Here is a 134,391-nt window from a genome sequence, read left to right on the forward strand (position 1 = left end):
CCGAAGGCCTAACCGTCTCCCTGTGATGCCGTGCTTCAGCAGTCACACTCCTAGTCCGCCTTCACGTTCCATCCTGTACACCTGGCTTTGCCTTTTAGATAACAGTAGCAAAATTAGTGAAAGTACTAAAAGTCTCTGATAAGCAGAAATAATGACGTAAGCTGTCTCTCTCTCTCCTCTCTCTCTGCCTCGGCTGCCAGGCAGGGAAGGGTCCCCTGTCCAGTGGACACGTGACCCACGTGACCTTACCTATCACTGGAGATGGCTCACACTCCTTATCCTGCCCCCTTGTCTTGTATCCAATAAATAACAGCGCAGCCTGGCATTCGGGGCCACTACCGGTCTCCACATCTTGGTGGTAGTGGTCCCCCAGGCCCAGCTGTCTTTTTTATTTCTTTGTGTTGTATCTTTATTTCTACGATCTCTCATCTCCGCACACGGGGAGAAAAACCCACAAACCCTGTAGGGCTGCCCTCTATACCAGGGCTGCCCGTTTTCCTGCCTGTAGGGCAGAGTGGGAGGCCCAGCCTCCCTCGGTCTAGCCTCCCAGGGCTGCCCGTGTCCCGGCCTGTAGGGCAGAGTGGGAAGTCCAGCCTCCCTCGGTCCAGCCTCCCAGGGCTGCCCGTTTTCCTGCCTGTAGGGCAGAGTGGGAGGCCCAGCCTCCCTCGGTACAGCCTCCCAGGGCTGCCCGTGTCCCGGCCTGTAGGGCGGAGTGGGAGGCCCAGCCTCCCTCGGTCCAGCCTCCCAGGGCTGCCCGTTTTCCTGCCTGTAGGGCAGAGTGGGAGGCCCAGCCTCCCTCGGTACAGCCTCCCAGGGCTGCCCATTTTCCTGCCTGTAGGGTAGATGGGAGGCCCAGCCTCCCTTGGTCCAGCCTCCCAGGGCTGCCTGTGTCCCGGCCTGTAGGGCAGAGTGGGAAGCCCAGCCTCCCTCGGTACAGCCTCCCAGGGCTGCCCGTGTCCCGGCCTGTAGGGCGGAGTGGGAGGCCCAGCCTCCCTCGCTCCAGCCTCCCAGGGCTGCCCGTTTTCCTGCCTGTAGGGCAGAGGGGGAGGCCCAGCCTCCCTCGGTACAGCCTCCCAGGGCTGCCCGTGTCCCGGCCTGTAGGGTAGATGGGAGGCCCAGCCTCCCTCGGTCTAGCCTCCCAGGGCTGCCTGTGTCCCGGCCTGTAGGGCAGAGTGGGAGGCCCAGCCTCCCTCGGTCCAGCCTCCCAGGGCTGCCCGTTTTCCTGCCTGTAGGGCGGAGTGGGAGGCCCGGTCTCCCTCGGTCCAGCCTCCCAGGGCTGCCCATTTTCCTGCGTGTAGGGCAGAGTGGGAAGTCCAGCCTCCCTCAGTCCAGCCTCCCAGGGCTGCCCGCTTTCCTGCCTGTAGGTCAGAGTTGGAGATCCAGCCTGTTCTGTCTAGAGTCACAGGGGAGCTCATTGCCAGTGGGTGACAGAGTAAATTTGGATGCCCTGCCTGTGAGGAGGGGTCTGGTAGCCCTGGGCGGGGGGTCTCCTTGGCCAAGGCACCTGCCCACCCCTCCCTTTGCCCCAAGCCTGGATTGAGGGGTGTTGGGGCTGCCTTTCCCGACCCATGCTAGATGCAGGCCACATCCAGGGCTCACCTGCGGGGGTCCAGCAGGGCTGGTACTGTGTGGGCGCTGTGCTGTGTCCCCAGAGTCCTCCACCACCTTCACCAGCGGACACGGGGCCGGGAGGCTTCCACAGTGCGCTCTGGAGATGCCAGTCAGTGCCTGAGAGTCCGGAGGGCGAGGGGGCAGCCGGGGTCCCTGGTGGGTTCCCAAGCGTCATCCCCATCCCAGCCTGGTCTCCCGTGGCTCTGCCTGTGGATGTGGCCTGGGGCTGGGGCTGAGGCTGGGGTCTCGGCGTGGCTGCCTTCGTGTCTGGCAAGAGGGGAGGGTCTGGAGTGTTCCGAGCTGTCCATCAGGGCCGGCATGTTGACCTTGGGCCACTGTTAGCCTCGGCCAGGACCAGCGGCTGGAGGGTCTTCCAGCCCCACCTGGCCACCCCCTTCCTCCAGCCACTGAGCCCAAGGGGCCTGTCGCCATGATCTGGCCTCACCTTTCCCCCGAGTGGGGCCCCAGCCAGGCCCGCCAGCACCTCCAGGACCCTGGGCCGGGGCCGTGAGTCAGGGCGGGGCACCCGGGGGGGCCTGGGTGAGGAGGTCGTGGGAAGGGGCTGGGGCTTTGGCTGGCTGGTAGCTGCCCTCCGGTGGCTCGCTGCAGAGGCTGCGGTGAGGGGAGCCAGGTTGAGTTCAGCTGGGAGGGAGGGCGAGGAGGTAGGCTGCTGTCTGCACAGTTCCCAGAATGAGATGGACCTTTGGGGAAGCAATGGGGGCAGGGTGGGGTCTGGGGACGGGAGGCAAGAAGCAGCGGCCGGGGTCAGTGGGGGTCTCCGCCCCGTCTCCGTCCCTGGCCGTCGGGGCGCCCGGGTGGCTGGCTGGTCATCCGAGTGTGAGCCCCCACCCTGGAGCCCGCGAGGTCTGGGGAGGAGGAGGCGAGGGGAGGATTTACTGGGCGGCGGAGTGAGGAGGCCAGAGAGGACTGGGGCTGGGAGCGGGGGCTGGAGCGGGACCCCGGGGGGACCTGAGCGCCGTCGCGCCGCCGTTCCGGGCAGGTCCGCGCAGACATGCAGCGGCGGAGGCCGGGCGCGCCCCTGGGCCTCGCCCCCGCGCGGGGGCTCTGAGCGCCGGCCGTCCCCATGACTGCGCCCTGGCGCCGAGACTCGCCGCGCTGAGCCGCCTCGGGACGGAGCCATGCGGCGCTGGGCCTGGGCCGCGGTCGTGGTCCTCCTCGGGCCGCAGCTCGTGCTCCTCGGGGGCGTCGGGGCCCGGCGGGAGGCACAGAGGACGCAGCAGCCTGGCCAGCGCGCAGATCCCCCCAACGCCACCGCCAGCGCGTCCTCCCGCGAGGGGCTGCCCGAGGCCCCCAAGGTACGCGGCCGGGACGCACGTGGGCCCTCGCGGGGCAGCTTCGGAGCTGGGGCTCTGGGGCGTCCTCCCCCAGCAGGCTCTGTCCCTGCCGGCTCTGCCTCCGGGTCGCCCTTTTCGAGGCCTCGGCCACGGTCCCGCCTTGGGCATCTGCTGCAGCCCAGCCAGGCCGGCCTCTGGGAAGCCCTCTCCTCCTCTGCAGCGGAGACCTGGCCCCCAGCTGGCCTGGGGTGGGTGGGTGAAGGGGGCTTCTCGCGGTTGGGGGCCACAGTTAACCCTTTGAAGCGTGGGCCTGCCGCGCTCTGAGGAACCTGTTGCTATTAGGTTAATTGCTGATTTGGGGGCGGGGGTGGGGTGGTTCCGGCTGCTTGCTGGATGGTTCACCAGACCCCTTGGGAGTCCAGCGCCCCATGACTCCTGCGGCTGGAGACGCCATGGTGAGCCTGTCCCTTGTGCTTTCTGGGGGTCCTGTGTAGCTAGCACCCCCTCTTGCAGGTTAAGTCCTGGGGCCCCAGTCAGGCCGGGCGTCCTCACAAAGACAGAAGGCCCCGAGCCCTCCTCAACCCTTGGCTTCCTCTCTCCTGCTCAGGGTCTCTCCAGGGGTCTTGGAGGGCAGGTCTTGCTGCCGCCGTCGTGGGCCCCAGGACTGGGAGGGGAGCCGCAGTTGCCAGAGCAGCCCCCATCCCCGGCCCTCACATCTTTGATGCTGGTCTCCCTCCTCCCGAGGGCGTCTCTGCTGCAGCCAGCCCGGCTGCCTCTCAGCCCACGCGGCCCCGCTGGAGCCCGAGGCCCCGTTTCCCAGATGGGAAGGCTGAGGAGGGTTGAGGCCGCGGCTCTGCCAGCTCAGGAAGAGTGGGCTGGTTCCCGGCGCTAGGGCCAGGCTGGCAGTGCTGGCAGGGGCGGGGCAGTGGGGGGGTCTTCAGCAGTCCGGGCCAGTCCCCCTGGAAGGGAGGGGGCACCCCACTGCCCAGGGCCACTCCTCCAGAGACCCTGCAGGGTGGCGGGCCTCCCTCAAAGGGTGCCGGCTGGAGGGCTGTGAGGTGTGTGCTCAGGCTGGCCCTCCAGGCTTCCAGGGTTGGGCGGTTCTCCTGCAGCCTGCTCTCTGTTGCCTCTGGCTCTCAGCCCCCAGATAGGCTGATGTACAGGCCCCTCCAGGGCTCCGGGTCCCTTCAGCACATTGCGGTGGTGGTCAACAGGAGAGCAAGCGGATAGCGGATGCCTGAGGAGTGGGGGAGGAATGGGGGGAGGAGGGGAGAGGTGTGGGGGAGGAGGGGAGAAGAGTGCGGGGAGGAGGGGAGAAGAGTGCGGGGAGGAGAGGGAAGAGTGGGGGGAGGAGGGTGAAGAGTGGGGGAGGAGGGGAGAGGAGTGGGGGAGGAGTGGGGGGAAGAGGGGAGAGGAGTGGGGAAGGAGTGGGGGCAAGAGGGGAGAGGAGTGGGGGAGGAGTGGGGGGAGTGGGGGGAAGAGGGGAGAGGAGTGGGGGGAGGAGGGAGATGAGTGGGGGGAGGAGGGGGAAGAGGGGGAGGAGGGGACAGGAGTGGGGGAGGAGGGGGAGGAGGGAGATGAGTGGGGGGAGGAGGGGGAAGAGGGGGAGGAGGGGACAGGAGTGGGGGAGGAGGGGGAGGAGTGGGGGGAAGAGGGGAGAGCAGTGGGGGAGGAGTGGGGGAGGAGGGGGAGGAGTGGGAGAGGAGGGGAGAGGAGTGGGGGAGGAGGGAGATGAGTAGGGGAAGGAGTCGGGGGAAGAGGGGAGAGGAGTGGGGGGAGGAGGGGGAAGAGGGGGAGGAGGGCAGAGGAGTGGGGGAGGAGGGGAGAGGAGTGGGGGAGGAGGGAGATGAGTGGGGGAAGGAGTGGGATGAGGAGTAGGGGGAGGAGGGGGGGAGTGGGGGGAAGGAGTGGGATGAGGAGTGGGGGGAGGAGGGGGGAGTGGGGGAGGAGGGAGATGAGTGGGGGAAGGAGTGGGGAAGGAGTGGGGGAGGAGGGGAGAGGAATGGGGAGGAGTGGGGGGAAGAGGGGGAAGAGGAGGAGGAGGGGAGGAGGGGAGAGGAGTGGGGGGAGGAGGGGAGAGGAGTGGGGGGAGGATTGGGAGAGGAGGGCAGAGGAGTGGGGGAGGAGGGGAGAGGAGTGGGGGAGGAGGGAGATGAGTGGGGGAAGGAGTGGGGGAGGAGGGGAGAGGAATGGGGAGGAGTGGGGGGAAGAGGAGGAGGAGGGGAGGAGGGGAGAGGAGGGAGATGAGTGGGGGAAGGAGTGGGATGAGGAGTGGGGGAGGAGGGAGATGAGTGGGGGAAGGAGTGGGGGAGGAGGGGAGAGGAATGGGGAGGAGTGGGGGGAAGAGGAGGAGGAGGGGAGGAGGGGAGAGGAGGGAGATGAGTGGGGGAAGGAGTGGGATGAGGAGTGGGGGAGGAGGGAGATGAGTGGGGGGCTCAGGGCATCAGGCTCTGGCTGTGTCCACAGAAGCCCCGCATGCCTGCCCTGCTGGTGGCATTGGGATGTCAGGGTTCTGACTCCCCCAAGGGCGGCCGTGGGTCCTTCTCCTGGCCGGCGATGCCTTCCCTGATTCTGCTCTGAGTGCTCCCCGCTGCCCTGGGGTCCCAGCTCTCTGCAGGGTGCAGCCTCAGTGCGCTAGCCCCGTCCCATCCCTTCAGCCATCCCAGGCCTCAGGACCTGAGTTCTCCGACGCCCACATGACATGGCTGAACTTTGTCCGGCGGCCGGACAACGGCGCCTTAAGGAAGCGGTGCGGAAGCAGGGACAAGAAGCCGGTGAGCCCCGCCCGGGCTGCTGCAGGGTCTGAGCCCGGGACAGGGTGTGGTGGTAGCTCCCACCGGGTCCCACTGGGCCCCTCACCTGCTTCTCTCTCCCCCCAGCGGGATCTCTTCGGTCCCCCAGGACCTCCAGGTGCAGAAGTGACCGCGGAGATTCTGCTTCACGAGTTTCAGGAGCTGCTGAAAGGTCAGCCGCCCTGCACTGCCCAGAGTCCAGACGTGCCTGGGCCCTGTGCCGACCCTGCTGGCCTGTGCCCTCCTCCCCACAGAGGCCACGGAGCGTCGGTTCTCAGGGCTTCTGGACCCGCTGCTGCCCCAGGGGCCGGGCCTGCGGCTGGTGGGCGAGGCCTTTCACTGCCGGCTGCAGGGCCCCCGCCGGGTGGACAAGCGGACGCTGGTGGAGCTGCATGGTTTCCAGGCTGTGAGTGGAGCCAGGAGCTTAGAGCGGGGCGTTGGGTGGGGCCCCACAGGCAAGACGGAACCACACACACCGCCTGACACTCATGGGGCAGCACGTGGGTTGGGGGTTGGGGGCGGGGCTAGGAGGGCGAGGGGCTGCCTCGGGTCAGGGTTGGGAGGCCCTGGGGGCCCAGATCACACTTTATGCCCAGACGGAGCGTGGGTCCCCGGTAGCCGGGAGGCAGGGAGACCCTCCTGGGTGTGGACTCGAGGGTCAGTCCTGCTGGTGCCCACAGTGAGCGTGAGGGTCCCGGGAGACCTGCTCCGAGTGAGGGGCTGTCGGTTGCAGGCACCTTCCCCAGGCGGGGTCTGTGGGGTGGGGGCCAGGCCCTGTGCTGGCCGCTCACCCACTGCCCCTCACAGCCTGCTGCCCAAGGTGCCTTCCTGCGAGGCTCCGGTCTGAGCCTGGCCTCGGGTCGGTTCACGGCCCCCGTGTCCGGTATCTTCCAGTTCTCTGCCAGTCTGCACGTGGGTGAGCCGGATGGGGCAGTGCCGTGTGCTGTGATGGGGCTGGGGCTCAGCTTTCTGGGGGCGCCTGGCATCGCCGGCCCCAGGTGCGGGTCCTGTTAGGGACCTACCCCCTGCCCCATGGGGGGCCTTGGACTGGGCATGGGGTCCCTGCTGCACGCCTGGCCTCAGGTGCCCCCTCCCCAGCCCCAGCAGCCACTCCTGGGCCTGTCCTGGGATGTGTGCCCTGAAGCCCCTCCCCACCAGCCCCCACCCCGTCCCCCATGCACCACCCTCCCCAGGGCTCTCTCCGCAGACCACAGTGAGCTGCAGGGCAAGGCCCGGCTGCGGGCCCGGGACGTGGTGCGTGTTCTCATCTGTATTGAGTCCCTGTGCCAGCGCCACATGTGAGTGACCTCAGCCCCCGCTCCAGGCAGCAGCCCCCGGACCACCCTTGGAGGGGCTCACAGGCCACAGGGGTCTCTGGGCACTGGAGCGGGTCTTGGCCCCCTGGACCTGCAACGCCTCCCTCTTGCCCTGTGGGGCTGTGTTCAGGTGCCTGGAGGCCGTCTCAGGCCTGGAGAGCAACAGCAGGGTCTTCACAGTACAGGTGCAGGGGCTGCTGCAGCTGCAGGTGAGTCCGGGCCGGGTGTGAGCGGGAGGGCTCGGGTGCACTCGGGCTGGGCCGGGTGTGAGCTCGGTGCACTCAGGGTGCAGACCTCTGGGGCCTCGGCACCTCCTAGCGCAGGGCAGGTGGGCAGACGTTGGCCACCGAGTGGCTGGGCTGTGGCTGCGGTTGTGACGTCCCCGTGCTTCTTACAGGCTGGACAGTACGCTTCTGTGTTTGTGGACAATGGCTCCGGGGCCGTCCTCACCATCCAGGCGGGCTCCAGCTTCTCCGGGCTGCTCCTGGGCACGTGAGGGCGCCGAGGGGGGCTGGCGAGGAGCTGCCGCCGGATCCCGGGGACCCTCCCACTGATGCCCGTGGTCACCACAATAAAGAGCCCTCCACCCTCCCCACCGCCTTCGAGTGCTGCCTGGATGTTTCACTGGGGGTGGAGGCCGGGCTGCCGAGGTCGGCGGGAGATGGATGGGGGCAGAAGGGTGCTGTTCACAGGGGAGCCCGGTAGCTTGGGGTATGGGCTGTAGAACCTCCCTTGAGGCCGACTTACCTGGCCCGGGATTATGGTGATGGCAAGAGGCTGGGCGCTGCCCTGGCAGCCCCTGCAGGGGCCACGTCGACCCTGAGGACAAGGACCACTGTCCGTGCCGGCCCCACTCAGCTCTGCCCACGGCCTGTCTAGCCTTGGGGGAGCAGCAGGCCGTGGGGCACTGGAAGCCCCAGAGGTTGGGGAGCAGCACTGTTCTGGGCCCTCGGGAGGCCTGCGTCCTGTGGGGGGCTCTGTGCAGGGCAAGAGGACGTGCTTGCATGTGCTGGCCGCCGCAGGCGTGTGGAGCTGAAAGGCACCCCTGCGGGCTCAGGTGCGCCCAGACCGTGCCGTGCCCGGGGCACCCAGGTGGAGCAGGGCTGGAACCAGCAGGCTTCTCCTCGCCTGCTCTCGGGATGGCCGCACTCTAATGACCAGGGCCTCTCGGGGGCCTTAGGGGCCAGAATTGCCCCATGGAGGGTGGGGTGGGCCCCATATGTGACCATCATGCCGCTGCCCCCTGGCAGGTCCTGTGGATTTGGGCCCCACCCCCACCCCATTTTGGCTCTGGCAAACCCACACCAAAGAGTGTAAATTGGCCTCAGGACGTCCAGGCCTCTGCTGAGCTGCGGAGATGCCATCTCTGGTTGGCATCCAGGGCCCTTAGTCGCTGGTGGGGTTGGGGAGGTTGGAAGAGGCCAGAGCCCACGGCTGTTACCCCTCCCCTGGGACCTGGACCTGCCGGGGCTGGCACAGAAGGGGCCCTCCCCAAGGCTTGCTGGGCAGTGAGGCGGGACGGCCCAGCCCTGCGACGAGGTGTGTGGGCGGGCGCCAATCGGCACGAGGTGGGCTTGGCTGGTGACCCGTCCCCACCTCTCTCCCTGGGCCCCCCAGAGTGGCGTCAGGGGCTGGGGCTGTCTGGAGGGCCTCTGCTTCACTTGCCAAGGCTGTGGCCCCGGCTTAGGGGCTCCTCTCTGCCCTCACCACCCCTTCTGTGGGCACGGCCTGCCCCCTGGGACCTGGATCCGGAGCGGGGGGTCTCCCTTCTGCAGCCCCTGCCCTGCTTGGCCACAGCACTAGAGAGTGCTCCCTTCCAGAGAGTTGGGCGGCTGCGCATCTGTACAGGGGGAACCAAGGCTGTGCCGGGCCCTCCTGGAGCTGGGTCAGCGGGGACAGCAGTGTGGGGGCCCTGAGGAGGCAGAGGCAGGAGCGTGGCCTGCACCTTCCTGGTTGGCGTGAGCCCCGGGCTGCGGACTCCCCTGTTTGCTTCGTTTTCAGTGGCTCCTCCCCAACCTGACGGGCCAACCCTGGGCAAGAATGGGCTGGGGGCAGGCACCCAGGATCAGGCAGCACCCAGCCGGGCCTTTCTGAACACCGCCTGGGGCCTCACCATCCGGGAATGGGGGCCCTCTAGGTTCTTCAGCAGCAGCCAGTCCCCCACCCTACCCAGCCCCGGAGGTAGGAGCTGTGATGACAGGTGGACATGCCAGAAATGGGACCCAGGGCCGCGTAGAGCAAGACGGTGATGAGAGACAAAGAGACGTGGATTGGGGGGGCAGGGGGCTGGGGCTGAATGAGTTGGGGACCAGGGCCCAGGTGAATGGAGGCGGTGGGGGCTGGGGCAGGGACCACGGCCGGGGTGAATGAGGCAGGGCCAGGGTTGGGGTGAATAAGGGGGGGCCAGGGCCGGGGTGAATGAGGTGGGGGATGGGGGCTGGTCGGGGGTGGCTGGGGGCTGGCATGGGGGCCAGGGTGAATGGGGGGGCTGGGGCCAGGGTGAATGGGGGGCATGGGGATGTCCTGGCACTGGCACCACCTCCCTGGCCTCTGCCTCCTGGTTTCTGCCCCAGTGGGAGGTGATCAGCCACTTAGCCGCAATTCCCCTGGAATGTGCCGTCTCCAGCCCCCTCTGGGCACCCAGGAGCAAAGGAATGGACAGGTCGGGGTGGGGTGGGCAGCCTCACAGGAGGGTCCAGGCCCCCAGCCCACCCAGCCAAGGCTCCATCCTCTGGCCCAGCCCAGCTGCACCCCTTCATTCTCTCTCAGCCTCACCTCCTGGGCTGGACCCACACTGCAATGTTTGCCATAGAAAGGACCCTGGACTCTTGACGAGGGTGGGAGATGCCTGTCACTCACCCAGCCGGAGCGTGGCGTCCCCGGGGCAGGTGCAGGCCAGCCAGAGCTGCTGTTGCTTGGGGTCTGGGCTGGCTGGGGGACCTGGAGAGCCCAGGGAAATGGACCTCTTCAGGCCTGTGCCCCCCGGTTTGGGAGCTGGGGTATTGAGTGTCCCAAGCATCTGGCAGCTTCGCGGACCCTGGCAGGAGCAAAGCCAGAGCAGCCGGCTCCGTGCTGGACGGCCTCAACCCGACCCCTGACCCCTGACCCCATGCCCTGAGCGGCAGGGAGCTGCCGGCTTCTCCGTGACCTCCACCAGGGCTGACTTCCCAGAACCGCAGGCCGACCCTGCTGCCTGGCCGGGGCTGGGGGCATCAGAAACTCCTGCTGTGGGCTCCCTGCCCTCCTGGGAGGGGCCATGCCCGATGCGGGGACACTCCCCCTGCCAACCCTCCAGCTCGTCTGCTCACAGGACCAGCCCTTCCCTAGAGTCCCAGCGCTGGACCTGCCTGGCCCACCCTGCCCCGGGGCTGCCTCGGCTGGGTCGGAGCCAGTATTCCCAGCCCTGGTGCTGTCCTGGTCTTGAATGGACAGAAATGCGGACAGGAGCTCAGGGCAGCCAGGAAGTCCTCTTGGGGCCAGGTGCGGCGGCCACCCTGAGGGGGCAGCAGGAGCCAGGGGAGGCAGGGCTGGGGGCTCCCGGCTGTGAGGAGGAGGCTGGGCCCCGCTCCAGCCCCACCTGTCAGGTGTGGACACCATTGCCCATCCGTCCCCGGTGCCTCAAGGGCCCCACTGTTGGGGTACGTAGGAGATGCGGCTGCCCTGGCCTGGCCCCTGGGGGCGCCTGGGTGTGGACCCTAGGGCTGCAGCCAGGACAGGCAGGCGCTGGAGGCCCAGCTTTGGCATCTGACTTCGCCTCCCTCTCCCCGCCCCTGCCGCCCCTGCTGCCCTGCAGCTGGGAGGGTGTCTGCTCCAAAGGCCCCTCGGGCTGCCTGCCAGCCTCTCTGGAGTAAGCCCAGGGCGTTCCTGGGGCCTGTCCCAGACCCCAGACCACACCACACGTGGTGACCACTGTCATCTGGGCCTGGGAACAAGAGTGGCCTGGGGGCGTGTAGGGGCTGTGTAGGATCCAAACAGACCTGCCTGCCCTGCTTTGTAAAAATCTATGTACCCAGGTGCCCCGTGTTGACCCCGGGTTGACAGTTGTGTGTCCCTGCGACTGGTGCGTGTGTGCCCACGTGTCTGCACATCTGTGTGAGTCTCTGCCCTGGGTCTGGGACTCTCTACAGAGCCAGCAGCACGGCCCCCTTGGGAGCAAACCCAGGACAGCCGTCCAGGGCCCCGGGCCCGAACGCTTGGCTGGCCACTCAGTGCCTGGAGCGGGCGTGGCCGGGGTCCCTGGGGTCCGGGAGGCCACATAGCTTCGGTCCTGCCAGGGACAGCAGAGGGGCCCACGGAGCTGTGACGGCTGCTTCGGCACGTGGGGCTCCCTGAACTGGGTGAAGGGGTCCAGGGACGGGGCTCCCACCCTCAGCTGGGGGCTGCTCAGCGCGCTGTCCCGAGGGGAAGCTCTTTCCTGCCTGCAGAGCGCTGCCCTGGGATCTGCTGTGCTCCGACGCCGCTGGGAGCTGGAGCTGGGGGCAGAGCTCGGCGCCGCGTCCTGGGGCCGTTGCTCATGGGCTGGGCTTGGCCAGTCTGCGCTTGGACTCCCAGTTCAGGCCACTCTGAGCTATGGTGACCTCAGGGCCTGTCCCCCAGGGGTCTCCCTCAGCCTGACCCTGACCCAGGAATGGCAGCGTGTCTGGGTGCGGGAACACGCCCTGGCCCTGCCTGTGCCTGCCGAGCCACCGGCGTGTCTGTCCGCCTGCGCATCTGACTGCTGTACAGGTGGGCCTGCCACCAGAGGCCTGGGGACAAAGGGTCTTTGTTTGGGAGGCTGGGGGCAGCCCCTGCTCTGGGGCAGTGACTCACGGGTGCCCGGGTGTGATGATATCTGTGTTGCGACACCCAGGTGTCATGCGTGTGACCCAGCCCAGCAGGGCCTCCTGCCCACCCCGCCTGCGCCCACGGCCCTCACGTGGGGGTGACGAGAAGCGTGACAGGTGGGGGCTGGGCAAACCCCGTCTCCACAGGGAAGCGTCTCCAGACCCCTTGGGCCCCCAGCCCGCACGCCCGGGCCTCTCCCTGCCACACAGGGGTGTGCAAAACACATCTCTGCAGCAGGAGGCATCACGGCCGGACTCAGGCCCTCGGGACGGGTGCTTTTTAGGCTGAGTTCAGCTGTTCCTGGGTCAGAAGGTCTGGGTGGGGCGGTTGAGGGTGAGGCACCGTGACCATCGCCCCGGTGGGGACTTGGGCCTGGCTCTGCCCATCCCTCACTTTCTCTCCGGTCTGAGGTGGGCGGCGGCGGGTGCGGGGCCCCTGGGGGAGGCTGGGGCCGCTGAGACCTTCAGACGCCACCGGAGGGAGGGGCTGGGGCTTGGGTTTCCTTCTGCTCTGGTCACCAGGCTGGGTCCGGCCCTGGGTCAGTGGGGAGGGGAGCTGGACTGCGGCCCTCCTGGGCTCCTGTGCTGCCTGCCCAGCCGGCCCTGGAAGATCTGCGGTCACCTGTGTTTACTCTGGAGGATGCAGCTGAGGAGGTCCTGGCAGGGCCACACTCGTAACCCCTGGCTTCTCAGCTGTGGGCGCGGTCTTGCACCCTGGCTAGCTGAGTTGAGGGGGCTTTGCGGCATCTGTGGCCCCGACCAGGGCAGAGTACCCGAGCCCCAGTCCAAGGAAAGGCCTCGCTGGGCAACGCGACCAGGACAGAGGCTGAGGCTGGATGGGTGGGGAGCGCCTGGGGCCTTCCAGATCCTCCTTCCTGCCCCTCCCGCCTCCACCTCCCTTCAGCCCCTCGGCTGCAGCCGCTTCTCCTCGGATCACTCATCCACTGTCTACCTCCGCTGGAAACCTCGGTGAGGGAGGCTCAGATCCTTGGGGAAGGAGTGGGTCCCAGAGAGACCTTCCGAGGAGGACGGGGTGGGGCCAAATCTTGGTTCTTCCCCTCCGGTGGTTCTGACCTGGCCAGTGTGGTGCAGTGTGGCCATCGGGGCAGGGCTAGCGGCACCAGCATCTGGCAGGGAGGGTGCGGAGGGCAGGGAGGCCAGAGAAGGAGGGGCTGTGAGTGCTGGGGGTGGGGACCCACCCTGGACCTGAGGGAAAGGAGTGTGGACACCCACAGAAGACAACTTGATGGGGTGGCCTGGGTTTCAGCTCCCAAGGTCAGTTTGTAGCTGCTGGGTTAGGGCTTGGAATATCTTTTAGGGGGCACAGTTCAGTCCCATAACAGGAGCCTTGACAGCCAGGATCCCAGCCAGACACAGGTGGGCAGGTGGGAACCTGGAGGCCTCAGGGGCGGGGGTGCCTCCGGACGCAGGTAGCACTTTGCATCTTGGGGGCGACCACCCAGGCCACAGGCCCGGCGGGTACCCAGGGCTGGCCCAGAGAGCTGGAGCCAACGTCAGGTGCCTGCATGCCAGCCTCGGGGGGCAGAGAGGCAGGACGATAGTCCCCAGGAAGAGGGCAGAAGGGGGTGCTCTCCTCCTGGGGGATCCTGAAGGGACCAGAGCCCATCCTCTTGGCTTGACCTGCATTCCCTCCTGGCCCTGCGCCTCCTGGGGGCTGTGTGCGTGTGGCTGCGCCGTGCCCGTCCAGCCCTGACACCGTCCCCTCCATGGTAGGCTCTCGGGGCTACTAGAGGAGAAACATCCGTGTGGCCGAGGAAGAGTCGGCTGTTTTGTATCCCAAGTTCCCACATGGAAATGAATTCGGTGACTCCCCATCTCCCGAGGGCCTCCTGGTTTGGCCCTGGTCTCCGGGAACTGAGTAGCTGGGTGGGTGGGGAGCTGTACAAGCTAAGACCAGGGAAGGACGCCTGGGGGACGGATGCCACGGCCCGTGCACGGTCGATTGGAGCCGCAGGGCAGGGAGGATCTACAGGGCAAGTTCCAGGTGAGACCAGAGAGAGCTGCAGCTGCCCCGGCTCTGGAAGCCCCCAGCCCTCCCGAGGCCCAGCCTTCAGCCCACGTATCCTCTGAACCCGTTCACCACGGTACGGCTGGGGAGGGTCAGCCTGAGGCAGGCTTTGTTCTGATATGAAATTTAATGTCTTAGGCCGAAAAACACTAAATTTCCATTTTTTTGTAGGTCAGAAGTGGTTGCAAACTGGATCTTTAGACGCTTCCTGTTGGGGGTCTCGGACATTTGCTCTTTTCCACAGCGGCCAATTCTTCAGAGCCACAAAGAACTGGGCGACGCAGGCCAGAGGTGTGGGAGTCCAGCCCTTGGTTCGAATCCCGCTCTCCACTGTCCATGGGGTTCTCAGCAAGCCCTCTGGCCTCTCCAAGCACACGCAGGGTTCCTCAAGCAATTCCAAACTCCAGAGAAGACATCCCAGGTAAAATCGGATGGCAGGGACCTGGGACACCGCTGTGACGGGCAGCCCCTGGGCTCGAGTCCACAACTCCCACGGGAGGGCAGGGCCCCATCCTGCTCACACCGGGGTCCCCAGCCCTGGATCCTCACGAGTCCTTGTCCAAGAACAAACTGTGCACACACGGGCGGTCAGTCCTGGATTCAAGGTGGCCCATCGGAGCTCGAACTCATCGGCCTGACCTAGGGACGCCTCCAGTCCCACCCCTACCTTTTGGAGGTGGGAGAATCACCGTGCAGGTCACTGACCCACTGACCACAGATCACCACTCTCTCCCGCCCCCGTTTCTTCCTCCTGAGACCACTGCTGCCTTCAAACGCAAGTAACCCAAACCTGCTCCCAAACCCATGGCGAGACTGACTTGGAGCCTAACCCAGCCCTGCCCCGAGCCTGACCCTGATGCTCGAGACTAGACCCCAGACTGGACCCGGCCCCAAAGTGGGACAACAAAGACCAGGTCCCCCAGACAGAAAACCCGCGTCGGACTCCAGGGAGCTCATGGTCACCCCTTGTCCTGGGGCAGCTTCATTTTACTTTGGCAAGGACCGCAGTGTTCACTTTTCTCATTAAATGAGGGGCTTCCAAGGATGTGTTAAAGTACGTGAGAGACGGGCCTGGTGCCGGCTGGTCCTGTTTTCTTAAGGCGTAAGTTGGGGAACCGCATCAGCACTCCGGGGTTCGGATTCCTGGAACCTGGGGCGGAGTCTGAAATAAAGCAGCACCGGCCCTGTGTGGCGCGGACCCATGGGAAGCCTTGAAAGGAAAGTCTCTTCAGAAAGAAACAATGGGTTCAGTGACTTGTACACTGAAAAGATAGATGGCCAGTTTTAAAGTTCTCCTGCGTTTAAACACGGGCAGCAGAGGGGTTGACGGTACAGGCACCAAATTCTGACATAAAAGTCTTTCCTTAAATCATGTAAAAAAACCGAGACGTGCGCATTGCCAACTTACACTCATCGACACAAACTTACAATATTTATAAATAAGTCGCAAGCAAACACTGAGTTACATTTACCACGAAGTCACTGGACAGAGACCAAAATCCCATGAAAGCGGATTGATGTGAAACCACGTTAGATCTGAGACGCAGACGTGAGAAACGCCACTGATAAGAGACACGGAAGATCGGAGCCCAGCCCCGTGAGCCGGTCGGGGACAGCACGGGGGTCAGCGTGCGGCCGGGCCCGGCTCAGGCTCGCTGAGGTCCAGGAACGGGCACCTCCACCTGGACACGGCGCGCTGCCCGGGCAACCCCCAGGGGTCTCCCAAACGCAGGCCGGGACGCAGCGACCACGAGCGTGGCTGTGGGACGGGGGCCTTGGGGCCCGGGCGTAGTGCGCCCGCTCGGCACCTGCCCCAAGGCGCCGCCGGGTGAAGCAGGTGTCCCGGAGGGCCGGGCCGCGGCGGCTCAGGGGATGCCCTCCCTTCTCTGGCAGCACTGCGAGGGCGGCGCGGACCAGTCGTACACGTAGGACAGGCGCAGCTGCACCTCGCGCTTGCACAGGCGGCCCTCGCGCGCCAGCGTCGCGTGCTTCTCCAGCATGTCCTCCAGGCTCTGCTTGTGCGTCACCAGGTACTGGTTGCTGCAGCCGCGGGACCGGTATTCGGTGTCGAAGCGCGGGTCGTGCTCCCGCTGGACGTCCACCGGCGCCAGCCAGGCGCCCAGAGACACGTCCTCGCTGTGCCAGGCGCGCAGGTAGTCGCGGCTGAGGCGCAGGTAGTGCACCAGGTCGGCCGAGAGCACGTAGCCGCCGCCCAGCGCGTAGGGCAGGTAGTAGTCGCAGAGTTGCCAGGCGGCCTCGCGCCAGCGACCCCCCGGCTTGACGCGGCCGCGGCCCGAGAAGAAGCCCCAGTAGAGGCGGCGGCGGCGCGCGGGGTCGCGGGCGCGCAGCTCGGCCAGCAGCGCGTCCAGCCGCGCGAAGGAGTCGTCGTCCGCCTTGAGCACGAACTCGAAGGCCACGTGCTCGTCCAGCCAGGCCAGCATGGCCAGCACCTTGGCCGTGAGGTTTTCGTAGGCGTCGCGCAGCGCGGGCAGCAATAGCAGGTCCCCGTGCCGCGCCTGCTCCCGCTCCAGGGCGCGCCGCTCCTCGGCGCCCAGGCCGGCCGTGCCCACGGCAAAGCGCGCCCACACGTCGCCCGGGGCCCCGCGCCGCGCAAGCCACGTGCTGCGGATCACGCTGCGGCGCTCGGCGGCGCTGGGCGCGCTGGCCACCAGCACTGCCAGGAAGGCGGGGGCGCGCGCGGGCGCGGGGGGAGGCGGGCTGCGGCCCGACATCGCCCTGGGGTCCCCGGGCTCGGCCGCGCAGCGCGCCAGGTAGAGCAGCGCCGCCCCGCACAGCGCCAGCGCGCCCAGGCCTAGCGCCGCCCGCCGCCGCCACGCCCGCCGCAGCAGCTTCATGGCGCCCGCGCCGGGCCGGCGGCCCAGGCCGGACTCGCGACTGCGCAGGCGCCGCCGGCTCGGGGCGGTGCGCGTGCGCACGGCGCTCCTGGGAGCGCGCCGGGGCCTTCCGCAGACGCCGAGCCCCGGGGCGCTCGGAGGCCGGCGGCCAATCGGCGGCCGTCACGTGGCCTCGGGCAACCTTGTCATTGGTCAACCTCGGAGCGGCCCCGCGACCGCTTCCGCCCGGAGGAGAGATGGTGGCGCCGGCGTCCCCTCCGTGAGGTCGCGCCCGTTCGCACCGCCCCCGCCCGCAAGAAAGATGGCAGTGGCCTGATCCGGGCCCGTTGGCGGCGTCACTGACGCTTCGCTCCGGTCCTCGGATCCCGAGCGCGGGGAGGCAGACCGGTGAGTGAGGGGCCCGGGACGGCCGCTGCAGGCCGCGGGGCCAAGTGTACGCCGGCCGGACGGCGAGGGCGGGTCTGGAGGCCGCCGCCGCCTCCCGCCTTGGGCTGGGGCATCGTCCGTCCGCTCGGCCTTGAGCCCTGGCGAGACTCCGCCGCCACCGGGGCTCCCGGGGGCAGGGACGGGCCGACGACGCTGGCCTCCCCGGCCGCCGGCACGTCTGGTCTCCTACTGGCCAAAACCTACGAATGCCACCGCGAAACGGAGGCCCAAGGGGTCTGGTTGGACTCGCGTTTATCGGCGAGGCGACCTTGGACAAGCTGCCCCGCTTCTCTGCGCCTGCGCTTCCGCTTCTGAACCGCGTGGACCCTCATCCCCAGTTAGTAGGATTTGGAGATGTGAAGTCGGCTGTGTGGAGCCCTTGATGTCTGGCTCAGAGGCGGTGTTATGAACCCTGTTGAGCTTTTAGAATCTAACCGTGTGTGTTGTTAACTGCCAGAAATAGCCTCGTTCCACCAGAGCTGAAGCCCAGGGATGGCAAAGAAATAGCGTCTCTGCCTAAGCTGTTTCCCACGTCCGTTTTGCAAGGGTGTGTTGATTCCTTGCTGGGAACTGAGCTTCTAGGGATGGCGAAGTCGAAACCCCATTCCGGTGGGACCGGCCCGCTCCGCTGTGCTGCGAACCTCGCACACCGTGATGAATAGATACTCCGAAGCCAGGAGAGGAAGCGCCACTTGATGGACTCCTGATATTTATAGTTACTTTTGGGTTACTTTCTATTCCTCCTTTTTCGAGACAGGGTCTTATCTTTTTGTTTTTGTTTTTTAAAGAGACGCAGTCTCACTGTGTTGCCTAGGCTGGTCTCACGATCCTCCTGCCTCAAGTAAACCGTGTAACTCATCAAGATATGTAGAATCAAGAACTAGCTTTGTTTTCTCTAGGAACAAAGTACAGTCTCTTTGCACACAGCGTGTGTTTTACGACTGTAGTTAGTGGAGTCAGCACCAGGAGGAGGTGTCTTGGTTCTTATCCAGGACTCTCCCCTGGTCAGGCGATCTGGGACGACAGGAATAGAATTATGCCACCACTAGGGAAGGGAAAAGCCCTCAGCCATGTTCAGAAAATCAGGCCGGGTGCATGGCTCACGCCTATAGTCCCAGCACTTTGGGAGGCCGAGGCAGGAGGATCACTTCAGGTCAGGAGTTAGAGACCAGCCTGGCCAACATGGCAAAACCCCATCTCTACTAAAAATACAGATTAGTGGAGAGTGGAGGTGGGTGCCTGTAATCCGAGCTAACTGGGAGGCCGAGGCAGGAGAATCACTTGAACCTGGGAGGTGGAGGTTGCAGTGAGCCGAGACTGCACCACTGCACTCCAGCCTGGGCGACAGAGTGAGACTCTGTCTCGGAAAAAAAAAAAAAAAAAATCAGACATGAGCCCCTCACCCGGGGTTTCCTTCCTTGGGGGAACTCAGGCTTGTACCCCTCTTGGTTTGTGGCAGACTGCACTGACTTCAGGACCACTTTCATGGCGGCCCCACTGGCGTTTCTCGATACCTGGAGGCAGCATTTTTTCGTTTAATATTACCCAGGGTAGCATTCGTTGAGCGCCTACTGTGTGCAGGCAGAGTGGCGGGTGCCAGAACAGTGGAGCTGAATAAGACGGCCACAGAACAGGAGTCTCAGTCCATGTGTGTTCAGGGAACAGCTGTGACATGGCGGGGCCTCCGCGGCACCCGAAAGGACCCGCAGGTGTTTGCCGGAGGGGCAGACTGTGAAAGGAGTAGGCTCGTGGGTGGGAAGGACCCCGAGTTCCCTTTGGGATACATGAGGCATGAGGCCCTGTGAGCCCCTGCTTCCCACCAGGACTGGCCACGCCTCGGACGGCAGGACAGACTTCTGGGCTCCCCGGCCTTGGCGTTCGCTCGTGAGTGTGGGCAAGAGCACATGTGTGTAATATGTGCATGCGTGAGTGTGGATGTGTGTGTGCACATCTGTGTGTGGGGGTTGTGTGTTTGCTGGGACCAGGCCCTGACACCCTCTGCACTTAGGGTTGGCTGTCTTCGCAAAGCCTGGTCAGTCGGGGGGAGAGGGGGAGCCTCCTGTTTCTTAGTGAGAAGCTGAGGCCGGGGAGGCCACATGACTTAGCTAAGGTCATAGATCTCAAGAATGTTCAAGTCAGGGTCTGGAGAGTGACCCTAACCCCATGGGTCAGTGGCATGATGCCAGGAGGGACAGAGCCGGGCCCCACAGGAAAGCTGTGCTGCAGGTGTTGGGCGACGGGGACAGGTTAGCCCCTGGAGGTGCTGACAGCTCGAGAGAGAGATGGAAAGACGGAGAGACAGGGCTGAAAACTCAGTGTCTGTAAAAAAAAGACCGGGCACAGTGGCTCACGCCTGTAATCCCAGCACATTGGGAGACTGAGGCAAGAGGATCGCTTGAAGCCAGGAGTTTGAGACCAGCTTGAGCAATACAGCGAGACCCGTCTCTACAAAGAGTAAAATAAAAGTAAATTAGCTGGGCGTGGGGGTGCACGCCTGGTGTCGCAGCTGCTCCGGTGGCTGAGGCGAGAGCATCACCTGAGCCCAGAGCATCACCTGAGCCCAGGAGTTCATGGTCACGGTGAGCTGTGGTCACCGCTGCACTCCAGCCTGGGTGACAGAGCAAGACCCTGTTTCTAAAAATAAAGAAAAAAACGCCACGTGTGGTCCGGAGAAAACAAATGCCACGTGTGGTCCAGAGAAAACAAATGCCACGTGTGGCCCGGAGAAAATAATGCCACGTGTGGTCTGGAGAAGGCAGTGCCACGTGTGGTCTGGAGAAGGCGATGCCACATGTCTGGATCCTGTGAATCGAGGATATGTTTCATGTTGCAGGATAGACGTGCTTGGGGAAGTCTTTGCTGAGTCTTGCTAATGATGTGTCTGTGTCTCTCTGCAGACTGTGAGCTGCTTGTCCCCATCCTGCGGCCGTCCTGGGGACACAGAGCCCTCCGTGGTGCCCGGGGATTGGATTGGAGCCAGGACCTCACTTCCTCCTCTGCCCCTGCCCCTGCCCCTCCCAGCACCTGGCCCACACCCTGCAGCCCGCCCCATGGTCTGGCCCTGGGTGGCGATGGCGTCCAGGTGGGGTCCCCTCATTGGCCTGGCTCCGTGCTGCCTCTGGCTCCTGGGGGCGGTCCTTCTGATGGACGCGTCTGCACGGCCTGCCAACCACTCGTCCACTCGAGAGAGAGCAGCCAATAGGGAGGAGAATGAGATCCTGCCCCCAGACCACCTGAACGGGGTGAAGCTGGAGATGGACGGGCACCTCAATCGGGGCTTCCACCAGGAGGTCTTCCTAGGCAAGGACCTGGGTGGCTTTGATGAGGACGCGGAGCCGCGGCGGAGCCGGAGGAAGCTGATGGTCATCTTTTCCAAGTAGGTGCCGCCGTGTGCCCAGACTGGGGGCTGTCCGCGTGCGCTCGCCTGTGTGTTCCTATCCTGGCTTTGCGTGGTGGGGGGCGCCGGGCCCTGTGTCGGGACCTGCCGGGCTGGGAAGACGTGCCGGTGATGAGCGCCACTTCCAGCCTGCTGTGTTTGCGCGGAGGCCTGCGCTGGCAGCCCAGAGCCGCTCCTTGAATGCCCTGGGTCCGCCGGGGGCTCAGAGGGCCAGAGTGGGCCTGTGTGGCCGTCCCTAGGACAGCCTGGAGGAGCCCACGCGGCACTGCAGTGGTCAGCGTTCTCCAGGCTGAGGGGCAGACGCCGGCCACGGGCAGCCTCCGCAGGCTGCAGCCCCAGTTGGACGAGGCCTGGCTGAGGAGTGAGGGGCTGCCACGGGTGGCTGGAGAGCTGGTACAGGGTGCTCTGGGCTCCTCCTGACACGCTCTCTACCCTGTGTGTTTGGGGTCCCTGTCACACACGGGCAGCGTGTCATACGCGGGCTGGGGGTGTGTGGGGTTGGCTTGTTTTGCTGGCCTGGTCGGGAGCAGAGCTGTGCTGTCAGTGGCCCATCCTTGGCCGTCACTGCCCCCACCCTGCTGAGTCCCGAGACCCTCTTGCTGCCTCTGTGCCTAGTGCCGAGCTTTCTCCCCCGACCCCATCCCTGAGTCTCGGGAGCCTGGTGTGAGGGGTCCAAGATGGGTCAACCTGACCACTCACCCACAAGGAGCCAGGTCCTGCACGGGCGCCTTACTCCTTACGGCACGGCCGGGGTGCCCTGCGGTGTGGCCCTGGAACCTACTTGCACTCAGCGCTGGCCTCACCCCTGGAGGCAGAGCAGGGTCAGGGCGTGCCCGTGAGTCCCCCAGGCCAGCCAGGGTGCCGGGCAGAGAGCCGAGGTGCAGGTGAGAGAACACCCTGGGCCTCCTGGGACCTGCGAGACCTGGGCACAAGGAGGCAGCCCCCGCCGCAGGGCCTGGCCACGAGCTCACCTTCCTGCAGGGCCTGGCCACGAGCTTGCGTTCCCGCAGGGCCTGGTGCTCCAGGGCCAGTGCAGAGGGGCAGGTGGCAAAGCTGGTGAGCAAGGGGATTGGGCAGGGCTGGGGTCCTGGGGTGCAGGAGCAGGTAGGAAAGGTGTGAGGACTGGTCTGGCTGTGCCAGGCCCCTTGGGCTGAGGGCCAGGCGGGAGGGCCCTGAGGATCCAGGCTTTCGGGCGGAGCACAGGTGAGCTGGTGGGACGGAGGCACGGTGCCAGCTGGAGGACCTGGGCACCAGGTGTGGTGTCCCCTTGCACCTCTCCTTAGATGGTACGGTTCGAGGGTCCTTGCGTGGCCTGAGTTCACTTGGTGGTGAGCTGACCAACCCACGAAGAGGCCGCTGGTGCCCCTGGGGCCTGTCAGGTTCACCACCCCTGAGCTCACGAAGGCCTGGCTCGCGGCATCACGGGGGAAGGGTCCCCGTCCCTGCTCAGCCGGTGCTGGGGGTGGGCTGCACGCCTGGGCGAGGGGAGTTGAGGCTTCTGCTCGGTGCGTCTCCAGCTGGACCGGGGTTTCTTTTTGGTGCCTGTAATGAAACCCCAAGCCGTCTTGTTTGAGGAGGTGGGCATGGGGAGTGGGAAGTAACAGCAGGTCTCCGGGTCTCCCTGACTCCTGCGCCGAGCGGCGACAGCGGCCGCTGTGGGTGTTTAGACTTCCCTTCCCAGCACGCGGGTCCCTTCTCGCCCTTCTCCTGCGTAGGGCCCCGTCCCTCCAGGACCCACGTTCACTCAGCTGTCCTGTCTCCTCTGTCTCCTCTGGGCTGGAACGGTGTCTCAGACTCTCCCGTTTTTGTGAGGACGTAACAGTTCTGAGAAGGGCTGGGTAGGAGGTTTTAGGCTGTCCCTCAGTTTGGGCTTGTGGGATGTGTTTTCTCCTGACCGTACAGGGTTGAGGGTTTCTGGAAAGAGCCCCCAGAGGGGAGGTGCCCTGTCCTAGGGGCTTTTGAGCTTCACTTCCTTCCCGCTTCCCTGCACCATGAGATGCTCCAGGCTTTCCTTCCCGCTTCCTGGCACGGTGGGATGCTCTGGGCTTGCCTCCGTGCCACCTGCCCCAGTGCAATAGCTGCCGCCTTTCCAGGAAGCCCTGTCTCCTGTGGCTGGAGCTGGAAGCCAGGGTCTGGGCACTGGGCGTCTTGCCCTTGTTCTCTCAGGAGCCAGAACTTGATAACATGCGTGTGTGCACCAGCCCAGTCACATCTGTGGTCTGCCAACTCTGTTCACGTGTGTGTGCTGTGTACACGCGGGTACCGGCCTGTGCACTTGCGTGTGTGCGTGCCAGCTCCATGTACGTGCACTGCCCTGCAGCCGTGTCTTCAGGCACCTGAGTTTGGATGAGTGACTCCTTGCCGACATCTTGACTGGAATCCTGCGCCATGTGGTTTCTTTCCACCTTTTTGCTTTTTGCTCTGCCTCGTGTGTGTCTGTGTCTGTGGAGTGTGTAGAGCGTGTGGAGTGTGTGGCCCGTGTCTGTGGCGTGTGGAGCGTGTGGCCCGTGTCTGTGGAGCATGTGGAGTGTGTGGCGTGTGGAGCGTGTGGCCCGTGTCTGTGGAGCATGTGGAGTGTGTGGCGTGTGGAGCGTGTGGCCCGTGTCTGTGGCGTGTGGAGTGTGTGGCCCGTGTCTGTGGCGTGTGGAGCGTGTGGCCCGTGTCTGTGGAGCATGTGGAGTGTGTGGCGTGTGGAGCGTGTGGCCCATGTCTGTGGTGTGTGGAGCGTGTGGCCCGTGTCTGTGGAGCGTGTGGAGCGTGTGGCCTGTGTCTGTGGCGCGTGTGGAGCGTGTCTGTGGCGTGTGGAGTGTGTGGCCTGTGTCTGTGGCGTGTGGAGCGTGTGGCCCGTGTCTGTGGAGCATGTGGAATGTGTGGCGTGTGGAGCGTGTGGCCCGTGTCTGTGGAGTGTGTGGAGCGTGTGGCCCGTGTCTGTGGAGCGTGTGGAGCGTGTGGCCTGTGTCTGTGGCGCGTGTGGAGCGTGACCGGAGCAGTCGAGGATGCAGGTGTCCACGTGAGACCCACCAGGTGCCCCACCTGCCACATGGCCACCCGGGCGGCCCCGTCCCCAGCCGGTGTGTTTTGGGGACTGTGGAGCTGAGGGTGCCTCCCAGGCCCGTCCACCTCTGGGCTGCTGCGGCTGCTGAGGGAGGGGCGCGTGTGAGCGGCAGCCTGGCCTTCTTCCGTGAGAATCTCTGCCCAGTGCTTCTGAGCCGTGCCTGCGGTGTGTGCACCCTCGAAGCTTGCCTGGCCCAGGTCCCAGAGGCCACACCTGCCTGACGAGGGCCTGCTTGCCACCTCATAACGTGGCCGCGGCTGCCCCTGAGCGGAGCGTAGAGGCAAGGGGCCAGGGCACCCTATTCTCGGGGATGCCTCTGGCAAATGCACCAGCCGGGGTCTCAAGACCTCGCACCTCTGGAAGCCCTGCCTCCCAGTGCTGTTGCCCTGGGGGTTAAGTTTCCAACAGGTGAGCTCAGGACACGGGCGGCCGCAGCAGGGGTAGGAGCCTGTGGCTTCCGCAAAGACATAATGGTGAAGCCGAGCTCTGAAGCTGGGATGGGAGTGACCTGTCCTGGGGCCTGTGGCCTCCTGACCTGGCCTGCGCTGGCCCCGTGTCCCCAATCTGTGTCCCTATCTCCCAAGTCTGTGGTCTCTTCCATCCTTGCACACAATATTAAGTCCCCACACGGTCTTCTTCCTAAATCTCACAACTTAAATTTATATGAAGGGTTTTGTTTTGTCTTGTTTTGAGTCAGGGTCTCGCTATGCCGCCCAGGCTGGAGTGCAGTGGTGTGATCACAGTTCACTGCAACCTCCACGTTCCAGGTTCGGGAGGCCTCCCACCTCAGCCTCTTGAGTAGCTGAAACCACAGGTGCACGCCACCGCGCCTGGCGAATTTTCGTAATTGTTTTTGTAGAGGTGGGGTCTCCCTATGTTGCCCAAGCTGGTCTTGAACTTCTGGGCTTAAGTGATCCACCTGTCTTAGCCTCCCAAAGGGCTGGGATTATAGGTGTGGCCACTGTGTCCTGCCTATATGAAGGTTTTTGTGTAGCCATACCTGAAGCATCGAAAATAAAACATGGGCCGGGCCCAGTGGCCACACCTGTAATCCTAGCACGTTGGGAGGCTGAGGTGGGTGGATCATTTGAGGTCGGGAGTTTGAGACTAGCCTGCCCAACATGGTGAAACCGTATTTCTGTTAAAAATACAAAAATTAGCCAGGCGTGGTGGTGCACCCCTGTAATCCCAGCTACTCGGGAGGCTGAGGCAGGAGAATCGCTTGAACCCGGGAGGCGGAGGTTGCAGTGAGCCAAGATTGTGCCATTGCACTCCAGCCTGGGTGACAGAGCGAGACTCCATCTCAAAAAATAAAATAAAACGTGAAGAGTGTGACTTTTGGAAGCTGTGGTTGGAGAGTGGGGTCTGGTGGTGATTCTGTGTGACGGAGGGGGAGGGTCCATGTGTTTCCCCGGGGAGGGGACCGTGGCATCCACCTTCCCCAGTGTCTCTGGCGTGGCCCGGCGCCCCACAAGCCCCACGTCCCGGATGCTTTTCGCGTTGCCCGGTGGAGCCTGTCGTTGTTGGTGGCAGGTTCACGCAGCCATGGAGTCCTGGGCCGGCGGCATCCGTCTGGCTGTTCGGGGTCCTGGGGGCCCTGTCTGACGGCCACCTGCCCGTTTGCTGTCTTGCAGGGTGGATGTGAACACTGACCGGAAAATCAGTGCCAAGGAGATGCAGCGCTGGATCATGGAGAAGACGGCCGAGCACTTCCAGGAGGCCATGGAGGAGAGCAAGACACACTTCCGTGCCGTGGACCCTGATGGGGACGGTACTGTGGCTGGGCCGGGGCGGATGGGGCGGTGGGCGGGGCGGGCAGGGCCATGGGCCTTGCCTGGTGCCTGGAGGGCAGACAGGCCCTGTCTGAGGGACGGGCGGTGGGGAAGCGTCAGCCGGAGACCCCGAGGTGTGGTGGGGTGCGCGGAAGCTGGGTTCATGATGCCAGAATCCTGGTGACAAAGGCGTGTGTGCCAAGCACTGGGCGTGGCCCATGGAGGGCGCCTCTTAGGACTTTGGGGCCTTCATCTGGTGGTGCCTATGCCTCTTGGTGGCCCCGAGGCACAGACGTTGCCGGCTGGCCTCACAGGTGAGGAAACGGGTGTGGGGTGCTGGCCGGGGCCCTGGGGCTCCAGACGCTGGCATCCTGCCGCTTCCAGCCTGGGCAGCAGAGCAAGACCCCATCTCAGTTGAGAAGGAAGTTCAGCTCCGTATCAGATGCCCTGACAGGTGTGATCTGCTCTTCCAGGTCACGTGTCTTGGGACGAGTATAAGGTGAAGTTTTTGGCGAGTAAAGGCCATAGCGAGAAGGAGGTTGCCGACGCCATCAGGCTCAACGAGGAACTCAAAGTGGACGAGGAAAGTGAGTGCTCAGCCAGGCTCCCGCCACCGGTCTCAGGCATCCTGTGTGTGCGTGCGTGTGTTGTGTGTACATGAGTGTGCCGTGTGTGTGTCGTGTATGTGTGCCATGCGTGTGCTCGTGAGTACGTGTGTGCGTGCCGTGTGTACGAGTGCGCTGTGCGTGTGCTCGTGAGTACGTGTATGCGTGTCGTGTGTACGAGTGCACTGTGCATGTGCTTGTACGTGTGTGCGTGCCGTGTGTACGAGTGTGCTGTGCGTGTGCTCGTGAGTACGTGTGCGTGCCGTGTGTACGTGTGCTGTGTGTGCTCGAGTACATGTGTATGCGTGTCGTGTGTACGAATGCACTGTGCATGTGCTCGTACGTGTATGCGTGTCGTGTGTACGAGTGCGCTGTGCGCGTGCTCGTGAGTACGTGTGTGCCTGCCGTGTGTACGAGTGCTGTGTGTGCTCGTGAGTACGTGTGTGCGTGTCGTGTGTACGAGTGTGCTGTGCGTGTGCTCGTGAGTACGTGTGCGTGCCATGTGTACGTGTGCTGTGTGTGCTCGAGTACATGTGTATGCGTGTTGTGTGTACGAGTGCACTGTGCATGTGCTCGTACGTGTATGCATGTCGTGTGTACGAGTGCGCTGTGCGCGTGCTCGTGAGTACGTGTGTGCCTGCCGTGTGTACGTGTGCTGTGTGTGTGCTCGAGTACATGTGTATGCGTGTCGTGTGTACGAGTGCGCTGTGCGTGTGCTCGTGAGTACGTGTGCGCGTGCCGTGTGTACGTGTGCTGTGTGTGTGCTCTTGAGTACGTGTATGCGTGTCGTGTGTACGAGTGCACTGTGCATGTGCTCGTACGTGTGCGTGTCGTGTGTACGAGTGTGCTGTGCGTGTGCTCGTGAGTATATCCAGGTAGCTGTTCATGTAGGCTCGTGAGTACATGCAGGTGAGTGCGCCCTCACACCCGCTGTGTGCACACGTGTTCGTCTTAACAGCATGGCCCAACCTGGTTGGTGGTGGCTGTCAGGAGGGAAGTGGGTGAAGCCGTTGCTGACCTAGGCGCCGCCCAGGAGTCCGGTGGGGAGCGTGTGAGCTGTGTCCGGGCAGCTTTCAGCTCTGCTGGTCACGGCACCTTCACGGCCGTTATTCAGTTAGGTCCTGCAGAGAATCTGAGGCTGTGAGTCTGGGGTGGGGCCTGCCCCGTACTCTGAAGGCCACATGAGGCAGAGTTGCCCGGGGAGAGGGCACGGCCTGTGCCTGAGGGCCTGGCCCTGAGGTCTGGGTCTGCTGGAGACATCTGTGTGGCCGTCAGGTGGTCACCAGAGAGCGGTCAGGTCCCAGGGAGAGGCTCTTCCTTGGGTCTGGGGTGTGGCCGTTGGCCAGCAGGGAAGCCTCAGCCCTGGGTGGGTCCAAGCTGGTGCCTCTGCGTGAAGAGGGTGGGGCCGGGTGGGGCCCGGCACCCGGGCTAAGGCCAGGTGAGGGGAGAGCCGGGCCACCCTGCACGGGGCCAGGTCTGGGAGAGCCGTCCAGGCAGAAGCCCCTGCTGGCCCAGTTGTGAGGCACAGCTGAGCGGGTACCGTGGCGTTGCTGCCACCCTGGGGCTCCGTGTGCCCTTCCCGGTCATGCCCGTGGTCTGGTTTGGGGCTTTGAGGAGAACGTGCGGAGTCGCCTGCTCCGTCGCTGCCCGGCATCCTGGGGTGGGTTCTCTGCTGCCCTGCAGGGCGCCCGTGTCACCCACGGGACTGGTCACGTGATACGGGGCTGCTCCTGGCAGGCTGGGTGTATCTTAACACCTTTATTTTTTGTGCCTGCTCAACTTATCAGTAACACACATTTCCTCACCAGAGTCTCAAGGCAAACCACCTCTTCTTTCTTTTTTCATGAGACGGTCTCACTCTGCTACCCAGCCTGCAGTGCAGTGGTGCAGTCTCGGCTCCCTGCAGCTGTACCTTCCAGGGCTCAGGCGATCCTCCTACCTCAGCCTCCCAGGTAGCTGGGACCACAGGCACCATAACCGCGCCTGGCTAATTTTTGTATTTTTTGTACGGATAGATTCTGCTGTGTTGGCCGGGTTGGTCTCAAACTCTTGGACTTAAGTCATCCGCCTACTGCAGCCTCCCAAAGTGCTGGGATTATAGGCGTGAGCCACTGCGCCTAGTCTTAGCCTCTTTCTTTTTTTAATTTTTAATTTTTAATTGTTTAAGAGTGAGGGCCTCACTGTTGCCCAGGCTGGAGTGCAGTGGTGCGATCTCAGCTCACCTGTAGCCTCCACATCCTGGGCTCAATCTATCCTCCTTGGAGGACAGAAAAATAAAGGTGTAAGATACGTTCCTGCCAGGAACGGCCCATATCATGTGACCAGCCCCCATGGGGGCGGCCTCCTCCTGAGTGACTGGGACCATCAGTGTGTGCCATCATGCCCAGCTGATTCAAAAACATATATTTTGTAGACACAAGGTCTCCCCATGTTGCCTAGGTAGGTCTCAAACTCTTGGGATTTCAGAGGGTTCAAGTGACCCCCCGTCCTGGGGTTGCAGGCGCGAGTGACCCGCCTGCCTTGGCCTCTCCCCATCCTGGGGTTGCAGGCATGAGCCCCTGTGCCTGGCCTTGACCTTCTAGAATGACGCGGAGACTTTTGAGCCTGTTGGCTCTGCCTGCTCTTTTTCCAGTTCACGTACTCTTATCTGGAGTTTGGTCCTGTTCGTTCTAAATCCTGCAAATTGGACATTAAAAAAACCAAAAGTAAGAGGATCTCCCTGTGTTGCCCAGGCTGGTCTCAAACTCCTGGGCTAAAGGGATCTGCCTGCCGCAGCCTCCCAGCGTGCCGGGATTACAGGTACAAGCCCCAGTGCCCGGCCAAATTGGACGTTATTACTTCCTTTCCAAAAGAGTGGTTTACATTTTCCTCACCACACACGGTTTGTGCCTCCACCCCGGGTCCCGCGTTCCCTGCTGTCCTGACTGCGTCTTTAACCTTCGTACCGTTGGTCCGGCCTGTTGGCGATGTGCTGGGGCAGGAGGCCTTGCCCGTGCCCGCCCCCCGACTCTGATTGTGTCTGTTTTTCCTTGGTGCCACTTTATTTGGGTCTTTTCTGCCCAGGACATGGCCCACCTGGACCTAGAGCTCTGTGACATTTCTGTGAAGCCTCCGTCTACCTTTGGGACTCAGCAGAGGTGTGTTTAGAATTCACTCTGCGTTTTGGGAGTCCCCATGCATGCTGAGGTGCCGTTCCCTGCCCACCCGTGTCCGATCCGTCTTGGCCTCCCCGACCTCAGGGTGCCTAGGACCCCCCGACCTCTTCGGGTATTTGGTTTCTGGCTCAGGAAGAGCAGCTGCCGGGTCCTGGAGGAGGGGGCCTGGGAATCGCTGGCAGGCGTCACTCCTGCGACCTCCGACCCCTCCCCGCATGGCTCCTGCGAGGGCCACCGCGTGAGTCCTGGGGCTGCTGTCCTCACGCCTCAGACCTGATTCTGGGGACCGCGGTGAAGGCGTGGCAGGCGGGCATCACTCCCTTCCCCCACCTCCATCGCTGCCTCTCTCTGGGTCTGCGTCCTCTTCTCACAGGGACAGCAGTCGTTGACTCTCCCTGATCCAGGAGGGTCTCTCCAGATCCTTCCCTAACAGCAGAGACCCGGCTCGTGGGGAGGGACTGGGACTCAAGACTTCTTCACCAGCCTGAGGTTGGTGCTGGGGCTTGGCGGCGGCTGTGAGAATCCTGTGCTGGAGAAAGCGTCTCTCGGCCGGCCTGTCTGGGGCGTCTGTGCCTCTCCTGGATGGGTCTCAGTTTGGCCCCGTCCATCCATCCCAGGAGCTGCGGTGGAGCAGACAGGGAGGGGTGCCCCAGGACCCACAGCCCCGCCACTCCTGTCTTCCTTTAAGTGAACCGGTCGTGTAGATGGAGGTTGTTCAGAAAGGGATGAGATGGGACGGCCGCTGGGCCTCATCCTCCCGCAGTGACCGCGAAGCAGAGGCCGCTGCGCTTGTGGCAGGGGCTTAGGCCAGGGCAGAGTCGGGCCTCACGTGCAGGGGGCTGAGTGTGGGCCTCAACACTGGACTTGGCCACTGACTGCAGTGAGCCCCAAGATGGGGCAGGCGGTGGTGTTTCTGTCCTGGAGACCCAGGGTGGCTTGGGTCCTTGGGATGTGTGGGGACCTCGGGGTGAGGGCCCGTTGGGGCCGGGTGGGCACGGCGGGAGAGCGGGGGCCACACACCCAGAGGCAGTGCCGTGTCCCGGCCGGGAGGGTTCCTGGGAAGCTCTGCTCAGCCCCAGTCTCAAGTCATTTCTAGAAACTGTGTTTTCCTCCCTGTGACGTCACACGTGAAGGAAACGGAAAAGGGCAGTGAGTCCTTCGCCCCGCGGCGCCGTGCGCACGTCAGCCTTCAGGGTGATTCCGCTCCTCCAGAGGGGCAGGCGCGGGTGTGGGGGGTGGGGCCCGGGCCCATCCTGAGGGGTCCCAGGCATGAGGGGCTCTGAGCTGTGTCCTGGGGGGGTCTGGGCCGTGGGGAGGTTCTGGATCATGTCTTGAGGGGTCTGGGCTGTGGGGGGTCCAGGCCATGTCCTGGGGGTCTGGGCTGTGTCTGTGGGGAGTCAGGGCCATCCATGTATTGGGGGTCTGGGGCGGGGGGGGTCAGGCTGTCTTGGGGAGTCCGGGCTGTGTGGAGGGGTCCAAGCTATGCCTTTGGGGATCAGGCCTGTGGGAGGCTCTGGGTTATGTCTTGGCGGGGGTCCAGGCCGTGTCTTGGGGGCTGGGCCACGTTCTGGGGACGTGTGAATCCTGGAGGGTGGGGCCCCGGTCTCGCGGGAGGCTGTGTCCCTCGAGTTCAGGCAGCACCTCTCGGAACTTTCTCGATCTGCGTGCTGGCGTCTGTCGGCCTCGATACCCACAGGCTGCGCCCCTCTCAGCACAGGAAGTCCTGGAGAACCTGAAGGACCGCTGGTACCAGGCGGACAGCCCCCCTGCGGACCTGCTGCTGACGGAGGAGGAGTTCCTGTCATTCCTCCACCCCGAGCACAGCCGGGGAATGCTCAGGTTCATGGTGAAGGAGATCGTCCGGGACCTGGGTGAGGCTGGGTCCAGCCTGGCCAGCACGCCAGGGCCCGGGACCGACTGGCAGGGGCCGGGCATCGTCGGGAGGTCGGGGCAGGTCCTGCGGGAGCCCCAGCCTGGGTGTGGGCTGACCCATTCCCGTCTCGCAGACCAGGACGGTGACAAGCAGCTCTCTCTGCCCGAGTTCATCTCCCTGCCTGTGGGCACCGTGGAGAACCAGCAGGGCCAGGACATTGACGACAACTGGGTGAAAGACAGAAAAAAGGAGTTTGAGGAGCTCATTGACTCCAACCACGACGGCATCGTGACCGCCGAGGAGCTGGAGGTGAGCCCTGGCGCGGCCGCGTCCCGGAGCCGGCCCTGCGAGGCGCTGTGGCGGGAGGGGCTGGTGGATCTGGGCCTGAGGCAGGAAGCTGTGCTGGTGTCCGGCCTGCGGCTCCGTCTGGGCTGGTCACCGGGGCGTTTGCTCAGCGGCGTCCACCAGGCTGCATGGCTGTTGTTGGCGTTTAGGTTCAGACGGATCAGAGACAGGCGAGCCTGGCCGGGCTCCATCCTTAGCCCCTTGCGGAGGCGTCAGGGTTCTCACAGCCCCTTTTTAACGGGACCGCAAGGGGAAGCTCATGCTGGGCCCAGCATGGAGGCAGGTCCAAGGCCCAGCAGGTGCAGGTGGGCGGGGCGGCCTGTGCCACATGGCTGGAATTTACCACCTTCCTCTGAAGCGTTTTCACTGGTATCATGTGTAGGCTTGTTTTTCTCCCACTGCTGAGTGAGTCATCTTGTTTTTATGTAGAATCCTGTGATTCCTGGCGACAGCCAGTGGGCCCGGCCCAGGTTAGGGATCCTTCAGAACTGGGGTCCAGGCCTGTGTAGCCCCTGTGCCCCGTTACCCCTGCCGGCCCCGGGCAGGCCTTCTGGGGCCCCCGGCTTCTCCCTGCTCTGTGTTTTCATTTGTGCCGCCTCCCTTCGGGAACCTTCCAGAACGTGCCCACACTCCCGCTGCAGCCAATAGGCACCTTAAATAGCCACTTCGTGCGGCTGGCCGCGGAGCTCGGGCCGGGCTCCTCCTCCCCTGAGCGGAGCCTGGAGGGCCTCCCGGGCGGGCCGGCGCTGGGAGGGGGAAAGGCGACGCTGACCTGTGCCCCGCAGAGCTACATGGACCCCATGAACGAGTACAACGCGCTGAACGAGGCCAAGCAGATGATCGCCGTCGCCGACGAGAACCAGAACCACCACCTGGAGCCCGAGGAGGTGCTCAAGTACAGCGAGTTCTTCACGGGCAGCAAGCTGGTGGACTACGCGCGCAGCGTGCACGAGGAGTTCTGAGCGCCCGGCCGCGCCCCGCGCCGCCCCCCACGCACCACCGGCGCGGCCCCGCGGGTGACTCCGGGCTCCGTGGCTGTCCCTCCGTGGCTGTCCCGGGCCCCACCTCCTCCCTGCCGCCCGCCACCGGCCGACCGCCCGCGGCTGCCCCGGCTGATGAGCGGCGCGTCCCCTCTGCAGCGCGCACCCCGGCGGGGCTTCGGCTGTGACGCGGCCGGGGCGCGGGGCGGGGCGCGGGGCTGGGCTGTGGCCCCGCGGCGCCGCCTCCTCCCTGGTCCCTCGAAATCGTTGCATCTCACTTCTGAGAACGAAATCTCGCTTCACTCACTCTGCCGAAGGCGCTGACGGCATCGCGGCCGGAACCTCTGGGCCCGGCCCCTCCCAGGGCCGCCGCTCCGTGGGAAATAACAGCTCCTCCATTTCCTTGAAAACTGAACGATTATTAAAAATAGATTAAACTTCGCTGGAAATGAGTAGCCAGGAAGTTCAGGGGAGGGTGCCGGGTCCTTCCCGGGCCTGGCGTGTCGGAGCCACCCAGGTCCCGCAGCTGCCGCTGAGAAAATGCAAATATTTGTTGTGACAAGAATCACATTAATTTACTTTAAATATAGTTGCCTTTTTTGGTCAGCTTCATTCTTTGGGTGTGAAACAAAACACAACAGCAGCGTGCTAGGTTTGTGGTTACAGTTTCCACTGGAGCGCTGGAGGCTGGTGCTGGGTCACGTGGAGGGTTGGAGGTCATGGCTGGTTCGAGGTGATTCTCCTGGCAGGTGGCAATGGGCAGGGGCTCTGGGAGGACGGAGGGCAGCGCTGCGTTTGTGAGTAGGGGTCAGGGGGCAGCAGACGTGCCCACTGAGTTTGGGGTTTGGACATTTAAGGCAGGAGACAGAGCCGCCTGGGGGTTTTGGGTGGAGGATGGCAAGGTCTTTGGGTGCAGTGGGGCAGGCCTAGCCCCAGACGGGGCAGAGAATGGGGTGTGTTAGGACGGCTGGTGGGGGTCCTGCTCTGTGGCGTGTGGGGGCCCAGGCTGTGTCCTGGCTCTCCCAGTGGGAGCTCAGGGAAGCCGGGAGTGTGTCCTCTTCAGTCTGCCCTGCGGTGCCCATGTGACTGGCCTCTGCCCTGAGCCCACCTGCCCAGGGGCCCCTGTGGGGCCGAGTGGGCGGGTTGGCACCTGGGCTGGTTCCCAGGCAAACGAGATTCACAGAGCCACGGCCAGTGCAAGTGGTGGGAGGATGGTCCCACGCCCTGCTCTAAGGGGCTGTAATTCCCTGGAGCCAACCTTCGGTGGCCTGGACTCTGTCTTTCCCCATCCGTGGCCCCAGGCCACAGCCAGGGACCATCACAGCTGCAGCAGCATTCGACGCCCTGTGCTGAGGGCCGTGCACCCAGAGGTGGGAGGTGTGAGCTGAGGCCATGCTGTGCTGGACATGAAGGCGGGGGGACAGCTGGGTATGTGGTGGCACCTGGCCCTTCAGAGGCCCCGGCCAGCTCCAGTCTGGTACTGGAGGAGCAGTGGCCACTCATGGGCTGCCCTGTGCCGCCCGCGACACCACTGTGTGGAGCGGGGAGCCCAGCTCCTGGGGATGTGGTTCGAGCTGCAGGCTGCCTTACAGACCTTGGGGGTCCTGAGCTCTGGGTCAGTGTCCAGCCTCCTGTGGCCACGCCACACCCGGTTCCATGGACACAGCGGGGCTTTCTTGGACCTGTGACCTTAAGCCCAGGACAAGGAGACCTGAGCTTCCTGGGCAGCTTCAAGCAGGAGGGGCCGTGCCCCATCCTGGGGCCATTGCAGTTGCCAGCAATGTGCTGGGGGTGCCCTCTCCATGGTGCACGGGCCCCACTCACTGCACCTGTGGGCAGATGTGGCCACTTAGGCCCCAGGAGAGCAGTGTTGCCCACCAAGACCCCCAGTTCACCTGAACCTCCAAGGAACCAATTGCAAATGTAAGCTTTTTCTCACTGTCAGTGGGAAACCCTTGTGAACGCTGGGTGGAACCTTCCACAAAATGCCAGAACTTTCCTCCTCTGCCCACCTGGGTTGGGGTGTGCACGTGCAGGTACACACACTGTCTGGGATGCTCTGAGCCCTTCCAGGGTCCTCTCTACTTGTGGGGGTGTGGGGAGGGTGACCAACTTAGGGACCCTCAGTCCGAGGGCGGGTGGCCTCTCCCTCCACTCCCTCCCCCTCCAGGGCCAGCGGGCTCCACAGCTGGGAATTTCCCCACAGGTGGGCCGAGGACAGGCAGCTGTTTCCTGTGCTCCTGGGAGGAGGGGATTTCCAGCCCCTTCCCTGCTGCTCTGTTCCTAGAGGCCCCTCTCCACTTGCAACTTCAAAAATGAACTTTTGGATAATCACAGGCTGGTCACAGTTATTTGAAAGGTGCAGAAAGGGCCCAGGGAGCCCCCAGCCCCGCACCTGCTCCCCAGCTCTCCGGGCAGTTCGCATCCTCTGGGCAACCGTGGAACCTGAGAGCTGTTTGCATAGAAGGTGGAAACCTGCCTGCGTGCCCGTGTGCGCCAGGCCATCCAGGACCCACCCTCACCACCTCCTCAGAGGCCTGTCTCCAAACACTGCCACATGGGGGTTAGGGCTTCCACGCAGGAATTTAAGGGGCACAGTTCAGCCATAGACACCTGCCGTGCTCAGGCACACTCAGCGTGGGCCGTGGTCACGGGTGTCTTTTTTTTTTTTTTTGAGATGGAGTCTCGCTTTGTCGCCCAGGCTGGAGTGCAGTGGCACGATCTCTGCTTTGCAACCTCTGTCTCCTGGGTTCGAGTGATTCTGCTACCTCAGCCTCCCGACTAGCTGGGATTACCGGCGCCCGCCACCACGCCCGAATAATTTTTGTAGTTTTAGTAGAGACGGGATTTCGCCATGTTGGCCAGACTGGTCTTGAACTCCTGACCTCAGGTGATCCACCCGCCTTGGCCTCCCAAAGTGCTGGGATTACAGGCGGGAGCCACCGTGCCTGGCCATGGGTGTCTGTCTTACCATGGCTGTGGTCACTGCTGCTCAGAGCTAGTCTTGGGCATACAAGGGGGACCATGCTCCAGCAGTGCCACAGCCCTGAAGGTCCAGACTGAAGAGTTGCCTCTCCTGACTCAGTGCTGCCTCAGTTTACCCACGTGCTCCATGGACCTTTTTGCTGAGGGTCGAGCCGCAGGCCAGGCCCTACTGTGCCCTGGGGTCTGAACACGGTGGTCTTGGGCAGAAGAGGTCAGAAGGCAGAATAAGCCAATGCTGGGGGTGCCCAGACCCCGCCTTTGTGCCCAGCCCACAGCCAGGGTCCCCAGCCTGCCACCTTCCTCCTCCCGCCTCCTCTGCCCTCCTCCCCTCTCCCCTCCCCTCCTCCACAGTCCTTATAGCCACACCCCGCAAGGAAAACCCAGACTCTGGAGACAGCAGAAATGAGGATGTGCGTGGGGGCTCGGCGGCTGGGCCGCGGGCCGTGTGCGGCTCTGCTCCTCCTGGGCCTGGGGCTGAGCACCGCGACGGGGCTCCACTGTGTCGGGGACACCTACCCCAGCAACGACCGGTGCTGCCACGAGTGCAGGCCAGGTGAGGCCTCAGGAGGGGTCGCCACGCACGGGCACTCCAGGGACTGGGGGCTGGGGCAGGGATGGGCCAGCCAGGAGGCTGGTCCTGGGGAGAGGGCGGGCGAGGGGCCGGCCAAGCCTGGCAGAGGAGCCGCCTGGGGGGGTCCACGGGCGCAAGCCTGGGGCCTGACCGCTGCCTGACGCCGGCCTCTGCTGCAGGCAACGGGATGGTGAGCCGCTGCAGCCGCTCCCAGAACACGGTGTGCCGTCCGTGCGGGCCGGGCTTCTACAACGACGTGGTCAGCTCCAAGCCGTGCAAGCCCTGCACGTGGTGTAACCTCAGTGAGCTCCCACCTGGCCCCACAGCCCCACCTAGCACAGGGGGCGGCAGCCTGGCACCCACATTCCCACGCAGCAGCATGGGGCTCCCACAGCCGCAGAAACGAACCTCAAACCACAGCGGGGTCTGCTCCGCCACAGGGGTCCTTCGAGGAGCTGAGGCGTCTCCCAGGGGCACCCCCTCTCCTTCCAGGGGCCCAGACTCGGCCCAGGCCACGTGGAGTCGGGGAGACCACGCTGGCCATGTGGCCTGGCCTTGCTGGCCTGAGCAGTGAGGCTGGGGGGTTGGGCCATGGAGACCCTGCCGCAGGCGGGGCTGGCGGCTGGAGGCGGTGGAGGGGTAGGGAAGGGTGGCTGGGGCTGCCACAGAACCAGCCCCAGGTTGTGGCCAGGAAGGGAGGGCCCAGGAGCCTCGGGGGCTGCAGGGGCTCCAAGTCTCAGGGGAGGCCGCAGACCCCTGCCCACGGCCCTCTGTGTGGTGGGGAGGCCAACCTGTCCTCCAGTGCCCACGCTTCCTGAGGACCCTGTCCACAGCCCCCACCTGACCACCCCCCCATCCGGCCCCTGCTCAGGAAGTGGGAGTGAGCGGAAGCAGCCGTGCACGGCCACACAGGACACGGTCTGCCGCTGCCGGGCGGGCACCCAGCCCCTGGACAGCTACAAGCCTGGAGTTGGTGAGCTCGGTGGCTGCGGCCGGCGGTTGGGGGTGTGCATAGCGGCTGTCTGTGACGCAGATGGGCCGTGGGCCGCAGGGACCTGGCCACACCGGTGCCTCCTCTGGCATCCTCAAGACCGAGCTCCCGGGTCAGGGCCCAGGGGTGGGATGTGGGCAGGGAGGGCTTCCAGAGGCCAAACCCACCACCCGGCCGTGGGGGGGCAACTGCCTGCCCCACAGGCTCTGCCCCATGTCCCCAGCACCCGGGGTCTGTGGGCAGCCCCTGACCACCCTATCTTTGTTGCAGACTGTGCCCCCTGCCCTCCAGGGCACTTCTCCCCAGGCGACAACCAGGCCTGCAAGCCCTGGACCAAGTGAGGGGCCTGGCCAGGGGCTGGGAGGGGCTTGGGGGGGCAGAGGGGCCAGGGGCTGGGAGGGGCTGGGGGGGTTGGGGGTGGTTAGGAGGGCAGAGGAGCTGGGGAGCTGGGAGGGGCTGGGGGGGCAGGTGGGGTGGGGGCAGTTTTGGGGGAAGGGGAGGTGCTGGTGGCCCTGGGGGCCTGGCTGTGTGGCTGGACCTGGTTGGGGAGCAGGAAGCTGCTGCCTGGGGACAGCCTTTCCCTGTAGGTGGAGCTGGGTGTGTGGGACCCTCACCCTCCGCAGCTGGGAGGCCCTGGGGGCACAGGACAGGGAGGTGCTGGTGGGGTGTGTAGATGTGGGAGAAGGGTGTGTGGCCTTGGAGGCCCCTGTGGGGGGCACGTGGGGCTGGGCAGCGTCCTTGGCTGCCACTGGCCTGGTGTCTGTGGTAGATGCTGCCTGTGGCTGGCCAGCGCGGACCCTGTTATCCCCACCGCATCTCCCGGGTCCCAGGGGATTTCTGGCCTGAGCAACACCCCCTGTTCCCCCACAGCTGCACCTTGGCTGGGAAGCACACCCTGCAGCCGGCCAGCAATAGCTCGGACGCAATCTGTGAGGACAGGGACCCCCCAGCCACGCAGCCCCAGGAGACCCAGGGCCCCCCGGCCAGGCCCATCACTGTCCAGCCCACTGAAGCCTGGCCCAGAGCCTCACAGGGACCCTCCACCCGGCCCGTGGAGGTCCCCGGGGGTAAGGGCGCCTGGCCCAGCCCAGCGGGGCCCCCAACCTGAATAGGAGGAGGGGAGGGCGGCATGGGGGCCCCTCCTGTGGACCCCACCCAGCAGACCCCTTCCTGCAGGCCGTGCGGTTGCCGCCATCCTGGGCCTGGGCCTGGTGCTGGGGCTCCTGGGCCCCCTGGCCATCCTGCTGGCCCTGTACCTGCTCCGGAGGGACCAGAGGCTGCCCGCCGATGCCCACAAGCCCCCTGGTGAGTGCCTCGTGGCCCTGCCGCACTGCTCCTGGCGGGTGAGGTCCACCCACCAATCTCTCCTTTTTTCCTCCCCAGGGGGAGGCAGTTTCCGGACCCCCATCCAAGAGGAGCAGGCTGACGCCCACTCCACCCTGGCCAAGATCTGACCTGGGCCCACCAAGGTGGACGCTGGGCCCCGCCAGGCTGGAGCCCGGAGGGTCTGCTGGGCGAGCAGGGCAGGTGCAGGCTGCCTGCCCCGCCACGCTCCTGGGCTAACTCTGCACCGTTCTAGGTGCCGATGGCTGCCTCCGGCTCTCTGCTTACGTATGCCATGCATACCTCCTGCCCTGCGGGACCACAATAAAAACCTTGGCAGACGGGAGTCTCCAACCGGCACTGTGGGCTGCACACCTGTGGCATGGAGGCTTGGGCCGTGCCCGCCTCTGACTGGAGAGGGGTCTTGGGAGGCTTGGGCCGTGCCCACCTCTGGCTGGAGAGGGGTCTTGGGAGACTTGGGCTGTGCCAACCTGTGGCTGGAGAGGGGTCTTGGGAGACTTGGGCTGTGCCAACCTGTGGCTGGAGAGGGGTCTTGGGAGACTTGGGCTGTGCCAACCTGTGGCTGGAGAGGGGTCTTGGGAGACTTGGGCTATGCCAACCTGTGGCTGGAGAGGGGTCTTGGGCCAGGGTGGAGGTGGGGGTAGCGGGGTCAAGTGGGACCCTGGAGGTTGGTCCCTGGGTGCGAGTTCCAGATTGAGTGGGGAGCGGGGGGAGTGACTGGGAAAGCTCAGGCCCAAGGCCGCCTGGGGTGGAGGTTCCAGGCCAGGCGCTGACAAGGGCGGCCGGCCCCTGAGCCCCGGGTTGCCCAAGGAGCTTGGGAGTGGCTGACCCCTGGGGCTCTGTGTCCTTGGAGGAGGAGTGTAGAGACCTGCCCCACTTCCCCTCCACACCTACGCCCACCCCCTGCTGCACCTGGGAGGGGGTCCCAGGGCCCCTGAGCACCCCGAGGAGTCCCTGCAAGGGCCCACACGGCCCCTATGTCCCTGCCATAGGTGTCTAGGGGGACAGTCACCTTGGAAACCACAGTTTCTGCTTGAGCCAACTTTCTGTCCACCCTGGGCCCCGGCCGTCCCACTCCTGCGCACTTAAGAGTCCTGGGATCTGAATGAGAATGACCACAGCGACTTCATGTCACGTGGCCCCACGTGAGAAACCCAGGCGTCCGCCAGCAGCGTGGATGCGCGAGTGCTGGCGTGTTCAGATGAGCTCCCAGCTCCCCGGCCCGCACCACGGGTGTCCACAGACGCTCCCAAGGCCCTGGGGCCGTCCCCGGCCGTGCGGGAATCTTCTCAAGCTGGTGTCTGGGAGTGGGGTATCCTTCGAGCAGCACAGAGCCTCCTCCCCTGAGCGCCAGTCACGCCCGAGGCCACAGCTCGGGAACAAGGCGGGAGCAGCCCTGCAGGCTGCCCCGGGCGTCCAAGCGACATCTGTGTCCCTCGGGAGGCGGAGGTGCCTGTTCGCCTCCATTGTGCTTAACAGGTGTCAGGGGCTGAAGTGAAACACTCCCGAGGGCTAAGACGTCTCACTGCACTTGTTTTTTCTTTCTTTTTTTTTTGCTGGAGTCTTGCTCTGTCACCCAGGCTGGAGTACAGTGGCGTGATCTCAGCTCACCAACCTCTGCCTCCCGGGTTCATGCCATTCTCCTGCCTCAGCCTCCCAAGTAGCTGGGACTACAGGCGCCCAGCACCACACCCGGCTAATTTTTGTATTTTATTAGAGACAGGGTTTCACCACGTTGGCTAAGCTGGTCTTGAACTCCTGACCTCAAGTGATCCACCTGCCTCGGCGCCCTGGAGTACTGGGATTCCAGGTGTGAGCCACCACGCCTGGCCCTCACTGCACTCATGAGCAAGAAACACACAGCCGAGGCCGGTCACGGTGGCTCACGCCTAGAATCCTAGCACTTTGGGAGGCTGAGGCGAGACGATCGTCTGAGCTCAGGAGTTTGAGACCCGCCTGGGTAACATGGCAAGACCCTTTTTCTATGAAAAATAGAAAAAATCAGCCGGGTGTTGTGGTGCATGCCTGTGGTCCCAGCTACTTGGGAGGCCGAGGTGGGAGGATCACTTGAGCCCAAGAGATGGAGGCTGCAGTGAGACGTGACTGGAAAAAAAAAAAAGAAATTTAAAAAAATTACTTAAGAAGAAACACATGAAGCCTCATGGAAAGTTTTGCTGAGGGCCTGGCACAGCCTGGACACTCCAGCCACCGTGGCTGGTATGGCCCAGCCCCGCAGCTGCACCCGCTGCCCCACACAGTGTCCCTGGGCCAGCCTTCCCTCTCCCTGCGTCCTCCAACAGCGCACGCTGCCCACGGCTGTCCAGGCCTCCTGTGCCTGGCGGATGGCTCCCCCCTGCCGGTGTCGTGGAAGTGGGGAATCGGCCCCGGGGGTGCACAGTGGGAGCGCCACGTGCCACTCACAGCAGCCCAAGGTGCGGGGACCACAGGTGGCTGTAAGGAAGACGCCCATCTCTGGCCTCGGGCTGCCCTGGACCCCTCCTGCCTCTGCAGCTGGTTTTCTCCCCTGGGTCTCTCTCTCCTCAAACCTCTATCTTCCACCCACTCTCTGCCAACCACAAGCCTCCCCCCGCAGCATAGGGAAGTCAGAGGCCGTCCTGTCCCCCATCCAGCACCTTCACTGAGTTCCCCGGGTTCCTGCACACGGTTCAGCCTGCAGGCCCTGCACAGGGTTGGGGCCGCGCCTCTGAGAGCCCCCTGCCCCCTGCCCCGTGGGGCAGGCGAGGCCAGACCTCCAGGCAGGATGGCGGGTGGGTGGGGGAAGGGGTCAGGTGGCCGGGACTGGAGCGGCCAGATCCCGTGGGGCCCGCAGGTCGACGGCTGTGGGAAAGGGGCCTCCTCCCCAAACCTGGCGCCCACACCCATCGCTTCCTGTCTCCTCCCCTCTGGGCACAGCGCCCCCCAGGCCCTGTGGGACTTATTCCCCAGCAGGACCCCTTGCCGCACCCCCAGATGGACACGGGGCCACCTCCTCTTGGTCTCCATGCTCACCCTCCCCGCCCCCTCGCCTGACGCCATCTCTGCTGGCAACTCCTGTGCCATCTGTGCCCCAGGCCCTGCCTGAACTCTGGCTCAGTGCCCATCTGCACCCTCCCCCTGGGGCCTCACAGCTGCCCTTCTGGACGTACGCAAGGGCTGTCCCTCGCCCGGCCCGTGGGCTGCTCTGCTGTGTGAATGCCCCGTCATTTGTGTCACCGGTGAGCTGCTCACAAAATACCGGAAAATAAGATGAACAAGTCACCTCCAGCCTTGCAGCCCAAGGATAGGAGTCACGGGGAGCCGGGGAGGGGCCTTCTGCGGCGAGAGGGATGGGAGGATGGACGTCACACCCCTGCAGCCCCTCCGGGGACCACCCTGTGTGGCAAGCTGCTCTCGGGCTGTTCAAAGTGTCAGCTGCGCCACGGGGCAGGGGGGAGGGGCTCCTCTGCCCGCTGGCCGCCTCCCACTTGGCCCCATAAACTGCTGGCTCCTCTAACTCTGTCCCTGCCTCTAGATGGATGACTCACACCATGTGGTCTGATGAGCATTCTTTATTTTTTGTGATGGAGTCTCACTCTGTCACCCAGGCTGGAGTGCAATGGCGCCATCTCGGTTCGCCGCAACCTCTGCCTCCTGGGTTCAAGCAATTCTCCTGCCTCAGCCTCCCGAGTAGCTGGGATTACAGGCGTGCGCCACCACGCCTGGCTAATTTTTTTTGTATTTTTAGTAGAGACGGGGTTTCTCCATGTTGGTCAGGCTGGTCTCGAACCCCTGACCTCAGGTGATCCGAGGCCCACCTCGGCCTCCCAAAATGCTGGGATTACGGGCGTGAGCCACTGATGGCGCCTCTTTCTATCCAGGGGCCCAGACCCCCTCCCAGCCTCGGGGCTGAAGATCTCCAGGCCTCTCAAAGGCCCCCAGGCCCAGCTGGCCCCACCCCTTTCCTTCTGAGCCTCGGGGCGGCCTGGAGCTGCAGAGACCCCTTCCTTCTCTGCAGTGTCTGAGGGCTGCCTCTCCAAGGCAGGCTCCTACATCTTGGATTTGAGAACTCCGGGGTGTCACAAACAGTTAATTCCTGTCATTTACCTTGGAAAAGGAGGAACCGCCTTACGGGGTGAGGCGGTGGCTGCAGGTCTCAAAGGGGTGTTGAACCACATCCACGCTCACGTTCCCGAGAGCCCCCACCCCCAGCATTCATGGGGGTCTCCACCTGTGCTGGATAGCGCAGAAGCAGGGCTGGGCAATCTAGGGAGGCTTCCTGGTGGAGGCAGGGTCCCAGAACCCCTCGGTGCCCACAGGGGAAACGGAGGCTCAGAAAGACATAGGACAGTCTCCCAAGAGCTCTGCGAGGGGCTCCTCCTCAACTCCCTCCGGGACCTGGATCTGTCTGGTGCGACGGATGAAGGTGGCTCTGAGAGACTGGGCCCTGAGTGCCCGCGGGGGCGGCTGACACTGACCCTCGGGTGCCCGCGGGGGTGGCTGACACTGACCCGAGGAGGCACCAGCACCCTCTCGTCTCCCCACCAGCTCCTCCTGGTGCCCCTCCCAAGCCCCGGGGAACTTCCCAGGTTGGCCTGAGGGGGGTCCTGGAGAGCTGCAAGCAAGGGGGAGGGGAGCCCACAGGCCTGCAGCCCATGGTGAGTTTCACACCCGAAGCTGGCCAGGTGGGGTGCACTGAGCCGAGGGGTCCCTGTCCCCATTCTGTGGGGTTCCCCAGCATGGAGCTCCATGGTTGAGGCTCTCTGGGGGTGGCCAGAATTTGTGGAGACCTCTCGGGGACTCACAGATACCACCGAGAGGCAGTGGGATGGAGGAGTGATTGGCTGACTCCCGCCCTCCAAGTGGCCCCCATGGGACAAGGTGCTAAACGCCGCCCCCTGCACTGGGGCCCACCAACGTGGCCGCAGACTTTGCATAGAAAACCTTTCTGATCCCCGCCAGCCTGGTTTCCCCGCCCCTGCCGGCGACCTGCGGGGGACCGGGCTGTGTCCGCAGTCTACACCCCCTCCTCACACGCATTTCACCTGGGTCGGGATTCTCAGGTCATGAACGGTCCCAGCCACCTCCGGGCAGGGCGGGTGAGGACGGGGACGGGGCGTGTCCAACTGGCTGTGGGCTCTTGAAACCCGAGCATGGCACGGCACGGGGCGATGGGCGCGTTTGGGGCCCTGTGCGGCCTGGCGCTGCTGTGCGCGCTCGGCCTGGGTCAGCGCCCCACCGGGGGTCCCGGGTGCGGCCCTGGGCGCCTCCTGCTTGGGACGGGAACGGACGCGCGCTGCTGCCGGGTTCACACGACGCGCTGCTGCCGCGATTACCCGGGTAAGTAAACCGCGTTTACTTAACGCGGACCGGCCAAGGCGCCCCCCTTCCCGTGCTCAGACCAGCGTTGCTGAGGTCTAAGGAGGGTGGGCACAGGGCCGCCAGCAGTGGGAGCCTTCTGGAGGGAGGCAGGATCCCAGAGGGAGGCAGAGGTGTGCCAGCTCCAGCCAGTGGCCCCGGCGGGGAGCAGGGGTGAGCCAGGTGGGAGCGCCCTCAAGAGGGGTCTGGGGTCCGGAGGTGGAGGACGGCTGTTCCAGGTCCTGCTGGGCGGGTCGTGAACCCTTGGCCATCGCCCAGCCCCCTCCTGCCCAGTTGAGGGCCCCCCTGCACCACCGTCTGGCCTGCTGCCTGCCTCTGACCTGCACCTGGGGATGAGGGTTCAGCTGACACGGCTGGTCTGGAGAGGAAGCTGGCAGGGAAGTCACCCCAGAGCTTCTTCCTCCAGGGCCTGTGGGTTGGGAAGGGAGGCTCTGTCCGGAGGCCCAGTGTGGCTGGTGGTGGGGACAGCAGCGCCCAGACACCAGGCAGGCGGCCTCTGAGGTGTCGACGGGCCTCCAGGGGACTGTGCACTGTTGGGGGCCACCCCTGGGTCCTGCAGGGGCAGCTCCTGGTTGCATATGGAGTTAGCACCTGGGCAGGGGCAGCTGTGGGGCGCAAAGGGGGAGTAGCCAGGCCACATGGCCCCAGGAGAAAGAGACAGCTGGATAAACCCAGGGTCCAGACTCCCAGCCAGGAGCCCTCTGCTCCCTGGAGCCAACTGTGGGTGGAGAACGGACAACCTCACTCCCCTGGAGGGCCGAGGGGAGGCCTGGGGAGGAGGGGCCTCAGCCCAGCTGCTGGGGGGCTGGCCTGTCTCCTGCCCAGGCGAGGAGTGCTGTTCCGAGTGGGACTGCATGTGTGTCCAGCCTGAATTCCACTGCGGAGACCCTTGCTGCACGACCTGCCGGCACCACCCTTGTCCCCCAGGCCAGGGGGTACAGTCCCAGGGTAAGTCCTGGAGGTGCCTCTGGGAGTCCACACAGGCCAGGGGTTCCACTAGGGCCCGAGGCAGAGCTCGTGGGCACAGGTGTCCGGGGAGGACATGTGGTGTGTGGGGTCCAGAGTCCTGGGTCCTGTGAGGCCGGGCAGGCCAGGCCATGCTCAGGCACCACAGGCCATGAAGCTCTGGGGGTGTCCTGTCCCTGCTTTCTCAGCCTGGGCTTCTCCATCCAGCACGAGGGCGGTGAGAACCCTGCGGGGGGGGGGGGGGGGGGGGGGTGGGGGCGGGTTCCAGGAGCTGTCTGGCTCTCAGGCCCGGGACACCCATCCTGTCTGTCCTCACCAAATACTGAAAGAGCCTGCCCTGTGCCCCCCGGAGTCCTGTCTGGGGCCTGGGGCTGCACCCTGTTCTGGAAGGAGCAGCTCAAGTCCTCTTAGCGGCTTGTTTACCTGACAGGAGAGGTCAGGCTGGGCACATGAAAGCTGGGAGGAGGTACAACTGGGGAGGTTGTGTCAGGTTGGACGGGGCAGGGTCTGGGGTCAACTGGGACCCAGCCTCACTCTCTCTGGGACCCTCACTGTTCTCCACCCTCTGTTCTACTGGGTCCTGCCTGGCTTCTGCCCACCCTCAGCCCCCAATGGGCAGGCCTTTCCCCTCCCTGGCAGGCCCACTGCACTCTGCGCACCTCCCCCAGGTGCCCTCACTGGGCCCCACCCCAGACGCCCCACCTGGGACGGGCAGACATGGGCCCCAGTCCTGGGCCATGAAGAACTCTGTTGAATGGATGATGGGGGGGCATTCTACTCAGCACCCAGACCCCAGATGGACCCCTGCACTGGCCTGACGCCCTCCTCATCCATCCCAGCAACTCCACCAGCCTCCCTCCCTCCCCCCACACCCCACACCAGGGAAATTCAGTTTTGGCTTCCGGTGTATCGACTGTGCCTTGGGGACCTTCTCCGGGGGCCACGAAGGCCACTGCAAACCTTGGACAGAGTGAGTCCTGGGTGGGCCCTGCCGGTGGCCGGGTGGTCCAGGCCCACTCTGAGGAAGGGTCCTCTCCTGTCCCTTGCCCCAGACAGCACGGAGGGCAGCAGCTGGGGGCTGATCGGAGGCCGCGTCCGGGGGCTGATCGGAGGCCGCGTCCGTGTATTCCAGCTGCGCCCAGTTCGGGTTTCTCACTGTGTTCCCTGGGAACAAGACCCACAATGCTGTGTGCGTCCCAGGGTCCCCGCCGGCAGAGCCGCTTGGGTGGCTGACCGTAGTCCTCCTGGCCGTGGCCGCCTGCGTCCTCCTCCTGACCTCGGCCCAGCTTGGACTGCACATCTGGCAGCTGAGGAGTCAGTGCATGTGGCCCCGAGGTCTGTCACAGCCTGGTGCGGGGAGGTGGGAGCATGGCTGCCTGCTGACCGTGGCCCCCCTGCAGAGACCCAGCTGCTGCTGGAGGTGCCGCCGTCGACCGAAGACGCCAGCAGCTGCCAGTTCCCCGAGGAAGAGCGGGGCGAGCGATCGGCAGAGGAGAAGGGGCGGCTGGGAGACCTGTGGGTGTGAGCCTGGCCGTCCTCCGGGGCGCCGACCGCAGCCAGCCCCTCCCCAGGAGCTCCCCAGGCCGCAGGGGCTCTGCATTCTGCTCTGGGCCGGGCCCTGCTCCCCTGGCAGCAGAAGTGGGTGCAGGAAGGTGGCAGTGACCAGCGCCCTGGACCATGCAGTTCGGCGGCCGTGGCAGGGCCCTGCAGGAGGGAGAGAGAGACACAGTCATGGCCCCCTTCCTCCCTTGCTGGCCCTGATGGGGTGGGGTCTTAGGACGGGAGGCTGTGTCCGTGGGTGTGCAGTGCCCAGCACGGGACCTGGCTGCAAGGGACCTTCAATAAACACTTGTCCAGTGACCTGAGTGGATTCATGCTGGGTGCTGGGGGAGGACGGGGCACCCGGGGCTGGGCTTTGGGGCACCGTGCTCATGCCTGGCCGTGGTCCCCTCCACAGGGGGCAAAGCGGAGGGCAGCCAGGGCCCATTCTGGGAACTCCTGGCTGGGTGGGGGTGGGGCCCGAGGAGGGGCCATTCCAGTCCTGGGCCCAGCGCTCCTCAGGGATACAGGCTCAGCGGCTTCCCCCGTTCTGGGGCTCTTCTCTGGTGCCCCTGGGTCTCTGGTTTCTGGCCACACAGCCTGCCGGCCCCCGGGTGCCATCCAGCACTTTCTGGTGGTGGGCGGCCCCGTCTCCAGGCCAGCCCTCTCTCCTCACCATCCCACCCTCGGCCCGCCCAGCCTCCCACTCCAGGCTCCAGGTGAGATCTGACACAGCTCCAGGCTCCAGGTGAGATCTGATACAGGCTCGCTCAGCTGCCGGGGAGTGGCGGGCAGGCTGGTGCAGGCGTCTCAGCAGCACCCTGGAGGCACAGTACACCTGGCCCCCAGCTCAGCTCCCAGTGGGGCGGTGGGCCCAGCTCACAGTAGGTGGACGGGACAGAGGGGACGTCAGCTCCCCTCCCCCCCCAACATGGGACCTGGAGTGTGGAGAGCCCAAGGGTGGCACAGGGACACCGGGGAAGGTGCTCAGCCCTGGAGGCAGGACCCGGCCCTTCAGCGTCGTGAAGTACTGGGCTCGGGGCTGGGTACTGGGCTGGAGGCTGGGTACTGGGCTTGGGGCTGGGTACTGGGCTCGGGGCTGGGTACTGGGCTGGAGGCTGGGTACTGGGCTCGGGGATGGGTACTGTGCTCGGGGCTGGGTACTGGGCTGGAGGCTGGGTACTGGGCTCGGGGCTGGGTCCTGGGCTGGGGGCTGGGTACTGGGCTCGGGGCTGGGTCCTGGGCTGGGGGCTGGGTACTGGGCTCGGGGCTGGGTCCTGGGCTGGAGGCTGGGTACTGGGCTCGGGGCTGGGTACTGGGCTGGAGGCTGGGTACTGGGCTCGGGGCTGGGTACTGGGCTGGAGGCTGGGTACTGGGCTCGGGGATGGGTACTGTGCTCGGGGCTGGGTACTGGGCTGGAGGCTGGGTACTGGGCTCGGGGCTGGGTCCTGGGCTGGGGGCTGGGTACTGGGCTCGGGGCTGGGTACTGGGCTCGGGGCTGGGTCCTGGGCTGGAGGCTGGGTACTGGGCTCGGGGATGGGTACTGGGCTCGGGGCTGGGTACTGGGCTGGGGGCTGGGTACTGGGCTCGGGGCTGGGTCCTGGGCTGGAGGCTGGGTACTGGGCTCGGGGCTGGGTACTGGGCTGGAGGCTGGGTACTGGGCTCGGGGCTGGGAACTGGGCTGGAGGCTGGGTACTGGGCTCGGGGCTGGGTCCTGGGCTGGAGGCTGGGTACTGGGCTCGGGGCTGGGTACTGGGCTGGAGGCTGGGTACTGGGCTTGGGGCTGGGTACTGGGCTGGAGGCTGGGTACTGGGCTCGGGGATGGGTACTGTGCTCGGGGCTGGGTACTGGGCTGGAGGCTGGGTACTGGGCTCGGGGATGGGTACTGTGCTCGGGGCTGGGTACTGGGCTGGAGGCTGGGTACTGGGCTCGGGGCTGGGTCCTGGGCTGGGGGCTGGGTACTGGGCTCGGGGCTGGGTCCTGGGCTGGGGGCTGGGTACTGGGCTCGGGGCTGGGTCCTGGGCTGGAGGCTGGGTACTGGGCTCGGGGCTGGGTCCTGGGCTGGGGGCTGGGTACTGGGCTCGGGGCTGGGTCCTGGGCTGGAGGCTGGGTACTGGGCTCGGGGATGGGTACTGTGCTCGGGGCTGGGTACTGGGCTGGAGGCTGGGTACTGGGCTCGGGGATGGGTACTGTGCTCGGGGCTGGGTACTGGGCTGGAGGCTGGGTACTGGGCTGGAGGCTGGGTACTGGGCTCGGGGATGGGTACTGTGCTCGGGGCTGGGTCCTGGGCTGGAGGCTGGGTACTGGGCTCGGGGCTGGGTCCTGGGCTGGGGGCTGGGTCCTGGGCTGGGGGCTGGGTACTGGGCTCGGGGCTGGGTCCTGGGCTGGAGGCTGGGTACTGGGCTCGGGGCTGGGTCCTGGGCTGGGGGCTGGGTACTGGGCTCGGGGCTGGGTCCTGGGCTGGAGGCTGGGTACTGGGCTCGGGGATGGGTACTGTGCTCGGGGCTGGGTCCTGGGCTGGAGGCTGGGTACTGGGCTCGGGGCTGGGTACTGGGCTCAGCGCGCTCCTCCCGTGTGAGCCCCGGGGAGGCTGAGCCGTCGGGCCCTGCCCCGCGCACTCCTGCCTGCAGCCCGGATCCTCCCCGCCTGGCCCCGGCTCTCCCCACGCGCCCCCCACACCGGGGCTGTCCCGCACCGGCCCCAGAAAACACCGGCGGCCCGCGTAGCGCGGGTCCCGCGGGGCTGACTCAGCGCGGAAACTCCTCGTGGGCGGCCTCGCGTGGGCCTCGGCGCGGAAACGTCAGCGCGGGGGCGGCCGGGCTGACGCACAGCGGACGGGCGGGGGATTCCGCGGGCGGCGGGGCGGGCTCTGGGCGGGGTCTCCGGAGTCTCCGGCTCCTCCCGGGCCCTCCCCGCGCGCTTTACCTGGAGCGCGACCCTCCGGGCCTGGCGGGGGCCCCGGCGTGCGTCGCGGAGCCCGGGGGAGGCGGGCGGGTTCTCGCGCGTGGGGGCGGGGGCGCCTCCAGGGGTCTCAGTGGGGGAGGCCGAGGCCAGCGCGAGCCCGCCATGGAGGGGGGGTCCCAAGGGCGCGGAGGGTCGGGCGGGGCCGGGTGCGGAGAAGGGGCCGGGGTCGCCGCGGAGAGGCCGCCGCCCCCTCCCACTCGGGGCGCAGTGGTCTCGGCTCCACGGGGAGGGGCCCCTCTCTGCTCCCCCTGGAAGCCCGAGCCACTCGCACAGGGCGGCCTCCATCTGCCCGGAAAACCGCAGCCGCCCCAACCTCCCGCTGGGGTCGGACTTTTGAGAAAAGGGCCGGAGGCCACCTCTGTTCCCAGAAGTGCTTCCGGCCGCTGCGGAGCCTCCCCTCCCCGCCAGCCCCCTCCCCACCCTCCACTGAGATCTGGACTTGGCCGTGCGGGAACCCCCCGCAGCTGACAGAGACACCTATGGCGGGGGCCCCTTCGCAGACAGAGCTGGACACAGCCTTTCCCAGCCCCAGGACAGGTGGGGGGTCCTTGAGGGACAGGGGGTCCCCGGCTGCCCCAGCTGCTGGGATCTGTGCCCGCTGACCAGGACCTGGGTCATCACTGCTGTCCCCTCCGATGCTGGGCTGAGCTCTGAGGACAGGACAGGAGAGGGCTAGCTCCTCTCGGCCAGTGACCCTCATGGGAGGCGGTGGCGCCTGGCGTTGGGGAGGAAGCAGACCCCCGCCTCTCACAAATCTCATCTTCCTGGAAACCAGGAATTGGGGGTCTTTACGGAGTTGGTAATTCAGTTGTCCTGGTCCCCGTCGTAAAGACACACTCAGGGGAGAGGGGCTGGAGGGGGCGGGGGCACAGGGGGCCCCATGGACACGCAGGCCTCGAGTCCTCCGGGGTCCGAGGTCTCTTTAGCTGAAACAGACACGCAGGCCCACTGGCCCTCAGCAGACCCCAGGCCCCCGCTGCTGGTGAGAGTGTGCTGGCCAGGCCCCACGATGGAGGCTGTGGGGATGGAGGGTGTGTGGCTGTACCTGGGTCCGAGTGGGGGGTAGCTTAATCCCCCACACCTTCCCCTTGAGTCCGCTACCTGGCAGCAGGACCCAGGACTCACCTGTGGAAGAGAGAGGGGGAGAGGGAGGTGGGTGGGTCAGCTGTCAGGAACCTCCACCTTGGGTCCCAGGCTCCAGCCTGGCGCCGTCTCCAGGAAGTGCCCGGACCCTGCCTGAACTTCTCGTGTCCCCGAGGAGTTCTGATGCCTTTCCTGTGGCCCCTGGCTGGTCACTTCACTTGAATATTGGGGAGCACCTTGTACTGCCAGATACTCAGGCACCCACAGTCCCCCTCTCCCTGGTGGTCCATGCCGTTGGGGCCTCGCAGACGGGTGCTTACGGGCTGGGCGGCGGGGATGTGGCCGTTGTTCCTGGGTTCTCTGGAAACCTTGTTTATTCATTGACTTTTGGGCTCTTTGGGGCACCAAGGACTCCTGAACAGGATCTGGGTCCTCAGCTTAGGTCTTCAGGGGGCCCTGGGTTGCAGGGGGTGGGGCTTGGTCATGATAGGGCAGGCCACTGCCAGCGTGCACCCTCCTCATGGGTTCTGGTGGTGACACATCCAGTCAGGGCCCAGGGGCGGCAAAGGTTCCATTGTCCCCTCGGGCTCAGGTGACCTCTGCTGACATCGTGGGGCCCCTGAGCCTGGGGGTGTAACCACACGCGTCACAGGGAGGGGAGCTGGACGGTTCCAACGTCACCGGGGGATGTAGTCCTGACCTGGGATCATGGCATGACACAGCACCAGGCATGTGGGGCAGAGCCGAGGGCAGAGGCCGCAGGGCACAGGGGCCCCAGGGGCATCAGGGTAGCAAGAGCAGAGGGCAGCGTCGGGAGGACCCTGAGGTGATGTGGCCATTAGTGGCCTTGGAAGCCGTCAGGCAGTGTGGCCCTGACCCCTAAGAGCAGGTGTGGATTAACCAAGTCCTGGGTGCTTGGCCAGCCATGGAGGCTTCACCCCTCCCAGGCCCCTCCTGCTTCACCCCTCCCTGGCCTCAGTAGGCTGCAGAACAGGCCGCTGCTGCCCTTGGCCCCCAGAGGGTCCAGCAGACCTGCTGGGAGGGGACTGGGGACCCCATCACAATGACAGGTGTGTTCCCAGCCCCTCACCTGGGAACCCCCACTCCAGGCCCCAGCGAAAGGACCATGTTGGTGGGGGCTGACCCTGGCCTGGGGTGGTTCCTCACTGGCTCTGAGACCTGGGGCCTCCTTTGGCCTCTGTGGTCCCCAGTTCCCTCTGTCCTGCCTTCTCCTCTTCCTGGCGCCCTGGCTGTGCCCCACCTGCTGTGCTGGCCAGAGACCACAGCCGACGGTGCCTTCTAGCAGTGCCGGGGCTGCCGAGTCCCAGGGAATGGAGCTGCCGTCCCTGTGGAGCGCAGGGTGGCCACGTGGCCAAAGCAGACTCTGCTGGCCCCTCAGTCCCCCGTGGCTGCGGAGCAGGGCAGGAGGAGGGACCGGCGACTTGGCCGTGACCGTGTGGAGTCGGAGGCAGGGCATGTGGGGGGTGGGCCTGGGGGCGGGGCCCCCCGATCCTCTGGTCTCGACTTGGGGGGCACAGAGGCCTTGAGCCAGCCATTGGGAAGAGGCCCATACACTTTAGCTCTCCGGGTGGGAGGTGAGTGAGGGGGTGGGTAGTGTGGACGCCTCAGAGGCCCCGGGACGCCAGAGCTGTCCTCGCAAACCCCCAGACCCATGGGGAACAGAACCGTCAGCGGCTACACAGGGCTGACCAGGGCCTGGCCAGTGTGGGCTTAGCGTGTCTTCTGTGGGACCCTCTTGTTGGGGCTAGCTGCCCTGTGCCCCTCACCCCTGGCTAAGTCCTGGGGCCACTGCAGGAAGGTTGGGGGCTCAGGGAGCTGGAGCGCCAGGCTTGGGGCTTGAAGGCCCAGGAAGGTTCTGTGCCGGGCGGGCTGGGGTGAGCTCTGTGGGTGCCCACGGCAGCAATCCTGGGCTCAAGGGGCTCCTCCTTTGGAGCTCCAGAGGGGTTCAGACCCTTCCTGGGGATGCCAGGCAATGGTGGATCACCGGCCAGGCCATGGGGGCCGTGGGGTCACAGGGCTGCAGGAGGGCCCAGGTGCTGAGGGGCACAGGGTGGTGGGTGGGAGCCCAGGATGGGGCAGCCCGGGAGGGAGTATAGACCAGCCGTGGGGAACCCCCTCCCTCAGAACAGCCCCCCAGGACTGGGCCCAGCCGCGGAGACCCCTCCCTCAGCACAGTCTCCCCAGGGACAGGGCCCAGCCATGGACTGGGGGCTAGTGGGGCCTGGGGAAGTCCCAGGGGAGCATCTTTCAGGCCAGTGCTGGTGTGGTGCGGGTGACCCCGGTGGGCATGGGCTCAGGGGCGCTGAGGTGACAGGACTGCTGCAGAGACTGTGTTTGTAACAAAGTGGGCTTTATAGGTCCCTGAGGGCAGGCAGCGCGGCTGGGGCGCGGGGCGCGGGTGGCTGCCCTTAGGGCCTCGCGTTCTCAGGCTCCTCGCGTTCCTCCTTGGCTGTCCCCGGGGAAGGCTCTTGCGCCGGGTGCCTGTTGCCTGCGCCCGACTGCTCCGTGCCCGGGGCCTGGGGCTCCCCATCGTGGGCGCTGTCCAGGTCGGGGCCGGGCGGCCGGGGACGCTGCGGCACCAAGGGAGGTGGCACAGGCCTGCGGGCGCCCGGCTGGTCTGGGGCATGCGGCATGGGTGGCCCGGAGGACTTGGCCTGGCGGGTGGGCGGGGGCGGCCGGCGGCGGAGGCTGCACGAGCCCCCCAGGTGCGGCCACGGGTCGGCCTCACCGTTGTGCAGGAGCACGAAGCGGCGCTGGGACAGCAGAGGCAACATCTTCTGGCCGCGCAGGCTCTTCCGGAAGGTCTCGAGCACCAGGTCTGGTGCGGGTGGGGGAGAGAGGGTGAGTGGGGGGCAGAGGCTGGGGCTGGAGGGGGTGGGGAGGGTGTGAGGGGTGGGACCCAGGTGGGCTGAGGTGTGAGGAAGGTTGGGGCAGGGGGCGGCGCTGCCACACAGGCCCTCGGGAGGTGGAAGAGCCCCATCTGTGGGGGTCTGAACTTGGGAAGAGGGCAGGTAGGCATTCAAGACTGGGCAGGTTGTGGGGGTGTGGGGTGGGGGCCTGGAGGCTCACCCAGGGTCTCGATGACCACACCTGGGATGACATCCTTCAGGACCTTGCAGTTGGTGTGCAGGGCTGGGTTAGAATTCATCTCCAGCAGCCATACCTGCCCCAGACGCCAGTCAGTCCCTCCTCACCCCGAGCCCACTGGGCCAGCAGGAGGCAGAGGCCCTGGTCCTCATTCAGACAGATGGCTCTGGGAGATTGCTTCCTTCCTATAGCCTTGCTCCCCTGTTTGTCCACTGAAGCTCTGAGGGTCTGAAGCTCTGGCCTGAGGGGGCTGCTCTGAGGAGGGGGTGCAGTTCCATCCTAGCTGCACAGGGGGTGAGCCTCATGGATACACCCATCCCCAGGGCTGCATGCAGGCAGGGTGGGGGCTGACTGCAGATTCTGCCTGGGGCCTGCCAGTGTGGTCAGGGTGTACAGATGGCCCCTGCCTCCTTGCATCTGTCTACTGTGCCCCCCGCCGCCCAGGACAGCACCTTGAAGTTGTCATCAATCAGGAAGTCACAGCCAATGAGGTCAAAGTAACCCAGCTTGCAGTCCAGCTTGGGCTTGGCGGCCAGAAAGCAGTGGGCCATGATCTGCTGCATCCGCTTCTGCAGGGAGGCAGGGAGGCATCCTGGCTGCAGCCCGTAGGCCCTGATCACACCCCAGGTCTGAACAGCCACAGCCACATCCCTCACCTGCACTCCCATCTGAACCCGCACCTGTACAGCCACACCTGCCCACACGTTCGTGCACTCAGCCTCACAGGTTCACAGCCAGAAACTCAACAAACTCGTGCAGCTCCTGTCCTGTGTCAGGCACTGGAGATACGAGAGTGAGGAAAACTCACAGGAAATCTCTGCCCTTGAGCAGAAGAGACGGATAGCAAATGGGATATGTAAAATCTCGAATCTTGGTAAGAACTGTGAATTATGTTGTATTTTAACGTGCTCTGGTTTCATCCTCTGCTCCCCAGCTCAATGGTTGCCTCAAAAAACCAACAGTGTGCGTCCCCAGAACTGGAGATAGCAAAATAGACCTCATTTATTTAAAAAAATTGTCATTATTTGTTTTCTTATGTCTAGTAGTTCCTTGGAAGATCCCATTTGAAAGGACTAACAGAAAGTGTGAGGGCCAGGCACGTGGCTCACACCTGTAGTCCCAGCACTTTGGGAGGCTGAGGCAGGAGGATTGCTTGAGCTCAGGAGTTTGAGACCAGCCTGGCCAACATGGTGAGACCCCATCTCTACTAAAAATACACAAATTGGTCGGGTGCGTGGCTCACACCTCTAGTCCCAGCACTTTGGGAGGCTGAGGCAGGAGGATCGCTTGAGCTCAGGAGTTTGAGACCAGCCTGGCCAACATGGTGAGACCCCATCTCTACTAAAAATACACAAATTGGTCGGGCGCATGGCTCACACCTGTAGTCCCAGCACTTTGGGAGGCTGAGGCAGGAGGATCGCTTGAGCTCAGGAGTCTGAGATCAGCCTGGGCAATATAGGGAGCCCTTGTCTCTACCAAAAAATTAGCAAAATTAGCTAAGCGTGGTGGTGTATGCCTGTAGTCCCACCTACTTGGGAGGCTGAGGTGGGAGGACTGCTTGAGCCCAAGAGGCAGAGGCTGTGGTGAGCTGAGATTGTGCCACTGCACTCTAGCCTGGGTGACACAGTGAGACTGTCTAAAAAAAAGAAGTATGGGCCGGGCACAGTGGCTCACGTCTGTAATCCCAGCACTTTGGGAGGCTGAGGTGGGTGGATCACCTGAGGTCAGGAGTTCGAGACAAGCCTTGCCAACATGGTGAAACCCTGCCTCTACTAAAACTAAAAAAAAAAAAAAAAAAATGACGATGATGTCTTATCAAATAATAGAGAATACCGGTGAAGAGAGAAAAATTATAAAAGAGAATCAAATAGAAATTCTGAAGTTGAAAAGTAGAACAAAAGTAGAACAAATAAAACATGCACTAGAAGTGCTCAACAGCAGATTTGAATTGTTTGCAGATAGGCCAATTGAGATTATTTAGTCTGAGGAACAGAAAGAAAAAGGAGGCCGGGTGCAGTGGCTTCACACCTGTAATCCCAGCACTTTGGGAGGCCAAGGCAGGGGGATCGCTTGAGGTCAGGAGTTTTAGACCAGCCTGGCCAACATTGTGAAACCTCGTCTTTACTAAATATACAAAAATTAGCCAGATGTGGTGGTGCGTGCCTGTAGTCCCAGCTACTTGGGAGGCTGGTAGGCCAGAGGATTGCTTGAGCCCAGAAGGAGGAGGCTGCAGTGAGCTGAGATTGCACCACTGCACTCCATCTTGGGTGACAGAAACCCTGTCTCAAAACAAAAAATGAAAGAAAGAGAGAGAGAGGGAAGAAAAATAAAGCCTCAGAGACTTGTGGGTGGGACACTGTCAAATGGACCAACATATGCGTAATGGGAGTCCCAGAAGGAGAGAAGAGAAAGGAGCAGAAACAATATTTGAAAAAATAATGGCAGAAAACTTCCCAGTTTAATGAAAAACAATCTACACATTCAAGAAGCTCAATGAACTCAAAGTAGGATAAACTCAGAGATCCACCACCTCATCAGCAAACTTCCAAAAGACAGAGAACGTCGAAATCAGCAGGAGAGAAGCCGCTCGTTATGTATGAGGCATCCACAGAAAGATGAACAGCCAGTTTCTCATTAGAGGTTGTGAGGTGGGCAGGCAGTAGGATAGCACAAATTCCCAAAAGTAAAAATACTGTTGACCAAAAATTCTACATCTAGCAAAAGCTGCTTCAAAAATGAAGGGGAGATTAAGACATTCCCAGATAAACAAAGGTAGACCCGCCCTACCGTCCTTCAGGCTGAAATGAAAAGACACTAGACAGTAACTGGAACTCACAGGAGGAAATAAAGAGCCCCAGAAAAGGTCATTGTGTAATTAAATATAAGAGACAGCATACATGTATTTTTTGTATGTGATTGTTTTGTCCTAAAAGACAACTGTATACAACAATAATTATGAATCCATGTTGACGGACACAAATATACTGAGCTGTAATTTGTGACAACAGCATGAGAGGGGTGGGGCTGTGTAGGAGGAGTGTTTGTGTTTTTGTATGCTTTTGAAATTAACTTGGTATTAATAAAAAACTGAATTGTTTATTTTAAAACATTTTTTATTTTAGAAACAGGGTCTTGTTCTGTCGCCTAGGCTGGGGTAATGTGGTTTGATTGTGGCTCACTGCAGCCTTGACCTCCTGGGCTCAAGTGATCCTCCCATCTCAGCCCCCTAAATAGCTAGGAGGACTACAGGTGCACACTCCCATGCTGAGCTAATTTTGTTTTTTAGAGATGGGGTCTCACTATGTTGCCCAGGCTGCTTTCAAATGCCTGGCCTCATATGATCTTCTTGCCTCAGCCTCCCAAAGCACTGGGATTACAGGCATAAGCCACCACACTCACCCTAATTGTAGTAAATTAAGATACAATATTAATGGTAATCCTCAGGACAACCACTAAAATAACTCAAAAACATATAGTAAAATAAATGACAAGGTAATTAAAATGCTACACTAAGCCAGGCGTGGTGGCTCACGCCTGTAATCCCAGCACCCTGGGAAGCTGAGGCGGGTAGATCACCTGAGGTCAGCAGTTTGAGACCAGCCTGGCCAACATAGTGAAACCCCGTCTCTACTAAAAATACAAAAAATTAGCCGGGTGTGGTGGCATGCGCCTGTAATCCCAGCTACTAGGGAGGCTGAGGCAGGAGAATTGCTTGAATCCGGGAGGCGGGGGCGGCAGTGAGCCGAGATCACGCCACTGCACTTCAGCCTGGCCAACAAGAGCGAAACTCCGTTTCAAAAAAAAAAAGCTACACTAGAAAATATCTCTCTAAAACAATAGGAGGCAGTAATGGAGAACCTGAGGAACAAAAAAAGACATAAAACATAGAAAACAAATAACAAAATAGCATATGTAAATCCTACCTTATCAGTAATTATTGTTATTATTATTTTTTGAGACGGAGTCTCGCTCTGTCACCCAGGCTGGAGTGCAATGGCGCAATCTTGGCTCACTGCAAGCTCCGCCTCCTGGGTTCACGCCATTCTCCTGCCTCAGCCTCCCGAGCAGCTGGGACTACAGTTGCTCGCCACCACGCCTGGCTAATGTTTTGTATTTTTAGTAGAGACGGGGTTTCACTGTGTTAGCCAGGATGGTCTCAATCTCCTGACCTTGTGATCCACCTGCCTTGGCCTCCCAAAGTGCTGGCATTACAGGCGTGAGCCACCGTGCCCGGCCCCTTATCAGTAATTATATTAAATGTAAGTGAATTAAACTTTCCAATTAATAGACATTGATGGAGTTTGTTAAAAAAACATGATATACCATCTACAAAAGATACTTTAGTTTCAGAGACAAAAATAGGTGGAAAGTAAAGGGATGGAAAAAGATGTACCACACACGGTAACCAAAGTAGAACTGGAGTGTCTACACTCATACCAACTGGAGTGTCTACACTGATATCAACTGGAGTGTCTACACTGATATCAACTGGAGTGTCCACACTCATACCAACTGGAGTGTCTACACTCATACCAACTGGAGTGTCTACACTGATACGAACTGGAGTGTCTACACTCATACCAACTGGAGTGTCTACACTGATATCAACTGGAGTGTCTACACTGATACGAACTGGAGTGTCTACACTCATACCAACTGGAGTGTCTACATTCATATCAAGTGGAGTGTCTACACTTATACCAACTGGAGTGTCTACACTCATATCACAGAAAATAGACTTTACACAAAAATTATTATTGCAGATTAAAGGAAAATTTTTATAACGATAAACCAAGAAGATCTAATAATCATAAACATACACGCACCCAACAACAGAGCCTCAAAATGTACAAAAAACTGACAGATCTGAAGGGAGAAGTAGACAACTGAATATCCCGCTTTCAATACAGAGACAGAAGATTAACGAGTAAATAGAAGACTCGAACAACATTATAAACCAAACAGACCTAACAGACATGTTGGGAGCAGGCCCCCCCCAAAATCTGGCCATAAACTGGCCCCAAGACTGGCCATAAACAAATCTCTGCAGCACTGTGACATGTTCACAATGGCCCTAACGCCCACGCTGGGAGGTTGTGGGTTGACGGGAATGAGGGCAAGGAACACCTGGCCCGCCCAGGGCGGAAAACCGCTGAAAGGCGTTCTTAAGCCACAAACAATAGCAGGAGCCATCTGTGTCTTAAGGGCGTGTTCCTGCTGCAGTTTACTAGCCCAACCTATTCCTTTAATTTGGCCCATCCCTTCGTTTCCCGTAAAGGATACTTTTAGTTAATTTAATATCTATAGAAACAATGCTATGCCTGGTTTGCTGTTAATAAATATGTGGGTAAATCTCTGTTCAGGGCTCTCAGCTCTGAAGGTTGTGAGGCCCCTGATTTCCCACTTCACACCTCTGTATTTCTGTGTGTGCGTCTTTAATTCCTCTAGTGCCGCCGGGTTAGGGTCTCCCCGACCGAGCTGGTCTTGGCACAGACATCTACAGAACACTACACCCAAAAGCAGGATACACCTCCTTCTCCAGTGCACATGGATATTCTCCAGGATAGACCATATGCTGGGACATAAACAAGTTTCAAGTGTTTTTCGTTTTTGTTTTTTAATGATCCACTTAATGAATAGTAAGTTTGTTGTTTTTTTAAAGATGGGGTTTTGCTGTGTTGCCCAGGCTGGACTCAAACTCCTGGGCTTAAGCAATGTTTCCATCTCAGCCTCCTGAGTAGCTGGAATTACAGGTATGTGCCGACACACCAGCTCCAATAATTTTTCAATAATTTTTAAAGGGTTGAAATTATAAAGTATGTTCTCTGACACAATGGAATGAAATTAGAAGTCAATAACAGAAGGAAAATTGGAAAAATCACAAATATGTGGAAGTTAAATAACAGGCCCTTAAGCAACCAATGGGTCAAAGAAAAGCTTACAAAGGAAATTTAAAATACTTTGCAGCTGAGCATCATGGCTCACGCCTATAATCCCAGCACTTTGGCAGGCGGATCACCTGAGGTCAGGAGTTCAAGACCAGCCTGGCCAACATGGTGAAACCCCATCTCTACTAATAATACAAACAAAATCAGCCAGGCGTGGTGGCAGGTGCCTGTAATCCCAGCTACTCGGGAGGCTGAGGCAGGAGAATCGCTTGAACCCGGGAGGCGGAGGTTGCAGTGAGCCGAGATTGTGCCATTACACTCCAGCCTAGGTGACAAGAGTGAAACTCCATCTCAAATAAAATAAAATATAAAAATAAAAATACTTTGAGACAAATGAAAATGAAGACAACACGCAAAATCTTATGGATGCAGCAAAAGTGGTGGTCAGAGGAAAATGTATAGCACTAAGCACCTACCTTAAGCAAGAAGAAAAAACTGAAATCATAACCTAACTTTTGACCTTAAGAAATTAGAAAAAGAGAGTTTGAGACCAGCCTGGCCAGCATGGTGAAACCCCATCTCCATTAGAAATACAAAAAAATTAGCTGGGAGTGGTGTCACGTGCCTATAGTCCCAGCTACTCGGGAAGCTGAGGCAGGAGAATCATTTGAACCCGGGAGGCAGAGGTTGCAGTGAGCTGAAATCGTGCCACTGCACTCCAGCTTGGGTGACAGAGCAAGACTCCATCTCAAAAAAAAAAAAAAAAAAAAATTAGTAAAAGAAGAGCAAACTAAACCCAAGGCAAGTAGTAAGAAGGAAATAATAAAGATAGAGTGGAAATAAATGGAATAGAAAACAGTAGAGAAAATCAGTGAAACCAGGAGTTGGTTCATTGAAAAGATCAACAAAATTGATAAGGGCTTAGAGAAACTGACCAAAAAGAAAAAAAAAAAAGGAGAGAAGAATCAAATTACTAAAATCAGGGGAAAAAGACTTTATATTGATTAAAAGGATGACAAGGGAATACTATGTACACTAAACAAATTAGATAACCTAGAAGAAATGGACAAATTTTTTTTTTTTTTGAGACGGGGTCTCGCTCTGTCCCCCAGGCTGGAGTGCAGTGGTGCGATCTCGGCTCACTGCAAGCTCCGCCTCCTGGGTTCACGCCATTCTCCTGCCTCAGCCTCCCGAGTAGCTGGGACTACAGGTGCCTGCCACCGCGCCCGGCTAATTTTTTGTATTTTTAGTAGAGACGGGGTTTCACCGTGTTAACCAGGATGGTCTCGATCTCCTGACCTCATGATCCACCTTCCTTGGCCTCCCAAAGTGCTGGGATTACAGGCATGAGCCACTGCGCCTGGTGAAATGGACAAATTCTTAGCAAAATAAAGCAGACTAAAGATTAGAAAATCTGGATGGACCTATAACAAGTAAAGATTGCAGCAGTATTAGTAATAATAATAATAAACTTTCCCACAAAGAAAAACCCAGGTGGCTTTACTGGTGAATTATTTCCAACAAAGAATTAACAGCAATCCTTCACAAAGACTCCAAAAATAAAAGAGGAAAGAATGCATCCTAACATGCTGTGAGGCCAGGGTTACCTTAATACCACCCAGGCAAAGACATTCGAGAAAAGAACACTACAGACCAGTATTGCTTATAAGCACAGAAACAAAAATCCTCATTAAAATATTAGCAAACCAAATCCAACAGCATATTTAAATTTAAATGGTTCTATACCATCACCGAGCGGGGTTTGTCATATGAAAGTTAATCAGTGCGATACAACACATTAATAGAATGAAGGGGAAATAAGACACGCTCATCTCTCAGTGGAGACAGAAAAAGCATTTGACAGATTTCAACATCCTTCTAGGATATTAACAAAAAACACTTAACCAATTAGGAATAGAAGGGAACTTCCTCAACCTGACGAGGGCATTTATGAGAAACCCACGGCCTTCCTCCTCAGATCAGGAACAAACAAGGATGACTGCTTTTGCTACTGCTATTCAACATTGTTCTGGAAGTAGCCAGCAATATGTAAGAAAACAAATAAAATGCATATAAATTTGAAAGGAAGAGGTAAAGCTGTTTCTATTCCAGAAGACATGATCCTTATATAAAAATCTCGAAGAATGCACACACACACGGAGCTAATAAGTGAATTCAGCAAAGTTGAAGGATACAAGATCAACACACAAAAATCAGTTTTATTTTTATACACTAGCAATGGACAATCCAAAAAGGAAATTTAAAAAATAATTTTATTCACAAGTGTCAAAATAATAAAATACCTAGAATAATATTTACCGTAGGTGACAGACTTGTATGCTGAAAACTAGAAAACATTGCTGAAAGAAATGGAAGAAGACCTAGAAAAATGGAAAGACAACGTATATTCATGGATCGGAAGACTAAATATTGTCAAGATGCCCCTGCTACGTGACTTACAGATTCAATGCAACGCCTATTAAAATTTCGATGAGGCTGGGTGCGGTGGCTCACACCTGTAATCCCAGCACTTTGAGACGCTGAGGTGGGCAGATCGCCTGAGGTCAGGAGTTCAAGATCAGCCTGGCCAACACAGTGAAACCTGGTCTCTGCTAAAAATACAAAAATTAGCCGAGTGTGGTGGTGGGTGCCTGTAATCCCATCTACTAGGGAGGCTGAGGCAGGAGAATCACTTGAACCTGGGAGGCGAGGCTGCAGTGAGCCGAGATTGCCCCACTGCACTCCAGCCTGGGCAACAGAACGAGACTCTGTCTCAAAAAAAAAAAAAAAAATTTCATTGGACTTTTTCCCCAGAAATGGAAAAGCCAATCTTAAAATTCATATGGAATTCTGGAATTGTAAGGGGCCCCTGAATAGCCAAAATAATCTTGAAAAAGAACAATATTGAAAGACTCACATATCCCAATTTCAGGACTTACTACAAAGCTACAGCAATCAAAACCATGTGGTACTGGCATAAAGACAGACATATACACTAATGGAATGGATCTGAGAGTCCAAAAATAAACACTTGCAGCTCTGGTCAATTGGTTTTTGATACTATGCCAGGACCATTCCATGGGGGAAAGAATAGTCTCTTCAACAAATGGTGCTGGGATAACTGGATAGCCACATGCAAGAGAATGCTGTTGGATCCCTAACTCACACCATACACAAAAATTAACTGAAAATGGATCCAAGACCTAAATGTAAGAGCTAAAACTATACCATTTTAGAAAGAAACATAAGTGTAATTTTCACTCTGCTGGATTTGGCAATTTTTTTTTTTTTTTTGGGATGGAGTCTTGCTCTATCACCCAGGCTGGAGTGCAGCAGTGCGATCTCCACTCACTGCAACCTCTGCCTCCCAGGTTCAAGTGATTCTCTTGCCTCAGCCTCTTGAGTAGCTGCGACTACAGGTGCACGCCACCACACCCAGCTAATTTTTGTATTTTTAGTAGAGATGGGGTTTCTCCACATTGGCCAGGCTGGTCTCAAACTCCTGACCTCAGATGATCCACCTGTCTCAGCCTCCCAAAGTGCAATGGATTTTTATTTTTTTATTTTTATTTTTTGAGATGGAGTCTTGCTCTGTTGCCCAGGCTAGAGTGCAATGGCACGATCTTGGCTCACAGCTACCTCCACCTCCCGGGTTCAAGCAATTCTTCTCTCTCAGCCTCCCAAGTAGCTGAGACTACAAGCACCCACCACCATGCCTGGCTAATTTTCATATTTTTAGTAGAGATGGGGTTTCACCATATTGGTCAGGCTGGTCTTGAACTCCTGACCTCAGGTGATCTACCAACCATGGCCTCCCAAAGTGCTGGGATTACAGGCGTGAGTCACCGCACCTGGCACAATGGATTTTTAGATATGATACTAAAAGCATGAGTAACCAAAGGAAAAAAATGGATAAATTGGATTTCATCAAAACTAAAAGCTTTTGTGGTCAAAGGACATTATCAAGAAAGTGAAAAGACAGCCACAATATTCCAGAAAAATATTGGCAAATCATATGTCTGATAAAGGCCTAGTGTTTAGAATATGTAAAGAACTTTTGGCCGGGCGTGGTGGCTCACGCCTATAATCCCAGCACTTTGGGAGGCGGAGGCGGGCGGATCACGAGGTCAGGAGATCGAGACCATCCTGGCTAACACGGTGAAACCCCGTCTCCACTAAAAATACAAAAAATTAGCCAGGCGTGGTGGCGGGCACCTGTAGTCCCAGCTACTCGGGAGGCTGAGGCAGGAGAATGGCGTGAACCCGGGAGGCAGAGCTTGTAGTGAGCCAAGAATCACGTCACTGCACTCCAGCCTGGATGACAGAGCGAGCCTCTGTCTCAAAAAAAAAAAAAAGAAAATAAAAGGATACGTGAACTACGTGGATGAACCCTGAAAACACCACGGTAAGAGAAAGGAGACAGGAGAGAGAGAGAAGGTCCATCAGCGGTGACCAGGAATGGCCGGCAATGTAGCTGTGATGGCTCATTAGTAGTGTTTCTTTTTTGAGGTGATGAAATGTTCTGGAATTGGTGGTGATAATTGCACAACTTTTGAAATACTAAAAGCCACTGAACTGCACACTTTAAGATCGTGAATTTTATGTTCTGTGAATTATCGCAATTAAGAGAGAGTTTGGGAGATGTGAGGAAAGTAACTGGAGGCTCCTCTGAGCGCTGCCGTCCCAGCCACAGTGACACGCGCCTGTGGGTGAGGAAGGACCATCCCTGGCTGCTGCTTCCGGGGCCTGGCCGGGGTGACCAAGACAGATAAAAGTCCTTCGGCCAAGCCCCGTTTTTATCCCAGTTTCACACCGCGCTGCTCAAGGGCCTTTGCTGCTAGGGTTGTTTGAAGTACCCCACAGGTACCCCACAGAAAGGAACCCTGCAAAATTAGGACACTCCACTGCACATGGCCCTTAGCTAGGGAGAGTCCGGGCCTGCATGGGCAGCTGCTGCTGCTCCAGGACACCTGGCCCGGGGGCTGCTGTCGGCCCTGCCTGCCAAGTGGAGGATCTGAAAGGAACAAAGACTCTTCACATGGTGGCTGTCACTGAAGCCGAGCTGTCCCCTGACCCTACAGCGAGGCTGCTCAGAGGGACCCGTGCCAACAGACCCCCGGCTGTCCCCTGACCCTACGGCGAGGCTGCCCGCGGGACTCGTGCCGACAGACCCCCAAATGGGCTTTCCGTCCGGGCCTTTGCTGGCTGCTGGGGACAGGCACTGCCAACTAAGTGAGCAGAGACGCTGGAAGGGTTTGGTTCCACACGGTCAGGTCACACTTTAGTGCAGCCGCCCACGCACGCCACAGACATCTGTGTGCCTGGTGCCCAGCCTGACCACACACCCCCGCCCCGAGGGATCTCACTCCCAGACTGGAGGGCACAGTGGACGCACCGTGAGGGTGGTGAAGACCCAGTCCTTGGCGAGGCCCCGGGCCTTCCAGAACGTGTCATTGATGTAGCGGTTGAGGTGTTCCATGCTCCACACCGTGTCCTCCTTCAGCAGCATGTACAGAGGGCTCTTCTTCTGCATGAACTGGGGGCACACAGTGCCTGGAGACTGGCTCCCAGACTGTCCGGAGAGCCTGTCCTCAAGGGGGTCCCCAAGAGAACATCCCCTTAACCTAGAAGGATTCTGCATGAACTGGGGGCACACGGTGCCTGGAGACTGGCTCCCAGAGTGTCCGGAGAGCCTGTCCTCACGGGGGTCCCCAAGCGAACACCCCCCTAACCTAGAAGGCCTGTTCTCTGGGGGTCCCTGAGACAGCCGCCCCTAACCTTGCTCCCCCGGCCCCACCCTGACCTGCCTGCAAAGACCCTCCCACAAAAACCTTCATCTGCTGAGACCCCCCTTCAGCCGTGGGGACCCCACAGATCTTCTCAGAAGGCCCCTACCCTGGACTCTCCCATGAAGACCCATCCCCAGAAACCTCTGCCCACAGGGCCCCTCCTCTGACAGCCTCAGAATCCCCTCGGTTCCGACGCCCACCCGCACCCCATCCTCAGAAAACTCAGCTGCGGCTTGGGAGCCAGGCTGCGCGCTGGGGGCTACAGGGCTCTGAGCCCTTTCACCAGCTAACGGGGTCCCTACCACGCCCTTCTTCTGACGTGGCCAAAAGGGGGAGGTGAGAGGCAGTGCTCACTGCCAGCGGGGGGCAGCCCAGGCTACTTCCAGGCCTGAGACACCTCCCGGCCTCGGCCACCTCCTTCTGTAGCTGCACCCCCTCTGCACCCCCTAGCAGTGAGAACCTCCCTCTAATCTCATCCCAAGGCTGCAGGGAGGGCCCTCACCCATGGCAGACTCTTACCTGGTTGGTCAAGTGGCCGCTGAGGTCGCTGGAATGGGGGTCGTAGAGGCTAAGGGTGAGGCGAGCATAGCCGTGGCCAAAGAAGATCATGTAGGGTGTGGTGCAGGCAATGAGCAGGTAGGAGCGCACGTCAAACTTTCTCCCGTCCAGCAGCAGCGGGTTCTGGATGTACCTGGGGGCACCATGTCGGGGCTGCTGGGCTGAGCCACGGGGCCAGCCTGGCCTGCATCCCCTCACACCCCACCCCGGGCCTGTTCCATTTCCTCAGCGCCCCGCCTCTGTCCCAGGTGTGACCTCCAGGGAAAGGGGGCATTTCTGGGCCTGAATATGTCAGGGGAATTGGGAGGAAAGGCCTGGCACCCTGATGGGTGCTCCAGGGCATAACCGCAGTAGGAGCCTGGAGGGCTGCCTGGAGGAGGAGGAGGGCATGAAGGTGGCTTTGGAGAGGAAGGGAAGGAGCGCGCCAGGCGGGCACTAGGCAGAGGGAGCACAGCAGGCAGAGGGGGTGTGCTAGGCGGAGAGCTCGCCAGGTGGAGGGACGCGAGGGAGGAGCCAATGGAAGCTGGGGACGGCGGACGGCAGCTGTGGTCAGAGTGAGGCTCTACGAGGGCCGGGGGTGAGGTTGACAGGTCTAAACCTTCAGCCTCGTGCAGCCGCGGGGCTTTCTGGAGAAAGCTTTCCCACTCAGGGAAGGAGTGGTCAGCTTGGCCATAGGCCTGAAGGCTGCAGCTGGCTGGCTGGGCCGGGGAGTAGGGGGGCTGGCAGCCGGGAGGCCACCCAGGCCAGGCCACCTGCAGGACAGAGGGGGCCCCAGCTGAAAGACAAACTGACTAACCCCTCAACCCTGGATCCCGTGTCTGTGACCCTGGCCTGGTGTGACCCCGGCCTGGTGTGACCCCTCCCCTCTGCTGGCTACACGGGGGCCCGGCTGTGGTCTGCACAGGGGCTGGTGGTGCGGCTGCTTTCCACGACCAAGGGCTCCTCGGCGGCCCTGCTGACCGCACCAGTGGGGCCAGGGTCAGCCAGCCCAGACCCTCACCCCTCCGGGCACCCGCGGCCGCACCTCTGCACCACCCGCGCCTGAGGCCCCCGGAACGGCGTCTTGTGGTGGATGGGGTCGTCCTCCATGCTCCGGGTCTTGGCCTGCAGGGCGGCAACTTCCTCCTGGTTCCGGAGCAGGAAGATGCCTTTGCCCTGGTTGGAGGCTGTGGGCTTGCAGATCCATATCTGGGTTTCTGCAGAGAGCGCGGCCTGAGCCCCTGGCCCCGCCCCCACTGGCCCCGCCCCCCAAGCCGGCCACGCCCCTCCTAGGGCCCGACCAGGACCCTCCCCTCCAGGCTGCGACCCTCGGCCCGGCCATTCCAACCTTGGCCCTGCCCTAACCACACGCCTGGCCCCAGCTCCTGCCCGTGCCTCGACCACGCTCACCCGGACCAAGCTCCAGCCCTGGCCCCAGTGCCCTCATACCCCAACCTCCACGAAGGCCAGACCCTCCCCTTTCCAACTCCTCAGTCCCCACCCAGACCAGGCCCAGCCCTGGCCCCTTCCTGACCACCTCGTCTCGTCCCAGCCCCACGCAGCCCCTCCAGACCCAGCCCTGCCCTCATCAGCCCCCGCCATGGTCCAGCCCTCACCCTGTCTCCCCAGGGCCAGCCTGGTGTCCGGCCAGCAGCGTCTCACCATCAAACAAGGTGAAAAAGGCCTCTCTCTCGTGTTTGAGGTCCAGGCGATAGGTCTCCGGGAAAAACTCTTCCATTCTCAGGACCCTGCAGGGCAGGGAGGCAGGAGGATGAGCTGCTGTCCCTTCGCCCCTGGCTGGGTGGGCGGTTTGAGGCCCAGCCTGTGGCCCGGCGGGAGGGAGTGTGGGCAGTGGCACCTGGCGCCCGTGGCCGTTCTCCTTGTGGGGACTTTGTGTTTCCTGCCCCTTTGCAGCGCCCCTCCTCCCCCCAACGGGCTGTGCTGCTGGCTGCATCCTTCTGGCCGCTGACCCCCACCCGGGCCCCTCCCGCTGGCTGCTTTTTCCCTCACGGTTGCTCTCCCGGCTGGCACCGTCTCAGCCATTTGTGAGCCACCAGCTCACGGCAGTGTCCTCACGGCTGGGATGGGCGGAGAGCGCGGCCTGAGCCCCTGGCCCTGCCCCAGCTCTGTGTGCACTGGCGGGTCAGCGTGGATCTCGGCCTGGCCTGGCTGAACCTCTGACTCTAGCTCGTGGTTTTCCTTTGTGTGGGACCCCCGCCCCGCTTTCTCCTTTTCAGACGACACCAGGTTTAGGTCTGAACTTCGGTCTGAAGGGCCCCTCACAGCTGGGCTGAGTCTACCTCTGTGGCCTGAGGTATCCTGGGCTTGTCCACGGGAGGTCCTCCAGGGTGGGCGCTGCTGCATCCTTTTCCAGCCTGCAGCCCAGGGGACAGAGCGCCTGGACTGAGGGGCCGGCTCATGGTGCTTGGAGCAGGTGGGGACTGGGGGATGGGGTATGGGTGGTGAGTGGCGGACTGTGAGTTGTAGTGGAAGGAGGTGGCTGGGTGGACGGTGGTGCCTGGGGGAAACAGCTGTGTCGCTCTAGGCTGGAAGTGGATGCTGGACATGGTGTAAAGCTGGTGTCACAGGCAACCAGGGGCGGGGGGTGCAGATGGAGGCATCTGCGGTTGGCTGGGCGGGTGCTTGGTGCAAAAATGTCTGGGCCAAATGAAGTGGGGAGGGATAGGTGGGTCCATAGAAGGGCAGTGGGTGGGGCTGGGAGCAGGAGGACAAAGTTGCTAGGATGGATGGCCCAGACTTGGGTGAGCGATGGACGGCCTCACTCAGGGTACCCACAGGTGACGGTGGCACGGTGTGGGATTTTGGATGGATGGGTGTTTGGGGTGAAGGCAGATTGACAGGTGGGTTGTACCTGGGTGGGTCTGTGAGATGGACAGGTGGGTGGGTGTCAGGCCCAGTGGGTTGGGGACGTGTGGGATCTTCCCCGTTCAGCCACCAGGAAGAGGGTGGGTTTATGGGACAGGGGTTTGGCCCTTTAAAGGACAGGTGGAAGGTGGAGGCAGGTGCTGACGGGTGGGGGCTGGGGCCAGCCTGGGAGCCCAGGTGGCCAGGGGCAGGGGCAGGGGCGGGTTCAGGGGCAGGGGCAGGGGCTGGAGCCAGCCTGGGAGCCTGGGTGGCCAGGCGCAGGGGCAAGGGCAGGGGCGGGCGGAGGGGCAGGGGCAGGGACAGGGGCGGGCGCAGGGGCAGGGACAGGGGCGGGCGCAGGGGCAGGGGCAGGCGCAGGGGTGGGCGAAGGGACGGGGGCAGGGGCAGGCGTAGGGGCGGGCGCAGGGATGGGGGCAGGGGCAGGGACGGGTGCAGGGGCAGGGACGGGTGCAGGGGCATGGGCGGGTGCAGGGGCAGGGGCAGGGGCAGGTGTAGGGGCAGGCGCAGGGACGGGGGCAGGGGCAGACTCACCTGGCCTGGGCCCCCCCCGGCACCTTGCTGGCCTTGCTCATGGCCCGTGCCCGTCCCCGAAGGGTGCTGAGCAGCCCGATCTTGGTGGTGAGGAGCTTGTTGTTGGGAAGCTGGTACAGCAGCTGCTCTCCTGGAGGTCAGAGGCCAGGGCTCGTGTGGAGGGAGCGCAGGACCTCGGTCCCCACCCCTCCAACCTGCCCTGTGCTCCGGCCCAGGAGGCCCCTGCAGGCTGCCCGCCTCTGGTGCCGGCTCCCGCTACCTTCCCGGAAGCTGCCGTAGCTGTCTCGGCTCTTGACCTCACACCACTTCAGCGTGTAGTCGCCCCGGCGGCTGTCCTGGATGCGCTGCCAGCCCTTGCTTTTGCAGTAGGAGCTGATGCTGCGAGGGGTGGGGGCGGGGGTGACCTGGGGGCCGAGGCAAGGGGTTGGGGATGGTGGGCGGCCAGCGGAGGCCGGGCTGGGCCCCGGGAGCAGGCGGTGGGTATTCAGTGGGACCACGGGCGCCCAGGGCCGCTACTCACATTGTGGCCCCGTTGCTGCCTCCAATGTAGAAGAAGGGCCCAGGCCGGGTGCTGTGGGGTGATGGCTTCCCACCCCCCAGCAGGAGCCCCTCCAGGAGGGCAGCTGAGGGCCCGGCGGCGTTAGTGTCATCCGAGTCTGCAGGCCGGTGGCTGTTCAGGAGCCCAGGGGGTCCGGGTGTGGCAGAGGCTCTTTCTGCCCCCTCCAGGTCCGGCCCACAGTGTCCACCTGCGTCGTGGTCTGGCTGGCTTGGCTGACACTGGAGTCCCTCCTCCTGACTGCTCCCCATTGGCCTCTCGTGGGCCGGGCCTGTGAACGGGGTGGGGTCCCACCGGGGTGGCTACGGGAGCTGCCCACTCAGCCTGGACATGGCTCAGCCAGTTTGCTCCCAGCCCATTTCTCCAAGACCCTGGACAATCCCCCTGGCCTGTCTGGGGCTCAAGTTCAGCCCGAGCTCTGACCCCACCAGGCGGCCTGGGGACTGCTTACACCTGGGGAGGGGCCGTGACCACCCTCCAGGGCCAGGCTTCCTGCCGGCAGGTTCCAGGTGGGGGTGGGGAGCTTGGAGCAGGGGGCAGGGAGGTCGCCCCTCTGACCCTCCTCACCAACAGGGCAGTGGCCTGGTGCAGGGCAGGGGCCGGGCTGTGAGGCCGGTGCTGGGTGCAGACGTGATGCAGGGATGGTCCCTGGAGGGCAGGGGTCACAATGTCCATGATGATGTCATGGGTGACCCAAGGGGCCATTGTCAGGCTGGGAGACGAGGGGCTGCCCTTCCAGGGGTGGTGCCAGCCAGGCGGAACCCTGGGCCGCGGAGCGCGACAGCTCCCCTCTGTGCCTGCAGAGCCCGGCGCCCACAGCTGGCCCCTCTCTCGGAGCAGCGGGGCATGGCCATGTGTGGGTCCTGCCCCTGCCCCATGAGGCCGACTGACTTCCTTGGGTATGGGGCACCCGTCCCAGGGAGGCCTTGGCCTTGGAGAGGTAGGAGGCCACCCAGGGCTGCTCTATTCACCTGAGACTCGAGCCCGAGGCCTCTGCTGGATCCTTGGCCTCTTGCCCCTCTTGGAGCCGGCTCGGGTCCGAGTGGGTGGTCCCCGGCGGTGGATGAACCGGGTGCAGCTGTGGGCCATTGGCCGGGGGGTGCCAGGGCGAGGGCCCTGCAGGGAAGATGCCGCTCTGACCCGCCTGTGGGACCTCAGTGCGGCCCGAGGCCCCAGCGCTTGGATGGAGCAGGCAGTCAGGCCCACCCTGCCCAGGAAATGGCGCCTCCCGGGGCCGTGGGCTTGAGCCTCTGCGTGCGGCTGGCTCCCGTCTCTGTGGCAGCTGTGGGGCCTGGCGCCGTGTGGGGGCGAGGCTGTCTCTGCACCCTGTCTCTGCCGGGCACGTCCTCCCTGGCCAGAGCGGCTCCTCAGGTGTGGCTGAGCTCGGCCTGGGTGCCGGCTGGAAGGAGGGGCAGCGTCAGGCCTGCTGGGTGGGGCGCCTGCCTGAAGAATGGAGGGTGGGAGGGCTCCCTGGCCTGAGCAGGGGTCTCCTCTGTCTCCGCTGCTGACTCCGGAGCCCAGCTGTGGGCTGTGTGCAGCCGCCTGGTACCTGCCATCAGGGTTCCTCTGCAGCCGCCCCTGGGTGCCAGGCCCGACCCCCAGGACACTGTCCCCAGCAACACCTTCCCATGTTGCAACTTAGGAATTTTCAGCCAGTTCCTCGACAGATCTTTCTACCTCTGTCTCCAGCAAACAAACCCATCTTGGGGCTGCTTGGGAGGTGAGAACTTTTTTTTTTTTGAGACAGAGCTTCATTCTTGTGGCCCAGGCTGGAGTGCAATGGGGCGATCTTGGCTCACTGCAACCTCTGCCTCCCAGGTTCAAGTGATTCTCCTGCCTCAGCCTCCCAGGTAGCTGGGACTACAGGCGCCCGCCACCATGCCCAGCTAACTTTTTGCATTTTTAGTAGAGATGGGTTTTCTCCGTGTTGGTCAGGCTGGTCTCAAACTCCCGACCTCAGGTGATCCGCCTGCCTCGGCCTCTGAAAGTGCTGGGATAACAGGTGTGAGCCACCATGCCCGGCTTAGGTGAGGGCTTTCAAGGGTTTGAAGGAACTCGCCCAGGAGACAGGGGAGCACACGGCAGTGTTGGGCAGAGGCTGTGGGGGCTCCGAGGCTGGAGAAGGCTGGGGTAGGCCTGAGGCTCCAGACTGGGCGCAGAGCTCGGCACCAATCTCTCCCGCACGAGGCCTTTGTGTCTGCCCCTCCCTGTCCCGCCTGAGTGACAGGAGGGAAGGAGACAACGAGGAAGCCCACGGGCAGGGGAAGGCGGGGAAACTGAGGCAGCCGTCTGCATGATGACCCAGCCGGGTGGGGCCACTGGGGCCCATCCTCAGGGAGGAGCGGAACACAGGCTGGGCCCCCCACCTGTGTCTGGGAGAGCCTCACGCCCTCTTCCTAGGGTGGGCTGGGCAAGAATGGAAGAAGTCAGGAGCCCTGAGACCCCTCCCCACCCAGAACAGGAGGACTTTTGGAAGAGGCTGGACCCTGCGCAGGCACGGAGCAGGTGTGTGCATGTGAGACTGCATTAAATGGGAGACCTCAGCTCCTTCTCATGGGTTCTCAGCACCCAGGATTCCTGCTGGGGAAGGGGATCCTCTGAAGTACTGACTCTCAGCCAAAGGGGCTGCCCAGGCCCAACAGGCATCATCAGAGGGACTCCCAAGTGTGAACAAGAGTGACACAAGGACAGCCGGGCGCGGAGGCTCACACCTGTAATCCCAGCACTGTGGGAGGCTGAGGCGGGCAGATCATGAGGTCAGGAGATTGAGACCATCCTGGCTAATATGGTGAAAACTTGTCTCTACTAAATATGCAAAAAATTAGCCGGGCGTGGTAGTGGGCGCCTGTAGTCCCAGCTCCTTGAGAGGCTGAGGCAGGAGAATAGCTTGAACCTGGGAGGTGGAGCTTGCAGTGAGCTGAGATCGTGCCACTGCACTCCAGCCTGGGCGACAGAGCGAGACTCCGTCTCAAAAAAAAAAAGAATGACACACAGACACATTTACACACAGACACACACAGACATGTCTACACTTGCACAGATGCACAGACACACACCTACACACACAGACACACGGATGCACAGACACACCTACAGACATGCACACACACACCTATAAACATGCACAGACACACCTACAGACACCTCCACACAGACACGTCTACACACACACGTACACACAGACACACAGACACCCACACACACAGACGCTGACACACACAGACACGCAGACATGCAGACACACAGACACACAGACACACAGACGCACACAGAGGAAGAGAAAAGTGGAGAAACAGGGAAACAAACCAGCCTGGAAAAGGCTGGGGTGGTGGAGACAGGACCCCTCAGAGAGCCACGTGCTTTTAAAGCAAAGGCACAGAGAATACAAAAGAGCCGGTGGGAATTAAAAATGCAACACCAGGGTTGGGATTTAAGTCAAGGAAACTGCCCAGAAGGGAACCCTGGGGATGGGACTGTGGGTGTGAATCTGAGGTGCCGCGCAGCAGGGTCACCGTGGAGCCCCAGGCGAGAGGGGAGGCCCGGGGAGATACAGGCACAGAGCCGGAGGAAGGAGGTGTGGTCCTGGCCAGCCCTGGGTGCCCACCGAGGCCACTAGCAGCCCTCCAGCCTTCCTGGGGACACACAGGGCTGGAACCGGCCCAGGAGGCTCCCAGCCGGGAATTCCAGGAATTCCATACCTGGCCTACCAGGTGTGGAGGTGGGAAAAGGTGTGGAGGTGGGAAAAGGTGAGGAGACATCCGTCCCTCCGGGAAGCCTGGAAGACTCTCACAGGAGTGAGCTGTCAGGGAAAAGATGCAGCAGCTGTGAGCTTGCAGCTGACCTGATGACTGTGTGCCCCAGCCTCTCCAGCTGTACAGCGTCAGCCTCTCTCCAGCTGCACAGCGTCAGCCTCTCTCCACCTGCACAGCGTCAGCCTCTCCACAGGCACAGCGGCAGCCTCTCTCCACCTGCACAGCGTCAGCCTCTCTCCACCTGCACAGCGTCAGCCTCTCTCCACCTGCACAGCGTCAGCCTCTCCACCTGCACAGCGTCAGCCTCTCCACAGGCACAGCGGCAGCCTCTCTCCACCTGCACAGCGTCAGCCTCTCCACCTGCACAGCGTCAGCCTCTCCACTGGCACAGTGTCAGCCTCTCTCCACCTGCACAGCGTCAGCCTCTCCACCGGCACAGCGGCAGCCTCTCTCCACCTGCACAGCGGCAGCCTCTCTCCACCTGCACAGCGTCAGCCTCTCTCCACCTGCACAGCGTCAGCCTCTCTCCACCTGCACAGCGTCAGCCTCTCTCCACCTGCACAGCGTCAGCCTCTCTCCACCTGCACAGCGTCAGCCTCTCCACCGGCACAGCGTCAGCCTCTCCACCGGCACAGCGGCAGCCTCTCTCCACCTGCACAGCGGCTGGGAGCAGCAGCCTCTCTACCGGCACAGCGGCAGCCTCTCTCCACCTGCACGGCGGCAGCCTCTCTCCACCTGCACAACAGCAGCCTCTCTCCACCTGCTCAGCGGCTGGGAGCAGCAGCCTCGCAGGGTTGCTGCAAAGATGGAGTTTCCACATGTAATGTCAGGACAGCACCTGCCACACACTGCGCAGTCTGCAGGGCTGTGGTGATGGTGACTGTGGGGGTGAGGGGGAGGCAGAGAGCTCAGGGACAGCTCAGGATAGGCGGGAACACAAGCACATGTGAAAAGCAAGGCGATCGCCAACTCTGAGGAAAACAAATGGGCACCACCCGGGGAGGCCGGGCAGCTCTGCCCCAAACATCATTCGTGCCGGGATGATATGGACAGGGCAGCGTGTGGAAGACAAGCCCCTTTCACCGTCCACGGGGAATTTCTGCACTGGAAGCTCCAGAAGCAGCAGCATCAGGTGCTTTTTGGAAACAGGCAGTTAGAAAGCGGAAGCAGAGCACCCCCTCCCCCACCCAGGAAACTGCCTCCGTCTCTTCTGCTGCAGAAGAAGCAGCAGCTGGAAGAGGCCGCCAGGTGCTGATTTCATCGTAAGCCTGAGGCCTCCTTTGGGCTTTTCTAACTTTGTGTCCTTATGATGTTCACAAATAACTAAATAAGTTGTGAGGTGTTATTTCTTGTCATTGAAATTAAAGGTTTTTTTTTTTTAATTTTTTTAGACGAAGTCTCACTCTGTCGCCCAGGCTGGAGTGCAATGGCGCAATCGCGGCTCACTGTAACCTCCGCCTCCCAGGTTCAAACAATTCTCCCGCCTCAGCCTCCTGAGTAGCTGGGATTACAGGCGCCTGCTACCACGCCCGGCTAATTTTTGTATTTTTAGTAGAGACAGGGTTTCTCCATGTTGACCAGGCTGGTCTCAAACTCCTGACCTCGTGATCCGTCCACCTCGGCCTCCCTAAGTGCTGGGATTACAGGTGTGAGCCACTGCCCCTGGACTGAAATCAAAGGTTTCTTAAGCAGCTGCCCGCTGTGTGTGTGGTGAACCCGGGGCCTGAATGCAGGTGGGACGCAGCCTCCCAAGCGCCGGGAGCCGCTGGCTCCTCACGCCTGTCGATCTAGCAAATGTGCTTTGGAGTCTCTGACGGACGTGATTCTGAATCCAGAAGGAAAGCGTCTCACTCCCAGATGCTGACCGACGCGTCCTTTATAGCGGTGGGACTCGGGAAGCCGGGGACGCCCGGGGTGGAGGACGGTCGTGACGCCCCTCGGTGGGGACACGGGGTAAAGGCGGCGTGGAAACTTGGTTCACGACCTTACAATAAATTGTAAAATAAGCGTTTTACCTGGTGAGATGAAAAGACCGGCAGGAGACGGCACCCCGGTAGGATGAACAGAAGAGACTTTTAAACCTGAAGAAATCATCCAAAAAGCGACCACATGTTAGTGTCCTGCTGCGAGTTCTCCCCCCAGAATCCAAGCTTGGCCACGTGGGGCCCTAGGAAGGTACTGACATTGTTCGAAGAGCTGGTGCCTCCCGGCCGGAGGCTGCTGTCAAAGGACGCACGACCTGTGGGCTCAAGCAGCCGTCCGTCCAGGACTTGCTCTGCGGAGGCAGACCTGGTCCCAGGCCACAGAGCTCGTCCCAGGGCTGCCCAGCCCTCCCACCCCACCGGGTACACACACCGTTCCCCGGCCTGGCCTGGACCCCGGCCTCTCGCACGGTGGCGCTGGGGTCCGGGACCCGCAGAGCAGGCTCAGCCTGGCCCCACCCTACCCGATCCCTGTCCAGTCCCCTCCCCAGCCTCCTCCTCTCCTGGGCAGCCTCCCGAGGGGACCCGCAGGCAGGGCGTAGGAGGGCGGGGCCGAGCCCACTGGACCCCAGCTGGTGGCCGCCGGCGCTTCTTACCTGCCCAGCCCACAAGGTCCTGGGAGCCTGGGCCAGGAAACAACAGTGGTGACCCGGCAACCGTCTCCTGGCAACCACCGCCCAGCCGGAGCCCAGAGGTGAGCCTGGGTTTTCGCAGGATGGGGAGGGGCTGCTGAGCGGCGGGGCCAGCCCGGGAAGCCAGGCTGAGGGCTGAGGCTGGAGAAGGGCACAGCTTCATGGGCACAGCTGCCTCCCAGTCACTGCTGGGCCTGAGCCCCAGTCGCCGCCCCTCCGCCCGGCCCTCCCAGGATGGTCCCTGAGCCGTCTCTCAGGCCCCACCCATGCTCAGCACCCCAGGACCTGGCCCGGGCCAGGCTCTGCATGCATCCTGGTGATGTTGGCCGGATACACGGCTGCCGATCCCCGAGCATTCTCTGTGCTTCACGTGGTCGGGTCCCTGTTCTCACTCCACAGCGGATGAGGTGCCACTGTGCCCCCCTCTGCAAACAGGAACCGGGGGCTCCACAAAGTGAGTGCCCCCCAGAGGGGGACTCACATCTGTCGGTCCAAACTGCACCATTCTGTAAGCCCCTCGCCGTGTCACAGACCTCGGCCGAAGTGAAGCCTTCCGCGGGGTTTGGGCCGTGAGGAACAGCCTGCCCGACACCTGACTTGAACACTCTGCAGGGAAAAACACCGAGGAACATCACGATTACCTTCTGCGGGAACAAGGGCCAAACAAACGGCCTCATCCTGAAGCCGTGTGGCCCGGGCCGCTCCCACCCATACCTATAGGCACCCCAGCCCGTAGGCGGTGGTGGGCTCTGGCATCCAGCTGGTCCCCCGCCTCTGCAGGTGTTTGCAATGTACCTGTGTGTTGCTGTAAAGCTGCCCTTTCTCCATCTCTGTGTGTCTTTGTTTAACCCTCACCTTCTCTCTCTTTTTTTTTTTCAGTATACGGAGTCTCACTCTTTTGCCCAGGCTGGAGTGCAATGGTACGGTCTCGGCTCACTGCAACTGCCGCCTCCCAGGATCAAGCAATTCTCCTGCCTCAGCCTCCCGAGTAGCTGGGATTACAGGTGCCCGCCACAGTGCCCAGCTAATTTTTGTATTTTTAATATTAATTTTATTTTTTATTTTTATTTTATTTTATATTTTATATATTTATTTTATATATTATTTTCTATATTATTATAATTATTTTATTATTAATTTATTATTAATTTTAGAGGGTTTCATCATGTTGGCCAGGCTGCTCTCGAACTCCTGACCTCAGGTGATCCGCCCGCCTCGGCCTCCCAAAGTGCTGGGATTACAGGCGTGAGTCACTGCGCCTGGCCTGCCCTCGCCTTCTCTTTAAAACACCTAATGATACGAGGTCTGGGAGTCCTGGGCTCCTGGCATGACCCATGGCACAGTCTGATCCCCTCTGCCTCAAACCCTGAGCCTCCAGCCACGTGTCCCCCTACCCATCCGTGTCCTTCAGAGCTTTGCGTGGGTCACGAGGGCCTCTGTGCTTGGGGTCCCCTTGCAGGGGGCTGGTGGTGCCCCCAAAAGACAACCACATCCTAGCCCTGAAACCTCGAATGTGACCTTATTTAGAGGAAGGGGCTTTGCAGGTGGGGTTACGTCAGGATCTCTAGTGACATCACCCAGGGTTCCCTGGGCAGGCCCTGAATCAATGGCCTCTGCCCCCCTGAGAGGGAGGCGGAGAGAGGAGACGCAGACATGGGGGAGACGCCGTGGGACTGGGGGGCAGAGATGGGTGACACGGCCACAGCCACTGATGCCTGAGCTGGCAGGGGCTGGGGAGGCAGACAGGGTCCTCTCCTGGAGCCCCCAGAGGGGTGCAGCCCTGCCTGCCCTGTGGCTTTGGAGTTCTGGCCTCCAGATGCGAGCGTAAGTGTCTGTTGTTGTGCCTGCCTGTGTGGTTTTTCAGCAGCCGGGAGGAGAAGCCACCCTTGCGAGAGAGTGGTGCCCGCTCCGGAGCCGCCTCCCCGACCCACGCCGGGGTGGCAGCCTGGGGGTTCCCTGCTCCGGGCCCCTGGGGCCTGAGCTGTGGGGGAAGAAGGGGCCCCGCCTGTCCCTGGGGAGTCCCTGGAAGGAAGAGAGAGCTCGCGGAAGCGGGGCGGTGGGGGGCGTCTCCCACCGTCTTCCTGGTTCTGTCCAGCTGGGAACAGTGTCCTCGTCCCCTCCCTGCACTCCCACCTTGCGCCTGGTGCTCAAGCTTTGAGATGGTCCCGCTGGACCCTGATGCGGAGCAGACCCAGGAGGCCCCTCTGCCCTCTGGGAGCCTCAGGCCAGGTGGCAGGTGGGGCTGGGGCAGGTCCTGGGCTGAGTGGCTGGGCCTTCGGGGAGCAGGGCCCACTTGGTGGGGGTGACGGGTGGGGGGTTCCTTCGGTGGCTGCTGTGGCTCTCCAGGCTGGGAGCAGCAGATCCGGGTTCGGAAACTCTGGCTCTGGGAAGGGGTCTACGTGTGTCCCCTCCTCCCTGAGGCTGAGGCAGGTGGCCTGACAGGAGCTGATGGGGATGGGAAGGACTCGCCCAGCTCCTCTCCAGAGCTGACCCTTCCGAGAACAGAGCAAGGCAGGGTCCTGGCCCCTGGGCTGGGAGGGAGAGCCCCGCGTTCGTCTTTGTGGCACACCGGCCTTTGGAGGATGTGATCTGGACACACACCTCGGAGGACGGGTTTCCTTGTGTGGGGGGAGAGGGGGTGCAGCGGGCAGGTCCCCCAACCCCTGCAGCCTCCCCTCCCTGGGGCCCCACACAGGCCTGAGGACTCCCCACCGCCCTCAGAAGCCCCCAGGCTCCCCAGCCAGGCACTACCTCGTCCCTCACAGCTTTCCAGAGTTCAAACTTGAAAACTCTGCCTCTTAATCCCAAAATCTGGGTGGTGTGGCAGCCACGGATACCTGTAGCCCCAGCAAGGTTCCTGCGCAGGGCGGGTGGGAGCGGGACCTTGGGCCGTGGGTGTGCCCGGCCCGCGTGTCCAGGTGGGTGCAGCCCCCAGGGCCAGGCAGAATTGGGGAGGCCCGGCACCTCTCGGGCAGTGGGGGAGGCCCGGCACCTCTTGGGCAGTGGGTGGGGTCTCCAGGCAGGCCAGGCCCTGCCACTGGAAGGGAGGTGGCCCTTTGCCACCAACCTGTGGCTGTCACCGGGGCAGGTGTGGCTGGACCAGGAAGCCCTCCTGGCTGGCGCCTGGCTGCCTCCATCCTGTCCGCAGGCCTCGCTCCTGCTGGCCTGCACCATACGCTCTTGGTCACCTGCTCAGAGAGGCCCCCCAGGGCCACCGGCTGCCCCCTCGGTAGCTTCCTTCAGCACAGGCTGAGGTGTCTCCACTCAGGGACTCCCCCTTCCCCCAGAACCTTGACCTGAGCTGACCACAGGAGAGTCAGGGAAGATTCCTGAGCAAAAGAAGGAGGGAGGGAGGGACGGAGGGACGGAGAGAGGAGGAGGAGGGAGGAGGGGGAAGGAGGGATGCAGGAGAGGAAGGAGGGAGGGAGGGACGGAGAGAGGAGGAGGAGGGAGGAGGGGGAGGGAAAGAGGAGGGAAGGGAGGGAGGGAGCCTCTCCCAGGAACCTTGGGGGCCTCCGGGGCCGGATGCAGTGTCTGGGGTTCTGTCCTCAGCTGGGCCCTTTGCACGGCGGGGGTCTGTGCGCGTGTGGTTAAAATAAGGAGCTGGTCCAAGCATGGGTGCGTGAACTGCAGACTTTATTACTATACAAAGACTTTTTTTCTGTTTTGTTCCCGGTGCTTACGGAGGGGAGGAGGAGGAGGAGAAACCACACAGGGAGGCTCTGGGTACGGCCCCGCCAGCCCCAGCAGGGTCCTTCCTGTCACACCCCGTGCAACGCAGCAGGCGCTGTGGAGAGTGAGCCCCACTGCAGTGTGGGGTGCAACTTCATCCGAGGGGTGCTTGGAGGGACTGGCCAGACGGGCACAGCGGTGAGGAGGTGCTGGGATGGGGAAGGTCCCCGAGCTCCGGGCGGTGCTGGATGAGCTCAGGCTCACAGGTGTGGCCCTGCCTGGCCCGAGCTCTCCAGGTGTGTCCAAACCTTGTGTTATATGCACCTTGCAGTCCAGGGCTCACCCGTGCGGTCTGGTGAGGCGGACGCCACATTCTGGGGGTGGCACTCCAAGTTCTTCCCCACACACGTCGCTCAGGCGGCAGCAGCGTGGGGGTGGTTTCAGCTGGCCCTGCGGGGGACTGCCCCATCTCCCCAGGGAGGAAAGAGGGTCTGGAGATAGCCCCGGGTGGGGGAGGTCAACCTGCAGAGCCCGGCTTGGGGACAGCTCCAGATGACACCTCGTGTGCCGCCTGGGGTGGAGGGGCCCCCAGTGCAGGGCTGCGTGGCCCCAAGCACCTGCCTTCCCTATCCCATGGTCTTGCAGCTGGGCACCGGCCCCGCCCGCCTCAGCCCCAGAGATGGGCCCTGGAGGGAGAGTGTGGTCCGCATCCCACGGCTGGCCCCTGGAGGATGAGGGCCAGGGCCGGCCCCGGGAACCTCCCAGAGGTCCCTGCGTCCTGCTGCCTGGCCGCTGAGACGCTGTGACATTGTTCCTGCTGGGCATTTGTGCTCCTCCCTGCCCTGGGCTCAGGCACTTTGGGGGGCCCAGCTGCTTCTGTCTCAGCCTCCCCAGGTGGGGAGGGGGCTGGGGCTGTGGGGTGGGGCTCCGGGTATCTGTGACTGTGACCCCAGGGGCCAGGCTGATAGCACGGGGTCCACAGCATCTGCCCGGGGACTACGGCTCGAGGGCCCCAGGAGGCCGGGTGGGCACAGGCCATGGCGAGGGTGGGGCACAAGAGCCCCAGACCCCGGCGGCTTTGCGCTGATGGGCTGCGGATGGGCACAGGCCATAGTGAGGGGGGCATGAGAGCCCCAGACCGGGCAGCTTTGCACTGATGAGCTGCAGGGCAGGCAGCTCTCTCCTCTAACGGTGATCAGGCGGCGGATGGACGGTTTTACCAGACAGTATTAGACAGAGGGCCAGGTCTAACCATGTCTGGTAAGACGCCCATCGGCCGGCGGTGGTGTGGGTGGCCTCCGGGTCCTGGGCTGGTGTCTGCGGGGCCTGTGAAGGGAAGGCCCCGGGGGCGGCTCCTGCCACCTCCTGCAGCTGCCCTGATCCCTCCTGGGTCTGCAGAACGAGCCCCCGAGGCACTTCCCTGACAGCCCCCATCCCAGCACCTGGTCCCAGCCCAGCCTGGCCGTGTGGGGGTACCCGGGAGCCACCTGGTCACCCTGGCCCTGCTCTTGGCAAAGGTTCCCTGCAGCCCCTCCCTGGCTTCCTGAAGCTCGGTCGGGTTAATGAGTAACAGCGAAGGGCAGCTTCTCCCCGGTGGCTGCCCCCTCCCCAGGCTGGGGCCTTGTGTGGGGGTGCGGTCCCAGGCGCCCTGGTTGCAGATGGAAAAGATGAAACAATGGGTCATCCTGGCCTGGTGGGTTTTGGACAAAGTTCCCGTTCTTGTTGACTGGGGGAAGGAATGAGACCCCTTGTCCCTCAGAGGGCAAGCGCAGAGCGTCCCCGCTCCCCTGCATGGTGGGGCTCGGGAATCTGAACCCACCTTGTCCTTCCTGCACCCCCAGCAGACCCTCCACGGAGCCCGGACCACGTGAGGGAGGCCACTGTTGCTCTTCCCTCTCCAGCCCTGGCATCCCAGCCCTATGGCCTTTCCTGGAGCCAGGTCACCCTAAAACCCAGCCTGGGAGGTTGGGTGGGGGTCAGGCACAGCGGCTCCGGGAGGGGGAGCAGGATGCCCTCCAGGCCACCCGTGGAGGCACCAAGGGGTCCTCAAGGTGTCAGACCCAGCCTGGGCGTGAGTGACCCCGGGGGCACCCCTGGCAGAGGCCGGCCCCTCCCCTGGGGGCTGGGCTTCGGAGCTGACACAGGCCCTCTGCCGCCCCGCTCAGCCCTCCGCCCTCACCCGTCTGCTGGCCCCGCTCAGCCCTCTGCCCTCACCCGTCTGCTGGCCCCGCTCAGCCCTCCGCCCTCACCTGTCTGCTGGCCCCGCTCAGCCCTCCGCCCTCACCCGTCTGCTGGCCCCGCTCAGCCCTCCGCCCTCACCCGTCTGCTGGCCCCGCTTGGCCCCCGGCCCCAGCCCATCCCTGGAGTAGGAGCCCCGGACGTGCCTCGGTGGCATCCCCGGCGAGCGGCGGGTCACCTTTGAACATCGTTACCAGACAGTGTTAGAGTCAAGCTGGGAAATCCAGCACTGTCCGGTAAGATGCTCACAGGGGCCCGGGAGGGACGTGGGGTCCCGCCAGGCAGGCAGGGGCTGCTGTGGAAGCCCAGGGAAGACCCGGAGCGGTGAGCAGCCAGGGGTGGTGCCGGGACCGGACAGGGCTGGCGGAGAGGGGCTTGGGGGCCCTGAGACTGCACACACAGGCCCACCCTCCCTGCTTCCTCCAGGGCAAGGGGACCCTGGGGCTGCTGACCCGGGACCAAGGCGGGGGCACTGGTCTGCTCGGTGGCCGGCCCACCCTGTCCGGCAGGAGGGAAGATGGCTGCGGCCAAGCTGGGTGGGGCGGCTTCCTCTGGGTTCCACGTGGCTCCCGGTTGGGCCTTGCCCTCCTGAGCCCTCTGTTGGGTCCTGCTCGGCCCGCACCTGCTGGGTGTGACAGCAGCTCCCGCCCGGGTGCTGTGGGCAGGGCCCGGACACCTGAGCGTCCTAATCCCCAGATCACTGTGGGGCGCCCTGGGTGCAGCTGCAGGAGGCCTTGCATTCCGGGGTCTCTGAGATGCTGGTGGGGGGCACCCCAGCCCCCTTCCGAAGGTCACGTCCCCCCCGTCACTCTCCCCAGAGCCATCTGGCCCGGACGGGGTGGGGTCTGGTGAGTGGGCTGTTGGGGAGGGGAGCGTGGGGCTTGGCGGGAGGCCCTGGGGGCCGGGACGGGGTCGGCCGGTCGCTGCATGCAGGGCTCCGCCGTCATCATTACCAGGCAGTATTAGAGACCTGACTCCATCCAATGCTGCCCAGTAAGATGGCCACGGCTGCCCGAGCTGGGTCCGGGGGCCGCCCGGCTGGGGGTTGCATGGGACTCGCTGGGAAGCTCAGTAGCTGGGGGGCCTCGTCCTCCTGGGGCACTGAGGACAGCATCGCCGGAGGGCAGGGGCCCGGGTGAGCCCCACCCGCCAGCCCTGCCGAGTCCAGCAGCCACCAGCTTTGGGTCCTGGGGTGGGCATCTGGGGGGCCGAAGTGTCCTGGCCAGACGACTGAGGACTAGGTCGGAGTGGGGCTGACACGGGCCCTCTGCCCGCCCCGCTCGGCCCTCTGCCCCCACCCCTCTGCGGGGGACCTTCCCTCTGGGTGGTCCCATAGGAAGGCCTGGACAGCAGCCCCAGCCCCCCAGGCCCCACGTGCTGCCTTGTCTGAGGCAGGGGACAAGGGCCTCTGTCTCCAGGATGGTGTTCCAGGAGCCGCTTCCCTGCCCAGCCCCTTCTCTTCTCAAAGGCCCGGTGTCTGCGAGGCTCTCGAGACAGAACGGTCCCTCCCACCTGGAGACCCCTCTCCCATGCTGCCCCGCTCACTGCTCACTGCACAGCGTCTGAGGGCAGGGGGTGCAGGCGGGGGTGGGGGTGTGGGTGGGGGTGCGGGCGGGGCAGGCTCCTGACTCTGCCCAGCCGTCTCTGCGGTTTGTGTGTCTGCTGGCCTGGGGTCTGACCCAGGCACAGAGGGAGACCGGCCACAAACACAGACACAGGCAGTCAAGCCTCAGACGCCGCGAGGGCTGAGCCGCCTCTGCAGGGGGGCAGGAGGAAGTGGGCAGCCCTGTGGCCCCTCCTTGCTCAGGGCCCTGCCTGGAGCCCAGAGACCCTAGGCTTCTACTCCAGGCACACTCAGGACCCGAGGGAGGTTCAGCCCTCAGGGCAGACCAAAGCTCCCCGCCCACTGGACACGCCGTCCTCCCTGTCCTCCTTCCCACCCTTTCTCTGCAACCACCTGGTGCCGACTGGGCCCAGAGAGCTGGCCAGAGCCACTCTTCAAGTTTTCTGGCACCTTCCACCCACAGAGGCTGTAGGGGGGGCGCAGGCCCTGTGCCGATTCCCCTGTCTGCCCGCCCCCGCCTGCTGCCGGGTCCACCCGGTTCCGGTCTCCTCCTCCAAAGGCCACGTCTCCGAGGTCCTGACCCAGCTTCCCTCACGCCTGGACCCTCTCCGGAGACCCCACACCAGGCCCCCTGCCCTGGCCCCAGCCTGTCAGGCTCCAGGGCACCCGGCTTTCCCTTTCCATCACCTCACAGGCCTTCGCCACCGATCCCATCAAATCCCATCAAATCAGTGCTTCAGGAACACAATTTCACCTGTTTTCTGAGCTAAAGGAAACTAAGACTTCCCGTTCAAAGCAGAGTTGAATTTCAGCTCCATTCCTGGCTGCCAGGTCACGTGGGGAGGGCAGCAGGTGCCCGGCACTCGTCCCTTGCAGCTGGGGCCAAACACAGTCCCCAGCCCACCCGGCGGACGGGCCGGCCTCCCACTGCTAGGTTCAGGGCCCGGGGCCAGTGTCCCCAGGCCCTTGGCCACCCAGGGCCAGCCTTCTCAGGAACCCCACAGGGCCAGAGCTGGCCTGGCCACCCCAGGCTCATCAGCCATTGCATTCTCACCCGGGAGGCTGAGGGGCACACGGCAGAGGCTCGGACCCAGGGACAGACCCGTGTGGCAGGCAGGTGGGAGAAGCCTCCTTCCTAAGTTCCAGGGCAGGATTCCCAGGCGCCTCCTGAGTGCAGAAGCTGTAAAGCCAACGAGCAGCTAGCAGGAGAGGCCGACCCTGGCTCCAGGGCTGGGTGGGGAGATGGTGGCCTGGGCCGGCAGGCTCAGCTGGGGGACCCAGGACTTCGCAGGGCCTCGTGCCTGGCACAGGGGTGAGGGGCAAGGAGTCGGGCAGGCAGGCGGCCGAGTCTTACCGTGGCCACAGGTCAAGAAATGAAAAGCGAAAACGGACCTTCCCTGTTTTCCGAGAGCCCCACGCGGCACCTTCTTGTCAACCGTCGCCGGGAAGTGGAGCTAGCGTCGCGGTGCCGGCTGAGGTGTTGGGTTAATCATCACCGCGGGGCCAGACTCAGCTTGGGAAAATCCAGGAGTGAGTCAGGAGGCCCAGAGCCGCCCCAGCAAGGGGTTCTCTGCGGAGCACACGCCCCGTGGAGGTGCCCCTCGGCGCACCTGGCCGCCCTGCCCGCCTGCCTGGCCGGGTCCCACCTGCACAGGCCGGGGTGGGGTGGGAGCGCCCGGCGAGGAATGTGATCCCGGCGTGAAAACCTAACTTGTTGGTTAACCTGCCCGACGGGCTTAATCAATGGTGAGGCCTCGAGAACAAAGCGTGAAATCCAACCCTCCCCGACCGCGGGAGCCGAGCCGGGAGTCAGAGGCTGCTGGGGGGTGGGGTGCGGAGCTCGGCCTGGCCCTGGCGGGCACTCAGGTTCTTCCCTCTGCGTCGCCGGAGCTACGCGTCTGGGAGGCAAAGCCGCCATTTCACCCACAGGGCGGGCGTGGATTTGCAGCCCTCTCAGGCCGGCTGTGAGCACGGCCCCTGTGTCCGGGCCACGTCCACCCGCCCCACAGAGAACACACCAGCTCCTCCAGGGATCCAGGGGTGCGCGACCTCCTCGGCCCATCTCATCTTCCTCTAGATACTAAAAAATGTTCTGACAAACTCGTTTCGCAAATAAGTATTTGCAAATTACCAAAATGTCTGAAAAGAACCGCAAACTGCATCCGCATTTTCACAAATGCAAACCTTAATTTTTCCAAATTCAATGTGCTGCCAACCATGCTTTTAAACATTTCATCTGGGTTACTAGAAAAACAAAACCAAACCACGTCTTTCCCCAGACACTCAGCGTAAATGGGGCCTGAGACGCTCCCGGGGGGAGGCCTGAGACGCTCCCGGGGGGTTAATTAAAGCATCGGCTCTTCAGGCCCTAAGAATTTTGTTCATCAAGAACAATGAACCTTACCTCCCGCCACCATGATCAATCAGTTCCCAAACTTCAAGAAAGCCAACGATCCGGGCTGTAAAACCGCGTTCAGGTGCCCCCGCGGCAAGTTCAAGGCTGGGCCTCGGTGGGTCAGACCTTGTTCCCGGCTGCGGCCGCCCTACTGAGCCGTTTCACATTTAAGTAAAAAACCGCACGAGAGACGTTGCCCCCACCCCAGTCACAGCGCGGGGCCTGGGAACCGGCTCCAGCTTCTCCGGGCTGAGCCCCACCTGTACCAGACCAGCCACAACCCCAGGCACCAACCTCACCGCCCATGGGCTCGGCCGGCCTCTGACCAGAGGGTGCTGAAACCAAGCCCTTCCCACCGCAGACTCCAGAGCCCAAGGGAGACGCGGGCATCCTCGCACCCGGCCAAACCCTTCTACGCACCCACCTCTGAGGCGACAGCTTCCCGTCTCCGCACAAAGTGCCTCAGGACGGCGGTGGCTGCTTCTGGAGAGAACTTTCTAGAAGGCCTGCTGTCAGGTAGGCGGCAAGAACGTGACCCCTCTCGGAGCCTGCCCTCTGCCCAGGCCCTGCCCTGAGGGCACCCCATGCCTGGAGCCCACACACTGTGCCCGTGCCCGGAAGACGCAGCCCGTGGGTCCAAGATGGCTCCACACCCGAAACCCAGCCGCACCTGCGCGGGGGCCCACCTTTCCCTGGGAGGGGAAGGACCCGCTCCGGCCTGTGTCTGCAGTGACCGGAGCTCCCCTGGACGCTGGCCAGGCTGGCGACAGCCCATCTGTCACCTGCGCCCCTGCCCCACGTCGGCCACGGAGGGGGCTGGCGAGGGCCCCCCTGCAGGGAGCCGCCTTCCCCCGCGCCTCAGCCTCCCCGCTGCCCGCCCTTACCTGCCCCGACAGGTTCCACTGCTGCGGCCGCGGCCCGGGAGCCGGGTTGAGGCTGCTCCCGCCCCGACCCTGCAGCCAGCGCCTCCCCTGTGCCGGGCCCGGGTGGGTGTGACCCGGCTTCGGAAGGAATGGGGGGGACCTGAGCCCGTCCGTCCCGGTCCACGGAGCTGGGTGCTCTGCCTCAGCCGGGGTCAGGCCTCAGGGCGTCCGTCGGCGCGGGGAGACCTGCAAAGGTGAGCTTCCTGCCCCCGCTCAGGCGAGGCCCTGGCACAGGAAGTCAGTTCAGACCTGCACAGGTGGACAACTCGCCCGTCTCTGGGAGAGTTTCGAGGGCGATGGGACAATGGGAGGTGGTGGCGAGGTGGGGGCCTCGGGAGGGAAGAGCCGGCTCGGCGGGGGCTCGCCTTACAAGGAGCAGTGCTCCCCGCCCCACGCAGGTACGAGCTCCCGCTGGCCAATCTCCGCTCCTGGCCCCCGACAGGTGTGTCCCCTGGGCTCCCATAGGCCGGGCGGGAGGCGGGCCAGTGACGGTGACGCAGGCCCAGGCCCCGCAGGCCCCGCAGACTCCGTCCCGCCCCCACCTTGCCGCCCACCGAGGTTGAACAAAAGCCAGGATGGGAAGGCTTCTGTGGGGCCCGTGTGGAGCGTGGGCGACATGGGCAGGGGTAGGGGCAGCCGCGGGCAACTCTCGCCTCTCCACCCCTGCCTCCCTGCCCCCCAGCTCCGCAGGGCTCCTTCCCAGGCTGCCTTAGAAGCGGGTAGGGTGGCCCCACGGTGAGGGGTCACAACCTGCCCCCCGCCTCCCTGCAGCGGTGGTGCCCTGTCCCATGGGGCTGAGGCCTCTCATGGACAGAGGGCAGGGGCCATACCTGCCTGTCTTTGCTCCAGGCCTCCAGCCCTTAATTTTGGAGCAATGAAGGGACCCCCCCCGTAGGCCCAGGTGGGTCTCAGGATCGGTCTCCTCGCCAGGGGCTCGGAGGAGCTAGGTGCCCTCAGTCCCACCCCAATGGGCAAGAGGCTCCGAGACCCCACAGACCCACAGCTGGGGGAATGAGGGAGGGGTGTGGGTGCCTTCCTGAGCCTCCCTGCAAGGCAGGGACAGCTGAGAGGCCCCAGCAGCCCCCGGAACATCCCCATCTGGGATCTGGAGGTTACTTTGGAGCCCCTGGAGTGGGGGTTCAAGTTTTCTTCTGGGAGCTTGGAAGGCCTGGGGGACCAGGGGTCTGGGGGTGGGGAGGGCAGGGCCCCCACCCGGTCCGGGAAGCGCCCCTCCCACGGCAAAGTGTTTGCTTCTCGCAGCTCCCAGCGGAAGAGCCCATAATGAAACGACAAACGGTCTGTAATTAGCCCGACCGGCAGAGAGGTCCCAGCGGACCCCACGATTTTCCATAATGAGCTCTGGGAGCTCGGTCAGGAGCCTCATCACCGTGGGCCTGTGCCCGGGGCTCCTGGCTCTCTTCTCGCTGGAAGCTGGTCCTGGGGGCACCGGTGTCCTCTGACCCACTGCCCTTGCCCCAACAGTCCCTCCCCCGGACAGTCAGGGCCCGGCCCACTCTGATGCCCACTCAGGTGTCTGTGTGGGGCAGGTGGGGGTGGGGTCAGGACACACCCGGCGGGTGGGCTCTTGTCTTCTGGGGAGACTGAGGCACCACCCACACCTCCAAATCCAGAGTCTGCTGTTGGCATCCGAGTGGGAGAAGGCTGGACCCCCGTCTCGGGCTCACACCCCCACTGCCCGCACGCCGCCTCACTCACTGGTCCCAGGTGTGGCCTTTGGCCCCCTGCACGGCGGGACCTGCCTGGGAGCTGGTTGAGTGTCGGGACAGGTGTAGTCAGATTTCATGGAGCGATGGGGGCAGCTGGTGAGCCACCGCACGCCATGGGGACCAGGCAGAGTCAAGCTCCCCTGGGGCTGTGTCCACACGCTGCGTTGTTCCACGGCTGTGACTGTCCGGGAATGGGCGAGAGGTGGGGCGGAAGCGTGAGAGCCCCCCGGGATGGGACAGGACGTCTGGGCAGAGGCTCTGGGGTGGAAGGGCTGGGGGCAGAGCCTGGGGAGAAGCTGCTCTTTCTCCAAGGGCCACGGAGAATCGTGGAGGGCAGGGAAGGACCCTGGGCAGGGCCGCTCTGGGAGGTGGACGTGGGTCCCTGGGTGCTGGCCGAGGCTCTGGGCAGTAGGGAGAGCCGGGGGGCAGGAGGGGCAAAGGGCCCAGTCTGGGGGCTTCGGTGGTCTCGGGATTGGCTGGTGGTGGGTGGTGAAGGCGGGGCTCTTCCCGGCTGTGGTGGGAAACCTGCTGCCTGGGGACTCCTGGTGGGAGCTTGGGGCCTGTGATGTGGGGGTGCCTCCGTGAGAAGAAAGGTCACTTCTGGCCTTAGACCCCAGAAGCCCCCCTCATGAGTCCATGGGCTGCAGCCCTGAGCCTCCCAGGATGGGCCTGGCTCCGTGGGCTGCTCTGAGCCCCGGCCAGCCAGAGCCTGTGCAGCCGCTCCTGAGGGTGGCCCTGGGAGGGCCAGGACTCAGGCACACAGCCCCACCCCCACCCTTGGTCTCAGGTAGGTGCAGGGGTGTGGGGGGCACCCCAGGTGTCGCTGGGGCCCACGGGCATCCTCAGGCGAGTCTGGAAGGACTGGTGCCTGGTCGGACGGAGCAGGTGGCCCCCGAGGCCCCTCTGGTCCACGCTGCTCGTGCACACGGCCTCCGCTCTGTCCGGGTCCCGGGAGCAGTTCTTCCTCGACTCCCTCTTGGTCCGCAGGAGCCTGGATTCAGCTCTGACTGAGCCAGGGAGAGAGAGCACACAGGTGAGGTCATGCCAGGGAACGCCTCACAGAGCCGTGCGTCCCTCTACCGTCTCCCTCCCTCGGACACAAGCCAAGGCCCCACGGAGGACTGACAGCGGCCCCCGCGTGCCCTCCGACCCAGTCAGGCCCAGTGTGAGCAGGAAGCAAACCTCCACTGACCTCCACTGAACGGAGAGCTTGGCACCTCCTTCCTTCCCTTCCCTCCTCCCTGCGCATCCCCCCCCACCGTCCCTGCGCTCTGATGGCGGCCCCTGGTCAGGACTCTGCCTTCTCCATCAGTTCCAAAGCTCCACCCGCAGACGAAACGCTTGGAGCAACGTCTGCCCTCTGACCTCAGTGGTAAAACACCATCCGGGTGCGGCGGCTCACGCCTGTAATCCCAGCACTTTGGGAGGCCGAGGCGGGCGGATCACCTGAGCCCAGGAGTTTGAGACCAGCCTGCGCAACATGGTGAGACCCCGTCTCTACAAAAAATTTAAAACTTAGCTGGCTGTGGTGGTGCACACCTGTGGGCCCACCTGTGGGAGGATTGCTGAGCCTGGGAGGTGGAGACTGCAGTGAACCGTGATCGCACCACCGCACTCCAGCCTGGGCCACAGAGTCAGACCCTGTCTCAAAAAAGAAAACACAAAGGCAAAAGGCCCCAGAGTTTTCTGCAGAATTATAAACTGTGTCTACCTGGAACTGAGAAACAGTGAGCGAGCGGCTCACCGGCCCTGGGACGAGGAAGGCCCCAGCCCCGTCCACGGTTCCTCCCACCTGGGCAGCTGTGTCCTGGCCCAGGTGCAGCCGAGCTCTGCCCTGCACAGCACAGGGCCCTCCACCCTCGCTGCTGTGGACATGGAGAGCGGCGGGGCACTGGGCGTGCCCCCGTCGCCCCGTAATAAAATCCACCGTGGCCGCTCCCCTGGCTTTGAGGAGGAATATTTGCATCTGGCTGAACACCTGCTTCCCGGCTTCATGGTGACACTCAGGCCCCACACCATCCTCCCTAATTCCTGAGTAGAGGGAAAATGACCTGTGTCTGGCTGTGGAACGGAGCTGCCTCTGCTCCTTGTGTGGAGCTGCTCGGAGAAGCGGGAGCTTGGCAGCATGGCCCAGACTCGCTCACACGTCCTCACCTGCTTTTCTTTTTTTAAACGGAGTCTGGCTCTGTTGCCCAGGCTGGAGTGCAGTGGTGCGATCTCGGCTCACTGCAGCCATCACCTCCCGGGTTCAAGTGATTCTCCTGTCTCAGCCATCAGAGTAGCTGGGACTACAGGTGTGCACTACCATGCCCAGCTAATTTTTGTATTTTTAGTAGAGACAGGGGTTTTACCGTGTTGGCCAGGCTAGTCTCGAACTCCTGACCTCAGGTGATCCGCCTGCCTTGGCCTCCAAAAGTGCCAGGATTACAGGCATGAGCCACCACGCCCGGCCCCTCACCTGCTTTTAAACCAATCACGTGGTTCCCACTGCCCTGCTTTCATCCTGGATGAACCTGGGTATGGCTGCTGGAGGACCCCGAGCCGCCCAGTCCCTACCCAGGCCCCCGAGCCGCCCAGTCCCTACCCAGGCCCCAGGGCCGTCGGGTGCCTCTGAGCTCCGTGGATGGCCAGTTCTGAGGCCCTGAGCTGGGGGGGAGGATTGCTAACGGAGTGGCTGAGGGCTGATGCCCGCTCTGGGGTGCAGCAGGGCCCCCGCACCGCCCGGGTGCAAGGCTCAGGGAGGGGAGGCCTGGGACCCTCGCTGGCACAGGTCTCTCTGGGGGCAAGGGCAGGGGCAGGGCTCAAGTCTCAGGAGGCCCAGGCCGGCATCCCCCACCTACCAAGGAAGTGAGTGGCCCTGGGGCACAGCGCGTGGCGCCTGAGGCCTCTCTCCTCCTCCACGGAGAGGGCCCAGTGGCTCTGCCAGCTGGCGTGAGCTGGTCAGTGTGGGGCCACTCCACACCCGGCCCTGCACAGTGGCTGCACTTGGTGTCGGAATCGCCAGGAACTGGTGGCTGCCAAAGGTTCCGGCCTGGTCCTCCTGCTGGCTAGGACATTGTCATGGCAGCCGGGTGGGGACCGTGGAGGGGAGGGGGTGTGGCTCTCCGGGGACCAGGCTAGCTGCTGGTGGCAGAGCCGGCCAGAGGGGACCCAGCCCCCAGCCCCCAGCCCTGGCTGGGCCCGAGGTCTCGCTGGGCGGGGCAGGCAGGACAAAGGCCCTTTGTGCTCTGGCTCTGGGCTACTTCCTGATGGCACCAGACACAGGAAGCCACAGGGTCCCCGTTTCTTGGGCCAGACTGCCGAGGGTCCCACCTGCGCCGGGGGCTACCTTCCCCCTGGGACGGTGCTGGGAAGAAGGGGAGGGCCCAGGAGCCTCTGGAGCTGCGGGCTCAGGACTGGGGCCCCTCTCAGGCAGGGACACAGGCTCAGGGCCGCCCGCGGCTCCTCCACTTCTTCCGGGTTCTCCGCGCACAGCCCCGGGAGCCGCTCCTGGCTCCTCGGCCACCGGGGCGCCCACAGCGGGCGGGATGGCTGGAGGCTGGCGGCGCCTGCCCAACCCTCCCTGGGGACGGTGCCCCACCCAGGGTGCCAGGCCCAGGATCCTTGCTCACCCCTCCTGACCCTCCGCAATGTCAGGGTCTTGACCGGGAGGTGGGCAGGGCCCGTGACCCCCCTACTGGTGGAGGGGAGGCCCGGTGGCCCCTTCACTACTTGAGGGAGGGTCTGGGGCTAATTTTGGCTTTGCCTCCTCTAGTCAGCACCACCCTGGAACACAGACAGGCTTTGCTTCGAGAACCTTGGGAGGAAAACCCAGTCTCCTCGGCGGGAAGGGTGGGGCGTCCCCAGGGCCTAGAGTTTGAGATTAAACAGGATCGGGCGGAGGGAGGCCCCTCCCACCAGCTCCGCCTCCTCGGGGCGCCCAGCGGCCTTTTCCACCCCGTCGCCTTCCCCCTTCCTGCTCTACACGAACCCCAGTAGTAGACACCCGTTTCCACCCCGGCAGGAAGGCCAGGGAGCCTCCAGGCCGATGGGAGGCAGGGCTGGGGCGGGGCTGCGGGCGGGGCGGGGATGGAGGGGCTGGGCTGGGGCGGAGCTGGGGGCGGGGATGGCTGGGATGGAGTCCCTAGGGCTCGCTGCAGTCCCTAGGGCTCGCTGCAGTCCCTAGGGCTCGCTGCAGTCCCTAGGGCTCGCTGCAGTCCCTAGGGCTCGCTGCAGTCCCTAGGGCTCGCTGCAGTCCCTAGGGCTCGCTGCAGTCCCTAGGGCTCGCTGCAGTCCCTAGGGCTCGCTGCAGTCCCTAGGGCTCGCTGGATCCACCTGCTGCCTTTGCCTCTGGACCTTGATTCCAGGGCCGAGTGCTCCCTGCCCAGGCCGTGCCCTTCTACCATGCTGCCAGACAAGGCGGTGACCCCACCATGATTTAATGCTGCACACAGCGGGGAGCCTCCTGCACCCTCTTCCAGCTACCTTTTCTCCCCCTTTGTCCCGGCTCCTCCCACCTGACCCAAGACCCCAGGCACCTGCTGGCCACTGCAAGCTCAGGGCACGACGGTTCAAGCCAGAAGGTCACTCTGTCCCCAGCCCGAGGTCCTGGGTCCTGGTCATGCTGTGCGAACTTGGGTCTGCCCACAGAGGGTTGCCACAGGGTAGACCAGCCCAGCGCCCGGGACCTCCCCCTGCCCCCCTAAGCAAGTGCTGGCCCACCCTTCCCCCACCTTCTTGCCCTGAACCAAGCTCTGGGACCCGCCCGTGTCCAGCTGGGGCCTGTGGGTCAGCACAGCCTCCTCAGCCTGGCTCACCCTGACCGGATCCACCTCCACCTGAGGCCCTGAGGCTCCCATGTCCTCCCCCAGGGCTGTATCCCTGATAGCTGTGAGGCTTAGCCACGGCCTCTACTGAATTCTCAGAAAGGCGTTAACCAAAAGTCTGGAAGCTTTGCCGGTGGTCTGAGACACAGCCCTCTCCCGGGAGCCTGATCTACAGCCTGTCCCTTTGTTTTCTTCTCAGTTATTCTTTGAGATCTGCCCCAGTCCTCCACAGCCACCCTCGTCCCCAGAGGCCTCTAGGGCGCCAAATCCAGGGGTGACCCTACGGCCTCCCAGCCCAGCCTGTGGGCAGCCGGTCACCACGTGCCTCTGAGGCTCAAATCCAGGGGTGACCCTATGGCCTCCCAGCCCAGCCTGTGGGCAGCCGGTCACCACGTGCCTCTGAGGCTCAGCCCACTCAGCCACCGGAGCACAGGCATCCCTGGGAACCAGCGGGCTGGGGTGCTGGTGCTGGGGAAATGGAGGGGGTGGATGGAGATGGGGACAAGGCGTCTGGAGGCTGGGAAGAATGTGCACACTCTTCCCTGGTGTTGTCGGCACAGATTTCCTGCAGATTCCAGCTGAGCAGGTGTAGTTTGAGTGGGAGTTTCCCGAGTGGGGACTCCATGCTGGTTATGGCACCCGGCAGAGCCTGGGTGGAAGTGCACTGGCTTCGCCTGATGATGGAGGGAACGGAGGCTGCGGTCAGGTTGGCGGTGCCCTGAGGAATCCCAGGACTCCTGGATGGGAAGAGTGTGGGGTCCTGAAGGCCAAAGGGAGAGAGTGCCCCAGGCAGGAGACGTGGCCAGTGCCCACAGGGGTGGCCTGTTTGCAGGCGTGCTGGCGGAGGTTCTCAGATCCACCTGCTGGCTGAAAAGTACTGAAATGTTCAACCATCCGATTAAAGCTTCGAAGAGCCAAGGAGCTGGTAGGAACTCACTAAGCCAAAGCCATGGATAAAATATTGCGTAGAGCACTCTGCCACGTTCCTCGGGGGTCAGCAGATGTGAACTTTTGTTCCAATGTGGAAATCATCCACCAGGAGACCCTCCCCACAAAACCTGGGAGTCCCAAAGGGCTCCACTCCCAAAGTGAGGACGAAGTGAAGTGACTCCATCCTCACAGCCCCAGTTCAAGCCACTTCCACAGTGGTCTTCCAAAGGCCACTCAGGCCCAGGCAGTATTGTCCCAGGTGTCTGGCAGAGGAAAGCCGAATGGGGCAGTGCCTTTGCTCGAGGCATCAAATCGTCCTACAGATACTTGTTCAAGTACAATGACCAGCACACCGTCGAAGATAACCAGTCTCGCAAAGATATGATATAAGCAAGAACGGATGGAATCAGACACCAGCAAGCCCCACAGGGGCCTGAGATATTAGATTATCAGACACAGACCAAAAAACACTAAAATCAGTGTGTTGAAAACAAAAAAAAAGTTTTATATTTGCAGAGAACTTTAGCTTATAAAAATTATGTAGTAGATTTTAAAAAACTGAATGAGCTTTTAGAAATGAAAATATAACCACAATTTAAAACTCAATGGATAGGCTTAACAGAAGATTTAAAATCGCTGAAAAGAAAACTGGGGGCTGGACGCGTTGGCTCATGCCTGTAATCCCAGCACTTTGGGAGGCCGAGGCGGGAGAATCACCTGAGGTCAGGAGTTTGAGACCATCCTGGCCAACATGGTGAAACCTTGTCTCTACTAAAAATGCAAAAATTAGCCAGATGTGGTGGCAGGCACCTGTAATCCCAGCTTCTCAGGAGGCTGAGGCAGAAGAATCACTTGGACCCAGGAGGCGGAGGTTGCAGTGAGCCGAGATTGCACCGCTGCACTCCAACCTGGGTGACAGAGCCAGACTCTGTCAAAAAAAAAAAAAAAAAAGAAAAAGAAGGAAGGAAGCAAAAGAAAATTGGGGAACTGGAAGACAGGTAAGTGTAAATTATCCAGAATGAAGGCTAGAGATTTTTTTTTTTTTTTGAGATGGAGTTTCACTCTTGTTGCCCAGGCTGGAGTGCAATGGCACAATCTTGGCTCACTGCAACCTCTGCCTCCGGGGTTCAAGCAATTCTCCTGCCTCAGCCTCCCAAGTAGCTGGGATTACAGGCATGCACCACCACGCCTGGCTAATTTTGTATTTTTAGTAGAGATGGGGTTCCTCCATGTTGATCAGGCTGGTCTCAAACTCCCAACCTCAGGTGATCCATGCACCTCATGCTCCCAAAGTGCTGGGATTACAGGCCTGAGCCACCATGCCTGGCTGGCTAGAGATATTTTAAAAAGACAATATGGATAAGGGTGGGAGGGTGAAATACATATATAAAATATAGAGACTTGGAAGAAGAGAGAATGGGAGAAATTAATATTTGAAGAGATACTATCTGAGAATTTTCCAGAACTGTTAAAAGACATCCAAACACAGATTCAAGAAGCCCCATGAATCTTAAGCCGGATAAATACACAGAAATCCCCAGCTTGCCTCCCATGTGAGCCATCCTGAAAGCCAACAATGAAGAGTTGAAAACAGCCAGGGAAGAGTGAGACAGGTTCACCTCCGAAGACCAGTGGTGGGACTGATGGCAGACATGCCCACAGCATGATGGAGACAGAAGACAGTGGAACAGCTGCTTTACAATACGCACTGGCCAGAAAGCAAAACAAACAACAACCAGAAGAGAGCTGAGAACATTTGCCACCAGTAAACGTTTGCTAAGAGAATGTGCAAAGCACACACAGCCACGGGACAGTTCCAGGCAGAAGGTCTGCTGTGTGAAAAGTGATGAAATCCCAGTTGATTTTGGCTTTGCACAGCAATAATACTAACAATGAATTGCGGCGTTTTTCAATATCTGGAATTAAAATGCAATTGTTTGCTGGGTGCCATGGCTCACATCTGTAACCCCAGCACTGGGAGGCCAAGACTGGGGGATGAGTTGGAAACCTGCCTGGGCAGCATGGTGAAACCCTGTGTCTACAAAAAATACAAAAAATTAGCTGGGCGTGGGAGTGCGCAATGGAGTCCCAGCACTTGGGAGGCTGAGGTGGGAGGATCCCCTGAGCCCAGGAGGGTGACAGAGTGAGACCCTGTCTCAAAAATAAATAAATAAAATGCAATTGTTTACAGTCCCACTAGTGGAGAAACCTGATGGGCACAGCCTCAGCTGGGTGATGGAGGGGAGTGTTGACAGAGCTGGGTCGTGTGGAGAGCCTGGGTCCCTGAGAGGATGATAGAGCTGGGTCGTATGGAGAGCCTGGATCCCCGATGGGATGATAGAGCTGGGTCATGAGAGCCTGGATCCCTGAGAGGACGATAGAGCTGGGTCGTGTGGAGAGTGTGGATCCCTGATGGGATGATAGAGCTGGGTCGTGTGGAGAGCCTGGGTCCCTGAGAGGATGATAGAGCTGGGTCATGTGGAGAGCCTGGATCCTTGAGAGGATGATAGAGCTGGGTCGTGTGGAGAGCCTGGGTCCCTGAGAGGATGATAGAGCTGGGTCATGTGGAGAGCCTGGATCCCCGCTGGGATGATAGAGCTGGGTCATGTGGAGAGCCTGGGTCCCTGAGAGGATGATAGAGCTGGGTCGTGTGGAGAGCATGGATCCCTGATGGGATGATAGAGCTGGGTCGTGTGGAGAGCCTGGGTTGCTGAGAGGATGATAGAGCTGGGTCGTGTGGAAAGCCTGGAACCCCGATGGGATGACAGAGCTGGGTCATGTGGAGAGCCTGGGTCCCTGATGGGATGATAGAGCTGGGTCATGTGGAGAGCCTGGGTCCCTGAGAGGATGATAGAGCTGGGTCGTGTGGAGAGCGTGGATCCCCGATGGGATGATAGAACTGGGTCGTATGGAGAGCCTGGATCCCCGATTGGATGATAGAGCTGGGTCATGTGGAGAGCCTGGGTCCCTGAGAGGATGATAGAGCTGGGTCATGTGGAGAGCCTGGATCCCTGAGAGGATGATAGAGCTGGGTCGTGTGGAGAGCCTGGATCCCCGATGGGATGATAGAGCTGGGTCATGTGGAGAGCCTGGGTCCCTGAGAGGATGATAGAGCTGGGTCATGTGGAGAGCCTGGGTCCCTGAGAGGATGATAGAGCTGGGTCGTGTGGAGAGCCTGGGTCCCTGAGAGGATGATAGAGCTGGGTCGTGTGGAGAGCCTGGATCCCCGATGGGATGATAGAGCTGGGTCATGTGGAGAGCCTGGGTCCCTGAGAGGATGATAGAGCTGGGTCGTGTGGAGAGCCTGGATCCCCGATGGGATGATAGAGCTGGGTCGTATGGAGAGCCTGGATCCCCGATTGGATGATAGAGCTGGGTCGTGTGGAGAGCGTGGATCCCTGATGGGATGATAGAGCTGGGTTGTGTGGAGAGCCTGGAACCCGGACTCAATGGGGTGAGGGGACACTGGGCTCTGGAACTTAGGACTCCATCCTCCTCTTCGCAAAACCCATAACCCCAGAGTATAATCGTGAGAAAAACATCAGACAAACCCAAACTGAGGGACTCTCTACAAAACACCTGAGCAGCACTCCTCAAAACCGTCAAGGTCGCTAAACCAAGGAAAGTCTGAGAAGCTGTCACAGCCCAAGGAGAGGTGACGAGGCCACGGGGCCTGGACGGGGTTCCGGGACGGAAAGGACAGGAGGGAAAAAGGCTGGCCAGCATGTGGGGTTTAGCTGCTGGTCATCACTGGCTGCTGCGACAGACGGACCAGCTGACGTGCGGGGCTCACAGTGACGCCAGGTCTCTGTGATCTTTGAAACCCCTGTGCAACTTTTCTGTTGATCAGAAACTATTAGAAATAAAAAGTCTATTTAAATGTGTATTTAAAGTCCCACCAGTGACCTTTGTTGATGTCTTGCTGGTGGCAGAAGTGGCTGCTGTGAGCGGAGGCCCCGGGGGTAGCAGGAGACAGAGACGGAGGCCCCAGGGGCAGCAGGAGACAGAGGCAGAGGGGAGCGGGGCAGCCCCAGGCTGGGCAGAGCAGGAAGGGGCGTGGAGCCTCCGAGTCCTGGAGAGCCGAGGCCACAGAACGGACCGTGGCTGCCCCTCCTCGCACCCCACGCTCCCCCTGGGTGGGGCCGTTCTGGGTTTGGTGCCTTGAGCTCACCCTGAGGCTCTGGCTGGGCCCGAGCATTCTTGAGAGCCTGGCCTGGGCTTGGCAGTGCCACCGTCACCTCCACGTGTTGTCTGCTGGGGTTGCCGCCTCGACTCCGGGGAACTCGCCAGGGGTCCTGCCCCAAGAGACGGTGGGGAGGGGACCCTGGAGGCAAACCCTGTCTGGGACACGGAGGCCGGCCGTGCGGGAGGCAGGCAGCACTCCTGCTGGGTGGGGGGCCCGGGACAGGTGAACTGTGGAAGGGGCCTGGAGCCCGAGATCTGGGTGCCGGAGAAGGCCGTTGAGCGGTGAGGACCCCGGGCTTCTCAGACATCCTGAGTCGCGCAGGAAGGGCCCCCAGGTGGCTCCTCGGAACAGACGGGCAGGGCCCATCCCAGGGGCTGCTGACCTGGTTCTTAAACACAGCATGAGTCCTGAGGTTCTGGACCAGAGATGCCTCCAGACCAAGCCCTTAGGACCAAACTCAGGGAGCCTCAAGGGATGGGCGGTGACCCTCAGCACCATGGGCCCTGGGTAACTGCTCCCCAGCCAGTGTTCCCAGGGCTCGGCCGGGTCCCAGAAGGTGAGGGCACCTGGCGGAAACAGAACCTAGGGCTGCAGGCTTCACGAGGCCTGGGAGGGAGCAGGCATGGAAATCCCAGCCCGCAGAACCAAAGGCCATGGAAATGTCTCAGGCAAATCACCCGGCAGCAGCCCCACCGGGCACGCAGGCCCTAGACGCAGCCCTGCTGCCCGCCAGGACCCCTCCCGGCCCCTCACCTCCGCTCCCCGGCACCCCCTCCCTAGACGCAGCCCTGCTGCCCGCCAGGACCCCTCCCGGCCCCTCACCTCCGCTCCCCGGCACCCCCTCCCTAGACGCAGCCCTGCTGCCCGCCAGGACCCCTCCCGGCCCCTCACCTCCGCTCCCCGGCACCCCCTCTCGGGCTCCTAGAGGCCCAGAGGGAATCTGGGGACTTGGGGCCTGAGAGAGGGATGAGGGCGGCTGCCCCGGGGTCCCCAGGGAGTCCGAGGCTGCCCTCAGGTCCGGTGGGTGACAGGACACCCGGGGTCAGAGCTGTTCCAGGGCGGCCACTTTTTGTCTTTGGGAGGAACAGCCGTGAAAGCTACCAGGACGGCCCCCTCAGGCCTTGGGGTGGACGCCCTGGAAGAGGCCAGTGAGGGGGCCCCAGCTCTGCGTCCCCCTGCAGCCCCTGCAGCCCCTGTGAGGGTTCAGGCCCTAGGTCTGGCCTCCTCCCAAATGGGGCCCTGGGGAGGATGAGACAGCCCCATGTGTCCCCCTAGCCCTCGGATGGTCCTGGCCTGCCCCCTGCCAGACCGAGACGCTCTGGGTCTGGGGCTCCCAGTCTTCTGCTGGGGAAACCGGGGCCTGCTTTGGGGGCCCAAGCCGACAGGGTGAGCCCTCCTGCCCCTCGCCGGGTGGGGCCAGCCCTGCTGGGAAGCTTTCTAGGTGGGGACGGCGGATGACTCACCAGCCTCCAGGAAGGAACACAGGGCAGGCAAGGCCTTCCTGCAGGTGCTGGGACCCACCTGGGTGGGCCTGTGTGTCTGTGTGTGCCCTGCAAACAGGTGTGCAGCTTGGGCCTGAGGTCATGCACCCGCTGGGGAGACGGGAAGCGGCCCTACCCGGCCGGCGGAGCTGGAGGCCTCTGTGCACCCCTGGGCCACCACCTCCCACCTTTCCAGGGCACCAGGAGCCCCAGACCCGGAGCGGCCTGGCTGGGGAGCCTCGGGGACCGAGGACCTTCCTGAGCTCAGGCCTCCGCTGGTCACCCCTCACCTGGCCTGCAGCCCCGTGCTCTCACAACAAACTTCTCCACTGCTCAGCAGGGCCTAGAGTACCTGGAAGGGGGCCTTGGGCAGCCCCCCTCCATTGCCAGCCTTGCAGCCCACACTCAGCACCCCCATGGGGTCTCTGACCAGCCCCCACGCCTCTCCCTCCTCCAAGGGAGGGCTGCAGACACTCCCCATCCTCATAGCCTCCGACCGCTGCATCCCCAAAACCAACCTCCTGACGTCCCAACCCCACATCTGTGTCACCTGCAGGAACCCCCAGACTCCCAGGGCACTGGCGTTCGACCCACGGGACCTGCCCTCCTCTGCCCCTTCCCACCACGCCCCTTCCCACCACGGGACCTGCCCTCCTCTGCCCCTTCCCACCATGGGACCTGCCCTCCTCCGCCCGGGCCCGCGGACCCTCAGCCCTCCAGCAAACCCACCCCAGCCACTCAGCCACCTCCTCCCCTGGGGCTGGGGAGGGGTCTGCAGTTGTCCCCACCTTCAGCTTCCAGGCCCCGCACCTTGTGTCCCAGCCTCCTCACCCACCTGCCTGAATTTCCGGGGTGTTTGGCCCTGTCTGTTCCTCTCTGCAAGGCCTCCTGTTTGGGGTGACTCGCCCCAGCCCCTCCCTCTCGCACCCTCACCAGGTCCCTGGGTCCCCCTCGGCTGCTCATGCCACACAGGGTGCTCCCGTGGCAACTGCACCCCCCTGACCTCTGATCCCGGACCCCACTTCATTCCCTCCTCCTTCCCTCGGGGGCTGGAGGCCTGGCTGGGGCCTCGGTTCCTCGTTTATTAGTTTTAGAGACTTTCCTTTGTGGGAGTTTTTTCTTTTCATTTTGAAATAATTTCTGCAGAAGAGTTGCAGGTGCTGCTTCTTCTGGGCCTGACGCTCTTATCCTGAAACTCGGGTGTCCATGCTGCAAACAGAGGCCCCCCAAACACCCGCAGTCTGAGTGCAGGCTGCGACCTTCCCGCACCCCCAAACGCCCGCAGTCCGAGTGCAGGTTGAGACCTTCCCGCACCCCCAAACGCCCGCAGTCCGAGTGCAGGCTGCGACCTTCCCACACCCCCAAACGCCCGCAGTCCGAGTGCAGGCTGCGACCTTCCCGCACCCCCAAACGCCCGCAGTCCGAGTGCAGGTTGAGACCTTCCCGCACCCCCAAACGCCCGCAGTCCGAGTGCAGGCTGCGACCTTCCCACACCCCCAAACGCCCGCAGTCCGAGTGCAGGCTGCGACCTTCCCGCACCCCCAAACGCCCGCAGTCCGAGTGCAGGTTGAGACCTTCCCGCACCCCCAAACGCCCGCAGTCCGAGTGCAGGTTGAGACCTTCCCACACCCCCAAACGCCCGCAGTCCGAGTGCAGGTTGAGACCTTCCCGCACCCCCAAACGCCCGCAGTCCGAGTGCAGGCTGCGACCTTCCCGCACCCCCAAACGCCCGCAGTCCGAGTGCAGGCTGCGACCTTCCCGCACCCCGTCCCCCTTTGTAGGCAGGACCCGGGTCACATGGTGAGCCGTTATTTTCTTTCGTCTCCATCAGCCCGGGACATGCCTGGGCCATTCCCCGACGCCCTCGCAGGTTCCGGGCCAGGACGTCGCACGCGGGGCTCAGGTCCTCGTGGCCCTAGGAAGGCACAGAGTGGTGCTGAGTCCTGCTCCCGACTGTCACCCACGGCGGTTTCCCAGGAACCTCATTCCTTCCACACCATCAGCCGCATTCTACCGTGAGGAGAAGCTTCTCTGCTCCCCACTGACTTACTTTACAGCCCTCAGGGCGGCCCCGGCACTCCTGCTTCCGCTGCGGGTCACGGGCTGTTCCCATTGTCTGCTTCGACGCTCGGATGCCCAGCTCCGCTCCTGTCCTCTCCGTCATTCCTTGAGTCCTTCCTTGCTTCCCGGTACTGCAAGATGCTCCAGGCTCCTCCTGTATCTTTTCTGCACAGCCCAGGAATCAGCCTGGTTCCTCCCGGTGGAGAATGGGATTTAGAAGCCAAGGGCTGGGTGTGGGTGAACTCGCGGCTCCTGGGGTGTCGCTGGGTGGACGAGCTCACGGATATACATGCGGCAACCCAGGGACACACCGGCACCTCGGCTCTCCACCCCCACCTGCTGTGGCGGGATCCACGGGCTCCGGCCCGTCCAGCCTTCTGGATTGTGTGATGTTTGTGGCATTCATCAGCTTTTCGCTCTCCACCCCCACCTGCTGTGGCGGGATCCACGGGCTCCGGCCCGTCCAGCCTTCTGGATTGTGTGATGTTTGTGGCATTCATCAGCTTTTCGCTCTCCACCCCCACCTGCTGTGGCGGGATCCACGGGCTCCGGCCCGTCCAGCCTTCTGGATTGTGTGATGTTTGTGGCATATTCATCAGCTTTTTTTCAAAACTTGCCATTTATTGTGATTTTGTTTCAGGTTGTAAATAAATATTTCACTTCTTTCCAATTTTTCATGCTTTATTCTGTACTCTTGTTCTTCCCTTTTTTTTGAGACAGGGTCTACTGTGTCTCCCAGGCTGGGGTGCAGTGGCATGATCTCGGCTCATTGCAGCCTCAGCCTCCTGGGCTCAAGTGATCCTCCTACCTGACTGAGCCTCCTGGGTAGTAGCTGGGACCACAGGCGCCGCCACACGTGGCTAAGTTGTTTCATTTTTTGTAGAGACGGGGTCTCTCTGTGTTGCCCAGCCTGGTCTCAAACTCCTGAGCTCAAGCCATCCTTCCTCCTCGGCCTCCCAAAGTGCTGGGATGGCAGGTGTGAGTCACCGCGCCCAGCCTGTGCTTTTTCTTAAGGAGAGCCCCAAACAATATGAGCCTCAACAGCCAAGACAGGCGCCATCCTCTCTCCTCAGCAACTTACACTGAGTCCCGGCAGGAGGGCCCTTGTGCCCCCCAACCCTCCCACTTTTTATCAGACCCCTTGCAAACTGCAGCTTGAGTCCTGTCGTCCACCTGTGGGGAGCAGGCTGGGGCCGCCGCAGGGCCTAGAAGATGGGTCCAGACTCACTGACTCCAATCCCCCAACCCCACATTGCTCGGCCCCTCAGCAGGGCTGGCACCTCGGGCTGGGACCTCTGCCTTGAGGACTTTTCCCCTCGGGCTCCAGGCACCGGGGGTCCCCACCTTCCTACCTGGGCTCCAGGCACCGGGGGTCCCCACCTTCCTACCTGGGCTGCAGGCACCGGGGGTCCCCACCTTCCTACCTGGGTTCCAGTCACCGGGGGTCCCCACCTTCCTACCTGGGTTCCAGGCACCGGAGGTCCCACTTCCCACCTCCCTGCCCCTGGTGGCTCCTTTTCTGGCCCCTCCTGTTCTGACCTCTGAACCCACCGCCCCAGGGCTGTCCTTGGTGTCACCTGGTCCCCAGGCTCTAACGCACCCTGCAAGTGCAAGTGGCCAGGGGCCACCCAGGTCCATGCAAACCTGAGCACAGACGCCGAGCTTCCCCGGACCTGCCCCCGTCAGCCTCCCAAACCTTGGGATCCTCCACATCCCAGCCCCCGGGAGAGCAGGCTGTGCTTCCGAAGTGCGCCCAGAACCCTGGGTCCTCGCAGCTAAAGGCACTGCCCCCGACGGCCGATGCCCGCAGCCTGGCTGGTGCCACGACGCCCACTGGCCCCGTGGCCACCCTGCACCACTGCAGCCAGTAAGGATGCGTGAGTTGGGCCAGCCCTGCACTCAGAGCAGGCCCGAGTCCCTAAGAGTCCTTATTGCCCAGTCCCGACTCCCTGCACCCGCTTCCCGCCCTCTGCCCAGGCAGAGCCCCTCCAGAGCAGCCCCCAGTGTCCGTGCATTTCTGGGTTGGGTCCAAGCGCCAGCCTTCATGCCCCTCCTGGCCGGCCCAGCAGATCCAGCAAAGCCACCTGGATGTTTCCCCAAGCGGAGGTGAAATGACAGTTAAAAAAAAACCCAAAATCCCCAAAAAACCCATTCAAGGTCAACTTCTAACCGGCTCTGCTTCTAGCTAACAGTGGCCTCCCGCCACCGCTGACCACCCTCCTCCCTCAAGGCACAGGGCTGCCCCAGCAGGAGGAGGAGCTGAGCTCCTTTCTGAGGCCACGGCCGGGACCCCCGTGGGAAATTCCGGCCAGAGGTGGCCACAGGAAGGCATCTCTGCGCACCCTTGGAGGGGCTGGACACTGTGTCCCCTGCTGGAACCCACAGACCCATGGCACTCCCAGGCTGGGGGGCAGCTTTGCTCCCTGGAGGCCTCGACTTGGTGCAGACCCTGCCCTGGCACCGGCCGGGCCCAGGGCTCCCCCAGACCTGACTCTGACACAGCCACGTTTGCACAGGTGACAGATTTGCTTCCCAAAGCAGCAGTGGTGGCAGCATCAGCATCTAATTTGAGTGAGAATTCTCAGATTCGGGGCGGGGGGGGGGCTCTGGAACCCCACGCAGTGCCAGGCAGTACTGAGAATGGGCCCTCCCAGGGCTGCCCACCAGCCCCCAGACCCCAGAGGGTGCCAGGAAGGCAGTGGACAGGCTCCTCTCCCACCAGGATGGGGCCGAGAGGGCTCTGCGGGATCCCCTGTGGCCTCCCGGCCCTCCCAGCCCCTGCACTCCCGGCCTCTCCATGCTGCTTTGTGGCCTCTGACCCCTGACCCTCCTGGGTCAGCCAGTGGAGAAGGTCTGCCCCTGAGCCTCAGACGCCCTGGCAGGCCCCACCCTGGCACCACCTCTGCCAACGTCAAAGGCCGCTCCCCCTGGCTCTGCCGGACCTGCAGCCCCTCCGGCCTCCTGGACTCACCTGGGCTCTGCCCCTGCCCCCAGCCCTCGGCCTTCTGGGAGCCCTCCTGGGGGGTCAGCCATGAGGTCAGGGGGGTCAGTGAGGTCATGAGGATCAGCCATGAGGTCAGGTGGGGTCGGCCATGAGGTCAGATCGGGTCGGCCATGAGGTCAGATGGGGTTGGCCATGGGGTCACTGGGGTGAGCCATAAAGTCAGGTGGGGTCAGTCATGAGATGGGGTTGGGTCAGCCGTGCGGTCAGGTCAGGTCGGCCATGAGGTCAGGTGGGGTCGGCCATGAGGTGGTGGGGGTCATGAGGTCACAAGGGGGTCGGCCATGCGGTCAGGCGATTACATGCCCTCCTTGCCTTCCTTCCCCGGGCGGCCCTCAGCTGCTCCCGCCTGTCCCCTGGCAGGGCGTGTCCTCTGGAGATACGGGCGGGGCTCTCGGGGCAGAGGCTGGATGGACGGGGCCAGGTCTGGCGCTGGAGTTCAAGTGACACTGACTGAGGTTCCCGGGGAGCACAGGCCAGGAGGGGCCACGGTGTCAGCCAGGAGGGACTGTGGTTGGGTGTGGAGGGGAGGAGCAGGGGGCTGTGGGGCGAGGCCCCTCCCGGCTGACTGGGTGCTGTGGGCACTGCCGGCCGCATGCCGGGGTTCCTGCCTCGTGGGGACTCCGGCCCGGGCGAGTGCAGGTCTCAGAGCGCAGGTGCGGCAGTGACCCCAGGCCCCAGTCCTCTCCCCTCCTGGGGGTGGGAAGGGAAGGGAGAGAGGCCAGGAAGGCCGGGGACTCCTGCCAGGGGACTGACGGAGGCCTCGGAGGGGTGGGTGGCCTGTCTGGGAAGCTGCTCTGGATCCGGCGTCTGGCCTGGCCCGGTCCCCGTCTGCACAGCACACACCACGGAGGAGAAGGAGGAATCACCCGGAAGCCCCGAGAGGCAGGCGTGGACCCACAGGCTGTAGAGCCCCTCGAGGTGCGCACAGCCGAGTGTCCCCGGCAGGCCGGGCCCTGGGCCCAGGTGCCGTTGCTGGGGCCCTGTGGCTGGCGGCTCGGCTGATGCAACCCAGGCTCCAGGAAAGGCTGTCGTTATGGGCTGTTTCCCCGGCAGGGAGGGGAGCGCTGGGGCCCTGGGCTCCTGTTGGCAGAGGCCTGACCCAGCTGGGCCAGGTGTGGCCAGGTTCCTCCAGGCCCCTGAGCTGCGGGAGAGTCTGCACCCGCCCTGCCCTGCCCGTGGGCCGGCTCCTTCCCCCTTGCTCGCCGCCGCAGCAGAGTTAATGAGGCTGCTGGGCCTCTGCCGGGTAATTGGTCTCCAAAGGCGGGAAAGTGTCACCAAAGACGCTGCCGGGACAACAGCAAGAAAACCGCCACCGCCTTTTCCACTCCCAGGTCTAATTGTGCCCTGGGCCACCCAGCCCGGGGGGAGTAGGCTTGTCTCTCAGAGGCACCGGACAGAAGATGCACTTCCTCCTCTCCAGGTGCTCAGAGGAGGGCCGGAAACAGGCCTGGGCCTGGGCAGCAGCCGCCGAGGGTGATGGGGCTGCCCGGGGCCGTCGAGAGGGGAGGCTGCTTGCCCGGACCTGGGAGGCAGGTGCTGGCTGTTCTCAAGGGGCTGCGTGTGATGGGAGAAGGGGCGGAGACAAGGTGCATTTTGCAAGAGAGTTTGTGTTTTAATTGGGGCAGAATTCACACAGCATAAAATAATTTTGAAGTGAGAATTTGGTGGCATTTATTGCACTCACAGGGCTGAGTATCCACCACCTATATCAAGGTCCAGAACATTCCGTCACCCCGAGGGAGGCCGAACTCCCAGGCTGCAGCCACCGCCCCGTTCTGTCTCCACGGACTTGCCTGTCCCAGGGGTTGCCCAGTACCAGGGTCACACACGCGATCCGGGGCCTTTCCCGCCTGGCCGAGGGGACCCCACTCCACACAGCCGCGCCCTCAGACACGGGGCAGCTCTGAGCTCCCGTGGAGCCTGTCCAGTTTGTTCACAGCAATGGCCCTGCCCTCAGTCTAGGCTCTAGGACCTGGCAGGGCAAGGGGGCAGGAGGGGGCCCAGCAACAGGGCCACACCCTCAGGGGATGCCCAGGAAGGACGGGAGAAGCCACGCAGGGCTGAGCGTGGGGCGGCCGGGTGCCCTGATGGAGAGCCGGGGCTCTGTCCACACCTGGACACCTCCTGGCCGTGGAGAGCAGAGGTCGGCCTGGAACTGCTCCCGAGATGCAGTGTGGGGCTGGGGGAATAGAGAGCGGGTCGGGGGAGCCCCCAGGCAGTGTGGGGTTGGGGGCCTAGAGAGTGAGTCGGGGGAGCCCCCAGGCAGTGCGGGGCTGGGGGAATAGAGAGAGGGTCGGGGGAGCCCCCAGGCAGTGTGGGGTTGGGGGCCTAGAGAGTGAGTCGGGGGAGCCCCCAGGCAGTGCGGGGCTGGGGGAATAGAGAGGGAGTCGGGCGAGCCCCCAGGCAGTGCGGGGCTGGGGGAATAGAGAGAGGGTCGGGGGAGCCCCCAGGCAGTGTGGGGTTGGGGGCCTAGAGAGTGAGTCGGGGGAGCCCCCAGGCAGTGCGGGGCTGGGGGCCTAGAGAGTGAGTCGGGGGAGCCCCCAGGCAGTGCTCGGCTGGGGGAATAGAGAGCGAGTCGGGGGAGCCCCCAGGCCTGAGGTAGGCAGCGCGGGGAGGCGGGTTTGGGAGAAAAGCAAAGACCACAGTTTTAGACACAAGTTCGTATGAGAGCAGGACACTTCAGCGGCTGTTAGGGCGGGAGGCTGGGCCCATGAGGCTTGAATTTGAGGCGACCCACAAGGCCTCAGCCCGGGGTGGCTCAGCCCAGCTGGGGTCTCTGAAGTTCCCGGTGCCAGAGCTGCCACGTGAGAAGAGGCAGGTGCCGCCCTCCATGGCACAGCCCGCAGCAGGCATGTGGCACCAGTAAAGCCGGGTCCTCCAAAGACGAGAACAGCAGCTGGGGGGGGACCTGGCATTTTCCGAAGACACGAGGGTGTCTGGGGAGAGGGGCTCTGCTGCCCCTGCTCCCTGGTGGACGCCGGCGCTGCCTGGAGCTGCGTGGGGACCTGGCTGACGGGGAGCCCTCCCTGCGCCAAGACGCTTGGGGTTGCTAATATCAGGGGTGAGCCGGCCCCTGACGTGCAGGGTGACCATGTGCCTGGAGAAGGAAGATCCTTTTAGAAGGTAGGAGGAGCAGAGCGTGCAGGTGGGGAGGTGGGAGGACAGCAGGGGTCCCGGCTGCCTTCAGAGGCCGAGGGGAGGCTGGGGTCGTGGCAGGAGGCAGTGGGGGAACCGTTTTGCTCAACGGGAGGCTGAGAGGGCGGCAGTGCAGGGGTGCTGTGGGGAGGGCGGTCTTGACTGAAAGACGGGGCCGGGCACAGTGGCTCACGCCTGTGATCCCAGCACTGTGGGAGGCCGAGGCGGGCGGATCATTTGAGGTCAGGAGTTTGAGACCAGCCCGGCCAACATGGTGAAGCCCCATCTCTACTAAAAATACCAAAATTAGCCGGGCATGGTGGCACGCTCCTGTAATCTCAGCTACTCAGGGGCTGAGGCAGGAGAATCCCTTGAACCCGGGAGGTGGAGGTTGCAGTGAGCCGAGATCGTGCCACTGCACTCTAGCCTGGGTGACAGAGCAAGACTCCATCTCAAAAAAATAAAAAAAAAGAGAGACGGGGATGGTGTGTTGGGGACTGAGGGCAGACACGGCTCAGCGGGAGAGCAGGGCCCCCGGGAGGCCCATGAAGAGCCGAGGGGTCCAGGCCTGGGGGCTCCCCTCTCCCGAGCACAGAGGGGTCCAGGCCTGGGGGCTCCCCTCTCCCGAGCACAGAGGGATCCAGGCCTGGGGGCTCCCTTCTCCCGAGCACAGTGTCCACGCCGAGGACTGACGGGTTGGCGTGAGGAGGAGGCAGGCGGGGGTGGCAAGAGCCTGTGGGGTCTTCAGAAGCCGAAGAGGGGCCGGTGTTTCCTGTAGCCAGGTCAGCTGTGGAGCCGAGGGTAGGGGAGTGGTCTTGGGCCCTGGGGACCAAAGCCCAGCGTGAAGCTGCCCCCAGGGATCCACAACCATGCAGGGTCTCCCCCGGTCGGCCCATGGGCCCAGGTGCCTGTCTCCTGGGGCTCGGGCTGAGGGGAGCTGAGAGGAGGGAGCAGCATGGACCGGGAACCGTGGGCGAGACGGCTGGGGCCTCCGAAGGCCACTCTCTGGGTGCAGGAGGCCAGGCCTGGGGACGTTCATTGAGGCTGGGGGTTGGAGGGGCACTGTGGGGGGCAAGCGAGAGCCTCTGAGAGGGAGGACGCTTGGCCGGGTTGGTGGGGACAGGAGGGAGTCAGGTGGATGCAGTTGGGGAAGCAGGAATGGGGGGGACGGGGGTGGGGATGAGGGTGGGGACAGGGGTAGGGATGGGGGTGGAGATGGGGTGGGGGCGGGGGTGGAGGCGGGGGAAGGATGGGGTGAGGACGGGGGTGGGGACAAGGGTGGGGATGGCGGTAAGGATGGGGTTGTGGACGGGGCGGGGATGGGGGTAAGGATGGGGGCAGGGACGGGGGTGGATATGGGGGTGGGGATGGGGTGGGGGTGAGGGTGGGGGGATGGGGTGAAGAAGGGGTTGGGGATGGGGACAGGGATGGGATGGGGATGGGGGCAGGGATGGAGCTGGGGGCGGGGACGGGGGTGGGGATGGGGGTGGGGATGGGGGATGGGGGTGGGGATGGGGTGGGGGCGGGGGTGGGGACAGGGATGGGGATGGGGGGATGGTGTGAGGAAGGCGTTGGGGATGGGGGCAGGGATGGAGCTGGGGGCGGGGACGGGGTTGGGGATGGGGGTGGGGATGGGGTTGGGGACGGGATTTGGGGAGGCGTGCTAGTGCACGGGGGGCCTTTGAGGAGACGGTTTGCCGGGACCCCCGAGTGCCCACATGAACAAGTCAAGCCGGTCCCATTTCCCGCACCTTTGTCTGGTGGGTGGGAGGCTAAACTAACCGCCTCAGCGCCGTGAAGAACAAAGCCGGGTGGGGCCGCGCCCACCAGCCTCGGAGCCGGACCCAGCTTCTCCCAGGCTGATTTCTGGCCTGGCCCTGGTGTCGGGCCAGCGTTGAAGCCTGAGCTCTGTGGCTGCCAGGGGTTCTGGAGCAGTGATGGGGTGTTGGTGAGCACCCCACACCGTTCCCTGGCTGCCTGGTGAAGGCCGTTCTCCACCTGTGGACTCTCTGGGACCCATTTCACGGCTTTACACATTGACACCCCCACTTTCTCACCCCAGGAAGCTCCCCAGGACCCAGGCCCCCCGGTTCAATGTTGACACCCCCACCTTCTGACCCCAGGAAACTCCCCAGGACCCAGGACCCCCGGTTCAATGTTGACACCCCCACCTTCTGACCCCAGGAAACTCCCCAGGACCCAGGACCCCCGGTTCGACGCTGACACCCCCACCTTCTGACCCCAGGAAGCTCCCCAGGACCCAGGTCCCCGGTTCGACGCTGACACCCCCACCTTCTGACCCCAGGAAGCTCCCCAGGGCCCAGGTCCCCCGGTTCGACGCTGACACCCCCACCTTCTGACCCCAGGAAGCTCCCCAGGGCCCAGGTCCCCTGGTTCGATGCTGACACCCCCAACTTCTCACCCCAGGAAGCTCCCCACGACCCAGGCCCCCCGGTTCGACGTTGACACCCCCACCTTCTGACCCCAGGAAGCTCCCCAGGGCCCAGGTCCCCCGGTTCGACGTTGACACCCCCACCTTCTGACCCCAGGAAACTCCCCACGACCCAGGCCCCCCGGTTCGACGTTGACACCTCCACCTTCTGACCCCAGGAAGCTCCCCAGGGCCCAGGTCCCCCCGGTTCGACATTGACACCCCCACTTTCTGACCCCAGGAAGCTCCCCAGGGCCCAGGCCCCCTGGTTCGACGTTGACACCCCCACCTTCTGACCCCAGGAAGCTCCCCAGGGCCCAGGCCCCCTGGTTCGACGTTGACACCCCCACCTTCTGACCCCAGGAAGCTCCCCAGGACCCAGGCCCCCCGGTTCGGAGTCCTGCTTCCCCCGGATGCAGCTCAGGATGCCTCTGTGGGTGGTCCTGGGGCAGGATTCCTTCCCGCCTTGTGAACGGGGTCCCGCCCAGTGTGGCCCCTGGGGTCCAGAACCCGCAGGCTGGGCCCTCCCATGACCTGGAGGCCGTCCCATTGCAGAGATAGGGCCCTAGAGTTCACCTGCAACACTGCAGGCCCCAGGCCCCCCAACCTGTCCCCAGCACAGGCAGGTCCGTCTTCAGAGAGCTTCTCCCTAAGTTCTCACACCCCAGAATCCCCCCAGACCTCCCCCAAGCACAGTGTGTGGTGCCCCAGTCCTCTGCTGTGGTGATCATTGCCTGAGGCACTGACAGTTGTGTCTGAGTGGGCCAGGCCCTGTGGGTCACTCCAGCCACCTTCGCTGCCAGGTGGGATCAACTGTGGCCATCCCACCGCCCAGAGGATGTTCCTGCCCCTTCTCCTTTCCTTGGCCTTTTGTCACTTTTTTTTTTTTTTTTTTTTTTGAGATGAAGTCTCACTCTGTCGCCCAGGCTGGAGTGCAGTGGTGTGATCTCAGCTCACTGAAACCTCTGCCTCCCAGATTCAAGCAATTCTCCTGCCTCAGCCTCCCCAGTAGCTGGGATTACAGGCATGTGCCACCACACTCGGCTAATTTTTGTATTTTTAGTAGAGATGGGGTTTCACCATGTTGGCCAGGCTGGTTTTGAACTCCTGACCTCAGGTGATCCACCTGCCTCGGCCTCCCAAAGTGCTGGGATGACAGACGTGAGCCACCGCACCCAGCCAGCATTTTGTGTTTTCTAAAATGAATCCCCAGGCCGGGCACAGTGGCTTGAACCTGGGAGGCGGAGGTTGCGGTGAGCGGAGATCTCGCCCTGAGACCCCCCGCCCGCCCCCTGCTCATTCCCACCAGGCAGGAACCTGTGGGCACGACCTCCTCTCACACAGCCCTGTCCTGAAGGCCTCCATGGGCTCCTGGGATGGGAAGACACCCCTGAGGCGTGAACTCCCTCCAGGCCACACAGGACGTGAGCCTGAACCCAGAGGCTGGGCCACACCTGAGCATGTGCCTGGTGGGAGACGAGGGGGTGTGAATCCTTTAGGGAACCCCTTCCTCTGAGAGTCCTCACTCCTGCTGGCAGGCTCAGGGGTCCCCACTGCAATGGCCGAGACCCCCTGCAGGGCCCACCCCACTCACTGCTGGGGGACCCAGACCTCCTGGACAGAGGACTCTGGACCCCGCCCCAGGACCCAGCCAAGGGCTGGGCTGGGAGGGAGAGGGGGAGGGAGGCGGGGAGGGCACACGCCCAGTCGCTAGCCCTCCAGGCTTTAAAGCTGTCCAATGGCAGCAGGCTGCTGTGAATGGGGTCCGACACAAATTTGTAAACCTTCTTAAAACATAAAACATAATGGGATTTTTTTGGCAATTTTTTTTTCGCTCATCAGCTATCGTTAGTGTATTTTATGTGTGGCCCAAGACAATTCTTCCAATGTGGCCCAGGGAAGCCAAAAGATCGGCCACCCCTGCTTTAAAGCACCTGCCCTGTTCCCGGAAACCCCCAGCCGGGACTGACGGGTGACTTCAGTCCAGAGGGTGCACAGCCTGCGGGTTCCGGGGAGGGGCCGCGTGGGGGGTTCTCGACCGCAGCCCTCCCACCCCAGGGCCACAGAGAGCCTGCGGGGGGCGGGGCTGAGTGTCCCGGGCCCCCAAAACCCGGCCCACCGGGGGCAGGGTCCCCGCATCCTCGCATCCTCGGGGTCCGGCCCCTCGTCGCGTGTCCCGGGCTCTGGGCCCCGCCCGCCCCCCTGGCGCCCCCACCCCACGCCGGCCTCGACCCCCCCACGGTTCCTCCGGTCTTTCCCTGAGTGTGCGCAGGAGGACCGGAGCTCCCAACGCACCGACCGCGGAGGGGGCAGGGGGACCCCCAGGACCCGCCCTCCCAGCACCGCCTTTGTCCGCGCGCACCTGGCGGGGCTCGGGTTTCCCGGGCGGCGCTCGCTCCGGCCGCGCCCTCCCCGCCCTGGGCTCCCCCAGCTCTCGGTGGGCGCCGCGTCGTTAGCTGGAAACCAAAGAAAGGGCGCGACCGAGCCAGGCAGGTGGCCCAGAGGCCCAGGTGCAGCCCCTGCCCCGCCCAGGGCCTGACCATCCCAGCCCAGCCAGCGGGGGTGTGGGGTCCCCACCATCCCACAAAGGCACGTGGGGCCAGGTCCTCAAACTGACCACCCGGCCGCCCCTCCTGCTGCCTCCCCCCAGGCCCCGCCAGTGCCAGGGAAAGGGTTAAGTCCACCTGGCGACCGCACCTTTGTTTGCCCGAGAGCTGCACCTGCGCCCCAATTAACGTGGGCAAATGAAGGGAGACCGGGTCCAACAGGAAAGGAACCGCCCTCCTGTGTGCCAGGCGGCCCGCAGGGACCCAGGGCAGGGCCGGCTCGACACGCCCTGCAGCTCCCACCTGACCCCCTCCTGCCTCCCATCAGAGAAGCTGAAGCTCCCTGTGCTGGATCCTACTTTCTCAGAAGGTTTTAGGGTGGCCACTCAGCACCCCACACAAACACAGCATCTGGCCTAGCTCCTCTGCCCTGCCCAGCACCCACAGGGCCTCCACCTCCACGCCCACCGTCCCCAGTCCCCACCCTCACCCCCATCACCGTGTTTCTCAAAGCTCTGTCCCTTCCCCTCCCCTTGACCACACCACAGGCCAAGGGTTGCAGTAGCCCCCAGCCCAGCCCCCAGGCACCCAGAGGGCTGTGAACAGTGGGCCCCAGGCACACAGGGGGCCGTGAACAGCAGGCTCCTTTTGGCCTTGGCCCTCTCAGCATGCAGCCCCCTGTCTCTTCAGTGGAGTGAGAGGAGCTGGCCTCTTAGCCAGGACTGGTTTGTGCCACCAGGGACCACACCAATTCCAGACCTGGGTTTTGGCCCCTGGACAGAGTACAAAATGCAAAAGCAGAATTTCCAGAAGCCGGACCCTGTGAGCTGCAGAAGCCGGGCCCTGTGAGCTGCAGAAGCCGGGCCCGGTGAGCTGCAGAAGCCGGGCCCTGTGAGCTGCAGAAGCCGGGCCCTGTGAGCTGCAGACAGAATGAGGCGTGTCGGGATGGGAGACACCCGTGCTTCCAGCATTGCAAGGAGAATGTGGAACGCTCCGGAACCCCTCACCCTCAGCCTTGCCCACGGGAGCTGGGGCAGTGGCCCCTGCCCACCTGCATTCACCGGCTGTCCTGGCAGCGTGAGACCAGCCTGGTTGAGGTCTTTATGTCAGAGACCTTTGAACCAGAGCAACTCCATCTTGCACAGGGCCTGGGTAAAATGAGGCTGAGCCCGGCTGGGCCGCGTTCCCATGAGGTCAGGTATCCTTAGTTACAGGATGAGATAGGAGGTTGGCACAAGACTGGTCACAAAGACCCCGCTGATAAAACAAGATGCTGTGAAGAAGCCAGCCCCAAATCACCAAAACCAAGACAGCCAGTCCTCACTGCTCACTATGCGCTGATTATAATACATTAGCATGAGAGACACGCCCACCAGCACCAGGACAGTTTAGTTGCCATGGCAATGCCGGGAAGTTACCCTAGATGGTCTAAAAGAGGGAGGAACCCTCACTTCTGGGAATTGCCTGCCCCTTTCCCGGAAAAGTCCGGAATAATCCACACCATGTTTAGTACATATCAAGAAACAACAATAAGTGTTCTCAGTGGAGTAGCCCAGGCCGCTGCTCAGCCTATGGGGCAGCCCTTCTCTTATTCCTTTACTTTCCTATTAAACTTGCTTTCAGTTTATCAGTGGACTCCCCCAAACTGTTTCTTGCTCGAGGTCCAAGAGCCCTCTTTGGGACCCCTTTCCGGTGACATTTACGCCCAGGGAATTTGTGCCCAAATGCACAGATCAGGCCCCTACCCTGAGGGCCCCCACTGCCTGCGACCATCCCACTCCAGACTCTCCCAGGGGAGGGAGGTGGCAAGACCCTGTATCCAGGCCCTTGTGGTGGAGTGGGGTCTCCCGAAGGCCCAAAGGATACGGGAGGAGCCCCCGGGTGGTCAGAGCATCGGGGCAGGGAGGGGACGGTGACCCTGGGGGACGGTCAATGGCTGCAGCCAAGATATCTGCCTGGGGGAGGTGGGATCACGGGTGGGGTCTCCAGGAGTGGAGGCCTCGGTGGCTACACGGAGATTCAAGCCCTTTGACGCCGCAGGCAAGGTCAGCCAGGACCCCACGGGTCCGTGACTCAGGAAGGCCCCTGGGAAGCCAGCCATCGCTGCCCAGCCCCCAGGGAGCCTGGCGAGGAAGCCACACCCCTCATGGTGCCCCCTCCTGAGAGGGGCTGCAGCCTCAGATGGCGAGGAAGCCACACCCCTCACGGTGTTCCCCTCCTGAGAGGGGCTGCAGCCTCAGATGGCGAGGAAGCCACACCCCTCACGGTGTCCCACTCCTGAGAGGGGCTGCAGCCTCAGATGGCGAGGAAGCCACACCCCTCACGGTGCCCCCTCCTGAGAGGGGCTGCAGCCTCAGATGGCGAGGAAGCCACACCCCTCACGGTGCCCCCTCCTGAGAGGGGCTGCAGCCTCAGATGGCGAGGAAGCCACACCCCTCACGGTGCCCCCTCCTGAGAGGGGCTGTGAGGAAGCCACATCCCTCATGGTGCCCCCTCCTGAGAGGGGCTGCAGCCTCAGATGGCGAGGAAGCCACACCCCTCACGGTGTCACCCTCCTGCGAGGGGCTGCAGCCTCAGATGGCGAGGAAGCCACACCCCTCACGGTGTCCCCTCCTGAGAGGGGCTGCAGCCTCAGATGTCAGATGCTGCTGCGGGATGTACCCATCAGGGAGTCTCCCCACGGGGCCACCTGCTACTGTGGGGCTCTGCACCTGCACAGACCCCCACCGGCCTCCAAATGCGCAAACACAGGCGCTTCTCGGGCACTCTGGGCCCCTGTTCAGCGGAACGCTGAAAAGGGCTGGTGCCCATCCCACTGAGGGTCCTGCGGGCACCTCAGCAGGACAGCGGACCCCGAGGAGCTGGTGGAGACACCCAGAGCCCTGCAAGGCCTCAGCCTCCCCGTGTCGCGGGGCCGTGTGCAGGGTCTGGGTGTAGGGACAGCCACACTGTGCCAGGCCTGCAGGAGACCCCTCCCCCCTGAGGCAGCCCCCTGGTCCCTCGGGGAACTGGATGTTACTGGCGCTCCCAGGACAGCACAGAACGGTTTAGGGAGGGAAGCGCTGGTGACCTGTTCTGGTTTTTGAGAGTGGAGTCAGGGTGGCGGGGTGAGGGGGTGAACGGTTTGAGAGTGGAGTCAGGGTGGCGGGGTGAGGGGGTGAACGGTTTGAGAGTGGAGTCAGGGTGGCGGGGTGAGGGGGTGAACGGTTTGAGAGTGGAGTCAGGGTGGCGGGGTGAGGGGGTGAACGGTTTGAGAGTGGAGTCGGGGTGGCGGGGTGAGGGGGTGAACGGTTTGAGAGTGGAGTCGGGGTGGCGGGGTGAGGGGGTGAATGGTTTGGGACAGGGCAGAAAGCAGACGCGGGCATGTGGGGAGGGGGGCGTGAGGGATTTCGCCATGCGGGGATGTTTTGACAGCACTGGTTACCTGAGGCCTGTATTTCTTTTTTTTTTTTGAGACGGAGTCTCACTCTGTCGCCCAGGCTGGAGTGCAGTGGCGTGATCTCGGCTCACTGCAAGCTCCGCCTCCTGAGTTCACGCCATTCTCCTGCCTCAGCCTCCCGAGTAGCTGGGACTACAGGTGCCCGCCACCATGCCCAGCTAATTTTTTGTATTTTTAGTAGAGACGGGGTTTCACTGTGTTAGCCAGGATGGTCTCGATCTCCTGACCTTGTGATCTGCCCGCCTCGGCCTCCCGAAGTGCTGGGATTACAGGCGTGAGCCGCTGTGCCCGGCCTTACCTGAGGCCTGTATTTCTTAGGAGAGAGAGAAAACCACTAAGTTTTCTTGGACACAGGAGGGGACCTCAGCAAGGAAGCATGAGCAGCCGCCCTTTTCCAGGAAAAGAAAACAAAATCTATGTCCTGGGAAGCTTTCCCTCCCCACGTCAACCACCTCCCTGGCCAGACCTGTGGAAGGGAGGCTGGGAGGCCTCAGAGCAGGGCCAGTGCCTGCGTAGGGTCAGTCAGCGGGGAGGAAGTGGAACATTAAACCCCAGGCGGAGTCGTCCTGGCCGCCGGCCCAGCCTCTGCCTGACGCTGGGGTCAGAGGCCAGCATCTGCTGAGGAGGCCGGGCAGGCAGGCGGCGGGCAGGGCGCAGGGCGAGGGGTGCAGCCACTGGGAGCCCCCAACACCGGACCCCGAGCATTGAGACTGCAGTGCCCACCCAGCCGGAGCGTCGTCCTTGGCAGGACCCCACCAGGAGGGATGTACCAGGGATGCTGGACACCCAGGCCCCACCACGCCAAAACAACGTCTCCACGTAAACCCAAGCGACCTTCCCTGGGGTGGGTGTGACCTGCCCTCCCCACCACTCTCAGGGCAGTTTTCTCCACCTGTAGCTCCCCCGGGCTCCCCAGGGTTCCTGGTCCTTCTCCTCTGTGTTTCCTGCTTGCTCCTAAAACTCAGCTTTCAGGCGGAACACACAGCCCGGAACCACCCCGCTCTCAGGCGGAACACGCGAGCACACGCAGCAGAGCTCTGCTCTTCCTGGGGTTTTAAGGATGAGACATTGCAAGGTCTCCCGGGCTACACAGTGACCCCTCTGGCAGGTTGTGCCCCCCAGAGTTCATGGTTAGAATCCAAACTCTCAGTACCAACAACGTGAGCGTGTGTGGAGAAGGGGCTACGAGACAGGTGAGTATGTGGGAAGCAGCCGTGAGGATGAGCCCTGGCCGGGTCCCACTGGTGTCCTAGTTGCAGGAGGAGGTTAGGACAGAGGGACACGGGATGGACGTGCGCAGAGGCCGCCTGAGAGAACGCAGCAGCGGGAGAGGCCTCCGCAGAACCAGCCCGGCAACCCTGGGACACCGGACCTTCCCCTCCCCCTCCGAGGCTGTGAGAAAATACATTTCTGTTGCTTAAGTCCCCAGGCTTGGTATTTTGTTCCGGCAGCTGGAGCTAGGACAACCCCAGACGCACCCGGCCAGCCCCAAGGGAGGGCGTTCACCGGCTTCCCATACGCATCGTAGGAGGCCGCATGGGCACCCTCCTCAGCCCTGGGCACCCTTGTCGTACCTGACAACCCTGTGTAGATTCCCTGCAAGCATCCAGGGGCCAAGGCGGCCGCAGGCTCCTCAGACAAAGGGCTTCCTCCACACGTGGGCTCAGGGCTACGGGCTCCCTGACATCGACCTCCCCGGCAGCCGCCCTGGTGTTTCTCCCATTTGCCAGCGGACACATCCCAGGTGACACCCCACCTCGGGAGAGGCCCTCCTGGCAGGTGCCCGGCCCCAACGCCCAACGCCCAGGGCTCGCGGCGGCGACGGCGGCGGGTCTCAGGCAGGGGTGGAATCTCTCTGCTGTCCGGGTCCTGCCCCTTGCCCCTGGGAGGCCCCAAAACCCCACCCCCAGCACACCCTGCATGGGCACCCCCGTCTCAGGCTCTGCCTCCTGTGCCCTGACCCCGGGCGCAGAGGGCCACGTGCCTGTGACTCCGCTTCCCTGGCGGTGAGGGGTCCGGCCTTGTGTCCCAGGACTCGGGCTCTGCTCCCTGACGACCTCGCTGGGGCTGCCCCCACCCTTCCGTGGAATCCTTCGCGACAGTTTCTAAGGGCTCGGAGTGCAGCATTGATTTCAACCATGTGTCTCTGTCATTAAAATAGTCCCCCGACTTTGCCTGTGGAATGTTTTGCTCTCTTCCCATTTTAAGTTAAATGTGGTCAGTGTGACGGAAGGAAATGCGGGTTTTTCTCCAGACCGTCTTGTGCAAGGAGAAGAAGCCTTGAAAAGAAGAGGCACAAACTATCAGGAACGTCCTCGAAGAGATGAGCGAAAGCACATGGCCACAGAAAACCATGAGGATGCAACAGAAAGAACGACTCTGAGGCGCCGGGCGTGGCGGCTCACACCTGTAATCCCAGCACTTTGGGAGGCTGAGGCGGGCGGATCACGAGGTCAGGAGATCGAGACCATCCTGGCCGACACGGTGAAACCCCGTCTCTACTAAAAATACAAAAAATTAGCCAGGCGTGGTGGCGGGCGCCTGTAGTCCCAGCTCCTCGGGAGGCTGAGGCAGGAGAATGGCATGAACCAGGAGGCGGAGCTTGCAGTGAGCCGAGATCACATCACTGCACCCCAGCCTGGGTGACAGAGCGAGACTCCGTCTTAAAAAAAAAAAAAAAAAAAAAAAAAAAGAATGACTCCAAGGACAGAAACGAAAAGCGCTGGAAGGGTCGGAGCCAGGACGTTCCCCGAACGTGAGGTGAAAAGGCAAAGAAAATGGGATAGAAAAGGTGATTAGAGGACCTGCTCCAAATTGCAGCAATATTCACCAGAGAAAGAGAGAGCAACAACAAAAAGAAAAGACAAAGAACAAAATCATTTAAAAATTGTAATTCAAGAACATTTCCTGGAGCCAAAGCTCAGGCATTTCCAGACAGAAAGAGCCACTGAGGACCCCGTGAAAGGGATGAAAACGGAACCACACAAAGATCCACCTTCACAGGACAGCAGAGATGGAGACAAAAAGAAGGCCCCAAAAACTTTCAGGAAAAAACCCGCAGAAACAGGTTCCATACCAAGGCCCCGGGGTTGGGATGCCGTTGCCGGACACACAGCAGCCTCGGGAGCCGGGGACCCTGCGGCGAGGTTTTCTCAACTCGCAGGGAAGCGAAGGCCTTGGTGGGGGCCCGCCCTGTGCCCTTCACAGGCAGCTGCAGCTGCGGGCGTGGTGGGGGCCCACCCCGTGCGCCTCACGGGGAGCTGCGAGGGGCTTGTTCCACCAAAACACCGAGAAGACAAGAAAGGGGAGGTGTGGGGCCCGGGAAAATCCCACCCAGGGGAGAAGCAATGGGGCCTTTGTGACACGGACCACGAAGCCTGCAAGACGCCAGCCCTGCCCCAGGCCCGAGGGAGCCGACCAGCCCCGGGCAGGGCAGGAGGCTCCTGGAGGCCCCTCAGAAATACCTGGCGTGCCGGAATTTAAGTCATGGGGGAGAGTCTGAGGCTGAATTAGTAATGAGTTCAGAGAAAGCTAAGCAAGAAGAAAAGCAAAGGCGATTATTAACTTCAGGGAAACAGCTCAGAGTTCGGGTGAGAACAGGCGGCCACGGTGGACCCGGCACCAAGCCAGTCCCTGGCGCCCAGCGGAGTGACAGCAGAGACCAGGCGCGGCGCGTGACGGCGGGACGAGAGGTGGGAGGGCGGCAAACAGCCCCTTCCACAGGGCAGATTCAGGGCTGACCCTGAAGCTGGAGTGCTGAGAAGCTGCCGTTTGCCGGTGACGTTGGAAGTAAACACAGGAGCCTCCCAGCACACGGAGCTGGTGGCCTCGGCGCGGCCTGAAGATCACATGTGTCCAAGCCTTGCAGAAGTGTTTGACTCTCAAGCAACCTACAGGCATAACTGGTTTTTGTTTTTGTTTTTTTTTTTTTGAGACAGAGTCTCACTCTGTTGCCCAGGCTGGAGGGCAATGGTGCCATCTGAGCTCACTGCAACCTCTGCCTTCCAGGTGCAAGCGATTGTCCTGCCTCAGCCTCCAGAGTAGCTGGAATTATAGGTGCCCGCCACCACATCCAGCTAATTTTTTTGTACTTTTAGTAGAGACAGGGTTTCATCATGCTGACCACGCTTGTCTCAAACTCCTGACCTCAAGTGATCCGCCCACCTTGACCTCCCAAATGCGAACCACTGTGCCCGGCCACAAGCATAACTTTGATAGAAAAGGCAATAACAAATTAAGTTGGTGCGAGCTTTACCCTCTGAGTCCTCGGAATCATTTTTAAAACATAAAGGTTTCCAGAACTCACAGCTGTGAACTTAACTGTTCTCAAGGGGGTATCTTTGATTGATTTTCCTAACTCTTCTACGATAATCGGCCTTTTCCCCTCTTCTGCTTCCTCTCGTTCTGGCAGCCGATGCTCACATCCATAACAGTGTCTGTTTGTTTCCCTGGATTTTCCCATCCCAGGGCCACGCAGAGTGCAGCTCCCCTACCACGGCCACGGCATTCTGTCCCTCTGTCGCGTGGCCACGCGTGGCTCAGTGCCGTGGGAGCCTCTCCGTGTCTGAGGCCGAGGGCAGGCTGGTGCCCCATTCGCTCTGTGCCTCACAGGCGGCCCTGACGCTCTGTGCTCCAAATCTCTGCAGGACTGGATTTCGGCCGGGACAGAGGAGGCTGTGCCCCCACCCACGCTGTTCCCAATGCCCACGCACCTTGTCAACTGGAATAAATTTGGTTTCCCTGCAAGAGCTCTCTGCCAGGAAATGTAAATCATGGCTTCTCAGTCTCTCTCCCCCTCTGAGGGCCCCCTGGCTGGGTCATTCACAGGCCCCCAGGAACTCTGGGGCCTTCGCAGCCATCTTTTCCTACAGGAACCCCCAAACACCCATAATCATCACGGGGACCCAAGACCCCAGCTCCTCCTGGGGGGCACATGGTCACCCTGTGGCCCCCTCCAGGCATCTACGGTCAGGCTGTGGGACCCCAGGCCCGGCCCACCTGGCCAGCACAGCCCTGCAGGCCCCAGCTGACCCTCACCACCCCCCAGCCAATAGCAGAAGCCGCCAGCCCTGGGGAAGGCCCTCTGGCTGAATCCCTCCTCTTCTGAGGCCTTGCCCTCCCCGCGGGCTCCGCCTGCCACAACTGTGCCCTGGGCTCACCAGCGGGACCCCCAGGTCCTCCCCAGCACACCATGGAGGCCCCTAAGGGCTGGGCCTCGGCCAGGCGACTGGGGAGGGGCTGGTCCCGGAAGAAAAGCTTTGTGGGGCCGTGGGTGCGGGGGCTTTCGGCTCATCAGAAGCCACCAGCCCTTGAGACAAAACCTCCCAGACGCTGTGGGTCAGACCCACAGAGCCTCAGTCCTACCTGGTCCTGGGAGGGCGGAGGGCGGTGTGGGCCTGGTCCCAGGACAGCGGAGCGCAGTGTGGGCCAGGCGCGGACTCCCCCGGGCGCCCTCATGGTCTTATCTCTGCCCGGCCGGCGGAAGGCGGCGGGAACCTTTGCCTGGTACAACCACTACCGCTCCACAGCCCAGGAATTTGGCATTGAATAATTTTTAACTTCTGCTCTGAGAGAGGAGCTGGCCTTGGATTTAGTGTCCGTGCATGCAGGAATGCCGGGGCTCCATTTTCAAGTAAGTGCCTCGCGGAAAGCCGGCCTCGGAAAAGCAGAGAGAAAAGAGCAAGAAAAGTCAGAGGGACAGATCTGGCTGGCATCCAGCGGTGGCCAAGCCCGCAGCCCAGGTCTGACCTCACAGATGGACAGCTCCCCATGTGGGAGAAGCCACGGGCATCTGTGGGGGGGGGGGGGGCACCAACTCCCTGGGGTCTAAAGCAGGGTTTGCGCTTCCTGGCAGGGGGGAAAGGCTGCACCTCACACCTCTCTGGGTGCAGAGCGGCTCCAGGACGGCTCCCCTCTCCTGCGCGCCCGCCCCACCTGTAACCCCAGGCCTGGTCCCGCACGATATGTTTGAATGCCAGAACCCGACGCAGCCCGCACCACGCCTGAAACCTGCACCCCCGTCTTGCAGTCGCTGCCCTTGGCAGTCAGCACGAGCGCCAGACCTGGGGGTCCTTCTGTGCTTGTCCGAGGCTCAGGCCTGTGACCCTGGCTGCTGGCTGCCCCCACTCCCACAGCATGGGCCACCAAAGCCCCAGTCCTGGGCCACAGTGGGGCGGTGGCGATGACACCCAGGGCCCTGCGGCTGAACGTGGCCAGGGCTTCACAGAGACCCGGGGCCGCCTTGTCTCCAGCCACGGTGGGGGAGGCAGCGGCCCTGTGGCTCTGCCCATGGAGTTGGGAAACATAAGGCCCAAAAGCAGACTCGTCCTTTAACTGAGTTTCGCTGGGGCCGGCTTGGGGACCCACCTCTCACGAGAGCACCGGCCTGCCGGCATGCCAGAGCCCCTGACACCACACAGGAGCCGGGTGGGGCTGGGCGTAGCCCGTGGTATCGGCCCCCCAGACCTGGCCACCTCGGCCCAGGGCAGCACCCGGGGAGGACGGGGGTCTGGGTGGCCGGTGGATTCCCGTGGCCGCTGCTCAGCCCCACTCTGTCCGGCCCCCTGGGAGTGGCTGTGGAGGGCACCCTGTGTGCTGGAGGGGCAAGATGGGGAGGGCTCTTGTCCAGAGACCCAGGGGTGCCGTTTCAGAAAACAGAGCATCATGTGCTGGGACCAGACACAGCTCCTCTCTTCCAGGGGACGGTGAGAAGGACACGCTCGGTTCCGCACTCTCAGGCTCCTGCTCCTCACAAGGCAAGCGCCTCCAGGGAGCTGCATTTGGGAAAATATCCACCAAGCACTAAAGAAACACAACCATAAAGAACCATAAAGCATCCACGCGGAAAAGCTTATTCAGATCAATAAAGCTGCAGCGGGCGGGGCACAGTGGCTCACGCCTGTCATCCCAGCACTTTGGGAGGCCGATGTGGGTGGATCACGAGATCAGGAGATGGAGACCAGCCTGGCCAACATGGTGAAACCCCGTCTCTACTAAAATACAACAAATTAGCTGGGCGTGATGGCACGTGCCTGTAGTCCCAGCTACTCAGGAGGCTGAGGCAGAAGAATTGCTTGAACCCGGGAGGCAGAGGTTGCAGTGAGCGGAGATTGTACCACTGCACTCCAGCCTGGGCGACAGAGCGAGACTCCGTCTCAAAAAACAAATAAATACATAAAATAAAAGTAATAATAATAAAAAAACTGCAGCGAGGGCCCAGCGTGCCCACCACTCATCAACAAGTCAAAGCGCGAACCCTGTGGGTGCAGCAGCCGGACCTCGGGTGTGCTGGCTTTCCGACACCCAAACCAGCAAACCTCACACCCGCTGCTCGCGGAGGGCCGCTGAAGCCGCAGCGAGGTGAGCGAGACTCCCCACTGGGGACAGAGAAAGACCCCGCCTCCCCCATGGCAGAGAAAGACCCCGCCTCCCCCATGGCAGAGAAAGACCCCGCCTCCCCCAAGGCAGAGAAAGACCCCGCCTCCCCCAAGGCAGAGAAAGACCCCGCCTCCCCCAAGGCAGAGAAAGACCCCGCCTCCCTCATGGCAGAGAAAGACCCCGTCTCCCCCAAGGCAGAGAAAGACCCCGCCTCCCCCAAGGCAGAGAAAGACCCCGTCTCCCCCATGGCAGAGAAAGACCCTGCCTCCTCCATGGCAGAGAAAGACCCCGCCTCCCCCAAGGCAGAGAAAGACCCCGCCCCCCCAAGGCGGGCGGATCACCTGAGGTCAGGAGTTCGAGACCAGCCTAGCCAAAATGGTGAAACCCCGTCTCTACTAAAAATACAAAAATTAGCTGGACGTGGTGGCGGGCGCCTGCAATCCCAGCTACTCTGGAGGCCGAGGCAGGAGAATCTCTTGAACCCAAGAGGCAGAGGTTGTAGTGAGCCGAGATCGTGCCACTGCACTCCAGCCTGGGCGGCAAGAGCAAAACTCCATCTCAAAAAAAAAAAAACCAGAGAGAATTCCAGGGAGGAGGCCACCACGCCGGTGCCGCCCCGGGAGCAGCTCACACTGACTTCACAGACGCACAGGGAGGCCATGGCGCAGGACAGGCAGACCGGCTGGCAGGCCAGCACTCCAGGCTGCTGAGGGGCCGCTGCTGCCAGCTGACGGGGAGGCCCTCGGCCCCCACCCCGCGGCCCCTGCCCTCCCCCGTCCCCCGTCCTTCCCGGGGGGTCCCTGACTGTGACGGACAGCAGTGTGTTTGGTGTCTCCTGTGCCTGCGGAGCGGTTCTGGAGTCTGTCTGTGGAGTCTGCTTGTTTGAAGGCTGCTGTGACTTTCTTACATTTATCAGCAAATTTTGGGGATTTTTTTCCAGCGGGCGAATGGCCCCAGGGCTGGAAGCAGGGTCCGTGCTCCCCTGAGCTGCTCTCCTGGGCTTCCTGAGGGCTCAGCTCTCCGGAACGAGGTGGATTGAGGATGGGTCCCCTCCAAGTGCACTCCACCCCAGGCCCAGCACGAAGGGTACAGAGGGCGAAGGTCTGGATGGGGTGCCCCACCCTGGGAATCTGTGCTTGCCTGGGACTCTCGGCGGGAGGTTGGAAGAGGACGGAGGACCCAGGACTCTTTCTGCACAGGGCCTGGGCCATCCACTCTTTGCCCTGGGGTAACTTGAGGGCCTGTGGAGGAAACATCTTTCCTGGAATCCTGGCCTGAGAGGATGCTAAGGGTTAACCCCTGAGGCTGACCCCAAGGGCGTCCATTCCTGCACAAAAGGCCCGGCTCAGCCAGCCCCATCGGCCACCTCGGTCAGGGGAAGAGTGTAGCTCAGGTGAGGTGTCGGGCGGGCCCCTGCTGGCCTCAGAGTCCACCCCTGCAGGCCACACCTCGGCCGCGGCAGTCCCTTTGAAGGAGAGGAATGCCTGGAGGAGAGGCCTCGAGGCAGACACACACCCTCCCCTGTCCCCGCCACGGTCCTCCGAGCTCCTCCATGCCTGCTTCTGTGGTAGAGGCTCCTGTGGGGGCAGCTGTGCTGGGCCCTGAGACCAAGCACTTCCCTGCGGGGTCAACAGGCCACCTCACTGTCTGAGTGCCACCCTGGGGCGTCTTTCTGGGCCACAGCCCCGGGAGCCGGGAGCTCCTCCAGCACCATGGCCTTCCCTATCCTCTCATCAGAACAGAGAGAGCAGGCACGGGGGCCGTCCTGTACCACGCAGACCAGGCTCCAGCAGCCGGGGCTCCCACCGCCCCTGAACTGAGGTGGGGACTCACGGTCAGAGGCCCCCCTTTCCGCACATCCCTCGGCCTCCACGGCCGCTCAGGGGCTGCCCTGGGGAAAGCCTTCCATGGCCTTCGTCCTGGTGAGCCCTTATTTGTCAAATAAATATTTGCCCAGGGTGGGGCTGGCCGCTCAGGGTCAGGCATTAAATGAGCCTAAAGTCCGCGGAGCCTGCAGCGGTGCCGCGGCCCAGGCCAGCAGCAAGTGAGGGGGAGGCTGGACCAGGGGTCTCTGCCTGACCTGGATGCATCTTCCAGCGCTGAGCTCCTGACTCACAGAGACTCTGCAAGGCCAAGGGGTTCTTGGGGTCTGGAGAACGTGGAGACCCCGGAGCTGATGCGAGGCAGCCTCCCACTGGGTGGGGCAGTGGGTGGCGAAGGGCCCCACCCTCAGCTTGTGAAGCTCCTTCCAAAGAGAACTTGCGGTGCCTGCCCTGCCTGTGCCCACAGGGCTGCAGTTTCCAATAGAACAGAGGCTGAGGGAACCCGGGAATGTGAGGTCTCAGAGGCAGCAACCCCACGCATGTGGCAGCCCCAAGCAGTGAGCGGACTGGGTGCAGGAGGAGGCCCCAACAACGCCCAGAATTCATGTGGCTTCCTGCATGAGTTAGCTGCTGCCGTGTAACAAGTGACCCCACATGCAGTGGCTGGAACATGCACGTTTACCACGTCTGCTTCCAGGGCTCAGAAACTCAGAGCTGTGGACGTAGCAGGAAGCACAATTGCGAAGTGGACAGGGTGGTGGTTTCTCAGAGCTCAACTGCAGGGCATGTGTGTGCATAGGTGTGTGCCCAGGTGTGTGTCCAGGTGTGTGTGCAGGTGTGTGCTCAGGTGTGTGTCCAGGCGTGTGCAGGTGTGTGTGCATAGTTGGGTGCCCAGGCGTGTGTGCAGGCGTGTGTGCAGGTGTGTGTGCATAAGTGGGTGCCCAGGTGTGTGTGCAAAGGTGTGTACCCCGGTGTGTGCTCAGGTGTGAGTGCAGGTGTGTGCACGGGTGTGTGTGTGCAGGTGTGTGCAGGTGTGTGCACAGGTGTATGTGCAGGTGTGTGGTGTGCACAGGTGTGTGCATGGGGGTGTGGGTGGGGTGTGCTCAGGTGTGTGTGCAGGTGTGTGCACAGGTGAGTGCAGATGTGTGCTCAGGTGTGCGCAGGTGTGTTTTCAGGTGTGTGTGCAGGTGTGTGCTCAGGTGTGTGGCGTGTGCACAGGTGTGTGCGCAGGTGTGTGCACAGGTGTGTGCGCTGTGTGTGCAGGAGTGTGCGCAGGTGTGTGCGCAGGTGTGTGCAGGTGTGTGCTCAGGTGTGTGGCGTGTGCACAGGTGTGTGTGCAGGTGTGTGCACAGGTGTGTGCGCTGTGTGTGCAGGAGTGTGCGCAGGTGTGTGTGGCGTGTGCACAGGTGTGTGCGCAGGAGTGTGCACAGGTGTGTGCTCAGGTGTGTGTGGCATGTGCGCAGGTGTGTGCAGGAGTGTGTGCAGGTGTGTGCTCAGGTGTGTGTGCAGGTGTGTGCCCAGGTGTGTGCTCGTGTATGTAAAGTGTGCGCAGGAGTGTGTGCAGGTGTGTGCTCAGGTGTGTGCTCAAGTGTTTGCAGATACGTGCTGAGGTGTGTGCGCAGGTGTGTGCTCAGGTGTGTGCAGATGTGTGCTCAGGTGTATGTGCAGGTGTGTGTGGTGTGCACAGGTGTGTGCATGGGGGTGTGGGTGGGGTGTGCTCAGGTGTGCGCAGGTGTGTTTTCAGGTGTGTGTGCAGGTGTGTGCTCAGGTTTGTGCACGGGTGTGTGGCGTGTGCACAGGTGTGTGTGCAGGTGTGTGCGCTGTGTGTGCAGGAGTGTGCACAGGTGTGTGTGGCGTGTGCACAGGTGTGTGCGCAGGTGTGTGTGCAGGTGTGTGCTCAAGTGCGTGCTGCATGAGCTTCCGTACTTGCTCCTGGGCTTCTCACCGGCCAGGGCTGGTGTCCAGGGCGAGCCATCCCAGGCAGAGCACACAGGACGCAGCGTTTACAGCCCCATCTGGAGAGCACCACCTTCACTTCTGCCTTTGTCCACAAGGGAGGGGCTTGCATGGGGGAAGAGTAAGCGCTGCCTGCCCGGGGCCCTGGATGTAGAGCGGCCTGCAGCCAGGACTCCCGTCCGGTGTGTTTGGTGTTGCTGTTTTCCTGGAAGCCTCTGCGTCCCATCTGCGGGTTTGCTGGTACTGGTGGCTGACTGGTTAATGGTATGAAGTAGAGCAGTTTTGAGAAGATCTGCATTTTGTTTTAGCTTCATGCAGGCACACACGACCCTGCGGGGCCAGGAGAGCAACTGCGGAGAAGGCTGTGCCCTGAGGCGGCAGAGCTGAGGCCAACAGCAACCACAGAAGTGTGGGGCTTGTCCTCGTGCTGCTCCTCAGTATTCCTCTTCATTTTCACAGACACAGCTCCGTGCTTTGCACGTATTTCACCATCTGTGTCATATGTAATTAAACTGCATCCTTGCACGGCCAAAGCTCTGGCCTGCGTCTGAGTGACTGGCGTCCCTACGGTGAACCAGGGTTTCCTGTGTGGACGCAGGACTTTGGTGCATAGAGACCCGCGTGGGGCAGAGGGGCTGGTGGATGGGGCCCCAGGTGGGCGTCTGGGGTTCGAAGCTGGCCCCAAGGGTGTTGGTCACAGGCCCCACCTCCCCGCGGGTGAGGGGCACCCCTTGATTCAGGAGGTAGAATGTGGCAACAGAGAGGCGCCATGGGCACGGGAAGACGCCCCCACCTCGCTGAGTCGCCAGCAGGTAGGAAGGGGGGCCCCTGAGGCACGGGGGCCGTCGGGGGATGTGAGGATGGCTGTGGTCTGAGCTTCGAGGTGCCGTAGCTTCACTTCCGAGGGAGCCGGCCTCACAGGCCGAGGCGGGGGGGCCTTCTGCCACCCACCCAGCCCGGCGGGGCTGCCTCCCATCAGCTCCGAAGATCCCCCAGGTCCTGAGAACCCCTGCTCAGGGTCTCCTGAGGAAGGTCCCGGCCACACTGCCTGACTTCCCGGGCAGGAGTCGGAGCGGCTGGGTCGGCAACGCCAAGTGCAGTGCCCAGGTCCGGGCCCGGCACCCGTGAGGGAGAGACGCCACCTGCAGGCGGGCTCAGGGACCTGGCACTGGGGAGACGAGGGTCCGCGGATGCCCCAGCCTGTGCTCCCAGGGCCCCATGACCCAACCCGAGAGTCTCTGCCTGGGTGCCAGGCCCACTGAGGCCACAGGGGAGGGCGGAGGGTGGGGTCCCGGGGAAGCCATGGCGGGACAGAGGCCCCCCAGCCTCCTGCCCAGCCAGGCAGCCGAGCTCCAAAGGCAGCTGCAACCATGGTCATCTCAGCCCTGGCAAGGTTGAGGCTGTCCCACAGCCGCCGGAGGCTCTTTAGCCAGCACAGGACAGTTTCTAGGGAAGAGATGCCTCCCACACAGAGAGTTCCTGAAGCTCTGAGGAGGGAGCACCCACAGCCCAGCCCGCTGGTCCCCACGTCTCCTGGTCGTCCATCGGCCGAGAGCCCAGTGGGCATCAGGGCTAGTGGCTCAGCCTGGGAGGCTCCAGGACCTCAGGGCTGGCACCCCTCTGCCCAGAGCAAGGAAGGCCCCACCCCACCCACAGAACAGGCGCCACGTGAGGCTGGCCTCACCCCTGGGCCTGCTGCGGCTGCTGTAGGGGCAGGAGTCCCAGACGGGGTGGGGTGGGGGAGGGGGGGCAATCCCAGGGGGCAATGGGGGGAGGGGCAGCGTGGGCACCGGGAGGGGCTGGGGGTCGCCACAGCCCTGTCCAGCGCAGAACACAGGGCCTGCCTCCGCAGAGCAGGAGGCTTCAGCCTCGTTGCAGGGCAGCAGCCTGGCTGGGGAGGAGGTGGGGCCATGAACAGCACTTGCCTCCTTTAATTAGGGGATTAACTGTGTGCTGATAGTTGAGCCTCCCCCAGCACCTGCCTGTTTGGAAGAGCTAACACCTCCACCTGCTCCTCCCTTAGGCAAGGAGGCCTCTGGGCCCTGCATGTCGGTGTGGGGGGGTGGACAAGGTGTCCAGACTCAGCACTGCCGGGGGTAAAGGGCACCCAGCTGCAGTTCTGAGCCTCCCTCGTCCACGCACGTCCTGGTGTAGCTGTGTGGGGACTGAGCCCCTTCCCCGTGAGCTGAAGAGCACCCCCCATCAGGGAGGCACGGCCTGGCCTGCTGGGAAGAGCAGCCCTTCTGGGAATGGCCTGCAGATAATTGGAGTCCCAGTGCAGTAGGAAGCCAGCGAGCCTTGGCACGCCAGCCCCAGGGACCGCACAGAGGTGACGCAACAGAAACCGAACCCCACCAAGGCCCCCAAAACCGAGCCTCACTGAGGTCCCCAGGAGCCCTCAGGAGGAGCTGCTGTTTGGCATGGCTGGGAGCTCCGCCTCAGTTTCCCTCTTTCCGAAGTCATCTCTTACGCTTTTTGTTTGTTTTTGAGACGGAGTCTCGCTCTGTTGACAGGCTGGAGTGCAGTGGCGCGATCTTGGCTCACTGCAAGCTCTGCCTCCCGGGTTCAAGTGATTCTCCTGCCTCAGCCTCCCGAGTAGCTGGGATTACAGGCGCATGCCAGCATGTCCAGCTAATTTTTGTATTTTTAGTAGAGACGGGGTTTCACCATGTTGGTCAGGCTGGTCTTGAACTCCTGACCTTGGGTGATCTGCCTGCCTTGGCCTCCCAAAGTGCTGGGATTACAGGCTTGGGCCACCAAGCCCGGCATCTTCTAGGGGTTTTGAACTATTTGTCCAAATAGCCATGTCCTAGAATAAAGGACAAAGTCAAAGGCCCAGAGACCATTAAGCCCAGTCAGGGCCGAGGAGCTCAGGGATCCCCCACCACAGCTTCCCCCAGCGGAGCTCAGGGACCCCCCACCCCCCACCCCTGCTTCCCCCAGCGGAACGGCAGGAACAGGAAGGCAGTGTCACAACCAGGAGGCATCCAGGCCCATGTGAGTGGTCCAACCTCCCGCACCCCTGGGGTGCCCGCCCCACCCCTGCTCACCGCTGTGATCTGTGATCCAGCTTCACCGTTTTGCCTTTTAAGAGCTGTAGAACCAGGCACGGTGGGAGGGGGGCGGGTCGCATGAGCCTGGGAGTTCCAGACCAGCCGGGTCGACACAGCAAGTCTCCGTCTCTGCTTAAAAACATTTTTAAGAGGGAATGGTAGACCGTGGAACCACCGAGCACGCGCCCTTTTGAGGCAGGATTTTCTCGCCAGCCAAGGCCCTTGGAGTTGTTCAGGTCCCCCCAGATGGACGCTGCCTCCTTTTTTGTTGTTGGTTTTTTTTTTTTTCGTTTGAGATGGAGTCTCGCTCTGTGGCCCAGGGGCGCAATCTCGGTTCACTGAGACCTCTGTCTCCTGGGTTCAAGTGATTCTCATGCTTCAGCCTCCTGAGTAGCTGGAATTACAAGCGTGTGTCACCACACCTGGCTAATTTTTTTTTATTTTTAATGGAGACGTGGTTTCACCATGTTGGCCAGACCTGTCTCAAACTCTTGACTTCAAGTGATCCGCCCGCCTTGGCCTCTCAAGAGTGCTGGGATTCCAGGCGTGAGCCACCGTGCCCGGCCGGATCCTGGCCTCTTCATGGTGCCCGCTCCTCAGGGTGTCTGCACGGGGTGGGCTCACCACCCACCTGGGGGGGAGTGTTGTTTCGAGTTTGGAGCTATTAAAATGAAGCTGCCGGCGAGTGTGTGAAGTTTTTATTTCTCTGAGATGAATGCCCCAGAATGCCACTGCTGCCTTCCACGGCACCTGCATGTTCCAATTTTTAAGGAACTGCCAAGGGCTCTCCAGGGGGCTGCACCGTTCCGCAATCCCCGCAGTGCATGAGGGACCAGCTGTGGCTGTTTAAATCCTGGCCATCTGGACAGGCGGTGGCATCTCCTTCTGCTCTTAATTCACAGCCCACCAGCAAACATTTTACACTGTATTTACAAATGCATATGTTCTAACTCCTTTGCAAACACTTTGAATTAACAAAATCTTCCCCACTAAATCACTGATATACCTCCAGACTCGTTAAACATATAGTTTGTTCCTAAAATCTCTTAAGTTTTCCAAGACCCTACATAAATGCAGTAAGATTCCACTTAAACTACAGAGCCTAAATAATTTCCTCATTTGAAAGATGATTCAGTGGCAAAGCCGACCCTCTCTCAGGACAGGTTCTCTTGAGCATTATGAATGCCAGGCTGGGCACGGCAGCTCACACCTGTGGCCCCAGGTGCTGTGGGAGGCCAAGGCAGGAGGATCCTTGAGCCCGGGCGGTCGAGGCTGCAGTGAGCTACGATGGCACCACCGCACTCCCGCCTGGGCGACAGAGTGAGTCCTCATCTCAACAAAACATCCCGCCCCTACAAAACCCCATGCATTACAAACATAAGATGGTTCTATTTTAATACAAAAAATATTAGTGCACAACTTTTTAGTTCCCTAACCTTCCCATACTGCACCTGAAGTCTCTGGGGAGGAAAGTGCTCCCTTTCGGGGACACAAACAGCCCGGTTGGCAGAGGTGGGGTCCCTGGTGTGATCTGTGGGCACCTGCGACTTATGATGCTCCCCTGTGGCTTTCAGACCTAGCATCCCTGCTATAACCTGAGGATGGGATTCAGCCCGTGTGGCCCTTAGGGGAGTAAATGTCGTTTCTGTTTTAGTCTAGAGATTGTCCTTCAACTTGATGCGACCCTACGGTGTCCTTATGTTTCCACCGGGCCTAGTGGAATCCTGCACCCTTTCATGTTCTCGGAAATGTGCACCCCGTGGGGTTACTCAGGAGGGAGCCTCCAGGGACATCTCGCGTGGCCTCGTCTCCCTTCCCCAGGGAGAGGACGAGCTATCCACTGCCCGCCTGACAGACGAGGGAGTGCCCAGTGCCCAGGCAGCTGCTGTCAGGTTGGCCCACGCTGGCAGGGGCTCTGCTCCCAGAGATCAGGTGGGTGCTGGTCTCAGAGCACAGTTCAGCAGGTGCCCGGGCCCGAGGCACACACACACATGCACTACACGGCTTCCTGCACCTCCAGGACTTTGCCTTCTTCCCTCTGACAGGGGCCAACGTGTAGAGAGGTGCAGACCACCATGAGTGACGGAACAAGGGGCGGGGACACTTGTGCACCAAGCTCCAGCATAAGGACACGGTCACCCAGGGCCACAGCCCCAGGCCAAGCCGAGGGGTAGGGACTTGACACTGACACAGGCAGCTTCCGCAGCTGTGAAACCACCCGGGAAATGCTGGTCTTCAGGAAATAGTCAAGAAATTGGGCGCCAGGGATGGTGGCTCACGCCTGTAATCTCAGGACTTTGGGAGGGCCAGGCGGGAGGACTGCTCGAGCCCAGGAGTTTGAGACCAGCCTGGGCAAAACAGACCCCCGTCTCTACAAAAAAATAAAGAAATATGTATCAAGGCATGGTGGCACACACCCGTGGTCCCAGCTACTCTGGAGGCTGAGGTGGAGGATCGCTTGAGCCTAGGAGGTCCAGGCTGCAGTGAGCCACGCCACCGCAAGGATGGTTATTTAAAAATGTCAAAAATAAATGGAACCTGAATGGAAACTTTCTGGTGTCTTCCATGATTGATCAACCTGTTTTAGACATTTATGTATCAGAAGTCTCTAGAAATCAGCCTCCTGGGTTCAAGCAACTCTCCTGCCTCAGCCTCCTGAGTAGCTGGGACTACAAGGAACCGCCACCACACCTGGCTAATTTTTGTATTTTCAGTAGAAAGGGGGTTTCACCATGTTGGCCAGTCTGGTCTTGAACCCCTGACCTCAGGAAAAGCACTTGCCTCAGCCTCCCAAAGTGCTTGGATTGTAGACATGAGCCACTGCACCTGGCCTGATATTCTGATACAAGCATAAAATGCGTAATATTCAAATCATGGTAACTGGGATATCCACCATCTCAAGAATTTATCATTTCTTTCTGCTAGCAACATTCTAATTCCATTGTTTTAATTATGTAGAAATTTACTACGAACTATTGTCAACATGAGTTGCCCTATTGTGCTACTAAACCCCAGATCTTATTCCTGTCTCTGTTTTTGTTCCCATTAACCATCCCCTTCTTATTCTCTATTTCCCAGTACCCTTCCTAGCTTCTGATAACTGTCATTTTACTATTTTTAAGTTTCGTGTTTTTTAATTCCCAAATATGAGTGCGAACATGCCATGTTTGTCTTTCTGTATCTGGCTTACTTCACTCAACATAACGCCCTCCAGTTCCATCCATGTTGTCACAGAGGACAGGATTTCCTTCATGTTTATGGCTCAATGATACTCTGTTGTGTATGTTTACCACATTTTCTTGATCCATTCGTCTGCTGATGGACACTTATTTTGATTCCAAACTTTGGCTATTGTGGATAGTGCTACAATAAATAGGAGAGTGCAGGCTGAGTGCAGTGGCTCATGCCTGTAATCCCAGAATTTTGGGAGGCTGAGGCAGGTGGATTACTTGAGGTCAGGAGTTCGAGACCAGCCTGACCAACATGGTAGTGTAGATATCTCCTGGATATATTTCTTTTTTTTTTTCTGGATATATATCCAGCAGTGGGATTTATGGTTTATATGGTAATCCTATTTTTATTTTTTGGAGGAAACTCCATACTGCTTTCCATAGTAGCTGTACGAATTTACATAACTACCAATGTTGTACCAGGGTTCTCATTTCTCCATATTCTTCATAGCATCCATTATTTTCTGTTGGTTTTTTATGGGGGAGCTCCCCTTACTATTAAAACTCAAATCCAGTTTGGTGTAAACACAGAAACCCTGCTAGAGTTGCCTGCCACCTTTGAAACAGGCCATTGGAATGAAAATTGTCCACCTATGCACCAGGTGTCTATTGGACAGAAGGCTTTTG

The 134,391-nt window shown here is 62.2% G+C and overlaps 6 protein-coding genes, 1 non-coding gene and 1 pseudogene across 26 annotated transcripts; 5 read left to right on the top strand and 3 right to left on the bottom strand.

Moving 5' to 3' along the window:
- The first annotated feature begins 2,618 nt into the window (after positions 1–2,618).
- C1QTNF12 (C1q and TNF related 12) lies at positions 2,619–7,605 on the top strand. 3 transcript variants are annotated; one of them, XM_016951980.4, is made up of 8 exons: positions 2,619–2,927; positions 5,564–5,680; positions 5,786–5,870; positions 5,953–6,104; positions 6,506–6,614; positions 6,906–6,996; positions 7,145–7,223; positions 7,412–7,605. In XM_016951980.4, exons 1-8 carry the CDS (start codon positions 2,751–2,753, stop codon positions 7,508–7,510), a joined length of 909 nt encoding a protein of 302 aa, XP_016807469.1. In that variant the 5' UTR covers positions 2,619–2,750; the 3' UTR covers positions 7,511–7,605. The 3 variants fall into 3 exon arrangements, 2 of the variants coding, with proteins under 2 accessions (XP_016807469.1, XP_016807468.1); XR_001717076.4 differs by lacking the exons at positions 7,145–7,223; positions 7,412–7,605 and having other exon boundaries at positions 5,953–6,614; positions 6,906–6,994; XM_016951979.4 differs by lacking the exons at positions 6,906–6,996; positions 7,145–7,223; positions 7,412–7,605 and having other exon boundaries at positions 5,953–6,682.
- A 6,369-nt stretch (positions 7,606–13,974) lies between these two features.
- B3GALT6 (beta-1,3-galactosyltransferase 6) lies at positions 13,975–16,762 on the bottom strand. Its single transcript, XM_513707.6, has one exon. The coding sequence runs from the start codon at positions 16,719–16,721 to the stop codon at positions 15,732–15,734; it is 990 nt and encodes a 329-aa protein (XP_513707.1). The 5' UTR covers positions 16,722–16,762; the 3' UTR covers positions 13,975–15,731.
- Positions 16,763–16,934: 172 nt separating this feature from the next.
- On the top strand, positions 16,935–32,941 carry SDF4 (stromal cell derived factor 4). Of its 2 annotated transcripts, XM_063787612.1 has the most exons (7): positions 16,935–17,108; positions 20,045–20,523; positions 25,234–25,370; positions 25,845–25,958; positions 30,844–31,002; positions 31,138–31,313; positions 32,135–32,941. In XM_063787612.1, the coding sequence occupies exons 2-7, from the start codon at positions 20,198–20,200 to the stop codon at positions 32,309–32,311; spliced, it is 1,089 nt and encodes a 362-aa protein (XP_063643682.1). In that variant the 5' UTR covers positions 16,935–17,108; positions 20,045–20,197; the 3' UTR covers positions 32,312–32,941. The 2 variants fall into 2 exon arrangements, with proteins under 2 accessions (XP_063643682.1, XP_016807444.1); XM_016951955.4 differs by having other exon boundaries at positions 16,969–17,108; positions 30,844–31,313.
- Positions 32,942–35,637: 2,696 nt separating this feature from the next.
- On the top strand, positions 35,638–38,545 carry TNFRSF4 (TNF receptor superfamily member 4). Of its 3 annotated transcripts, XM_016951953.4 has the most exons (7): positions 35,638–35,867; positions 36,065–36,187; positions 36,757–36,858; positions 37,147–37,213; positions 37,747–37,943; positions 38,053–38,181; positions 38,260–38,545. In XM_016951953.4, exons 1-7 carry the CDS (start codon positions 35,717–35,719, stop codon positions 38,328–38,330), a joined length of 840 nt encoding a protein of 279 aa, XP_016807442.2. In that variant the 5' UTR covers positions 35,638–35,716; the 3' UTR covers positions 38,331–38,545. The 3 variants fall into 3 exon arrangements, with proteins under 3 accessions (XP_016807442.2, XP_016807438.2, XP_054517610.1); XM_016951949.4 differs by having other exon boundaries at positions 38,053–38,545; XM_054661635.2 differs by lacking the exons at positions 35,638–35,867; positions 36,065–36,187 and having other exon boundaries at positions 36,385–36,858.
- A 4,618-nt stretch (positions 38,546–43,163) lies between these two features.
- TNFRSF18 (TNF receptor superfamily member 18) lies at positions 43,164–46,421 on the top strand. 4 transcript variants are annotated; one of them, XM_001144452.8, is made up of 5 exons: positions 43,164–43,536; positions 44,401–44,523; positions 45,424–45,511; positions 45,674–45,876; positions 45,942–46,401. In XM_001144452.8, the coding sequence occupies exons 1-5, from the start codon at positions 43,350–43,352 to the stop codon at positions 46,064–46,066; spliced, it is 726 nt and encodes a 241-aa protein (XP_001144452.2). In that variant the 5' UTR covers positions 43,164–43,349; the 3' UTR covers positions 46,067–46,401. The 4 variants fall into 4 exon arrangements, with proteins under 4 accessions (XP_001144452.2, XP_063643686.1, XP_063643687.1 ...); XM_063787616.1 differs by having other exon boundaries at positions 43,171–43,536; positions 45,324–45,511; XM_063787617.1 differs by having other exon boundaries at positions 43,171–43,536; positions 45,674–45,855.
- A 6,060-nt stretch (positions 46,422–52,481) lies between these two features.
- On the bottom strand, positions 52,482–76,686 carry TTLL10 (tubulin tyrosine ligase like 10). 12 transcript variants are annotated; one of them, XM_063787633.1, is made up of 17 exons: positions 75,753–76,686; positions 75,358–75,394; positions 75,190–75,255; positions 70,629–70,821; positions 70,394–70,538; positions 69,990–70,070; positions 69,387–69,693; positions 69,126–69,244; positions 68,867–68,996; positions 67,750–67,824; positions 67,112–67,197; positions 66,495–66,666; positions 65,432–65,603; positions 64,519–64,659; positions 53,688–53,804; positions 53,218–53,311; positions 52,482–52,966 (listed from the first exon to the last, which is right to left on the bottom strand). In XM_063787633.1, the coding sequence occupies exons 1-17, from the start codon at positions 75,949–75,951 to the stop codon at positions 52,557–52,559; spliced, it is 2,544 nt and encodes an 847-aa protein (XP_063643703.1). In that variant the 5' UTR covers positions 75,952–76,686; the 3' UTR covers positions 52,482–52,556. The 12 variants fall into 12 exon arrangements, with proteins under 12 accessions (XP_063643703.1, XP_024212231.2, XP_054517556.1 ...); XM_024356463.3 differs by having other exon boundaries at positions 53,218–53,260; positions 70,394–70,821; XM_054661581.2 differs by having other exon boundaries at positions 70,394–70,821; positions 75,358–75,463.
- On the top strand, positions 69,989–74,138 carry LOC112209149 (fibrous sheath CABYR-binding protein-like; annotated as a pseudogene).
- Positions 76,687–81,867: 5,181 nt separating the features above from the next.
- Positions 81,868–81,956, bottom strand: MIR200A (microRNA mir-200a). Its single transcript, NR_035706.1, has one exon. It is a non-coding gene; the product is annotated as a microRNA mir-200a (primary transcript).
- Positions 81,957–134,391: the final 52,435 nt, after the last annotated feature.

This window comes from Pan troglodytes, chromosome 1 (assembly GCF_028858775.2).
Source record: "Pan troglodytes isolate AG18354 chromosome 1, NHGRI_mPanTro3-v2.0_pri, whole genome shotgun sequence".
Classification (NCBI taxonomy): Eukaryota; Metazoa; Chordata; class Mammalia; order Primates; family Hominidae; genus Pan; species Pan troglodytes.

What these genes read in the sequence shown, in the direction of transcription:
- C1QTNF12 (XM_016951979.4), top strand. Translation starts at nt 2,751, where the DNA reads ATGCGGCGCTGGGCCTGGGCCGCGGTCGTGGTCCTCCTCGGGCCGCAG. An exon ending in GGCTGCCCGAGGCCCCCAAG is followed by an intron (nt 2,928 to 5,563) that starts GTACGCGGCCGG and finishes CCATCCCTTCAG; the next exon opens with CCATCCCAGGCCTCAGGACC. An exon ending in GAAGCAGGGACAAGAAGCCG is followed by an intron (nt 5,681 to 5,785) that starts GTGAGCCCCGCC and finishes CTCTCCCCCCAG; the next exon opens with CGGGATCTCTTCGGTCCCCC.
- TNFRSF18 (XM_063787614.1), top strand. Translation starts at nt 44,214, where the DNA reads ATGGCCCCAGGAGAAAGAGACAGCTGGATAAACCCAGGGTCCAGACTC. An exon ending in CCAGGGGGTACAGTCCCAGG is followed by an intron (nt 44,524 to 45,423) that starts GTAAGTCCTGGA and finishes ACCCCACACCAG; the next exon opens with GGAAATTCAGTTTTGGCTTC. An exon ending in CACTGCAAACCTTGGACAGA is followed by an intron (nt 45,512 to 45,673) that starts GTGAGTCCTGGG and finishes CGTGTATTCCAG; the next exon opens with CTGCGCCCAGTTCGGGTTTC.
- TNFRSF4 (XM_016951949.4), top strand. Translation starts at nt 35,717, where the DNA reads ATGAGGATGTGCGTGGGGGCTCGGCGGCTGGGCCGCGGGCCGTGTGCG. An exon ending in CAGCTACAAGCCTGGAGTTG is followed by an intron (nt 36,859 to 37,146) that starts GTGAGCTCGGTG and finishes TCTTTGTTGCAG; the next exon opens with ACTGTGCCCCCTGCCCTCCA. An exon ending in GCCCGTGGAGGTCCCCGGGG is followed by an intron (nt 37,944 to 38,052) that starts GTAAGGGCGCCT and finishes CCCTTCCTGCAG; the next exon opens with GCCGTGCGGTTGCCGCCATC.
- SDF4 (XM_016951955.4), top strand. Translation starts at nt 20,198, where the DNA reads ATGGTCTGGCCCTGGGTGGCGATGGCGTCCAGGTGGGGTCCCCTCATT. An exon ending in ACTCAAAGTGGACGAGGAAA is followed by an intron (nt 25,959 to 30,843) that starts GTGAGTGCTCAG and finishes CGCCCCTCTCAG; the next exon opens with CACAGGAAGTCCTGGAGAAC. An exon ending in TGACCGCCGAGGAGCTGGAG is followed by an intron (nt 31,314 to 32,134) that starts GTGAGCCCTGGC and finishes TGTGCCCCGCAG; the next exon opens with AGCTACATGGACCCCATGAA.
- B3GALT6 (XM_513707.6), bottom strand. Translation starts at nt 16,721, where the DNA reads ATGAAGCTGCTGCGGCGGGCGTGGCGGCGGCGGGCGGCGCTAGGCCTG.
- TTLL10 (XM_054661581.2), bottom strand. Translation starts at nt 75,951, where the DNA reads ATGAAGCTGTGCCCTTCTCCAGCCTCAGCCCTCAGCCTGGCTTCCCGG. An exon ending in GGACCTTGTGGGCTGGGCAG is followed by an intron (nt 75,464 to 75,752) that starts GTAAGAAGCGCC and finishes GCCTGGGACCAG; the next exon opens with GTCTGCCTCCGCAGAGCAAG. An exon ending in GGGTCTTCACCACCCTCACG is followed by an intron (nt 53,805 to 64,518) that starts GTGCGTCCACTG and finishes GCCTCCCTGCAG; the next exon opens with AAGCGGATGCAGCAGATCAT.